Here is a 143,877-nt window from a genome sequence, read left to right as displayed (position 1 = left end):
TGGTCTCTTGGACACCGGTCAGCTTCTGGCCGGCCTGCTTTGGGCGGTTGTCACCTTCGGCATTTTCCTCGTCGTTCTTCGCTTCATCTTTCTCGGCCTCAACCTGCAACGCGCTGGAGACGTCGTTGGCATATGGCACTAGGTACGTCGGCAGGAAAACAGCTGGAGGAGAGGCAAACACGTCGATCCCAGATCCTTGGCCGAACTGTTCACAAGCAGCCTTCCAACCCGCCTGGAAGTATTTGTCTTGGGTGGCATGGACTTGCTTTGTGTAGCTCTCATCGGCCTCCTTGAAACTGGCGTTGTTGGCATCCTCCAGCTCTTCCTTCCTTGACTGCTTCAACGTTTCCGACTCGGTCTGGAGAGCGTCCATTTCTTGCTCGGCGACACCTGGTTGGCTGAGCAACCTTGAGGTGTCAGAATTTGCCATCTCGAGCGAAGTCTTTGATCACCCCAGATCGGCTTGAAGGCGTTCGACCTGGCTGGCAAAGTCGGTTGCCTTCTGCCGGAGTTGGTGAATGCGCTCCACGACCAAGTGTTGTTTCTGGATAGCCTGCAAGAAGAAGGTTTGATTAGAAAAAAATCGAGCAAACACCTGAAAATTTTTTTGGCAAAATGTGCAAAGTTCTTACCCTGGTCATAAACTTAACTAAGAATTTCACCAGCTGAGTGTCCGGCACATGGTCGTTGCCGACCATGTCGCTCGGTAGCAGTAAGGCTTTGGTGAGGTCAAAGGCGAGCAAATGCTCCTTGTCGCCTTTGACAGAAGCTATCGCTGAGATCTCTTTACCCCGGTGCTTAAGTTGGGGCCTCCATGGCAGAGTTGGGTCAGCTATCACGGTAGGTTGCTCAGTGTTGAGCTCCGCAACTAGCTCGGCGGAAGGGTCTGAACGTGGTTTTTTGCCAACCCGACGGTTGTCCTTACTGGCTTGCCCAACGGCGGGAGACGCCAGTGCAACCACGGTCCCGCTGGATTGCCCGGCGGCAGGCGAGCGGGTTGAGATGCTCGGTATCTCGGTGGAGGTGGCGGTGATGAGGTTCTTGATGCGGCTTCTTTTGGCCATCTCTTCTGCCTTGATCAATCGAATGAATGGCACGTCCGGTAATGTGGGATCGGGAGGTGGAGATGGAGCGCGAAGAAAGTCTGTGACTTTACTCCGACGTGGAGCTGAATATCTGTATGTCGGTTTGTAACCGAGGAGCTCGTGGCAATCCCGGTTGCGGTAGCGAAGCACGGTTCTGATGGCTGCTTCGTTGGGATAATGATAGTGGGCTTGCAGGGCTTCGATTGCTTCAAAGAAAAGTAGAAAAAATGTCTCAAGTACAGAATAGTGAAGAAAGATAATTGACCGAGCAGTTAGCACGGCTTACATGTCTCGCCGAAATTCTTGCTGATAAACTAGACCGGTACGTCGGCTGTTTCGTAGTTACCAGACACCTAGAAAAAGTCATCGTCATGCAAGTCCTTGTCTGGGGTGCCGGTCACTATCTTCTCCTTGCCCGGTCTAATTTTTAAATAGTAGGCAAGGCCATCGCCTGTATGTTCGAGGGTATACTGGCCCAGTATCTCGGCTAGTCCTAGGTTGGTTCCTAGCCGGTTGTTTAGCTCGTAGATCCCGTTGATTATTCTGTAAGTGTTGGTTGAGACCTGGGTTGGAGTTAGCCCGGTGCGCCGCAAGAATTCGCAGATCAGCGGGTTAACCAGGAAGCAGAGGCCCTCTTCTATAATGGATAGCATGGTGAAGGGACACTGGTCTAATCTGCCCCATGGGGTTGTGTCCTCAACGTCGAGCTCTAAATGAACGTCGTTCGGGATACCGTACTCTTCCCAGAACGCGGCCAAGGCAACCGGAGTGTTGACAAGGAAGCGGTAGCGCTCCATGTGTAGCCGGCCGGTTTAGCTCGGATGAGGTGGTTTGGCACAGACCGGTGTTTGATGGCTGGTCAGTCTTTGAGAGCCTCGGTATTGGTCAGTGCTCCCCTTGAACTTTGCAGGAAAAGGAGGGTAATTGTAAGTGGAAGCGCGATCGCACAAAATGAGCTTGATTTTAGCTCAGTCAGGAAGAGTACCAGACCACCTCGGTCGCGAAGGCAAACCAAGGAGCTCGATCACTCAAGCGGACCAGATGTCAGCCCGGTCGAGCGGCCAAGTCCTCTGCCTACCTTGGTTTCTACTAAGGTTTTGGCAAACTTGTAATTTGCTCGGTCTTAACGTTTTTTGGGATCAAAAGAAGACCTGGAGCCCGGTCCGCCCTAGATCTTCAGGTGTTCATCAATGAAACTGAAGAACAGCAAGGAGAACAAGGGGCAGGGGAGAGTTTTGGGGAGCTATACCCTAAAATCTATGGTTTTAGTGCCCTAAAACAAGAAATATCAAATTAAATAGCCACAAAAAGATTCGAAGAGCTTACCAGTAAAGGCGAATGCAGATCCTTCAGGCACGAACGCAGAAAGAGGGCAAGAGTGGGAGCTGCTAAGGGCACTGCAGCTCTGGATCGACAAGAATGAAGGAGAGTTAGTAAGAACGAAAAGTGAAGGGGAAGAGACATATAAATAGAAGTGAGAGACCGCCAAAAATTTTGAATGTGAAAGGACGTGATGGTTGGCTGCTCGAGGCCAACAAACGAGCGACGCGTGTCCCAATTAATGGCGGCATCAGAGTTGAAGAGACAAGAATGCGAGATGAGACGTTAGCCGAGCAAATCGAGGAACTGAGCACTGGAATTAGTGTGGTTGACGTCTTGCAAACAACAGACTGAGGAAGGGTCTACCCCGGTCGGATCATGTAATCCCGGTCACACTTTTGCGGACGGAATTAAGGGGAAATTAAGAGAGAGATTTTATGAGCTGGAAATGGGCCATGGTAACGGCCGGGCAAGTTGAAGGCCGAGCGCGTCTGGGCCAAGATAGCTTTGGGCTTGCATGGAGATGGGGTTGCTCAGCTAAAGCCTAAGACCGAGCTACTTGAATTTGCACAGGTGGGAACCGTGCTACTTGCGTTGCTCGGTAGGAAGGCTCGCGACTTTAGCTCAGCAAGAAGGCCTTTGTTTTACCCGAGTGACCTATTTCGAGCTCGGCTCTGCCAAATACAACTGAGCTCGGTCGGTATGGAGCTCAGCTAGTGAGTATTCGGGCATACGGCGCAGCACGGCCGTGTGAGGCCGAGGTGATTCCACCGGTCTGCCGGGCTCTACCAAGATATCCTGACAATTTGGTTAGGTGATGATTGATGGATTTGTGCTGACAGATAGGATAGCAGCATCACGTGTCGAGAGACTAATGAGAGTAGATTTGGGGCGCAGAAGGTATATATGCGTGCCTGCGCCCCCCATGCTGAGACAGATGATCATTTGGTACGATACACTTAGACATTTAACTCTCTCATCTCTCCTCTCTCTCTCTCTATTCCTGAGTGTGTGCTAACTTGACCGTCGGAGGGGTTTTCTGGCCACACACCGCCGGGTAGCACACCGCCGTTGTGTTCGCAGGTCAATCGGACAAGCAGGGAGCTTGGAAGAAAGGAGTACGGGCTCGCTGGAATATTTGCTCCCTGCACAACTTCCAAGAATCTTGCCCAAGTCGCAATTTCTTCTTTGGCCAGAGTGAGAAGCCACCATTCCTGTGCATTGTCTTTGAAAGTAAAAGTGGCGAAAGTTACCTTTTGTCTCTCGGTGCAGGGTAGGGTACGAAAAATCTTTTCCATGTCTTGAACCCAAGTGTCTGCTACCATTGAGTCTGGGCCGCCGGTAAATGTGGTGGGTTTCAGATCCTAGAACTGTTTTATGATAACCGACCCTTCTTGCCGTTCCGGCGTCCCATTATTGATATTAGTTTGCAAGGCTTGCAGAAAGCTAGTAATCGCTCTTTCCATTACTCTTTCCATTGATCCAATGCCACTAACAGATGACTCACTTCCATTACCATTATTAGCCATTCTATAAAGTAATAAACAAGGAATTATATTCTTAACGTAACATATATATATATATATATGTAACACAATCTATATTTATATGAAATTCCAACATTACACATTTTTTATTTTTTTACAATTCATATTACATTAGTCAGAATATGTTAGTGTCCCTTTCCTGCGGTAAACAAAAATAAAAGTCAACAAAAAGGAATCAGAACACATCAGGATTAGCATACAAAAGATTTCCTACTATCCAGATCTAGAGTGGTGGGTCAGATGGGCCGAAAAACCAGGGGAAATAGTGCTGCATAAAAAGCTCAAACTCCCACCCCAACTGGACTACACCAAAACACATCCATGCTACCTGAACCGTAAAAATGGGGATAGACCGTATATGACCCACAAATGCGCGGTCGACAATCCAGCCAGGTGTCTCTACATATGACATGTCATTATCAAAGTCAACATTTTGAATATTAATGATCTCTAGTGGGTTAGGGACTGTGGCGAAAATATAATCCTCGGGGTACACGTTCCCCCTCCTGGCTGCAAACTCTGGGGGTAGAGGGCCTATAATATAATGCGGGCGGTCGTGACCTGGGGCGACGCCAAGGACGCGAGATGGTCTGAGAAAACGTCTGCGTGTATGGACAAGGTTGTGCCTCCATAATAAGTGTGGGACGTCGGTAGGGTTAACCTGGATATAAATTGGTCGACCCATCAACCGGCCAAGGCCTGGGTGTAATCCCCTGACTATTTCCTCGGAATCTCCCCAACCCTCAGGTGAGGCGAGGGCGGGGGCAGGGTGTTCGGCTAAGATTTCATCTAAATTAATAGCCTGGAGGTCATTCTAAAAAGTATCATCAAGGTAAATCTCTGACATCCCTACAACACCAGAATAAACGTGAGATTTTACACAGGAAAACTAACGTCACAGGTAAATATTTATTATTATTATTTTATTTTTATTTTACTATATTTTTCTTAGCTATATGGTGTTATTTATAAATTTATTTATAACTTCTTTTTTTTTGAACTGTTGCTCTGATACCACCTTTGTCACGATCCAACCTCAGGGATTAGGGTTGGAATCGCAACTTACTAACTTATTCTTATTCGAAGCAAATTAGGCTGCCCAATTGAAGATAAAAATAATTAAACAGAAATTTTACTTCATGCTACTATTTAAGAAAGAGGAAATACATTTCTAGGGCTTTCATTATTTTATTATTCAGTGACCAGCCCCGAATAGAAACAAAAAGGAGCAAAAATATAAAAAAAAAAAAAAAGAAGATAAAATAGTGATTCAACATCAGTCTATGTGCAGGTTCCATTTTGTGGGGTTATGGTTTCCCTTACATCTCGTCACCTGAAAGGGTAACAGCTATAAGCACACAGCAGAGTGAAAAATATTATGCCAAGAGTTTAGGAAATACAAAATAACTATGGATAATTAGTTAGGCTCAAATATTTGCATAATTTAATTTAAAATGACAATTTATTTAAAGTGATAGAATACAGAAATCATATAAATAAATAATCATAACCACGGTATAAAACAGAACAGAGCGGAGGTCGCAGAAGTGACAATCAGAACAGAGGTCAATGGATCCATGACAAACAGATGACTACAAAGTGGTTAAACAGAGGCCAGTGATTATTTAAGTCCCCCAAGGCGTGGACTCCCGTGGTGGTACTTACAAAATATAATTATTTATAAGGTTATAGTCAAATATATACTAAAATTTAAACAAACATATCCATGGGTTTCCTTTTAATATTTATAAACATAACTTTTATTTATGTAACTTAATAAATATAACTTGTATAAAATAAGTTATGGTAACTCAAAACATTCATAAAACATATAATGGTGAATCAAGGTATAATATAACTCACCTTAATTATAACCCTTAGCCGTACTTTACTATCAGAACTTCCCTACTATAAATTCCTTACTCTCACTTACGTACCTCTCTCTCGGTTTCCACTCTTTCTTTTGTTCTTTCGTTTTTCCTCTCTTAGTTCATCACACATTTGCTCCTTTTATACTGTTAGCCAAGCCTTGATGGAATGCTATGTACCCCCCTCTCTCAGGAGGCCATAATGATGCTAGGAGGTGGAGCTTTTAATTGTAGATTCAAGATGAGATTTGAATCTTTGGAGATAAGTATAAATCTTCTTAACATACTTGGGCTTTCTTAACATACTTGGGCCCTTTTTTCTTTTTCTTTTTTTTTTTTGCTTAGGCCAAAATTGCTGGGCCAACTAGCTTATAAATTTTCTTTTTCTTTTCTTTTTATTCATTTATTTATTTGTTTTGGTGTTAAGCTTTTTCAATGTAAATTAAATTACATCTTATCATTTAGCATTGTAAAATTAATTATTTTATTTTACTTTACAAATTATTATTATTATTCTTGTTAGCAATATTATTATTTATTTATCATCTTTAGTTTGACCCAATTAATATCACAATTCCATAAATGTGTTAATTTGCTCCCAAATAATAATTCCCAATTAATTCTATATTTGATAACCCAATGTCAAATTAAATTTATATATATATTTATTTAATAGTCTATCATCACATGCCACCATAATTATATATAACTCTAAATATTTATGTGTATTTAATTAAACGTTCGGGGTGTCACATGTAGTACCGGCGAAAGTCCTTTTCTGGATAGGGGAGAGCTGCAAAAAAAGATCATAGAAACAAAGTGACAGAAAGATGATTAAAGAAAGTACGAGGGACTTTAGGGAGGGAAACTAAGTCCTTACCCCTGTCATCCCTAAAAACCTTGCGGCGTAATAGGAAGAGATGGAGTTCGGCGTCTGGCGCGAACTCCCAATTGCCCGAGACAATCAGGTAGTCATCAGTCGCGCCTTTATTTGAGTCTAGAATGTCAGCTATCAGCTTGTATTAGGTGGATCTCGGCTTGAGGTAGTATGTGTAGCCAGCTTTGGTTTTAAGGCCATATATCGTGTAACAGTATTGGATATCGGACAAGGAGATCCTAGCATTTTGCCACCGCTCCAACTCGGCGATTCCATTTATGATCCTAAAAGAGTTTACAGCTAATTGCATGGGGTTCAATTTATAATAGTGGAGGACCTCCTTAAAAGGGCGTTAAGAGGGAATCTGACTTCTCCTTCGATAATGGAGACTACGGGAAAGGGCATATAGTCCTTCCCGAGCATAATGAAGTCGTTCTCTCTAGCCAACCGGATTTGAACATCAATTGGGATAGAAAACTCCAGCCTAAAGTACTCTAGCCTAGAAGGGGTGTCGACCCTCCATCTGAACATACCTATTATGTCAACTAAAAAATGAAGGTGTAAGATTTCAGAAGGGAGTGGATGATGTGGTTTCGAAGGACCTCGGCAAAAACCCTAAACAGGAATGTTGGCAAGGGTTTTTCAAGATTTAGGAGGGTTCCAGTTCAGTTTTCCTAAAGCCACGGGTTCTAGAACAAGTCCCAAGCCTAAAAATCTATGCAGAAACAAGAATTGATAGCGAGAATCTGGCAACAGGAAAACAGGAAAAAAAACATGATTCAGACTCAAGAAAGCAACAAAAATTCAAGAACACAGAGTAAATGTGTGTAGACGTGCGAAAGCCAAGAACAGTGGCAAAATAACAAAGTGTATGAGCAGTATGTGTATTATAGCGATTTCGGGTTTTACCCCTTGTTGTACAGTGATTCGAACTTGGTTCCATGGATGTTAGCAGTTGTTTATATCTTGTTTACATCCTTTCGTACTTTGTATTTAAGTTATAGGATGTGTTGGGCGTGTTCTGAACTGGTAGGTTGAGTTTTGGTCTCAAGTGTAGTTGCCCAGGTTTTTGGTGTTACGCTCGAGCGGATCACTCTGCGCGGAGTTTGGTTTTTGGTTGTCCGCTCTAGCGGGCCTTCTTGCGCTCGAGCATGGTTTACACACTCCCAGTATCTCGTGTCCCTGCAAAACTTCTGCAGGTGTGTTTTCCTACGCTCGAGTGGGTATCTTGGTGCTCGAGCGGGTAGTGTTTTGTCTGTGAAAGTTCTGGAAGAGGGAAATCTACGCTCGAGCTGACTGGTTTTCCTGCTTGAGCGGATGTATTTCATTCTTGTGTCTTGGCGCTAGAGCAGGCCTTCTTGAGCTCGAGCGTGGCCAGATTTTTGTGCTTGACGCTTGAGCGTTCTATTCTCCGCTCGAGCGGGACATACGTATATGAGTCCTCCGCTGGGTAATTTTAAATCACTTTTTACATTTCCTTTCTCTCTCTTACTTTTCCAAAATTGTTTTTGAGAGCCTCTCTCTCTAGGATCTCCCTTCTCTCTAGGGTTTGATCTAGTTAGAGTGTCTCCCTATCCTTCGGCCTTTGTAAAAAGTGTGTTGATCGTTGAGAGCTACGTTTTGATCTGAGAATCTTGGTGTTTGGAGCATTTTTGTTTTCTTCATCTTCTCCGATTGAGCTCTAACTTCGAGGTAGGGATATCCTACTCCTCTTTATGAGCTTTGTCTTTAAATTTTAGCATTTTGATATGTTGGGGGTTGTTGGGTAATTTTGAGAAAGTTTGGGCCTTTATGTAATTTTACAAAAGAAGGGGTTTTACTTATATAAACCTATATGCATGTTTAGCATGGAGAATTGAGGTAAATGTTGGGTTATTGATAGAAATGGAACCTTAGGGCTGTTTTGTTAATTATGGGAAATGCCCTAATTACATTGATAAATTAATTTTGAGAAATTGAATTGAGAATGTTAAAATTGGGAATGCATGGGATTAAAGGGTGTAGTTGGATCATTTATCACTCACTTAGTTGAAATATCGATATTTTATCCATTTGGTGCATTTATTTTCTGTTTAGAAATAACTGTTTTGGGCTATCGGTGGAGGATAGTCGTGATTGTTGTAGACAATGCATGATGATTAGGCAAATTAAAACTAATCGATTGAGTATGCTATCAAATATAGCGGTTGGAATAATACATTAACTTTAGGTATTGATTGATTATGTATATGACCTACGTTTATATACATTGTGTGTGTGGGAGGAGATAGGGGATGTGCTCCACGGTTTAGGGGAAGATAGGGGATGGACCTCTAAACCGAATTTTGTTTGACATTGATACAGCACTACAATGTGTATCAAGTGTGGATTGTGGAAGTGTTTGAATTGATTTGATATAGCACTAAAATGTATATCGTTATCAATTGTGAAGTATAGAAGTATTTCTATGTTATATTGATATAGCATCAAAATGTGTATCCTTCATGAAGTATGGAAGTGGTTTATTTGTTATTGATACAGCACCAAAATGTGTATCTGAGAGGGGAGATTTGCACCGGTTAATACGGCCAAGCTACGGTAACACGGGTCGTGGCAAACCGTACGGCGCCGAGCTGTTTTCTCTCCTGATGCGGCCCTTCGGCCTGTTTTGCACGACCGAAGAGGTTGGCCGACCAGGCACGATCTAAGGTCTGACCGAGCTGTGACCAGACGTTTGACAGAGCACACGCTGACGTGTGTCAACCGATCTAAGTGTAGCCCGGGCTAGACTGATTACGGGGCGAGGACCAGCATGTTTCTAACCGGTTGGCCGAGGTGGACGAACTTCGTATAACCGAGAATAAAGGTAGGACGGGGGGAGGCCGGTACGTCTCACGGCCGATCAACCAGGATGGACCGACCAAGAGTAGCTCGGCCATGAGAATCAGACTTTCACTTCTTTCTCGAAGGATAGGTCAGCGAGATACAGCTCGATTGTGCTGCTTGTGTTGGCAACTCTCCACAAAGGCTAGGCCGGTCGTGGTACTCCGGTTAAGTGAGCCGCCTAGGCCAATGACGTGAGGGAAAGGACATCTGCTCCAAGCACGCGTCAATACCGTTGGGCAGTTCTACGTGTACTTGTTGGAGGACTAGGCCTTTACACACGTGAGGTGGTGAGAGGCAAGCATTGCCACCTGTCCAGGGAAGGACAACAGAGGTAGTGCGCGCACAATCTTGAGGCTGCATGGCCAGCCTAGAAATAGGGGAAGAAGATGAACGTTAGAGGTAAGCAACTTGCGCTATCTGAAACACCCTCTCTCTCTCGAATAGCCTGTTTCTTCCTCAAGTGATCTGACTTGATCGTCGGAGGGTCTATCCGGTACACCACCGCCGGGCAGCTCACCTTTCTCTGTGTTGCCAGGTTAGACGCCGTCACGTGAAGCTTGAAGTCCAAGGAGTACGAAAAGCAGAGGATATTTTGCCCCCGTACAGTATCCATCATGAATTTCAAAAGTGTTTTAAATATGAGTCATAATCTCATTAAGTTATTTGGCTAGGTTCTGAGCCTTGTTTTCAAACTCAAAGTTGAAAAGAAGTAGGAAATGAAATGTAACATGGACTTGAATGTCATGAAACTGTGATGTGTTATAAGTGGGAATATAAGTGTGGACCATCTATCGAATACTGTTATTTTAGTCATTGTTTATAGTTGGTTTAGTATATTTCTACTGAGTTGTGGCTCACCCTATATGGGACATCATTTTCAGGTACAGGTAGCATGCCACCTCCAAGGACATAGCTTGGGAGGCTAGAGGCAGTCAGACTTTTTGGTTGTTTTGCTTTCCTTTGATGTATTGCATGTAAATTCAAGCCAAAGGCTTAATATGTATATGAGTTAGTACTCATTTCTTGTAACCAAGTGTTGGCTTGGAAAGTTGTAAGCCCATAGGGCGTTTACTTTTGTTGTCAACATGTAATACTTTTGTAAGAACTACTCTGATAAATAGAAAGATGTTTATTTCTCTTATATTGTTGCATGTCAAGAATGATGGGTTTTATGTATTTTTTGAGGGCGTTACAACTTGGTATCAGAGCGTACCAGGTTCGAATACCTTGGGTACGTGGGAAGTGATTAGTATTACAATGGGTTTGTCTCGCTTGTTAGAGACTTATGTGTGCCATTATTGGTTTGTTTGATAACATGTTTATGTGACTACTTGGGTATGGGATTTAGTTTCTAGGATGTTGATTGGATCCTTGGGTTTCTGTGAGTCTTGTCGAAAAAGCACTTGATCAATGCTATTTCTAACCGGAACTCTAATAACACCTCGGGACTATCATTATCCGGAAATGAAATTCGTAAATGCTTATGTTTTTATGTGCTTACGTAGAGTGAATTACAATTGTCCATGTATTAGGACGCGAGTATTTAGTTTTGGCACACTTATGAATGTGCTAATGTTCTTCGTTACCTTTATTAGGATGTCAGGACGAGGAAGAGGTGGTAGACGTGGCAGATGTGGTAGGCAGGAGATGCCTTTACCGAATCATATTCCGGCACAGCAGGAGGGGATTGGCCAGGCCAATGTGGCCGAGCTAGCAGGTCAGGAGGCTATGGGCGCTTTAGCCCGAGGGATAGCCGATGCTTTAAGGGAGTCTATGGGTATTCTCAGAGCTGAGAATCCAGTTCAGGCTCCAGTGTAGGCCCAGGTTGTTGAGGCAGGGCCTTCCTTCTTGAAGAGGGAGTTCTTTCGGTCTAACCCAGACGAGTTTATTGGGGATCCAGAGCCACTTAAGGCTGATGAGTGGTTGGAACAGATGAGTAAGACGTTCGAGATGCTTGGCATCAAGGACGGGGCGTTGAAAGTGACCTTGGCATCCTTCCAGCTTAAAGGGGGTGCGGGTTAGTGGTGGAAATACATGAGGGGCCGTAATGCTGGCACGTGGGAGGCTTTTGTGAAGGCTTTTCAGGAGAAGTACTTATCTCCAGCAGTCAGGGAGAAGCTGAGAGACCAGTTCTGCCAACTTTTGCAGTTGAGTTCTTTAGTGGCCGAGTATGAGGCTGCTTTTACTAGCTTGTCCAGGTTCGCACCTGAACTTGTGACGTCCGAGGAACGCCGTTGTATCGAGTTTGAGAAGAGGTTGAGGCGCGGCCTTAAGATGAGAGTTGGGGGTTCTATGATCCGAAATTATCGGCGCTTGGTTGATGCTGCAGCCCATATGGAGATCATGATGCAGGAGGAGGAGGGATAGAGAGGCTCCAAGAGGAGCCAAGATGGTTAGGGTGATGGCAGGAGACAGATGGGTGATAACCCACAGCAGTCTCAGGGGGGTGTTGCTAGATCGACCTTTCTAGTGCCGAGTGCAGGCTCGGAGAGAGGCAATTAAGGAGATTTCACCTGTTACAAGTGTGGTCAGCTGGGCCATAAGGCTTCAGTTTGCCCACAGAGGGGAGGAGGTCAGAGAGCTGCTTCATCTTCAACTAGACCGCAGAGCCAGAGTTAGGGCAGGGGCCAACCCTTGTCTTGTTATCAGTGTGGTCAGCCTGGGCACCTGAAGAGGTTTTGCCCACAGTTGAGTGCCACTTTGGGCCCGTCTGGTTCTAGGCAGACGCAGGGTTTTCAACCAGCTCAGTCTGTGCAGGCCTCGAGAGCCAATCCGGGAGCTTCGTCGTCCCAGTCTGTGCAGCAGTCGTATGCTCCGAGGGGTGAGCAGGTGGATCAGGGGCCTACTGGGCGTGTGTACGTTGTTACCGCGCAGGATCTTGTACCTACTCTATCAGTTATGAGAGGTACCTTCTTGTTTTGCAACTCGGTTGCTAGTGTATTGATTGATACGGGTGCATCTCATTCTTTTGTATCTGCTGCATTTGCATCTGTTTTGGGATTGGAGTTGACACAGTTAGCATCTCCTATTTGTATAGTGTCACCTATTGGGGGTTAATTGATTTTGAAACAAGTATGTAGGGGCTGTGATATAGAGGTCGCCGATCGCCGGCTTCCGTTTCCTTTTGTAGTGATGCCCATGTCGGGATTTGATGTTATTTTGGGTATGGACTGGCTATCGTCATACCGGGCTGCTATTGATTGCTACTGCCAGAGGGTCACAGTTTGTACCTTGAGCGAAGAGTGTTTTAATTTCTTGGGGGATTGGGTTGGTAGTATATTGCCACCGGTGTATGATCCACGAGGGCAGAGTGAGCTTAATGGTCTACTTGCTAGCTTTTTGAGTAATGAGTGTGGTGAGACCCAGACTGTGTTGCCGAGAGTGGTTTGTGAGTACTCGGACGTCTTTCCCGAGGATCTCGTTAGTTTGCCACCTCATCGAGAGATCGAGTTCTCTGTTGATTTAGTGCCCGGCACGGCGCCGATTTCTATGGCACCTTATCATTTTGCCCCAGCCGAGTTGAGTGAGTTAAAGATTCAACTCCAGGAATTGCTAGATAAGGGCTTTATTCGCCCAAGTGTTTCGCCGTGGGGAGCACCGACCCTCTTTGTTAAAAAGAAAGTTGGTGCCTTGAGACTGTGTATCGACTATCGGAAGTTGAATCGGGCTACGGTCAAGAATAAGTACCCTATGCCCCGTATAGATGATCTGTTTAACCAGTTGAAGGGCTCCCGTTGTTTCTCTAAGATAAACTTGAGATCGGGTTACCACCAGTTGAGGGTCAGGGAGGAGGATATTCCGAAGACGGCATTCCGTACGCGGTATGGCTATTATAAGTTTCTGGTGATGTCATTTGGGCTCACCAATGCACCGGCAATCTTTATGGATTTGATGAACCGGATATTCCGGGAATTCTTAGATCGCTTTATGGTCGTTTTTGTGGACGACATTCTCATCTATTCATCTTCAGAGGAGGAGCATGAGGAACACTTGAGAGTGGTGCTCGAGTTACTTAGAACCCATAAGCTGTATGCCAAGTTTGGGAAGTGTGAGTTCTGGCTAGGAGAGGTCAAGTTCTTAGGCCATCTGGTTTCCGGAGAAGGGATGCCTATTGATACATCCAAGATTGAGGGAGTGCAAGATTGGGCACAGCCTAAGAGTGTGTTTGAGATTCACAGTTTTCTAGGATTAGTTGGGTAGTACCGCTAGTTTGTGAAGGATTTCTCCAGGTTAGCTTCACCATTGACTAGACTAACTCGGAAGGGAGTCAAATTTGTATGGAGTGAGACTTGTGAAAAGTCGTTCCAAGAGCTGAAAGTTAGATTGACCATTGCTCCGGTCTTGATTATCCCGGAGAGAGGGTTGGGTTACGCAGTCTATTGTGATGTCTCACGAGAGGATTTGGGTTGTGTGTTGATGCAAGAGGGGAAAGTGGTTGCCTATGGCTCACGCCAGTTGAAAATACACGAAAAGAATTACCCTACACATGACCTAGAGCTAGCAGCAGTGATCTTTGTCTTGAAAATCTGGAGGCACTACCTTTATGGTGAGAGATTCGAGGTGTTCTCGGATCATAAGAGTCTGAAATATCTGTTTACACAGAAAGACTTGAACTTGAGGCAGAGGAGGCGGATGGAGTTTATTGAGGATTACGACTTCGAGTTGCACTATCATCCGGGGAAGGCCAATGTTGTGGCCGATGCCCTTAGCAGGAAATCCATTAGAGATGTAGCTTGTATAGCCATCCGGGAGTGGGAGATGTTAGGTGCGCTTGGCGAGTTTGATTTGCTTCTGGGCGAATCCGTTGAGGCTGCGGCCTTGTTTTCTGTTGTTGCTCAGCCTACACTTGTGACTTGAGTGTTAGAGGCACAGAGAGGTGACTTGAGGTAGAATCCCTCTGAGAGAAGATTTCCAGTGGGAAGGTTGAGAAGGGTTTGACGGCGTATCCTGACCAGAGTGTGAGATACCGAGACCGTTTGTTTGTGCCGGAGTCTTGCCGAGAGGAGGTACTCTGAGAGTTTCATCATTCACGCCTTGCGGTGCATCCAGGAGGCACTAAGATGTATCGGGATTTGGGTCGCCAGTCTTGGTGGCAGGGTATGAAGAAGGATGTGGCGGCTTTCGTGTCTAAGTGCCTTACTTGTCAGCAAGTGAAGGCCGAACATCAGAGGCCAGCGGGCTTGTTACAACCCTTGCCTATTGCCGAGTGAAAGTGGGAGCATGCCACTATGGACTTCGTTGTAGGTCTTCCAAGGACTCAGCGGGGTAGTGATGCTATTTGGGTGGTTGTAGACCGGTTGACCGGAGAGACCGGTTCGAGTCTTGGATAGGCGAGATCAAGTCTTGCGAGGCAAGATCATCCCTTTGGTAAAAGTTTTGTGGAAACATCACGGGGTGGAAGAAGCCACTTGGGAACGTGAGTTGAAGGTCCGAGAGAAATATCCGGATCTATTTGTGGACGTTTGAGTATATGTTGTATATTTTGTTATATTGCTGAACCTTAAGAGTATTGAAAATATCTTAGGTTGTAAAACATTGTGTATGTTTTGGTTTAATAGAAGTATTTTGGAACTTGCCTTGAAATGGAAGTTTGATATAACATTGCATATGTTGAATGTGTTATAGAAATGGAAATTATATCATGAATATTGAATATGGTATGGAAATGGGAATCATGTACATTTTAAATTGTTGAAATGGCAAGGAAATGTATGTTGAAATGTATATGTTGTGAAATGCCTCTAGACAAGAGATGGAATGACCGAGAAGGGTCGAGTTATTGAATGTTGAATGTAACATTGTTTAAAATGGAGAAAAACTTGTTCTTTTGAAAACTTGAATTTAATTTCGGGGACAAAATTCTTTAAGGGGGGGAGGTTATAGCGATTTTGGGTTTTACCCCTTGTTGTACAGTGATCCGGACTTGGTTCCGTAGATGTTAGCAGTTGTTTATATCTTGTTTACATCCTTTCGTACTTTGTATTTGAGTTATAGGATGTGTTGGGCGTGTTCTGAACAGGTAGGTTGAGTTTTGGTCTCAAGTGTAGTTGCCCAGGTTTTTAGTGTTACGCTCGAGCGGATCATTCTGTGCTCGAGCAGAGTTTGGTTTTTGGTTGTCCACTCGAGCGGGCCTTCTTGCGCTCGAGCATGGTTTACACACTCCTAGTATCTCGTGTCCCTGCAAAACTTCTGCAGATGTGTTTTTCACGCTTGAGCGGGTTTCCTACGCTCGAGCGGGTCGCGTTCGAGCGGGTATCTTGGCGCTCGAACGGGTAGTGTTTTGTTTGTGAAAGTTCTGGGAGGGGGAAATCTACGCTCGAGGGGACTGGTTTTCGCGCTCGAGCGGATGTATTTCATTCTTGTGTCTTGGCGCTCGAGCGGGCCTTCTTGAGCTCGAACGTGGCCAGATTTTTGTACTTGACGCTCGAGCGTTCTATTCTCCGCTCAAGCGGGTCATACATATATGAGTCCTCTGCTGGGTAATTTTAAATCACTTTTTACATTTCTTTTCTCTCTCTTACTTTCCCAAAATCATTTTTGAGAGCCTCTCTCTCTAGGATCTCCCTTCTCTCTAGGGTTTGATCTAGTTAGAGTGTCTCCCTATCCTTCGGCCTTTGTAAAAAGTGTGTTGATCGTTGAGAGCTACGTTTTGATCTGAGAATCTTGGTGTTTGGAGCATTTTCGTTTTCTTCATCTTCTCCGATTGAGCTCTAACTTCGTGGTAGGGATATCCTACTCCTCTTTATGTGCTTTGTCTTTAAATTTTAGCATTTTGATATGTTGGGGGTTGTTGGGTAATTTTGAGAAAGTTTGGGCCTTTATGTAATTTTACAAAAGAAGGGGTTTTACTTATATAAACCTATATGCATGTTTAGCATGGAGAATTGAGGTAAATTTTGGGTTATTGATAGAAATGGAACCTTAGGGTTGTTTTGTTAATAATGGGAAATGCCCTAATTACATTGATAAATTAATTTTGAGAAATTGAATTGAGAATGTTGAAATTGGGAATGCATGGGATTAAAGGATGTAGTTGGATCATTTATCACTCACTTAGTTGAAATATCGATATTTTATCCATTTGGTGCATTTATTTTCTGTTTAGAAATAACTGTTTTGGGCTATCGGTGGAAGATAGTCGTGATTGTTGTAGACAATGCATGATGATTAGGCAAACTAAAACTAATCGATTGAGTATGTTATCAAATATAGCGGTTGGAATAATACATTAACTTTATGTATTGATTGATTATGTATATGACCTACGTTTATATACATTGTGTGTGTGGGAGGAGATAGGGGATGTGCTCCACGGTTTAGGGGAAGATAGGGGATGGACCTCTAAACCGGATTTTGTTTGACATTGATACAGCACTACAATGTGCATCAAGTGTGGATTGTGGAAGTGTTTGAATTGATTTGATATAGCACTAAAATGTATATCGTTATCAATTGTGAAGTATAGAAGTATTTCTATGTTATATTGATACAGCATCAAAATGTGTATCCTTCATGAAGTATGGAAGTGGTTTATGTGTTATTGATACAGCACCAAAATGTGTATCCATCATGAATTTCAAAAGTGTTTTAAAGATGAGTCATAATCTCATTAAGTTATTTGGTTAGGTTCTGAGCCTTGTTTTCAAACTCAAAGTTGAAAAGAAGTGGGAAATGAAATGTAACATGGACTTGAATGTCATGAAACTGTGATGTGTTATAAGTGGGAATATAAGTGTGGACCATCTATCGAATGCTGTTATTTTAGTCATTGTTTATAGTTGGTTTAGTATATTTCTACTGGGCTGTGGCTCACCCTATATGGGACATCATTTTCAGGTACAGGTAGCATGCCACCTCCAAGGACATAGCTTGGGAGGCTAGAGGCAGTCAGACTTTTTGGTTGTTTTGCTTTCCTTTGATGTATTGCATGTAAATTCAAGCCAAGGGCTTAATATGTATATGAGTTAGTACTCATTTCTTGTAACCAAGTGTTGGCTTGGAAAGTTGTAAGCCCATTGGGCGCTTACTTTTATTGTCAACATGCAATACTTTTGTAAGAACTACTCTGATAAATAGAAAGATGTTTATTTCTCTTATATTGTTGCATGTCAAGAATTATGGGTTTTATGTATTTTTTGAGGGCGTTACATGTATACATATACCCAGGAAAAGATTTGACAAAAGCAAAATTGCAAACAAACATGATGAAATTTAAAACATAGGCGAAGATTCAAGAACATGAATAAATTCACAATGGCAACATACAAGCGTAACAAAGTTTGAAGTAAATCAAAAACTGAAAAGAGGGAAGACAGTGACTTACCGAAGAGAATGACGCCGGTATGAGGTGCGCCGAAGTCAGACGATGATGGTGCGTAGAGCAGAACGGTGAATGCTTCGCCGGAGGGGAAGAACAGAAACAGTTGCAGAAAGCTTTGAGAAAACGATAATGGTGGTTTTTGGTTTAGAGAGAGAGAAAGCTTGAACTCAAAGGGAAAACGAGGAGGGCAAAAGTAAAGAGACAGAAAGAGAAAGTGTTTTTTTTAAAACACGAAAAGACGGCAAAATCACAATGCATGTGCCTTGGACAACGTGCCTGTCAAGTGGCTCGTGCAGAAGCAACGCGACGCGCCTTGATGGCGCGTGTCAGGTACGGATCAATGAGAAAAAGACGCGTGGCGAAAACGGTTGAGAAACGGTGCATGATAGCTCATGCGCAGATAGAACTCTTGGAGTTCTTAATTTAATGGAGTGAGAACCTCGGCTATGGGGACAATCTTGATTAAGGAACTTAAAGAACTCGCTTCTTAGTTTTTGGTCAAGTAGACTACAGAGTCTTGGTCATGTGAAACCGACGTGTGATGATCACGGTCATGAAATGATGGAGTAAGTTTTAGTCGACGTGCTATATGGACAAACGATGTAGGTTTCATCACCTTAGGATACCGAGGTAATAGAACCTAGGGGGCAGTTGTGGAGGCACATTTTTGTGAATGACAACACGTGGCCAAGGTGACACCGAAGTGCTAGTCGAGGTGCCACGTGTCTTGGTCATGGCGTCAAGGTGATCTCGACTAGGCCGAGGTTATCTGCGGAGATACCGGAATCCGAGATGAACGGATAAGAGACAAGAGTTCTAGAATGGGGGAGGACCTTAGTCTGAATAAGGATAAGGCTCTTGGGGAGTTTATCTCTATCTGGCTGGAAGTCTAGGATAAGCATTGAGCTAGAGTCCATTGAAACTAGGCTTCTATAGGGATCAGGTTAGTGCTAGTTATAAAAGTAAGGCACCTTCGTGGGTCTAAGGTATGCTTTTTGTATTCTGGCCTGTGAGTGAAGCACTGTTTACTATCTTTGAGAGATAACTGAGTACTGACTTGATCGTCGGAGTGTTCCTGGGTGGACGAACCACTGCCGGAGCCTTATCTTTCTGTGACAGGTTGTTCAGGCGAAATCTATTCTGCCGGTGCTCTCCAGCTGCGTACTTGTTTGGCAGTGTGGTCAGAAATCAGTACACACACCTTTACTTCTCCTAAAAAGTATCACTACTTTGATGAAATCCAATCTAACAATGTGGTCTTGCCTCATTGCAGGAATAATCAAGCTTAATACGAATGAGAGTCTCAAAGCGAAATCTGCCTATGGTGGCTTAGGAGGGTTGTTATGTGATGAAAAGGGAGCTTGGGTCAGTGGTTACTGTGGAAAATGGTCCCAATGAGAAATGCCCTTTCAAAGGACTGGTAGAAGATGCTCAAATCATTTTCAGGAGCTGCGAATGCAATCATTTCAAGGGATTTAAAGGACTTGCTCTCTCTTTTTTTCCTTTTTTTTTGGTTTCATTTGGTACTTTATGATGTAATTTAGTGTAATGGTTGTAGTGGTACATTTCATACTTGAGAATACAAATATAGATGGTTGCAATTGTGTTGGTATATGATTAATAATATATTTGGTACTGCCTAATAATACGTTTTGTTTTATTTGCTCTATGATATGTTTTGTTTCTATATATATATATATATATATATTTGTTTCATTTGCTCTATGATACGATTTGTTTAATAATAGCTACAACTTCCAAACCAACCAACAACACAACATAATTTTTTTTTGCAAACCCAATAGATAGCAACATGACAGCTCCATACCTACAGTTTTTAAAATAAAAAATTACAACATAGTGTTTGGTTCATTGAAAATAATTTTGGGGCCTTGAAGGTGTGTTGGGAGGGGAAGTATGAAAAATACAAGGAAGTTAAGAAGAGGAAGCAATGTAATGTGCAAAAACATACATCATCTCACTTTTTCTGGCATTGAGGACAAGATCTTAACGGTCTCAAAGTCCCAACCTCTTCAATTTTTTATTTATTTTTTGACAACCTGTAATACAATGGTAATTCATCCCACACAGAAAGTAGATTGAAGAAGTGAAGTATGCCAAGCAAATAAAGGACAATTTATCCAATTCAATACATGATCCTAGTTGCCATTGATAAGGGGAAAAAACAAGAGGTAGTAACAAACACAAAATTTGGTCACAACATAAATTTGATATTAATTGATTTTTTATTCCAATAACATTTCTAGAAAAAATCAGAAACAAGTGTCATTCTCTCCAAATAAACAAGAAGAAAAAAAATGAACAAAAAAAATTTTAATCCCCATGCACTATTATCTATTTTGCCATTTGTTAGCTCCCATTCTGAAGCTCACATCATCACCATTATCCACCCATATCATTGTTGCATTGCATCAACCAAACTGCAAGCAGATAAGAAATTAAAGAAGTCAATTTTAATTTGTATCAAACAACACCATTCAAGCCATAAATAGATATTCTAGCTAGAGATATAAATCATTGGTAAGTTAGAAACCCAACAAAATATCAACTAACTCATAATAATCACAAACCCAACAAACGTATAAGCAGAATCATCATCTCGTTTATCTGTGAGATGTAAATGATAAATCCCCATATACAAGTCCTCATTAGGTAGTATCGAGAAAGGAAAGAAACCAAGTGCTGTTTATTAATTTAAACAAACTAGCATAGGAATAACCTAGCTTAAGCAACAGTAGCTAAAAAGAAAGACATGGATGATATCTAATGGGAAGCATCTACCTGAAAATTATATGTATCTTTAACAAATAAAATTTACTAGTTGTGCTGTAATCAAACAATAATGTCATTTCTGTTAAAAAAAAAAACAAAAAATAATAATGTCATTTCTTTTAGAACTTTCAACAAACACCTACAAGGCGTGAATACAAAATTCACACAAATAAACCATAACTTACCAACAACCAAACAGAAAATAGCAGAGAAAAATATATGAAATCTGGATTGTATATAACAGCAATCATATAGATGTATATATGAAATATATATGAAATCTGAAATATATATACGTATATATGATATATATATAATTTGAAATATATATGATTTTTCATATATACCTATATACATAACAGCATGAAAAATCTGAAATGACCTCGTCATGGCCGCAATCTCGCCTTGCCGTCGAGTCGCGTCGTGTCCCTCCACCATCCTTTATCCTTCGCCGTCGCGTCCCTCCACCATCTCTCTCAGTTTGTGTTCTCTCCATCGTGTTGCTCCGTCGTCGTCCTTCCGTCTCTCTCTGTGTGTGTCTCTCTCTCGTATTTGTTATGTTAGGGCTAAACAGATAGATGAGATGATAGAGAAAGATGAAAGGAAAAAAAATGGGAAACTCAAAGATTGAAAAAAAAATTAAATTAAAAATGACGTCGTTTGGCGAGGGCCACAGGGACTACAGTAGGAAATGGCAATCGAGGATCCAGACTCGCAAAAAAAAAATGTATTTTTTTATTGTATGTCAAACACCTACTTAATTTATTTTAGATCATATCATATTTCACATAAAACAATAAAAAAAAGTTTAAAAATTCAAAAAACAAATTTTTAACTATTTTCTCAAAATACTTCATAATGTACAGATATGAGATAATATATTCATTATTATATATGTATGTTCACAATTAAAGATGTGAACAAATTTTGTATTGTTTGTTCCGTTATCTCTATACACATAACACGGTTGTGGAATTTGCATTCATAAATATACATGATAACAGAAAAAATGAGGTAAGAAATATGACAATATGTAGCATTTTTTATATGATTTGTTCTACAATTTTGACATAACCACATTGATCTCTTTGAGGTTAAACATGTAAATGAAAAAAATAATATTGTTATTTTTTTTATACTAAAACGTATAATTATTTTTATCTATTTCAATATCTATCCACTACATCAAGTTAGGTTATTGTAGCATTACTAAAAGAAAGATCAATATAATTATAATAAAAGTGTGAAACTAAGACATCGTTTGGCAACATCACTTTTTGCTTAAAAGTCAAAAAATTACTAAAAAAACTGAAAAGCCAACAACTTATACCAAAAATTCAAATATTTTATTTTCTCTCTACGTTTTGCATATTTTTTTTGTAAAAAATTAAAAAATCATTTCAAACATATTAATTTTTTTACATCATATTTTGCCCAAAAAATAAAAAAGTTACTAAAAAAAACTTGTTTCCAAACGAGGCATAACTATATTATCTTATATTTAACTTATTGCATTGACATTAAGGAGTGTACATCAACAATTTTGATTTCAGAAATGGTAAAAACACATTTTTAAATTTTAAGTTCATCGACAATAAGATGCAAGAGAACCGACGATTTTGATTTCAGAAATGGTAAAAATAAAATTTATCTACAATAGCATGTAAAAGAATTGAGCATTCACACATAACTTATTATGTTATTGTAAGTAAAATTAGAAAAATACTTTCAATCTTTTTTCTTTTAACTTCATATTAATATGATATAGGAGGATCATTCTACAATACACCTATATATAGTACATTTTTTAGTTGTTTTTTTTTTAATTTATTTAAAATTTTAATCAATAAGACAATATTTACTAATATCAAAATAATTAAATTAAATTAGTCAATCAACTAACATAAGAAAGTTCACCATGACACACCACAAGCTCAACACCAATAATTATTGCAAGAAAAAAAAATTATAATAGGGAAAGAAAAAAAATTCAAACAAAAACTCTATTAAAGAGTAAGTCATTAATATTTGCTTATGACAATAATTTAACACCTTGAGGGTGTTCAATAATCTAACTCAACACTTAAAACTGAATATATTAAGTGATAATAAATTAAGTCTATTTAATAATCATAATTGATATTACTTAAAAATTAAGTGTCTCTTAAAATATAGGTCAAAACTTAAAAAAATATTTAGTTATATAAAATTTATTTAATTCTGATTAAATTTATAAATACTAAACATAAATATCGATATATATTATTATAAACTCACTACTATTACCACTACCGTTACCATCATCACCACAATTATCACCATCACTATTGTTGCCGCTACCACCACCATCATCATGCCACCACTGCCACCACCACCACCACCACTATTACCAATACCTTCATTATTATTGACATTGTTGCCATAAATATCATTATTATTTTACTACTATTACTATTGCTACTACTATCACTCGTACTATTGCCACCGCCACCATCAACGCTACTGTGACCACCACCACCACCATCATACCATTACCGTCACCATCACAATATAAAAATTAAAATATACAATTTAAAAATAATAAATTTCAAACAAACAACTTATTTTTGGTTCAGTACTTAAATTTTTATTAAATAACTTTTTAACTTTAAAAAATCAGGATTAAGATTTTAATACTTAATTTTTTGTATTTAATGTTATCAAATACCACCCCAACAAATTGCCGCTCCAAAAAATCTTCAAAATTATATTATTACTCATCATTTTTATCAATGTTTCAATAATGTGTAAAAAACGGCCTTCCTATGTTTTTTTAAAATTATTTTATTAACCTCTATTTCAATTTTTTACAATATATAGGATGGTTCCTCCAATTTTTATTTTTATTTTTATTTCAATTACTCCTCTATTACAAAAATGGGCTTGTAATGCGTAGGGAATAGGGAATGATCCCTAATTATTTTACATATTAAGTAATATCATCAATTATGTTGATTTAATTTCAGGTATTAGAAATTAAAATCATAAAAATTATAGCATTTCTTTAAACGGGGAGAAAATTGTGTACATTTAATATTTCTTAAATTTCGTAACGAATTTTGTGCGTAAGAATTGTTTCATTGCATTTATTTTTGACCCTATATATAAATATCAACCACAGTACAGAGTTTCAAAAAATACAATATCTATAATTCTCATTCACCTGTGATTGGTCCATAAAGCAAAGAAAGAAAAAAATAAATAAATAAATAAACACAAAAATACATAATTGATCTATATCATTTTGCCTGTGTTTGGCAAGTGGGTTTGCAGGCTTTTTTGGCTATTTTAACCACAAAAAACAAAATAGGCTATTTTAACCATAACAAACAAAACATCACATCTAACCCATAATTATTACATTCTTCTCTCATAAAAAAACTCAAAAAAGTCAAAAAGTCAAAAAGTCATTCCCAAACCAAGCTTTTAAGCCCAGGCTAAAATAGCCAAAAAAATCAAAAAGTCAAAAAGCCAACCCACTTCCCAAACGGAAGCTTTGGGAATTACGCAGGTCTCCAACTTTGGAGATTCGAAATGTTTTTGATACAAATATATTTTCTGACTCTGTTACTAAAATTAATCCAATTAACTCAGTTTTGAGTTCAATCCCTCAAAATTAATTAGATTATGAGTTTGTCTCTAGCACCAACCAACCCGACCAATGAATGCATACGAGTGCAAGGTGGTGCCGAGCAATCCCACACGTGCAAAACGTGTAAGGAACAACGCAGAACTCGTGGAAAATCCCCCCACAGGTTACATGGTTGGTGGTCAGTCAAAGTCCATGTCGAAAGGTCAGTTTATTAAGGTTTATTTTGGAAGGAGGGTCAAAATTACTTCTCAGTTCTTAATCTATTTTCTTTTTTTACCCAAAAAAAAAAAAAGTTATTTTTTTTATAATTATTTTCTCAAAACACTCCCAAAACCTCAATGATTTATTTATACAATTTTTTTTTTTCTTTCTAACTTCTCAAATGAAATTTTTATCGGTAAGAGTTTCAAAGGAGTTTGGGAGAGAAAAATTTGTGTGATTTTATTAAAATTAAAATTGATATTTAAAAAAAATTAAAAATATTAATTTTTTTGAGTTATTTACATAGAAATTTTTTAAATTATAAAAACATATAAATAAATTCTCTAAACTATTAAGAAGTATCGCTTTTACAAATGGACTCTCTAAATTTTTAACATGTTTCACTTTGACCCTTTCTATTAGGGGTCCAATTGATACGTTTTTATAATTTAAGCAATTTATTGGTATATATTTTTTTTTAATTTGAGAGGTCAAAATGATACTTCTTAACAGTTTAGGAGTATTCATATAAATAATTCTTATTTTTATTTGTCAAATAATTAATTATTTTCAACTTATTTAAATTATTTATGGTTACAAGTAATAAGTAAAAATTATAGTAAATAATCTAATACAAACAAGAGTGATCAACGAGTCAAACCAACCAAACAATTAATTGTTCGAATTTAGTTTGAAAACATTAATGAATTTCAAAAGTTATTTAAGTTTGGTTAGTTAGTTTTTCAAGCCGATCTCAAATAAATTTTTATTGAGTCAAACTTGAGTGATTTAGCATTTTACATAGTTTTAGATTGATTAAACCGAATCAAACAACCAACTATCTGTTCAAGTTTAATTTAAAAACCTTAATAAATTGAACTCAAATGAACTTTTAACCAGCTCAAACATGAGTCACGTTCGAACTGTTTGACTTGCTTATCAACCTAAATACAACTCTCAAATTTAAAATAAAGGCTTTGTTTGTTTTGATGTAAAATATTTTTATCAAAAATATTTTATTCATTTTCCGTTGTTTGGTTGAACAAAAAGCAAGGAAAACATTTTTAAAAAAAATTATTTTTGCATCATTTTCCCAAACAATGACTTACTTTTAAAAATTTCGTAAGTCAATTTTTACAAAGTTGACTATTCAATACATTTTCAAATAAATATCTTCAACAATGATTCATACCACCAAAAAAAAGACCACTAAAGGTGTGTTTGATTGGACGAACAGGATAAGAGGATTAGAATCCATCGGATTTGAGTCCTGGGACTGTGAATCCTCCGGACTATTTGGTTGGATTGGATATGTATCACGTGCTTGTTTTTTCATGAGATTAAATATTTAGAAAGGACTATTTTTAGTGAATCCAACATTTGGTTTGATGGACTGGATAAGATAAATGACCAAAAGACTATTTTATCATTTTTTAATTGTTTATTAAATAATAGCAATATTAAACATATCTTTAATATTTTAATTATTTTTATCTAGATTAAATAAAAATTTATTTTATTTTATTTTTTACACAATTAAATAAATTTATTTTTTTTAAAAAATAAATAAAATAAATAAAATATCAATAAAAATATATGTTATTTTTTAATTAAAATTTTAAATAAATTTGTTTTTAAAAATAATAATAATTAAACCATGAAATTAAATAAAACATCTATTAAAATTTAAATAATGAAATTAAATAAAATATAAACAAAATTTTAAAATAAAACATCAACAAAATATCTATAATAAAATTATTTTATTTTTAAATTGAGACATTTAAATTTTATTGAATTTTACTAAATATAATACATAATTAAATAGTAGATGGTCAAAATGGTCATTTTATCACCTAATCTCAACAGTGGATTGTCCCTCCAAAATTGTCCCACAACCCCTCCCCAGGATACAATAGTCCCCCATATGGGAGATAAGGAGTCCGGCGGACTAAAAAACAAACAAACAACGGATTGGATACTTCCTCCGGATTACAATCCCCACAATAAATAGTCCCCCCCTTATCCCCCAATCAAACACACCCTCAGGGTGTGTTTGATTGGGGGATAAGGGGGGGACTATCCACTATTTGGACTCCATGTCCGGCCTCCCTCCTTATTTGTCGTTTGATTTTTTTTTAGTCCGCCGGATTCCATGTCCGGTCGGACTTCATGTCCCCCATATGGGGGACTATCCTGTCCTGGGGGAGGTGGGATTGTTTTGGGGGGACTAATCACTGTTTGAATTAGATGCGAAAATGACAATTTTGACCCTCTAGTATTTAATTATGTATTATATTTAATAAAATTTAAATGTCTCAATTTAAAAATAAAATAATTTTATTTAACTTTTTATTAATGTTTTATTTATTTAATTTTTTTAAATAATTTTTTATAGATATTTTATTGATGTTTTATTTTAAAATTTTGTTTATGTTTTATTTAAATTTAATAGATGTTTTATTTAAACAATTAAATGTTTAATTTCAACCATAAATAATTTCATTTATTTAAATTATGTTTTATTTAAACATTTAATAAACATGTTTATTAAATTATTTCAACATCTGTACATCAACATGTATATTTATTTAACATCTATTAAATTATGTTTTAATACATCAACATTTGATTACATCAACATTTGTTAATTGTTTAAACATAATCTGTACATCAACATTTATTTAACGACAATGCTACGTAGCTCAAATTTTGTGGCTCAAAAGTGGCTCAAATGGCCAAAACGACGTCGTTTTGAGTACAGAACAACATAAAAATGGCCAAAACGACGTCGTTTTGATCATTTGAGCCACTTTTGAGCCACAAAATTTGAGCTACGAGACATTTTCCTTTATCTAATTGTTAATTGTTAATTGTTTAAACATAATCTGTACATCAAAATAATTTCAATGTTAACTGTTTAAATAAAAATTTAAACATTTAACCATTAGTATGTTTAATGTTTACTAAAATTTTTTATTTGTTTAAATAAAAATAATCTGTACCAGTCAAATTTTTTTTATCAATATTAGTATGTTTAATGTTTACTAAAAATAATTAAAATATTAAAGATATGTTTAATATTGCTATTACTTAGTAAACAATTGAAAAATGGTAAAATAGTCTTTTGTTCATTTATCCTATCCAGTCCGTCCAACCAAACGTTGGATTCACTGAAAATAGTCCTATCCAGACATCTAATCCCATGAAAAAACAAACACAGGATAAATATCCAATCTGACCAAATAGTCCGGGAGATTCACAATCCCAGGACTTAAATCCGATGGATTCTAATCCCCATTTTCCAGTCCGTCCAATCAAACACACCATCGGATTGGATAGGATTAGAATCCATCGGACTTGAAAATGGGGATTAGAATCCATCGGACTTGAGTCTTGGGACTGTGAATCCCCCGGACTATTTGGTCGGATTGGATATGTATCCTGTGTTTGTTTTTTCATGGGATTAGATGTCTAGATAGGACTATTTTCAGTGAATCCAACGTTTGGTTGGACGGACTGGATAGGATAAATGAACAAAAGACTATTTTACCATTTTTCAATTGTTTACTAAGTAACAGCAATATTAAACATATCTTTAATATTTTAATTATTTTTAGTAAACATTAAACATACTAATGGTTAAATTTTGTTTAAAGATATTTAAACATACTAATATTGATAAATTTTTTTGACTGGTACAGATTATTTTTATTTAAACAAATAAAAATTTATTGTTGAAATTAAACATACTAATGGTTAAATGTTTAAATTTTTATTTAAACAATTAACATCGAAATTATTTTGATGTACAGATTATGTTTAAACAATTAACAATTAACAATTAAATAATGTTGATGTACAGATTATGTTTAAACAATTAACAAATGTTGATGTAATTAACAATTAACAAATGTAAATGTAATCAAATGTTGACGTATTAAAACATAATTTAATAGATGTTAAATAAATATACATGTTGATGTACAGATGTTGAAATAATTTAATAAACATGTTGATGTACAAATGTTTAAATGTTTAAATAAAACATAATTTAAATAAATGAAATTATTTATTGTTGAAATTAAACATTTAATTGTTTAAATAAAACATCTATTAAAACATCTATTAAATTTAAATAATGAAATTAAATAAAACATAAACAAAATTTTAAAATAAAACATCAATAAAATATCTATAAAAAATTATTTAAAAAAATTAAATAAATAAAACATTAATAAAAAGTTAAATAAAATTATTTTATTTTTAAATTGAGACATTTAAATTTTATTAAATATAATACATAATTAAATAGTAGAGGGTCAAAATTGTCATTTTCGCATCTAATCCAAACAGTGATTAGTCCCCCCAAAACAATCCCACCCCCCAAGACAGGATAGTCCCCCATATGGGGGACATGGAGTCCGGCCGGACATGGAGTCTGCCAGACTTAAAAAAAATCAAACGACGGATCAAACACGCCCTAATAGTATTAAAGCATTGGGAATGCCCCCAAAAAAAACAAGGCATAGGCAGTGGGGGGGCCACTACCACATCATTAATGGTGCTATTAGAGTATCATTTTTCGTGCTTTCAACCATTTTTTAAAGTAATTCACTAATAATTCATAAATGACACTTTATTAAATTAAAATTTTTTTTTAGATAATAAAATATTTTTATTTCAAGTGTTAACCAAACGCCGAAAAACAAACATAAAAACATTTTGAAAAATATTATAAACTTCAAATAATCTATTAAATTTTTTATCAAACATTTTATATGAGTTTGAAATGCACACAAACCCACGTAAGTTTCATATCAATATAAGGGGTTCGATAAAAAATTTATTAAATTATTTAGAATCCTAACATAATTCAAATATTTTTTCTATATAAAATTAATTTATTTTTTTATAAAAAATATTACGTGAAAACATACGGAGATTTAAATAAGCGCACTAATAATTCTCCGTATGTTTTGGGATGATTTAAATCACCTCCAAATCCCCAACACCACTATGGCTCCGTTTGAGAAGATGAATTGGGAGTTTCTTTTTTTTTTTTTTTTTTTTTTTTTTTTTTTTTTTTGACTATTTTAGTTACAAAAGGTAAAATAAATTATTTCAATCACAAAAAATAAAAATTACATATAATTCATAATCATTACATTATTTTTCCATAAAAAAAGTCAAAATGTCCTTCCCAAATCAAGCTTTTTAACCCAAGCTAAAATAGTCAAAAAAGTCAAAAATTCAAAAAGTCAATCCACTTCTATGGAGTGGTTTGGGATGATTTAAATAAGTGCACTTTTTGAATTTTTATGAAATATGAGTTGGGTATAGGTTAGGTTTGAAATGATGTGTTAGAGAGGTGATATGACTTAAATAAGATAGTGACTTTTTAACTTTTTGACTTTTTTAGATTATGCCAAACAAGACTATAAAATGGGATGATTTAAGAAATTTGCTAAAAGCTAATTTTTAGTTTTTGAATTTATTTTAAATTATATTATTTATTTATTTAGATAAAAAAATAAAAAAACGTCAGATTTTAACTAATTTCTTAAATCACCCCATATCTATATTATTATTAAATAAAAGTTTAAATTAATTTAATAAAAAATTTTCTACACATGTGATAGTTTTATATATATTAAAATAAAAAATTATCATACGCAATGTAACTAGATTTTAAATTTAAAACTTAGATCTCGTTTGGGAACAGGCTAATTTAGTAATTTTTTGGCTATTTAGCTAAAAAGGTAGGTAAAAAAAACTTGTATGTTTGGGATGACTTTTTGGCTAATTACGAAAAGATGTGCAAAAAATAGAGAGAAAAGATAATCTTTGACTTTTTGGTATGAGTTGTTGACTTTTTGACTAATTTAGTAACTTTTTCACTAATTGATTAAAATAATCTCTTGCCAAACGAAATTTCATTAAAAATATACCTATCACTCAAATCTTCTTTATTTGTTTTTATTACTATTAGGAATTGTTTAAAATGTTTTAAATAAATATATTTTTTAATTTTTTATAAAATACGAGTTAAATTTAAAATGATGTAATAAATGAGTGATGTGATTCACATATAAAAATATGATTTAAATGAAATAATACCTGTATGATTTTATTTTTGGAGATGCCAAATGCCAAACCTTGCCTAGGTAGGTTTCTAAATTGACGGTTTCACCGCTAGTATATATATATATGCAAAGTTTGAATGCCGCGTCGATCTCACCTTCCCCTCCAAATCAATCTCTCTTCTAATTCTCCAATCTTATATAGAGATCTCACCAGAGCAGGGTAGAGCAGAGAGTAGAGTATGGCATTTGATTTGGAATCGTTGTCAGAGGCAACTTCGGGAGCCATTGGAGCATTGGTCAGCACAACCGTGCTCTACCCTTTAGATACTTGCAAGAACAAGTACCAAGCTGAAGTTCCATCTCACAATCGCCAAAAGTACAGGTAATTTTATCATACATTTCTTTCTCTTCCCTTTCTTCCTCTTCGGTTCCTCCTATTTTTGGCATTGTTGATCTAATAGTGTTCGTTTGTGAGTTGGGTTGGCTTTTTAATTTTTAAAAAAAATTATTTTAACTTAGGATTAAAAAACTTGATTTGGAAGGACTTTTGATTTTTTTTAAGAGAAGAAGTATAATAATTATTGGTTAGATGATATTTTATGTTATTAAGTTAAAAAGCTTGTTTTGTTTTTTTTTTTGCTAAAATAGCCCCAAACCCACCCAAACCATCTTCCCACCAAACAGAGGCATATTCTCTTTATTGTTTGTTTTTTTTCCGTTTTGATGTGATTGTTGTGTTGTTTTGGATCTGGGTTTTTGGCGATTCTTCATCAAGTTGTGCTTTGTTCAATACTGTGTGCTATGCGTGATTTTACATATGTGATGGATTGTGATGGATATGGTGTTGTGTTGTTATGACCACATTACTTATGTTTTCTCAATTCAGGCCATTTTGGGAATGACCTTTTTAAGTGGCTTTTTGGGTTAAAATATGAAGCTAAAAAACTGTAGGGCTTGTTTGGTTTGAAATATAATTTTTGAGAAAAATAAAATTTTAAAATCACATTTTTTCTTTTACGCATCAATTAATCACTTTTTTTTCTTTATTCTCTTTTTTTCAATCACTTTTTCTCTCACACACATCTACTTAATTATAACAAAATATCAAATTATCTAAAACTTCCAAACTCCAAAACTATTTTCAAAACATACAACTAAATAAATCAAAAAAATTTCTAAACTCTCTTTCCAAATGTTATTTTGAAAATTTATCTCAAAACACAAATCAAACACACCCCAAATATTTTAGAATGTGTTTTTGACTTTTTACGTACAAACGTGCAAAAAAAAGTAGTGAGAATGAAAAAAAAAGAAAAAAAAACTAACTTTTTGTATTGGTTTTTTGATTTTTTTTTTTTTAAGTGATTTTTTGTCCAATTTAGCCACTTCCCAAACATAGCTTAAGGCACTATTTGTTTCCACAAAAACATTTTTCAGAAAATATTTTTAGTATAAAATAATTTTCTGTGTTTGGTTGCAATCTAGTGGTGGTGGGGTTGACAATGGTAAGAGTGTAGTTCGAAAACATGTCCATATTTCACGTTTTCACTTGACCATGAAATTTTTTCATTAAGACTCAAATTTCGGGTTGCTATATCCCTTTGTCACAACATTTACCTGACAAAGGAAAGATTATACGTTTCTTTTCAACCATGACCCATGTTCTAATATGATATCATATAGCTTAACTACGTATGGATTGTCATATAATTTATCAATTAGCTCAAAAAAATTAGGAATTCTTGTGAACTACGCATTATGAGACCAATGAACTTGTGCATTCAAATTTAAAACAAAATGCGACTTCTTGTAACTTGGTGCCTCGTCAAGCATCTTGACTCAACAAAAGTTGTTACAAACCAAAAATTTCAGTTTGTAGCTAGAAGCCCAGATTAGAGTTTCAATCTCAATCTCAGAAGAATTGAACTGGTTCTCATGTGGGCACTCCATGAGTTATGGATTGGGTTGGATCTGATCCAATTTCCAACTGCTTTGAGAAATGGTTAACTAATTCACCTGTTTTGCCAATTCAGGAACATTTCTGATGTGTATTGGGAAGCAATTTCTAACCATCAAGTACTCTCACTGTACCAGGGCCTTGGGACAAAGAATCTGCAGTCCTTCATTTTTCAGTTTATCTACTTCTATGGATACAGCTTTTTTAAGAAGCTATACTTGAAGAAAAGTGGATTTAAATCTATTGATACAAAAGCTAATTTGGTTCTTGCTGCTGCTGCAGGGGCTTGTACTGTCATTGTGACCCAGGTGAGCTTATATATTGGCTCGGTTTATTGCTAATCAGTAATACATTTTCTTTTTTTCTTGTTAATTACAACCAAACACCCTTCTTTGGTCATTCATATCACAGTGATTTTCGCTGAGCAATGAATTATTTGAAGTTCATGAGATCCTTGTTTGATTAAAGTACAATTTACCAATTCGCCTAGGTGAACATTGCATGGAAAAGAAAGCTTGATTTGTTTTTTGAAAACTTTTGGAATGTTGAAAAATAAGAAGGGAATCATAACAAAAGTAAGGATAATGAAACGTTGATTGGAATTATTTTGTGAGTTCTAATTATAACTTGATTTGTAATTTCAATGACGTAGTCTCAGCAAATGTCTTGAAGAATAAAGTAGTAACATTTCATATTTAATTTAAGACCTCTCTCTCTCTCTAGGTCATAGTATATGTATTTTATATATGGTAATTTATGATTTTGTTGTTCAGCCTTTGGATACAGCATCATCAAGGATGCAAACAAGTGAATTTGGGAAATCCAAAGGACTCTGGAAAACCCTTTCAGAGGGCACTTGGAGTGAGGCATTCGACGCTCTTGGCATATCTCTTCTTCTCACCACAAATCCATCTATCCAGGTACTTAGTTGTGTGCTTTCTAGTATGAAATCTCTAAGTTGTGATTGGCTTAGATGGACCTAAGAAATTTAAATAATATATCACACGATAATGACTATTTTTCGTTTGTTGTTGTATTATATAAATGGAGGTGATTGCCTTAATCCTAGCCATATTCTAGATGGAAATGATAGTCACCAGTACAATTTCTAGCTACGGATTTATGCTTTACGTTTCGGGTAAACACCAAGACGAGGAGTTGTAATTGCAAAATATGATAAATATTGTGCAGTACACTGTATTTGATCAGTTGAAACAGAGACTTCAAAGGAGGCAGCTAAGCAAGAAGCTAGGTACAGAATCATCCTCGGAGTCACTTTCTGCTGTATCTGCATTCGTGTTGGGTGCAGTCTCCAAGTGTATTGCCACCTGCTTAACATATCCAGCTATCAGGTAGATTATCTATTCTGTTACTTTCCATCAACTCAATATGAAGAGGATGTTAGATGCCTCACAAGTTCATTTCATGGACTCTGAATTTTTATGAAAAATAGGCATATGCATTTTGAATGAAAATACGAAGCATGAGTATTCCAAAAAGATTGTCATAAAAGTATTGGGTATGCATTGCAGGTAGCATCCGGTGCTTTTTCTTGTCTTCTGTTTTTAAATGTTGGGTATGGGAGGAGTACATTTCGCATACTTTTTTGGATACGTTGGGACATAAATATATATATTTTAAAAATATAGAGATATTAGAACAATTATTTTGTGGCTATTTTTAAAAACTTAAAAAATATGGAATATTTTTACAATTATCAAAAACATAAAATATTACTTAAGATTTTTTGGGTCGTTATAGAGATCTGCATCTCGCTCTGTCTCACGATCACAAAGCTTCTTCATTCTCTGTCTGCAAAGATCAACCAATTAGGATTGACGATCATCGACGCTCAGACAATGCCTCAACTCAACATTAATTACGTTTCCATTTGATTTTCTAATTGTTATATATCATGCACCACAGTAAATTGTAAGAAAAATGTATTTTTTGGATATATCTGACCGTATCCATATCCTTTTTTTCACGTATCAGTATGCCCATACCCACAATTGTGCTACCCACCCTTTTCTTTGTGTTTTTTGTCAGAAAAATTGATAAAATTGTCTGTGGACAGGTGTAAGGTGATGATTCAGGCTGCCAAATCAGAAGAAGACAGGAAGAAGGAAGCTCGACTGAGATCCCGAAAAACAGTATCAGGTGCACTCCAAATGATTTGGAGAAGGGAAGGGCTACTTGGTTTCTTCAAAGGATTAGATGCTCAGATTTTGAAGACTGTGTTAAGCTCAGCATTGCTTTTGATGGTGAAGGAGAAGATCACAAAAACCACTTGGGTTCTGTTGCTTGCACTCCAAAGCTATCTGTTCATAGCCAAGACCAGATTAAAGAGTGCTTAAATGGGGAGTTCTATCCAAAGGATCATTTACAAATAAAGAGACTCCATTCAAAGTTCCACCCCCTTGTAAACTGATTTTCTAAATCAGTTCCTTTAGGAACACAGAAAATTGACCATAAAATTGGACACAACCCTCACAACCCTCTCATAAGACTCTGGAGAAAACAAAAAGGTGAGATAGACTTTATGGGAGAGAGAGTTGTGTCCTATTGGTTTCAGTATTCTAGACTTTTTATTTCTAAAATTGATTATTTTTTCTTATTAGGGAACTTGTTCTTAAATTATTTATTTCTTTTCATTATAAGTTTTTTTTTTTTGATTGTGGTGGATTAAAAAAATGAATAAATAGATCTGCAATTTTAGAGTGTAAATCTGAACTTTTTAGGTATGAAATAGGAGTTTGAGAGTTTTTTCCTCCGTTTTCAACATAAAATTTTGGATTTTCTATCCCCATAAAGATTCTCTCCTCTCTGAAGTCTTCTCCTATACCATTGTAGGTGTACCTTCTTACCAACTCTAGCTTTTGGCTGTGTCCGAAATACTGCAGCGACGGAGTTCGGTAGCAGGTTTACAAGCAGATCTTGTTTGGTTTGATGTTGAGATTGGTAGTTTTTCTTGGATCATAGCTAGTTTTTTTGGCAGTTTGTTCCTTTTGTTGTATGGTTTGTATGGCCTTTTAGGATTTTATTCCGTATGTTGTTATTTTTACTATTTGTTTTCTATGTTCTCAAGAAAAAAAGAAAAAAAACTCAGTTAATCACTCTTTATCTAGAAGTTTAGTGAATCAATCTTTGTTAAATGTAAAATTTGATTATTTCTGTCTAATTATTGAGTTGTGTCTAGTATTTATTTCTTCTCATTATGAGAAATTTTTAATGGTGATTATTTGGCTTCTATTTATGCGTTATCAAACAAAATTTGTCTAATATTATGCTATTTTTTTATTTTTTAATTAATCTTTTACCGATTGATTTTTTTTTTTTTTTTTTAAAAAAAAAAATTGTCATGGCCCTGTTTAGGAAGAGGGTTGGAAACTAAAATAGTTAATAAAGACAAAATAAATTAAAATAACAAATAAGGTAAAATATCATATTCAAATGATAAGTATTTTACTTTTTATTTACAACCACTCAACTTAAAAAAAAGAAAAAAGAAAAAGGTCAACAATCTTTTAGAAGTACCAACTGAAAATACCATATAAATGAAAAATGGGAAAGGCAATTGCAAAATTAGTGAACTGCAAGTGAGTTAATGCTAAAAGGTTATGCTCTATGCCCTAACTTGCTATCCAATAAGATGATGAAAATGGAAACTAGATGTTGATGTAGGTGTCCTCATTCTCACACCTCCAGAATCCATAATTCTCATCCCAAGGTGTCCTAATAAATGATAACAGAAAACTCTTCCCAAAATAGAAAAATCCGAGAAATATAAGTAGATCCTAAAGAATCATACTCCTAGATATTTCATATTTTGTCTAGTTCCTCATATGACTTACATGGTCTCTATTTCTTGGGAATGGAACTGTCAGGTTCAATGGGGTTCACTCACAACATATTGAGATGATCAGAATTGTTTATTATTTTGTAAGATTTATTGAGTAGATTATTCATATAATAAATCAAATTAATTGGACGTTAATAGCCACATATCTAATCACATTTTCAAAAATTAAAAGGTTTATTCACAAAATCACATTTATTGTTTACTTTTTTTTAAAGATGTTTTTATCACGTGGCATTCGATATTCAATCAATCTATTTTTTCTACATGAATAATTTGTTCGACATGTATTACATTTTGAACAGTTCAGATCATCTTAATGGGTCCATTCAGACCCAAACAAAGTTCACAATAGAGGGCACAATATGCATTCATTGCTTGTTTCTCAATAATAGATAATGAATAATGATATACAAATAAAATATTTATACAAAATTTTGATAAAGCATGATGAGGTTGTTTCTAAGCGTTCCATTTCAAACCAAAACCCTACCATTATGACTCGTAATTTCTCAAATGTCACTGTCACATCATTCTAGATGAGTGTTTTGTACAAAATTTTGTTTGTAAATCATTTTTCATAGATAGCATAATAGATCCTGAAACTACAGCATATTGGTAATCACAAACTCAGTCTGAGGGCTTTCTTATAAATGCACCTATTGTCTGTTTTTTTTTTTTTTTTTTTGAAAGGGTCACATGAAAACAAAAACAATTAGTGGATTCAATTGAATTCGGATAACTCGGCTCAATCCTCCAATACCATGCATGCTATGTAAGCAACTCTAGCTCTCAACCTCTCCTTTTCAGCTGCTTTGCTTCTATACATAGTTCCATTTAAATTTTTACAAAGCAAGCATTTTTATACACTTTAATTTCCAATTTTAACCTTGGGTTTTGGAGAAAATGGCGTTATCAGCCGATGGCCGGATTACCTTGTCAGCTGCCGGCCAATTGAGTGGCGCCACGGCATCATTGGCAGGGAAGAGGCTAGTGAAGTTCTGCAATGGAGAGTTGATGGGAAAGAAGCTGAAGCTGAAGATGATACATCTTCAAAAGGGTGTCTAGGGCAATGTTAGACCACATGTGTGCATGACTCTCACTACTAATGTTGCTGGTGAGGCTAAGGTGAGTTCTCTCTCTCCCCGTGGCTGATGCAAGGACGGAGTAGGATTTTAACTCAAGGGTAGTGAATGATAATAAGGAGATGGATTTTACCTTATTAAGGAGATGATAATAAGGGGACAAATATTAATTTTTTTTTTTTTAAATCTTAGGGGGTGAATATCTATAATTTGATAATATTAATAACTATACCATAATAAAAAATAATTTATAATTTTTTTTTAAAATCTTGTGGGGGGAGAGGACAGACGCAAGATTTTGACTTTAGGAGGGCACTTAATGATAATCGGAGGACGGATATTATATTTCTTAAAAAATCTTAAGGGACAAACCTATATAATATAATTTGATAATATTAATGACAAACACTACTATATCTATAATAAGGTTTTTGGTTTTTCAAACTTGAGGGTGGGGGGAGGTTTGATGCATGGACACAAGATTTTAACTTTAGGGGCAGCAAATGATAATAAGGGGACGCGTATTAAATTTCTCAAAAAATCTTAGAGACAAGACAAGCCTACATAATTTGATTAATATTAATGATGCACACTACTATAATAAAGTTACTTATTTATCAAGGCAAAGACTAAATGCAATAGCAAGCCTAGTGTTTTAAGGAGTTACTATGGGCTGCTCATTGAAAAGCTTGAGCTTGATCTATTTTTTGCAGTTGTAGGAGGGGTCCTAATTACATAATTGTCATAACAAAATGTGTTTTTTGTGCAGTTGAGAGACCTAGAGATGGAGAAAAGGGACCCAAGAACAGTCGCGGCGATTATACTGGGAGGTGGAGCCGGTATTCGTCTTTTCCCTCTCACTAAAAGCAGTGCCAAGCCTGCTGTAGGTCTTCTTTTTCAATCTCCCAACAACCTTTCCCCCCACTAACCCCAACTGCATTCACAAAAGGTCATTGTGCTTCATCTATATTTGTGCTTATTGCCTACTCATTATCTCTCCTATTCTCTACTTCTAGGTCCCTATCGGAGGATCATACCGTTTGATTGATGTGCCAATGAGTAATTCCATCAATAGTGGAATCAACAGAGTCTACATTCTCACTCAGTTCAACTCCGCATTGCTCAATAGGCATTTGACACGCGCCTACAACCTTGGAGCTGGTGTCACCTTTGGAGATGGCTATGTCAAGTTATGTTATTTCTAGTCAACGTCACAATTTTATATAGAACGTGTTGTATGATGATCTTTTGTAAGTTGATATGTGATTGATTGGTTAAATTGAAAATTGTTCTGTTCTGTGACATGCTCTGGCAGCGACTCAGACTCCGGGTAAGGAGGGTAAAAGGTGGTTCCAAGGTACAGCTAACACAGTGAGGCAGTTTCATTGGCTTTTTGAGGTACTGGCTAAGTGTTTCTATTCCAGTTTCAATTGGAATATGATTTCCATCATGTAGGATGAAAGAAGCAAAGACGTTGAAGATGTGGTCATTTTATCTGGAGATCACTTGTATAGAATGGACTATATGGACTTTGTTCAAGTAAGCCACTGAATTTTATTTTTCCTATACCAAGCTTTGTGATTTGACATTGTTCGTGCATTCAAACACTTATTTCTGACACGAAGACTTGATTCTTCATTTCAGAATCATCGTCAAAGCGGTGCTGATATCACTCTTTCTTGTCTGCCTATGGATTACAGCTTGGTTATTGTTTTCTCACAACTTGGCTTCCCAAGTGGTTTCAACTCTATAATTATATATTGACTCAATAAGCATGATCCTGAGGCCTTTGAGGTTCAAAATGTTCCCCTTGGTTTTCATTTTAGCCGTGCTTCAGATTTTGGTTTGATGAAGATAGACGGCAAAGGAAGGGTCATGTCATTCAGCGAAAAGCCCAAAGGAGATGATTTGAAGGCAATGGTAATACTTGAATTTATGATAACTTCACAATATCAAATGATAATTCAAAGTTTTGTAGTATACACCGACTCAGCCTAAGGTTTTTGTTTGCTTTAGGCAGTAGATACAACAGTTTTGGGACTCGAGAGAGAAGAGGCTGAAAAGAAACCATACATTGCTTCCATGGGAGTGTATGTCTTCAAGAAGGAGATGCTTCTAAACCTTTTAAGGAACCAAAAAATTGAAGTTATCTCATGACACTACACTATTATGTCGCTACTATAAGATCTGAAAGGGTCAGATATATGCAAAACAATTTTAAAATATAAAAATAGAATGAAGAGAAAATAAAATTATACCAGCTTGGTTATGCTATCAATGAAATTAAAGCAAGCAATGTCAAAATTGAGGAAGCACTAAGAATTATGCATTCTTGTTGAGTCAGGTGGCGATTCCCGACTGCAAATGACTTCGGGCCAGAGATAATCCCTGCCTCAGCCAAAGAGTTCCTCATAAAGGTCAGCATCAAATCTTTTCTAACCGTTCTCTTTATGTAGACATTTTACATAGAAATTTTTTTTGTTTCCCCTGAAAATAATTAATCATTCTCTACAATTATGACATATAGTTTTTTATTTCTCGTGTATATGCATATTGGGCAATGAGCTAAACCATGTCTGGCATAATGTTGCAGGCATATTTATTTAACGACTACTGGGAAGACATTGGCACAATTAGATCCTTTTTTGAAGCAAACCTTGCTCTTACTGCACATGTAAGTATCAGAAAACCCATATTTTACTTCGCATTGTTTGGTAGAAGGGAAAGAAAGTCCATGGAATGTAGTCTGTTTGATAAGTTCATTCAAAAGGCTAGTCTCTCTAGTATTTGTTTAATGACAGTTAATACTGACATTCTATCAGTAAACAAAAATGCTTTCCAAAAACAAAAAAAAAAGTTTTAACATTTCCTTCTGCCTTTTCAGCCCCCGAGATTTGGTTTCTATGAAGCCAATGTATACATCAAGAAGAAATTTACCACCAACAACGATTGACAATATCAAGGTTGGTAAATCTCAATGTTTTCAGGTTTAATTCCAGTATGCTCCCAGAACTTCAATTCTCATGGCAAGAGTTAAAATAGATCATATCTTTGTGCATAACAATAATGTTGGTTACATTCTGTTTGTCATTTGAGCAACCTGTTGGCATTAGATTTTCTTTCAGGTCATCAAATCCCCTTAGTTCTCTCTCTTGCTGTTAATTTTTGCAGGCTGCTTATGGATTTGAAATGAAAGGATTGGACACTAATCGTTAAAAAAGCTAGCTCACATTTAGATTTGATAATTTAGATATATGATTCAAATTTGATTTTAAGCACTTTATCCTGATGAATTTGAAATAACAATGTAAAAGTAGTTATTTCAAATTCTTCATTCAAACGTCTCTGGGACAAACCATAAACTCAGACGTTTTGGGCAATATTTCTTGGTGATGCACCTAGACTCACCTGAAACACGTGGTTGGGAGGTGATTAAGTGTATCTAGAGTTTACTCTATAGGGATGAATTCGTTAGCAATAAAATAAAAATATTTCAAATACTTCATACTAAGGATTCTAATTGTACAAAAATCCTAAGAAGTTACTATTTTTTAACTCTAGTTTTCTCTTTAGTTTCTCAAGCTAGCCATAATAGCCGACTCTCCTATACTTTTATAAAATTTAACCTCAAATCCCTTCTTTTGAAATCCATGTATACAAAACGGAGCCTTAATTACAATTAAAATAGAGTATGGCTTCATAAATTTAAGAACAATATATGAGCACTATTCAACAGATTCCATTGGAGTTCTCACCTCCAAAATATGAAATATGATGCAAATTGAACTTTATCTAGCTCAATAACATTTTGTGCATTTGATCTTAAGATCTCTTTGGCTTGCGGATTCTTTCTCTTTTTGATTTTGATTCTTTAACTCTTTTTTTTTTTTTCTATTCGATGGTATAACCCCTTTTTGCTCTCTATTATTTTTTTTTTATATTTTCACTAACATTTCGTTTAAATTAAAAAATTTAAGAAGTAAATTGCTTGGTATAAACCATGATTTACTTTTATATGCATTATAAAGTAGCACAAATTCTCAGAAGAACCAAAGTTTTAGATTCAATATACGACGAATGAGTATTTCTTCATTCATTTCCATCCAATCAAAAAAGATTTTTTTGACTTGGAATTTAGTGTATCTCAATTTTGTTTGCCTGTTTTGCTTGTTTTTTTTTTTTCTTTTTAATTAAATTGTCAGTGTTCATTATCCTCGGCATAGGGATAGCTACATTCTGTAATCTTCCTTGCACTTTTAAGTTTCCTTGGACTTGTGAAGGGATATCTCAAGTATATAGTGTCTTGCTTTTAGATATGCCACCATTTTTTTCATGAAAACTAAATATTTTTTTCTTCCAATATTTTGTTGTAGATTGTTGATACAGGCCTCGTTTAGGAACATGCTATTTTAGTAATTTTTTGACTAAAATAGGAGGTAAAAAAAACTAGTATGTTTGGGGTGACCTTTTGATTTTTTACGAAAAAATGTGCAAAAAGTAGAGAGAAAAGGGAATCTTTGACTTTTTAGTATAGATTATAGGCTTTTTGGTTTTTTTAGTAACTTTTTGACTTTTTGACTAAAATGTTAACTTGCCAAACGAGGCCTCAATCCTATCTCGTGGCAGTTTCTCAACTAATTTTGCTTTATAGAGCACGTGTTGTTGGGGTCCGTTCCCGGATAAACTCCAATGTGCACTTAAAGGTCTGTTCATAATTCATAGATAACTATATTCTTGACCTCATAATTGCAGAATTACATAACAATTTACACTAGCAGATTTTATGTAGAATATAGAAACTTCCTCATTTTATCTTATGAAATGGATTTAATTTCTTTATTTCAGTGCAAATATCATTTCGTCGTTTAAATATGGTTATTATCTTCTCCGTTGCACGATCATATTTCATTATGTTCTCTAAAATGAGTTGGAACATGATGATGATGCAGGACACGGTGATGCTTGGTGCAGACGACTACGAACCCAATGCTGAAATTGTAGCAATGTTAGCTGAGGGAAGAGTTCCGATTGGAATAGGAGAAAATACAAGAATCAAGTACACACTAACTCAGACTTTTCCACTTCCATTATTTTCCTAGAAAATCGTTCTCTGCAACTTTTCCGGTCTCTGATGGCCATTTTTATGATTTTATGCAGAGACTGCATCATTGACAAGAATGCTAGAATCGGGAAGAATTTTGTTATTGCAAACTCAGAGGAATGTTTCTTCAAATAATTTGTTGTGGAAAATATAGGAAAGACTAATGATTTCAAGATAAAAATGGTGGTCCAGGCCTTCGAAACTCTTCCTTTGGTTGTCAAGAAAATGAAGAAGAAGAAAAGAAAATTTCAAGATTCCACAACTAATTTTGTGTTTTTGTTTTGTTTTTATATGAATTTGCAGGGCATACAAGAGGCTGATAGATCCTCGGAAGGGTTTTATATCCGTTCAGGTATTAGCATCATATTGAAAAACTCAACAATCAAAGATGGAGTTGTGATATGATGAGCATCATCATCATTTTCTCTTTGTTTGTAATTTTTTTCTTTTGCTCAATTTAGAGTGGGAAATGAGGTTTAGTGAGATGCGTGCATTGTGTCTGACAATGGCACCAAAGTTGTAAAGAACTTGAAATACTATCAACTACACTAATATGCATATATCCCTTCTTGTTTTGTATTAATGCAAATTGTCATTTTATACCCACATGACAAATGTGATTCTATTTCTTGAAATCTTAGGATTTCATGAACTGACATCCTTTAAAAATAGTGTTGTTTGGGAAAATTTAAGATACACTTTTTGAAGAATAATTTTCATAATGCCAAACGCATCTTTAGCACCATTTTTCGTTTTCTCCTTGCTTCAATTATAATGACAATTAAATTAAATTTTCAAAAAATCAAACTCAATATATTTCTTCTTGCCAAATGGTAGAGAAGGAATTGAGATAAGCGCAAATTACACTAATAGTCCTTATAGTTTGGGACTTGTATGACTTTGGTCTCTGATTTTTCAATTGTGACACATTTAATCCTAAATTTTGAATCTTGTTCCAAATAAGGACAATTAAAGATATTATTGCTTAATTTCAAGGGCAAAATCGTCAATTTGATAAAACATAAACTAATTTGATAAAAATAAATGTCAAAAAAATATTTTTGAATTTTTAAAATTATTTCTACCTACTAAAGATAAAATTTTGTAAAATTAATACATCTTTTAGATATTATTTATTTACTTTTTTTACCAAATTAATTTTTATTATGTGTTTGGATGATAATCATGTAATAGGTGATTATTTTTATTTTCATTAAATTAGTTTCTATTTTTTTAAAAGTCAAATATGCCGACAACTTTGATATCATTATTAAACCAATCCATTAAATTAAAAAATCCAAAACTAAAAACATTTTATATATTAAATATATCGATTACAAATTAAAATTTTAACAACCACCAATTATATAATCATAATCCAAATACATAATAAAAATTAATTTGGTAAAAATAAATAAATAAATAAATGTCGAAAAAAAAATTATCAATTTTATATAATTTTATTTTTGGTGTGTAGAAATAATTTTTTAAAATTTAAAAATATTTTTTTGACATTTATTTTTATCAAATTAGTGTATATTTTATCAAATGGATAATTTTGTCCTTGAAATTAAGCGATAGTATCTTCAATTGTCCTTATTTGGAACAAGATTCAAAATACAAGGTCAAATGTGTCATAATTGAAAAATCAGGTGCCAAAGTGACACAAACCCCAAACTATAGGGACCGTTAATGTAATTTGCCTTTGAGATAACTAGAACCAAAGGGAGCAAAAAGAAGAAAGAAAGAAAGATGGAGCTGAAGAAGAGGAGAGAAGCATGCTTGTTAGACTCTTACGATTCACGATCTGATTTGTATGATTCGATACGGGTTTTAACCAAAACAATTCAATTTGTGCTGTTAAATCTCAAATTGAGCGTATCATACAATTCAATTGTTACACTACGATTTCAATTATATTTACATAATACATGAAATGACATAATTTTCGTAAAATAGAAAAAGAGATCAATTAAAAATACTGATGTCATTGTTTTATATGTATATACACAATTTAGTTATGATATTTATTTCATTGTAAACAATATGTGTGTATTTTTATGTGTATATATATATATTCATATATTATGCTAAATAAAGTGAAACTTACTATTCATGATTTGATATGATTACTATATATTATGTTAAACAAAGTGAAACATACGATTCATGATTTCATACGGTTCACAATTCTTGGTTTTGGCAAAATGATTCATGATTCGATCGACGATTTAAAAAGGATGGAGAGAAGAACGAGAGGGATGAAGCTAATATTGAATGAAACTGAAACTAAAATTGAGTTTATAGAAACACCTCAGTACATTGAAACATGAGTTCATTTTCAAATCTCTGTAACACAAACCGTTCTTCTGATGTTATAATGCTAGTAACAAAACATTTATTGTCTGATAATGGTTTCCTACCTGTCCTCCCGGCTCGATGAAGATAATCCACTGCAGTTTTTGGCAGATCAAAGTTATATATATGGGTTATCTCTGGAAGATCAACTCCTCTGGCTGCTATATCTGTTGCCACAAGAAGATAGCTTCTTCCTTGTCTCATTTCCTGTATTCAAGAAGCGAGTAACAGACATTTAGGCTGTGTTTGGATCATAGATATGTGTAGGAATTTGTGGAGGGAAAAGAAAAGGGAAGGATAAGAGCCATTTTCAATAGAACAAACAAAGCAGCCACCACCAAGTTTTCCGAAACCAAACTGAAAGGAATTGTCACCTAAATGTCCATTTTACCACAGAGCATAAGATATAAGAAATTGTCTTGTACATTTTTAGTACCCAATAAATAAATAAATAAATAAGAAAGAAAGAAAAGAAAAAAAGAAGAAGAAGAAGAAAATAGCAAAATATGTCATTCCTCCCAAGTTATATTTCATTCAAGGGTTTAGATTAGTGCAAACCAATTCCCAAAGCGTTTAGTCTTACATGTGACTTGCTAGTTGTATGCCACAGGCAATCTAGGAGATGTGGGTTGGGATTTTTTTTTTTCATAGAACAGTTCCATCATTTAATTAATAAGAACAAGTTTCATTTTGCCATGTTTACTTTGCATGCTATTATTCACACGATAAGTCCATATAGGGCTGGCCTTGGGGTAGGTTAAAAAATGAGGGCCTAATCCAACTTGTTCAAGTCTACAATCTTTTCTTCGACCAATCATGTTACAAGAAAGATTGAATGGATTACATATGTTGGCCCCGTTTGAACTGAATCTTCTAATGTGATATGGAAACATCAAATACTACAATATACAGAGATGACCTTATCTAATCCAATTTTCAACCCATTTTTTTTCCTATGGATGCAATAAAGAGTTACAGATACAACTAGCATCCATGAGCTGAACAGTACTTACAGATAACGAAGCTGCTCGTAAATTGAAATTCATGTCTTCCTCCAGCATAAGAATATCAAAACACCCTGGAAGAGAAGTCTTCAACAAATCAATTAGAAGAGTTGTTGGTGGAGCATGGCCAGCCTTCTTTGACTTCTCGGACTGCAATATAAATTGGAAAATAATATTAACCTACTAACTGGAGTCACCAATGTTTAGTTTGCAACAAACTACGAACATTATGAACAAGAAGTCGGATATAATATCGATGTAAAAATAACACATTATTCAAGTGATCAACCGTGAGTTAGATATCACATTTGTCAAATTTAATTATTTGGGTCAAGCCAGTCCTATATCAAATATATATTTTAAATTAATTGAGAATCATGGCAGAATTAACCTGTACGCTGACAAAAATTATAGCAGAATGAGGTGCATCGCCCCGTAACAAGGATAGCAAGGTTTGATGTCTTTCATTTTTACCACACATCTGATAAGCATGCCATCAAAAAAATAGTTTCTGTTTAGATCAGGATCTTATATATACAAATAAACTGAATATGAAATACAGCAACACCAAAACTGAACAAGTTTCATGGTTCCAAATTCTTTTACCACAAATCTGTGATGCAGGCGTGATGGCATTGGCTCAACTGGGTTTACATGGACATGAACAACATCATCCTGTTGGAAATACGATTTAGTATGCAAGTAATACAATGACCGGCAGATTGAGCTAAAGCCCAATAACGAATACATGTAAACAAAGGTTCCATCAGCAAACCTTGGTCCATTTTTGCTGAATGCAGTCAGATAAGAATCGTTTGTGCTGGGGAATTGATGCACTGGCAAAAATAGTCTGACGATTATTTCTTAGTGAGTATGATATTAGAAGCTTTCGAAGTGAACTGACTTGCTTAGAAGAATTGAACATGAAATCAACCTAGAAGGCACAAAATATATCATGTCAATTCCTGTGATGAACTTTTGTATTAAATACTCTAAAATTTATGAGCCTCTGTACAATAAGAGAAGCCAAATATGCCCCATATTGGATCCTTTTAGTAAAAAATGTCCACTCATCTACCTTAATATACCTTATCATTCAAACAAAGAGGCAGCCACTTACCTTGCCCAAAAGCCCGCGCCCCCCCCCCCCCCAAAAAAAAAAAAAAAAAAATTATAAAACTTCAAAGAAGTTCTTCTGATCATTCAAAAGAATTAAAAGCTCTCAAGCAGATGTCGCCGCTAGCAAATGCTGAATATATGTATTCTATATATCAACATACATGCACATTAACAATATAAGCAAAACCCAATCGCCCATTTTTAATGGGGTCTTGCCTGCCATATGGAAGCTAAACTTTAAAATCTTTGGCCGAAAAGACGGCAATCCCAAGAATAAAAGCCAAGTAAGAAACAAATAGAGTAAATTATATTTCACTTATTACCTCGTCAATTACCAACACCTGCATTGAATCTAGCTTAAGAATTTTCTTATCAATCATTTGACACAAACTCCCCAAAGTTGCAACCACTATTGTAGGGGGCTCCACCTGACAATAAGAGCAAGTTATAAATAAATTTTCTTATCAAAATTCTAATGCGGGAAACGTACAACCAAAAAAAAAAAAAGCATTCGTAAGATCATACAAATCAACATGATACCTTCAACCAACTTTTATGTCTTCTCAGCATTCCACCATCTAGAAGAGCCATAACACAGCATGCCTCCTCTCCAAGTTCAGCAGGTTTTGCAGCCAGCATACGAGCAACTTTTGTAATCTTGTTTATCAAAACATTACAATATCAGAATAACACATATCATAGCCCTGGTAAGATTCAAGTCATATATAAATTTTTTAACTTGAGAAAAAGAAAAAAAAAATTTGTAGAAGTGATCATCAATATTCATACTTGCATGCCAAGTTCCCTAGTGGGCACCACAATAAGTGCTTGCACTGATGATCTTTGAGTGTTTACAACTGCAAAAATTGATAGCAGGTATGCCAGGGTCTTCCCAGAACCTGTCTACAGGGCCAAATCAGAAAAAAAAAAAAAACAAAAACAAACAAAAAAAAACTACATTAGCCTGTCACTGCTACAGAGTCAGAAAGAGCAACAACTTTATTTTTTCATTTAAGAACATACATATGAAAACCATAACCAATATATAACCAATCCATCAGATTGCAATCAATCATGTACGTCAAATCTTATTGAATTCATTAACCATGTGTGTCATTATATTCCTTTCAGCAAAAGATTACTGACGGAAGACAAGTTTGAAGAGTAACTAACTATGGTATATTTTTTATATGTGATCCAGTGCATCCAAAAAATGGGATTTACAATATTAGGCCAAGCATGAGTCTGTCTGTAAGATGGTAAGCTAATTTGACAGATAGAAAGTTTGTGAATGTAACTTGAAGCACAAATTAACCTGAGCGTGAAGTATGCAATCACGCCCAGAAAGCATAATCGGCAAAGCTTTCCGCTGCACATCTGTAGGCACAACAAATCCAACCTCTTCCACCCTGCATCAAGTTAAACCAATTCTGATCAGTATCTTTCATATGATCCATTTTCAGCACATTTCAAAAAGACTTGTATTGTACATTTCTGCAGTCCTAGTGTGTCAATCATCACACACAAAACAAAGAAAATAAAAGCAATCCAGAAAACCATAAAGCCAAAACTTGTTTTTAAACCAATCATTGGTCTATATTCATCATTCTACTTCAATACTAATCAGTTAAATGAGAAAAGAAAAAGAAAAATACTTGATTACACTAAGTTTGGTTATTGAGTAAGTAAGAGAACTAGTAGAAAAGGAACATCGTTACACTCAGATCTCATAGTTTCAATTGTTTTGATTAGCAAATATAGAGCAAACCTTAATTAGCTGTTGAAAATCAGAGGAGGTATGATTGCTTTACCTTTTCTTTTCATCTGTTTTCTCAGGAGCCAAACATACCCCCCCCCCCTCTCTCTCTCTCTCTCTCTCTCTGAAAAGGAAAAGAAAAAGAAAATATCTTTTTCTCATATGAATTTGATTAAGATACAAATTTTATAAGAAAATAGGAATTCTAATTATAAGTAACTGCTTCTATAACAAATTTAATTTTTTTTTTTATATTTTCCTGTATTTTTTTTCCAAGAAACTGAAAGCTTACCATGCTATTATGCTGAATTGTACAAGAAAATTAATTTCCTTATAATTTCTACCACTTTCATCCTAAACAAACTTATGCTAACCAAACTTAGAAAAAAAAAAAATCATTTCTTTCACTTTCTACCATTTTCATCCTAACCAAACTGAGCCTTGTGTTTCAACTGTTTAGATTAGCAAATCAAGAACGAAACTTGATTAGTAATTAAAAAATAGAAGAAAGAGCTCATATTGCTTTCCCTTTTCCTTTCCCCTATTTTCTCTGGAACCAAACAGACCCATTAAATTCCCAGAAAAAAAGGAAAATGAAAGAAAACTCGCCTGCGCAATATATGATCTGGAATGTGATCTTCACAGAGTTCTCGGATAGTCGAAGCCCTCTCTGAGATATCAGCTTCGATTCCAACACACGTAGAATCAAGAGAAGCTCGTGAAGGCCGGCGATTGGAATTGGATAGAGGGCTGAGAGTCCGATTTCTACGGTTAACGAACCATGAGCGAGTGCAGTTGGGGTTTTGTGGTCTAGGTTTAACAGAGAACCTCCATGAAAGAGAGTAGAGCTGATTTGCAGAGAAACAGGCCATGGACGCTCGCGCACAGAGAGAGAGAGATAGAGAGAGAGAGATGGACAAGATCTGCTGTGGATGAGAGCATTGGGACCTAGTTAGAGATTTGTTTTGATCAGATGAAAATCTACGGTTGAGGAGTTTTGAGAAAGTTGAGGGGTAGAATGGTCCATTCATTAAAATGAAGCGTACGAAGTATGGGTGGGCGCGGGTCGGTTGTGGCCACGAAACCTCCAACCCGCCATCCGTCCGCCAGATTGGCAGATTAGAGAAAATCAATCCGCATCCGTCCGCCAATTCGGCGGATGTGGATTAAGCGGATTGGCGGATGGATGCGAATCGGTTTGGCGGTTTAAAATTTTATAAATTTTCAACGTAATTCAACTTGTGCACAAAAAAAAAAAAGAAAAGAGAAAGTATTACAGTCAATAACTTAAAAAAGTATTACAATTAATGCATACTTCATCCAAAGAAAGAAAGTTTGAAATTTTAGAATATCACAATCACTACATGTCTCATCTACATATTACAATCATAGCATGCTTTATCCACATAGAGTATTACAATATATGGATCTTAAAATATAAAAATAATTCAAACCACAAAAACCATGAACAAAGCAGTAGTAGAGATTGTATGTCTCTGTATTGTTACATTTATATATGTTTTTTAAAATAAAAACCAACCAGCATATATCATATTTTCTATTTATTACTTTTAGAGTTAGATTTAAAAACCAAAAAATATAAATAAATAATACGTTTATTTTTTTCAATTCAAAAAATATATTCCAGTTGAAAACTTTTTTTCAACAGAATATTTAAACTCTTTTTCAATTGAAAATACAAACAAAATATTTAAACAAATTGAAAATATAAAATTTTATAAATTATTAAGGGTGCTCGCGGTTTGGCGGTTTGGTTGCGCTCAAAGGAATCTCAAATCCGCCATCTGTCTGCCAAATTGGCGGATTGGAGAAAATCAATCCGCAACTGTCCGCTCGTCATCACGCATCCGTCCAAAATGCGGCGGATCGGTTCGGTTCGGTCGGTTTTGGCGGATTGATATATCCGCTGCTTACCTCTAGTACGAAGTCGTTTTGATTGAACTTTGCTGGTCATAACACGTTAAAAGTTGTTGATTTTGTGGAACCACTCGTGACAACGCTTTAAAAGGCATTATGTTTGATTGAGAGATTTGGAAGAGTAGATTAAATTATCAATTTGTAGGATTATTAAATTTTTGTTTGGATGTAACAAAATATTATAGGTTTAGTAGTGAAATTAGTTTAGGTGAATTTTAGGTAGAATTAAAAAAATAGTGAGGGGATTGAATATATTTTATATAAAAAATTCATTTTTTTTATTTTATTTTTTTTACCAAGTTCACCTATTTATTTTAATATTTATTTTAGTTTTTTAATATAGAAATAATTTATTTATTTATTTTATATAAAAATAAGTGCGAATCATATTAACGGTCCCTATAGTTTGGACCTTATATCACTTTGATTTATGACTTTTTAATTGTGACATATTTGACCTTGAATTTTGAATTTTATTTCAAATAAGGACAATTGAAGATATCATTCCTCAATTTCAAGAGTAAAATCGTCCATTTGATAAAATATAAATTAATTTGATTAAAAGATTTTTGAATTTTTAAAAATTATTTCAATCTACTGAAGATAAAATTATGTAAAATTGATAAATATTTGATAAATATTTTATTTATTTATTTATTTATTTTACCAAATTAATTTTGATTATGTGTTTGAATGATGGTCATGTAATAGGTATTTTTTTGTTTTCATTGAATTAGTTTTTATTTTTTCAAAAGTCAAAGATGGCTTTGATATAATTATTAAATCAATCCATTAAATCAAAAAATTCAAAACTAAAAACATTTCATATATTAAATATATCGATTACACATTAAAAGTTTAATAACTACCTATTACATGATTATCATCCAAACACATAATAAAAAATAATTTAGTAAAAATAATAATAAATGTCTAAAATATTTATCAATTTTACATAATTTTATCTTTGGTGGGTAGAAATTATTTTTAAAAAATTCAAAAACATTTTTTTGGCATTTATTTTTATCAGATTAGTTTATATTTTGTTAAATTGACTACTTTGCCCTTGAAATTGAGCAATGATATTTTCAATTGTTCTTATTTGGAATAATATTCAAAATTCAAGGTCAAATGTGTCACAATTGAAAAGTCATGGACTAAAGTGACATAAATCCCAAACTACAGGAATTGTTAGTGCAATTCGTCCTAAAAATAATTTAACAATTCCATCACTAATCATCTCTCACACTATCATCAAAACAAACACACTTTTATTTAATCCCTCATCAACAATCCACATATTAACAATCTGTTTATTAACAATCATCTCACTAATAATCTCATCCAACTTAATCCGCCAAACAAATGTGGCCTTAGACTTGCTTTGGGATACACCATATAAGTATATTTTTTATCTTTTTATTTTTTAAAATTTTATTATTTTTTATTTTTTTATATCTTTTCGTAAAAAGTTAAAAAATATATTTATTTACATTATTCCAAACATTTTCTACTAAATAAATAATTAAATATCTATGAAATTTAAGACGTATAGTATTTTTCTTTTAAAAATAAGTGGAACTATATCAAGCTAGAAGAAAGAAAAAAAATTATCAATACATGAAGGCATAAGTATATTTGTGGTGGAATGTAAATGAAAGATTGTGCAGATACAAGTGTCACTTGTACTCCCTTATGCGTTGATAATTATCTTTTCCTTTTCTTACATGCATGTAATTCTCCCTAAAAATAATAAGAAACTAAATGGAGATGGAAGAACGGAAAAAAAAAATTACGAACATAGGGGGTGCAACTATGTTTGTAGTGGGGTGCAAATGAAAGACTGTAAGGGTGCAAGTGTCACTTACATCCCTCATATGTTGGTAATTTTTTTCCCTTCTCCCATTTGCATATAGTTCCCCAAAAAATAAATTTTAAAAAAAAATTTCTTCATACATTATTTTGGCTTTAAAAAAAGAAAAAAGAAAAATTACATGTCAATGGTAATTTAAGAAAATTATTACATATGAACGGAAATGTTATAATTTTAATTATTAATATTGATAAAGTTTATCATTAATTTGTAATTAATTTTTAAATTCTACACTGATATGAAATTTTCGCTTAAAAAAAGAGTTAAATTCATTTTACCTTCTCGTGATTTGGGACTGGAACACTTTATCCCTAGTTCAAATATAGTCAGAAAGTTTTCATGTGATTTTGGATTAAACTATCACTGTTAATTTTTTCATCCAAATTAATAGAAGTTATATCACACACATTATTTTTTAAAAATAAATTTGATTTCTTGAAAAAATAAAGTGAAATTGATATAACAAACGACAATGTTATCTCGTTTTCTCTAATCTTAAAATTAGATTAATATATTAATTACAATATAATTAAGAAATGATTTAAAATATAAAATAAATAATAACTAAGAATTGATATAAAAATATAATTAAATTAAAATGATAGGAATTATAACAAATAATTAAGAATTTATAATTAATTATCATCTAAAATATAATTAAAAGTTAAGAATTATAATTATAATTAATTGTGATTTAATTGAATAAATATTAGCCATTATAAATTATGTGCATGAGACATAAGAAAGATTTTTTTTTTAAAAAAAAAAGGTTTGTGATCATTTACATTTATAGTTAACGGTTACACTTTAATCCAAAACCACATAAAAACTTTATGGCTATAATTGAATCATAAGAGGTAAAGTGTTTTGATCTCAAATCACAAAGGTAAAATGAATTTTGCCTTAAAAAATTGAGATAAATAAGTAGTGAAATTTTAAAATTTATTTTTGTTTTTAAGTTAAGAAAAAGGGAAAAACTGAATAGATGCAAATTCATTTTTATAACAAATTCAAGATCCAAATATATTATTTTATTTTCTTATTATTGATGAACTATCTTTTCTCTAACTCGTCTCTTTAATAAAAAAAAATTGGAACTAATAAATTTATTATATTTTTAACTTAATAAAAGAGAAAAAAAAATGAAGGAATATATACAAATTCATTTTATTAACCATACTTACATATGCCATTTTTTATTTTCTTTGACAAATTAAAGATCCAAACATGTTATTAACTTCTATTTCTCTTTTATTTTTCTTTTCTTTTTTTTCTTTTTTTTTTTTTTAACTATCTTTTCTCCAACTCCAACATATCTCTAAATTAGCTCCACTAATATTTTCATTATAAATCTTTATAGTTGCACCTAATTATTTAATCTTGTTCTTTGTGTCATCATTTCAAAGCAAATCAACTATGATAATTATACTTTGTTAGAACTTCACTCTATCCGATTGAGACCGTGTTTTATAATATTTTGCAAAAGGGAAAAAAATATATTTATACAATTAAGTTTTATAAGCTCAAATTTCAAGAGAAATGTAAATGTCAATTATAATTTTTGATCAATTAAAATTTTTGATAATATAATTGCACATGAAGCTGCAAATAAACCAATTAAACTAAATAATAGATTTTCTTGGAATTGATTTAAGTTTTCAGGATCTATTTCTTAAATTTTTTCAAAAGCTAGTTTGGCCCAAAAAAAATAAAATAAAATAACTCATTATTTCCATTTTTTTCCCCTCTTTTTTTTAGGTAGGCGGAAATAATTTTAGAAAATTCACAAATAATTTTTATGGTGTTTGCTTTTTGAAAAAAAAAAAAAATCTCAAAAATATTTTGAAAACTGACCAACCATATTAATGTTTTCAAAGTATATAAGCATGATTCATTTATCTCCCATGAAAAAATAAAAATAAAAAACTTGGTCAATTATTTCTTGAGATAATTTCAAGTCAATATGATTGGTCACTAAACAAAGTCGCTAATCAAATCAAATCCAAGTTATGTTCAATGAAGTATAGAGAAACAAGTTATGGTCAACATAAGTTTCTTTATTTTAAAAATATCTAAAAAAAAATTAATTTAATCAATGAAAGTTATGTTAAAATAACTTAAATTTTTAAGTGGATATTCACTTTTGTTTAATCAACCTCTTTTTCACATTGGTCCATCCCACCATATGATTTTTCACATAAAAAAAATGAATAGCTATGTCTTGTAAAAGCTTACACCTAAATTAGTACATTTCAAACTAAAAATCACATTTCCCCCCAAAAAAACTAAAGTCACAACTTTTTTTACACCTTTTTCTTTTAATTTTTTAATATTGCTTGTCTGCTACTTTTTGTAAACCCATATGCTTGGATTTGTGTTGGTTGGTTCATACTTTCACCTTCACACCTCATAATTGACGCCAACCTCATCGACTAGAAATTTACAAAATAGAATGGTCTAGGATCATTTTTTACATTTTTATTTTATTTAATTTTTCTTCTTAAGGCATTAAAAATTAAAGAGGAATAAAACCTTAAAATGCGACTCCTATAAATAATAATAATAATAAGACCCTATTTTGATGACAATTCTCCCTAGTTGTTTGCAATGTGCTATATAAATACACTTTTTGATTTTTTTTGATTAAAAAAGTAAAGAAAAAAAGATGTATGTTTGTGATAATTTTTTTATTTTTTACAAAAAGATATATGATAAAATATTGCAATAAAATCAAAATGACCATTCTACCCTTTTGACTTTTTGACTTTTGGGTTGTTGAATTCAAAGGGCAAAATAATAATTTTGCCCTTTAGGCTTTCCCCACAAGCTACTCTTGAATAGTATGGACTTTTTGACTTTTTCAGTAGTTGTTTGGGATGTGCTATATAAGTGTACTTTTTGACTAAAAAAGTAGATAAAAAAATATGTATGTTTGGAATAATTTTTCGAGTTTTTATAAAAAAATTGTGTAATAAAATATTATAAATGCACAGTACACTGACCAAATTGTTGACTTTTGAGGTGTGCATGAATTTTTTTTTTTAAATAGGAATTCGTGGCTTGGGATGTGCCATATCTTCTCACTTTGCTAAATGTATGTACAAAGTACACTGACTGAACCTGTTGGATATATATAAAAAAAAAATAGCTTCCCCCACACGCTTATAGTATGGGATTTTTGACTTTTTTAGTAACTTTTTGACTTTGTAATTTTTGTAGTAAATGCCAAACAAACACTTAGCCTCCGTTTGGGAAGTGGGTTGGCTTTTTGACTTTTTGTCTATTTTAGCTTTGTTTGGGAAGGGTTTTTTGACTTTTTTGACTTTTTTTGTGAGAGAGGATTGTAATGATTATGTGTTGAATTTGATATTTTATTTTTTGTGGCTAAAATAGCTTATTTTGTTTTTTGTGGCTATTTTAGCCCCTAACTCACCCAAACCTTCTTGCCAAACACCAATTTAGTAACTTTTGGACTTTTTAACTTTTGTAGGTTATCCCAAACAATATATAATTTTGTGTGACTTTTCAATTATAGAGGGACATGCAATTATTTTATTTTATATTAAACGAAATAATGGATTAATTACATTAAGGGATTGTTTAAGATGTTCTAAGTAAATATACTTTTTGACTTTTTATGAAATATGGGTTGGATTTGAAGTGATGTGATAGAAAGGTAATGTGGCTTAAACAAGATGATGCGACTTAAATAGGATAGTGACTTTTTGACTTTTTAACTTTTTTAGAACATGCCAAATCAAGCCTAAGACTATTTCATTTATTTATTTGTGAATGTCAACTTACCTCTCATTTATGAATCAATAAATTTTGACCACTTTAACTAAAAAATATTATTACTTTCATTCTTTTAGACCAATTTCACAAGAGTTGTATTTATATAATTTTTATAATTAAAGTGATCAATTTAAACAGATTTATCAATAAAGAGAATAGAGTGTTACAAATAGTTAGGTAAGTCTTGATAGAATTAATCCCAAAAAAATCATGTGTCTCACGTGGGATCAATTACATAATTTATTTTTAGTAGTATTGGATTTTTTTCAATATTACCCACCACCACTACCACCACCCGCCATCACCCACCACCACCCGCCATCCCACCCACCTGCCACCACCACCCACCACTATTACCACCCACTACCAGCCACCATCACCCACCTATCCACCCGCCATCACCACCCGCCACCACCCACCACCACTTGTTGTCCGTCACCCACCTGCCACCACCACCCACCACCCACCTGCCACTACCACCCACTCGCTATCACCCACCACCGTCACCCACCCACCCACCCACCACCACCATCCGCCACCACCACCCTCCCGCCACCACCCGCCACTGCCACCGTCACCCACCCACCCACCACCACCACCCATCTGCCTGCCACCACCTACCACCACTCGCTACCCATCACTCACCGTCACCACTTTCTACCACCGTCTTCCATAGCCACTTGCCACCACTTGCTATTTTTCACTTTTTTTTTGTATTTTTTAATTTTTTAAAATATTTTATTAATTACCAAATACGTTTATAATTTATATTTTTTTAAAAATAAATAAAAATCAAATTATAAAATTTTTGTGAATATAAACCGAAAATATAAACTTCACGAGGCAGACCCTTTGGGTTTGATTGATTACTTCTACCAACCGTCTGAATCGCGGAAGTTTCCTGCGTTTTCTGCCCCTTTCTCTTCTTCGTCTTCATTCCTCTCTCTCTCTCTCTCTCTCTCATTTTTCTAGGGTTCCTTACTTCACCTTATAATCTCCGTCTTCTCTACCCAAACATTTCTCTCTCTCTCTCTCTCTCTCTCTGGAGTCTTGATCACTGTAAAAATGGCGGATTTGGTATCCTCAATCGACAATCCTCTGATGATTTCGAAGACGCATGTAGTATCTGTCTCGAGCCTTTCAACTCCCAAGATCCTCCCACTGTATGTGTTTAGTAGAGTCGAAGAATGTTAAATTTGTGATTTTAGGTTGAATTGAATTGAGATTTGAAGCTTCGAACTTGAACAACTCGAGACATGGTCTTTGAACTAGTTGGAATGAGTTTATTTGTGAAATAAAATAGCTGCTTAATTTTTGCTCTCACTTCGAAATCTTGTCACGGATTATCATCGTTTGGTTTGTATATGTTTCATGGAGTTTCAAGTTTGTAATTAGGTTAGTTGGTTTCATCGAATTTTGTGATTCTATGATCTCAGATTGTCAATTTGTGCCTTTTTCTACATCATTGATATATTGTGCTGGATCAGTAGTGGCAATAAACCCGGTTTTCCTGTTTAATTTTAGAGTTCATTGATTGATTTGGCTGGAATTCTGCCATCTTCATCGGATATATTTGGGGGTCAATTATGTTATTCTTTTGAATTTCTATTTTTGCAACTCTTTTTCTCTTCATGATTGGGTTTGTGTCACAAAATTTTGAATTTTAAGGTCGTGACAGCGAATTTGGCAAATGATTGCTAGTAATTTATGATAAATACACTTGTCCTGATATATTGGTTGTTCTTGCTCATTTTATAGATAATTACATGTAGGTTCAGGCAAGTATTAATCTTTGAGGTTTTGTTTCTTTTCACAGGTCACCAACTGTAGACATGAGTATCATCTCCAGTGTATTCTTGAATGGTAGATGCACTTACTTTTTTTATTTAGTTTAAACTTGAACTGTCTGGAACTTTAGAACCAATATTTCAGTGATGGCACTTCATACCCATGTGTTCACATGCATGTTTTTTACTTGTACATTGTGTTCGTTTGTTCGTATGGTAACTTGTTTCTCTTCAGGTCACAAAGAAGCAAAGAGTGCCCTATATGTTGGCAGCTTCTTGTCTTGAAGGACCCTTCCAGGTAGATGATTTTTGTGTGGAAAGAATCACATTGGCACACAAAAAATTTGTTATTGTTAACTCATGAATTTCTTAGTGTCGGTGTCTCAATGATGAATTCAATCTCATGAAGTTATTATTTATTGTCAAGTTTCTTTCTTCTACCTTTAGTCAAGAGCTTTTAGCTGCAGTGGAGAATGAAAGGAATTTGAGGTCAAGGCGCAATGCTCGCCATATCCATGAGGACTATGAAATGAATATTGTGAGTTTTATGGTTTAACTTGAATCTACTTATCCTTCAAATTGGTTATGTTAAATAGCTTGCTAATAATGAAATTCGTCTCTCAGGCTAATTCTTATGGAGATGATTCAGATTTCAATGAGCGTATTATGAGGCATTTTGCTGCTGCAGCACGCAGAGCTCGTTATGTTGAGAGAAGGGAAAGGCCGAGATCTTCTGGTATTGGTCCTCCGCTGGTTCTGCTCTCTGTTCCTACTGGAGATCTACCTCTACCTGATGTGCAGCATTTGCGCACAACATCACCAGAAGAACGCCAAACTTCCAGTTATGAGTTTTCGGAGGGTGATTCACCAACATTTAGCACTCTAAGGTCTGTGGTTCCAGAGGTTGTGAATGTGGAACCCAACTCTGTTGGCAACAGAGACCGTTGCAATAAACCCAGGTACCTGCCAGAACTTTTGATCCTTGTATTTTGGTATATATATATTCATGAATTAATTTCAATAAACCAACACACTCTTAACTCATTCCTTATAATCGATGAATAGTTTTTGAATGTTACAAGTGAATGAAGGAGTTTGATAATGTAGAAGTTTGTTGCAACCTAATATCCCTTGTGTCTGTTTCTTCGGACTGTTCTTACACATACATGATTCTATGACTTTCTACATGCTTGGTAATTAGTCAGAGTCCTTTGCAGCTCCGAAAGTCCACAAAGACCAAGCTCATCTGAATTTCTTGCTTTCTTGGAGTCTGTTAAATTGAAATTTTCTGCAGCTTCTGCCAGGTACTTTTTTTTGATAGTTTGGTTTCTTTAGGAGCTGATGCTTGCTTGTTTCATTTCTTTGATTCTTGGATGTATGGTTCTTGTGCAACAGATATAAGGAATCAATCTCAAAAAGTACCCGAGGATTTAAAGAGAAGCTACTTGCGCACAATATCTCAGTCAGAGAATTGGGAAGAGGAGTTCAACGTGAGATGAATGCAGGTATTGCTGGTGTTGCACAAATGATTGAGCGCCTTGATCTTCCCTCAAAACGGACCGGAATTTCTGTTCCTTTATCCAGTTGCTCAACCTCAAACTTCTCGTATAAAGGAAAAGACACTCAAGAGAGTGTAATTACTCAGTCTCCCAATGAAAATGCTGGGGAAAGTGTGCATGATATGAGTTCACCTGAATCCCCTCGTGGTCACAGTACCTTCCCAAGTGAATTGGATATTTCTCTCGTTCAGGTTTGTTAAGTTTACTCTTTAAATCATCTTCTCAATAAACCATTTTACTCAAGTTTTGTTAACAAGCCATTGTCTTAGTTGGGAGCTGATTCCTTCATTCCTTTCCTAATTTTCTTTTTGCCATTTTGGTCCATCAATTTGTTTGTGTAGAACTAGTATGAAATGCTCCATGTTATAGAAATGACGGCTGCATAAGATTTGAAAGCTCACCATAAGCATAGCTTATTTTCTTGCTATTTCCTCATGTCATTGGGATGAGCTATATATGTCAGAAATGGAATTTCATGTGTGGCATAAGTTTGGCTGGTTATATATTATGTCATTCAATGGTATTAGTTGAATTTCATATGAGAACTTTGAGGTGCCAAATTTTGGGTGCATTGGCTGGCTGGGTTATATAATTATGGGTAAGCTAATAGACATCCCAACGTTTTTGGTCTGCTAGATTGTCGGTAGGGTTTGTTGAGTTTGAGTTGGTGTAATGTAATAACTAAAACAATCTGATGCGAGAGACAGTACAGCTGAGAAACAGCCAGTAAAGCTTTGAGATGCTTCCAGCCCAGATATTTTTGTCTTATAACCAAATCCTCGAGTCCAACATATTGGCATATAGATAGATTGGAGGCTCATTGTTTATCTAAATACACCTAGTTTGAAGAATCAATTGATCTATCTCGGATAATGCCCAAAACCCACTGATGTAACTCCGTTGGAGCTCAAAGCTTAAACTTCAATGGTGATCAAAGAGAGAGAAGACGAAGAGAGAAAGGAAAATGATAGAAATAAGAGATGTGGTCTAGGGATGACAATTTGAACCCGACCCGACGGGGATCCGACCCCTCGACCCCGATTAGAATGGTTTTTCCCCGAAAGATACCTCCGCGGGATGGGGATGGTATTCGAAATTGAATCCCCAACTAGTTTCGGGCCAGGGACGGGGATAGCTTTCACAGCCTCGTCCCTGTCCCCGTTTCTCTCCTGAAGTGAAATTACTATCATACTCCTCTATATATATATATAAACCAAACCCTAAAAACAGACATAGACTACAGTTCACTCACACACATGGCCTCTCATCTCTCTCTCTCTCTCTCTAAAAGCCTCCTTCCGTCGCCGTCATCATCTCCCTCACCGCCGATCTCCCTCTCTACGCTATCCTCCTCTCCTTCCTTCCATCACCGTCATTGAACTCAGATTTGCAAACTCAGATCTCGACTGTCAACGCCATACTCGGCGAGGCCTCTAAGTCTTCGATCTGCCTCATGGGGCCTCCAAGTCTCCTCTCTCTCTCTCTCTAACAGTGGAAGTGATGATGATTTGTCTTTGGCGATTTTAAGATAGAAATTTGGATAAGAAGAGAGGATACAAAGCCAACAGTTGTAGCAATGTTTGTGCTGTCTTTTGCTATAATAATGATGGAAGTAATCTGTTACAAAGTTGCCAAAAGGAGTAAATGGGTGGCATTTTGGGAATTGGAAAAACTGTAGAAAAATGCATAATGTGCCAATCTCATACACTTTTGCATATTAGCTAGTGGTGAAAAAAGTTATGGTTTTGTTTGCATGGATTATCCTAATTAATCTATTGCATTTTTTTCTATTTGGCGTGGGAACAACCTGTTATTGAAGCAAATATTATCCATCCTTTATTTCTCTATCTACTCAGATCTCTCTCTCTTTGTGATGTTGATGATGTTGTTGTTGATGATATTGTTGAATAGTTGTTGTTGCTAACTTGCTGTTGTTGCTTGGATTTTATTTTATTTTTTTTAATTTTTTTTTTTGTCCGGGAAATTTTTCGAGGTCAGGGAAACCTGATCCCTATTAGGGGACGGGGACGGGGACTGTGATAGGTTCCCCAACGGGGATCGGGGACGGAAAAATTATTACCATCGAAGATCGGGGACGGGGAGTGTGATCCCCGGTCTCGCCCCGACCTGTTGCCATTCCTAATGTGGTCTCTCTGCCGAAGACAAGAGAAGTGAAAGCATAGGGCCTCCTCCACAAAACGAAATTCAATTGAAAGCGTCCTTATCTGATTATCTAAATTTTACCTTAAAATATTATTAAAAAATTTATTCCCTATTTTAAGAATCACTTTTTCATCTACTTTTCTCAATAGACTCTCTATTCTTTTCCTATTCTATTAACAAACTTCCTATTTTTTCTCTATTTTATTAAAATATAATTTTTAATTATAAATTTAAAAAAATAAAAATCATAAATGTGTATTGCAGTCCCTAAACAAAGTAAAGTACAAATATATATATATATATATATTAGGGAGTTATCGTGACTCCCTACAAATAAGGAGCCACTGTAGCAAAAGTTAATTTAGGAAATTATTTAGGGGAGCTGATAAAGGTGTATAAAAGGGATTTTAACCCTTTAAAATAGGTAAGGAATGGGTTTAGGGGGAGAGATGGGGATGCTCTTCGCCCTCGTTTGGTTTTCATTAGGGATGCAACTTGGGCGGGCTCAACCCGAGCCCAGCCCGAGTTTTTTTAGGGCTTGGACAAAATATTTTCAAATTCAGTGCGGGCTTGGGCAAAAATTCAGAAGCCCGAATTAAATTTGGACAGGCTTGGGCAAAGACGTCAAACAACCCGAGCAACCCGAAGCCCGAATTATACATATATAGATATATAAAAATATTAAATATACATATAAATTAGTCATTACATGATATTAAAGTAATTTAATTATTAAATCATATTGAATATATATTATATATACAAATAACATAAAATCTTACTTTTTTTTTTCTTTCTGTTTTCACTCATAAGTTGTAAAGACTACTATAGTAGTATATCTCTTACATTATATAAATTATTTATTTTGATGGTATTAATGATTTTCTATAAAAAAAATAAAATGTAAATAGAGTCAAAATTTAATAATTTAATAATGTAGCTGTAAAAAAAAAAAGAAAGGAAAAAAAAGAAAAACTAAAATTCATTTACAATTCGGGCAAATCGAGTAATTCGGATTTAACTCGGGTCGGGCTTGGGCAGATATCCTCGGATTACAATTCGAACTTGGGTGGGCTTGGGCTGGGCTTGGACAACTTCTCAACCCGACCAAACTCGCCCGAATTGCACCCCTAGTTTTCATGTTGGGCTAAAAAAGCACAAAAGTTCAAAATATATTACATAAGTAAATAAGATAAAATGTCACATCTAAACCACAATTATTACACTTTTTCTTTTACAAAAGTCAAAAAAGGCAAAAAAAATCCAAACCATCCAGGCTAAAAAAGTCAAATTAAAAAAGTTCCAACACAAAAAATTAACTATATTAGTCAATGCCAAACGAAACGTCAAACACTTTGAAGCAAATGAGGTTGAAAGCCCAATTGAAGGGCAAAATAATAATTTCACCAGGGACCAAGGATTTATGCTTTATGTGAGTGTTTAGAAAGTTGCTATTTTAATAGGTTATTTTAATTTTTAGTTATTTTAGGAGGTTAAAATTTTTATATTTAGAAAGATAAGTATTTTTTTTTTATAGTTTGATATAATATTTGTGAGAGAAAAAATGAAATGATTATAAATTTAATGTAACATTTTATCTTATTAATTATTTTTATACATTTTACCTTTTAATATTATTTTAATCCAAAAAAAATTAAAAAAACTTCTAACCAAAACCCCCTGATATATCAGTAGAGATGGATATGACCCCCTTATATATCCGTAGAGATGGGTTATGAGAACTACTTTCCCTGACTGACGAGGCGGCAGAATTTCTGTCAGTTATGATGTTAGAATCACGCCCACTGCTGTAGAACCGTAAAAACACAAAGAAAAATGCTTGGGAGGACTAATTAGTGCTCTCACTAATTAGGTGACAGTGGATCCCGCTATTAATGATGTGATGTTTTGGTCTTGGAGTTGTATTTTTTTTTTTTTTTTACTTTTTTAATGCATTAGTGCTATTAGTGGTGATGTTTTTAGTGGGATGAATCATTGTTGAAACACAAAATAAGAAAAAAACACATCAGATCCGTCACTTCATTTGTGAGTTTTTATTTTTAATTTTAATTATTATTATTATTATTATTATTATTATTATTATTATTTTTGCAATTCAAGGTAATAACGCTTGGATCGACAGATTCGGATTGTTCTTAAACAGATCTGTTGGGTTTTATTAACAATTTTTGCCACAGAATTTCAAGGACAACAACCATGAAAACACAAAAGAAGAAAAAACACATCAGATCCGTCACTTCATCTCTGAGTTTTTAATTTTAATTATTATTATTATTTTTTTTGCAATTCAAGATTAAAACACTTGGATCGACAGATTCGGATCGTATTTAAACAGATCTGTTGGGTTTTATTGAAATTTTTTTCCACAGAATTTCCAGAACAACAACCATGAACCATGGTGACGTAAACGTAGATCTACGGATGTGGATATCACAAGTGATGGTAATGGTACGTGTTTTGTTGGTAATATTATTTATTTTTGTGGTAATATTATATATTTTATATTTAGATATTTTCTAGCCAAAAAATGCATAACATTATCACAAAAATACTCATTTACAATTGTCGTAACTATATCAAAAAAAAAAAAAAATATATATATATATATATATATCATACAAATACATAACATATATCACAAAAATGTGTAATATGGATGCATACACTTTTTGTGATTTTGTGTACCATAACATTCCCCTTAATACTACTATATATCACAAAATGTATATTGTATGCACCGGATTATATATTTTTGTGGTAAATATTACATATTTTTTTGATAAGATTTATGACAATTTGCGTTTGAGAAATAAAGTTACACATTATTATGATATCGTTACACAATTTGTGATTAAAAAATGTTTGAATAAAAAATTACATGACATTATCATTAAATACGTAACACTATCACAAAATGTACAACTTCATTTCTCAACCATTAAGGCATTTGATGAACAATTTTATACTTATAAATATTTTTTTGAACATTTAACAACTTGGTAACGTGAATATTCACATTAAATAAATTTGACGATGTGAATATTCACGTTGATAGGTCGAATGTTCACATTGATAGGTTGAATATTCACATTGACAATGTGTATATTCGCATCATGGAACATTCTGAGTGTCAATGTGAATATTAATGTGGGGTTCATCCTATTATTATTAGGGGTATTTTGGTAATTATATTATTCATAGGATTTGTTGGAATATAAAAAAACAATTTAGACTACGTGGAGTATAAGTGAGTGAAAAATGATTTATGAATAAACACCACCTTGTTTGGTTTCAATTTGCTGAATTCAGTTTTCAAAAAATTGAATTTTTTTTTTTTTGTGTTTTTTTATTTTCACTAATTTTTTTTAATATTTTAAGTAAGTTTTTAATTTTTAGATACATTTACCATATAAATACATTTAAAAGGTATAATATTTGTGATTTTTTTTTTTTTAAAAAAAATCACTAAATACCAATAATACAAAAGAAATGAAAATTCAGTGTATTTTTATATTATTGTGCATTATTGATTTTGTAAAATATTTTTTTTTATAAATATTTTATTTTTTAGATATATCTATGTAAGGTACATCTAAAAATATAAAAAATATATTAAAAATTTTAAAAATATTTATTAAAAATATGAAAAATAAAAAAGCTCAATTTTTTTAAAAATTAATTAAAAAAATTTAAGCTAAACTAATTGATTATTTAGATGTCGTTTGATAACACTTGCGTTTTCAGTTTTCAGTTTATATTTACAAAAATTTTAAAAACTCAAATAAAAACTTGTTTGGTAAATTTTTGATTTATAAATCAATGATCTTAGTTTATAAATTTGGCCAAAAAATGTAAACTCAAAAAATGAGTTTACGTTTTGAGTTTTGAGTTTTTTTTTTTTTACCACTCAACACTAGCCACCACCCGCCATCATTTTCCACCACTGTCTTCCGCTACCACCACCTACCCCCCACTACCACCTGTCACCAACACTCACCACCTACGACCCGCCACCACCAGCCACTTGCCACCCACCAGCCACCTGTCACCCACTCGTCACCACTACCCACCCATCGCCGTTGCCGCCGCCGCCGCCGCCACCACCACCACCCACCCACCCGCCTGCCACTACCATCCACTGCCCGCCGCCACCACTTACCACCCACCTGCCACCATCTGCTACCCATCCGCCACTACCACCCACCACCACCACCACAACCCACTGGTTACCACCCACCACCATCACCCACCTACTACCACTTACCTGCCACCACCACCCACTCGCCACCACCCGCTATCCGCCATCCACCTGCCACTACCAACCCCCGCTGCCGCCGCCGCTACCACCACCACCACCCATTTGCTACCACCCACCACCTGTCACCATCACCCACCCACTAACTACCACCACCACCCACCCGTCACTACCCCCCACCACCCACTTGCCACTACCACCCGCCACCCACTTGCCACCACCACCCGCCACCGCCGCCACCACCACCCACTCGCTACCACATTCCACCCGCCACCACCCACCTGCCACCACCATCCACCCACCCGTCACCACTTTCTACCATCGTCTTCCGCCACCACTAGCCACCCACCCGCCACCGCCACCACCACCACCACCACCACCACCACCACCTGCCATCCACCTGCCACCACCATCACCCACCCGCCACCCACCTACCACCACCACCACCACCACCACCACCACCACTACCACTCACTTGCTACCACCCACCACCATTACCCACCCACCACCTACCTGCCACCGCCACCGCCACCACCACCATCGCCACCCACTTGCTATCACCCGCCACCATCACCCACCCACTCATCACCCACCCACTCATCACCTAAGAAGCACGGACACGGACACGGCAGGGGACACGACAAATTTTTTAATTTTTTTATAAATATTTTTATTTTAATACACATTAATTATTTTACTTATTTATTATATTTTTTAAATAACGTGTTATTGTTAATTTATTATTTTTATTTTTAAATGATATATAATATATATTATATATAAATAAAAATATATAACAAATAAAGAATAATAAAATATGTTAAAATAAATAAAAAGAAAAATTAGATATTTTATTTTATATATATTTTTTATTATATATGATTTAATTAGATTTCTTTTAAATAATTGGATGATTTATTTTATTTATTATATGTTAAAAAGTTAAGAAATAATAATTTACAAAAATTATTATTATATATGGTATTTTAAGAAATAACAATTAAATATTTTAATTTATAAGATAAAAATTATAATTTATAAATTTTATTATATATATTATATATGATAAATTATCTTATATAAAGTTAATTATATGCAAAAACAGAGAGAAAGAGGGAGGGGGAGAACATAGATGATCGAAGACAGAGAGAGAGAGGACAGAGACGATCGAAGAGAAAGAAAGAGCGAGAGCGAGAGAGAGAGAGAGAGAGAGAGAGAGCTTACCTTCGAAGTCGTCTGGATGGAAGACGACTGATGGACTGATGGAGATCGACTGATCAACTGAGAGAGAGGGGCTTACCTTCGATCAACTTAATGGGGGTCGACGGTCTTCAATCGACTGGATGGAGGTGGTGGATCAATTGGTTTAAATCGACTGATGGAGGTAGGTCTTCAATTGGATAAGCCTGAACCGACTGTCTCTTGACCTTACTCTGGTACAACAATGGTACTATAATGCCTTGGTATTGTCTCTTGACCTTAATCTTCCCCTTCTCTTTTGTTCTTTGTGTCTAGATTTGGACATGCGTGTCCAAATTTGGTGGACACGCGTGTCCCTGCCGTGTCGCCGCCGTGTCCCCTGTAAAAAAATAATTAAATTAAATGGACACGCCACCCGGCGTGTCCCCGTGTCCCCGGCGTGTCTCTGTGTCAGACACCTCCACGGCATGAAATCTAGCGTGTCCATGCTTCATAGCTCACCACCACCACCACCTACCTGCCACTACCACCCACCCGTCACCACCCGCCATCCGCCACCCACCTACTACCGCCACCCACCACCCGCCACCACCACCACCACCACCACCACCACCAGCCACTTGCTACCACCTACCACCCGCCACCGTCACCCATCCACCCGCCCCCACCCACCTACCACCACCATCCACAAACCCGTCACCACTTTTCACCATCGTCTTCTGCCACCATCACCCACCACCTGTCACCATTTTCCACCACCGTCTTTCGCCACTACCACCCGCCATCATTTTCCATCACCATCTTCCGCCTCCACCACTCGTCTCCATCTACCACCCGCTACCACTTGTCATTTCTCACTATTTTTTATATTTTAAATTTTTTTTAAACATTTTGTCTAAACTAAACGCGTTTGTAGTTTATGTTTTTCTAAAAATAAACAGAAACTAGTTTATAAAATTTTTGTAAATATAAAACTGAAAACGTAAACGTTACCAAACAGGCCAACATATTGAGAATCATGGTTTGTTAGGACTGGTTTGACATGTTTGAAAAAAATCAAAAGTCAAAAAGTTACTATCCTATTTAGCCTTTGTTTGGGAAGTGGGTTGGCTTTTTGGCTATTTTAGCCTGGGCTAAAAAACTTAGTTTGGGAAGGACTTTTTAGCTTTTTTGGCTTTTTTACTTTTTTTGTGAGAGAAGAGTGTAATGATTATGGGTTGGATGTGATGCTTTGTTTGTTGTGGCTAAAATAGCCTATTTTGTCTTTTGTGGCTAAAATAGCCAAAAAAGCTCATAAACTCTTCATTTGGCAATGACTTTTTTAGTTGGGTTTTTGATTTTTTTGACTTTTTTAGCTTGTGACTTTTTTGTTCGTTTGGTATTCTTGATTGATTTTTTTTAGCTTTTTAGCTTTGGAATAGTGGATTTTTTTTTTTTTTTTTGGTTTTTTTGTGATTTTTTGACTTTTTTTGTTATTTTGTGATTATTTAGCCAAAAATGAAAACCAAACACCACCTAGTATGTTATTTAAGTCCCATTATTTCTCTAATATATCATTTTAAACCCAACCCATATTTCATAAAAAGTTAAAAAGTACACTTATTTAGATCATTCCAAACAACCCTTTAAGAGTTTTGGAAACGTGATTTCACACCTTTAGTTAGAATTTTCAAAAATTGATTCCACACCTACTTTTGAAAACACGTCTACTTGGTCATCCTTCCACACGTTCGGCTGGTTGACCAGAACAGTGTTTGTTTGTTTTTTTTGAGCAATTGGTACCTGTTATTTTTTATATTTTAAGTACAAAATATTTTTAAATATTTTTATAAGATTTTAATAAAATTTTGAATTGTGTGTTTAATTATGAGGTATAAATTTTTAAATCAATCAACTTTTTAAATTTTAAAAATTTAATTTTTTTTTCAAAACTCATGATTAAATAAATTTTTTATTTTCAAATCATAATTCAAAATTTTGCAAATTCAAAACAGCCCAGGGCGTACTTTTATTCGCGTATATACTGTTAGATGTGAGGTTAGGCGAAACCCTAAATATTCAGCCGCCTCCCTCTCCAGTCATGGCCAACTTCTTCAGAATCTCAGCAGCTCGCAGAGCTCTCTCTGAGCAGCTCTCTCACTCGGCTATGGCGTTCTTCGGAAGAGGTAAGATTCATCATAAATGTAAATCTCGTAAATACTTTGAAGCATAAATTACGTCATAGTTTTATTGTAGAGATTTTTACCCGACTGAGTATCCTTTCCAATGGCGTTGAGTCATAGAAGGACATTGGTGCTCGGAAAAGAGATGTCATTAGCTTGGAAAAAATAGATTTTGATGTACTAAGACCCAAAGCAACTACTAGATAAGATCTAAGGAGCAAGAATATTGACGCACCATGACATCTTTGGAATGTGGTAAAGTGAAAATATTGACAAAGACATAGAGATGATTAACAAGGAGGTCAATTTAGAATGCAGACGCATTCACCTTGTTTGGCTTTACCCATTTTTCAGAAAATTGAAATTTTTGTTTTAAGTGTTTTTTTTTTTTACTAGTTTTTTTTTTTTTTTTAAATATTTGCGAGCAGGTAAAAATTAAGGAAAACCAATACTCAAATTGTGTTCCAGGTTGACCCTATACTCAAATTGAAGTTGAAAGCCAATTCAAGGTCCACAACACTCAGATCAGAAGATACCTATACAAATAAGGCATAAATGTAAATCTCGTAAATACTTTGAAGCATAATTTACGTCATAGTTTTATTGTAGAGATTTTTACCCGACTGAGTATCCTTCCTGATGGCGTTGAGTCATAGAAGGACATTGGTGCTCGGAAAAGAGATGTCATTAGCTTGGAAAAAATAGATTTTGATGTACTAAGACCCAAAGCAACTACTAGATAAGATCTAAGGAGCAAGAATATTGACGCACCACACCCAATCAACGAATATACTAAGATTAGTTTCAATCTGCTTATGCTAGAGTCCTGTACATCAACAGCTAACCACAGGCTCTGTAAAAACTGCCCAATGGTGAAGATAATATGAAGGATAACCACCAGGGATAGGTACAAGAAGCCCGTGCTCTGATTCAAATATTGTATGTAAGGTTTGAGACCTGTATCTCCTATTTCTCTTTCTTCTTTCGTAATCAACTGGTCTCCTAATGGTTCTCTGAGCTGTTCTTCTGTATTAATACCTTCCTGGATCTCTTCTGTAAGGGCTTTAGATTTTGGGGAACCATACTTGATGTGCTTCTCGGAACCAACTGTGTCTTTGTGAGCATTGACAAGGTTTTGAAATTGCTGGCTACAAGCTAGCAATTGATTGTAGGTAGCTGCTTCCACAATCTTCCCTTCAAACATTAACTACCAACGAAAAAATGAGCAGAACATGTCAATCTTAAAGAAAGGTAATGGAGAAATTGACAATTGTTGAGTGTCTAACCAAGATAGAATCAAAAGTTGGAAGGAAGTCAACTTGGTGAGTCACGAGTAAGACCGTTTTCCCTGCCAGAGCTCCCATGACATATTCCTGGCCAAAACTTATATTAGCTTTTTACTTGGGAAAAAAAGTTTCAATAGTAGGAAAAAAAAATAGTTAAACAATAATTGTATTCACATTAAACAAACTGGTTGCAGTATGTGCATCAACAGCGCTGAACGGATCATCTAAGAGATACACATCTGCATCTTGATATAGTGCACGTACAAGTTGAACTCGTTGCTTCTGGCCACCACTGAGATTAACACCTCGTTCTCCAATTATAGTGCAATCACCAAATGGAAGCAACTCGAGATCTTTTATTAGGGAACACTTTTCAAGTACTTCGTGGTATCTATGTTTATCCATGTTGGACCCAAAGAGAATATTTTCTTGTATTGTCCCTGTTTGGATCCATGCTGTTTGAGAAACATAGGCAACCTTTCCATGTACTTGAACCTAGAAAATTAAGCAACATGAATACCAGTATATAAGCCATTTAGGCTTGAACAAATTATTTCTAAATTGGAAATCTTTTTAGGTTTAGTTTCAAGCTTCTTATACTTTTAAATATTTAGAGAACTATGGATCAGAGGACAAGACAGTGTATGTTCTTGTGTTGCCAATATGTTACTTCTCACTTCTAGACACTACCAAAGTTGGAAAAAGAAAATTCTTGGCTTGAAAAATAAAATTAAGTGAAACGAAGACTTACTATGTTATTGATGTTTGGAACCTCCCCAAGAATTGTGGCTATAAGGGTCGATTTACCTGAGCCAACCTCTCCACATACAGCTATCTTCTCACCAAATTGAACCACCAAGTTTATGTCAGCTAGAGTGGGCTTTAAAGAACTAGCATCCCATGAAATTCGAGTAGAATTGATCAATATAGACTGCTCGAGTTCTTCTTTCATATCACACTTTCGCTTGATATGTCTATTTTGCAACTCGGGTCCCTCGAGAAACTTCACTATTCGCAGGTATTTTCAATGGATTAGATCAAAGGATTGATTGGCAAAATGGGTTGGGCTATATCCCAAACAATGGAATTGAACTTCAAACGCAGATTTGATCATTGGAAGTAAGTGGCCCATTTCAAGCTATTATTCGAATGAACCAAGAAAGGAAAGACTTGCAACAAAAGAAAGAGATTTACGGGAACCATGAAGAGATAAGCAATGAGAACAGCAAGACACGGATGAGAATATAGGCAAAGTTGAGAAGGAGTTCTGGACAAACCACAGCTTGGCCAAGAAATGGTTTCAAAAGGGGCAATTTTCAGGGCGGTTGTAGCTGCAATTTCATTTTCTGTATCGCAGCATAGCTCCTCTAGTAGAAGAAGACATCTAATGAATCAAAGCTCAAGCTATGATTCAAATCGGCAAAGCTTTGGGAGTGGATTTTGAAGGTAAGGAAACGGAAGTAGCTGAAAGAATTATGGAAATGGAACAAAATGACCTAGAGTAGCTAGCTCAAAGGAATGAGGAAATGGGTGCTTAAATGAGTAGCCTAGGAGGTAAAAGGGAAAATTTTGTTCTAATGAAGATTATGTCTTGATTGGGTAGGTTTGAAAAACGAAGGAGAGTGAAAGATTTTCTCAAACTTATAAAGGTGGATAGGGTACTTTTTCAAGAAACAAAAAGATGAAACATCTTAGAACAATTTGTTAGATCTCTTTGGCCTGGTGATTTGGTGGAATTTATGGTAGTGGATGCTATAGGCAATATGAGAGGGCTATTGTGTGTATAAAAGATTGATGTGTTTGACCTAGTGGACTGCTGCAGTAATAGGAATGTCATCGTTCTTTCAGGAATGATAGATTATCAACTTGATTGTGTTATAGCTAATGTATATGCACATAATGATAGTGTGAGAAGAAGGAATTTGTGGGAAGTCATAACCAACCTCAAAACCTTTTTTCTTAAACCTTGGTGCATTAGGGGGGATTTCAATGAGGTTAGAGCTATTGATGAAAGGAAAAGGTGTATAAGGAGAGATAGAGAAATGAATGAGTTTAATGATTTTATCGATGACCTTGAAATGGTGGATACCCCAATGTTTGGAAGAAAATATACCTGGTGCAACTCACAGGAATGTGATAGATGGAGTAGATCAGATAGATTCTTATCAAGTCCAATGTGGTTAGAATGGTTCAAATTTAAACTCTGGGGGCTATCAAGGTTGCTATCTAATCATTGCCAATTCTTTTGATGGAAGATGATATGGATTGGGGACTCAAACCCTTTAGATTTATTAATGCCTGGGTTTTGCACCCGTCTTTCTTGAAGGTGAGAAAGGTTTGGAAAACACATAAGTGGTAGGCTAGGTATGCTATAGAATAAAGACAAGATTGCAAGCAGTTAAAGAGGCCTTAAGGAAATGTAATTATTATGTCTCTGGGAATGTAAACGGTAAGAGGAACTGAATTACTTGGATTTGATTGCTGAATTGAGATCCTTACAAGATGTTGAAGTAAGGAGAAGAAAGGAAATCAAAGGGAACGTATGGAAGTCAAGAAAAATGGAAGAATGGATTTGGTTACAGAAGTCTAGAGTGAACTGCGCTCTAAAAGGTGAAAGAAATACCAGGTATTTCCACATCATGGCTACCAAAAGGCATAATAGGCATCTAATGGATTCAATCACTGTAAATGGAATTAGCTATAATAATCCCATGGAGAAGAAGTAGGTGGTGTCTAACTACTTGAAGAGTGCCTTCCCTGAATATTGAGAGGACAGACCAAAATTCTCTTGTGATTTCAAGACAATTGAGCCAAGCCATCATCTAAAATACTTGAGAAGACTTCTTTGAAGCAGAAATTTGGACTATCATCAAGGAATGTGATGGTGACAAAGCTCATGGGCCTGATGAATTTAATTCAACATGCTTCCTAAAAGGGTGGAGATTTATGAATTTATGTACATTACTACATAGCTTTTAGGTTGTGTTTGGATCTTGGATTTATATTTTAGGATTTGTGGAGAAAAAGTGGGGAAAATAATTTCAAGGTCTCATTATTGTCAAGTAATATTGATAAATGGAGTAGCATTGTTGTTGGCCTAAAATGTTGGCATTTTCTTGTTGGTCTTTCAGCCAACTTACTGCTACTTAGACCAATTATAGTTGAAGAGTCTTATTAGTTTTTGGATTGTATTTTATTTATTTATTTATATTTATATTTTTGTTTTTGGAACTTGTAGTTTTTGGCTTGAAATGGTTAATTTCCTGCTAGCTGTGAGTGACCAATAGCTGTAATTAATCTTCTGACCTTTAGGATTTAATAACTTTTCTTTATAAGCAAATTTTTAAGGCTTTTTTTTTCCTCCTTTAGATTATTTTATTCCCTATTATCTCTTTCTCGTAAAACAATTAATGGTTTTTTTCTGAGTTAAACTCAACTGGAGAATGGGTCTGAGTAAAATAATTTCTGACTTAAACTCAATAGTTTTTGCATTTAATTTTAATTGGCAAATCGTAGTGATTTCTTTTTTTTACTTTTTTCTTTTTTTTCAGGGACACTATTGTCGAAGAAGTCCGTGAGGGTGGAGAAAAAATGGGGCCACCCAATATACATCATTGGCCATGACAAGACTACTGGTTCTAGCCATGCTGATAGGCTCAATTATATTGCCTCCCTAGCATCGATTGCTTCATTTGGAACATACTTAGGTTACTATCTGGCAGAAAAGCCTCCTCTGTTGGACTTGGAGGGTGTGAAAGCGGTGGTGGCTTTGGGAACTGCTATCCAAGCTCAGGGCGAAAGTTTGCAAGAAGAGATGACAACCATAGGGAGCAACATCGAGACGATTAAGAAAGACATCCAGGAGCTGAAGCAGAAGAAATCCGACTTCAGGTTTTGGTGAGATGGAGATTATTCTTGAAGGGTTTTTACGTTTTTTAATTAACAGAATGCCTATATCTATGCCTATATCTATTGTTTCTTGGATAAAAAAATGTCTATAGTTGACACGTAACCTTCGAGGAAAAATATCCTACTCATATGCCATGAAAGAAACTGTGATGAACAAATTATGTTTTTTTAATTAGAATTTTTGCTTTCTCTATTGCATGATAAGTATTGACTTTTTGTTGGTATCGATGAGATGTAATTCATAAAGTAAGATCTTTCTGATTTTAGTGTTTAGTTTTTTGATTTTTCGTGTTTTTTTATTTTTAGTGAATATTTTTAAAATTTTAAATATATTTTTTTACGTTTTTAGATGCACCTCACTTAGATGTATCTAAAAAATAAAAAAATTGTGAAAAAATATTTTAAAAAATTAATAAATACATAACAATAAAAAAATGTACTAAATACTTGTATTTTTTTTTTATATTTTTGGTATTTAGTGAATTTTAAAAGATTTTTTTCGCGAATTTTTTACTTTTTAGGTATATTTATGTTAGATATGTTTAAAAACTAAAAAAATTATTTAAAATATTAAAAAATATTCACTAAAAATAAAAAAACACGAAAAACCAAAAAACTAAACACTAAAATCAGAAAGATCTTACTTTATGAATTACATCTCATCGATACCAACAAAAAGTCAATACTTATCATGCAATAGAGAAAGCAAAAATTCTAATTAAAAAAACATAATTTGTTCATCACAGTTTCTTTCATGGCATATGAGTAGGATATTTTTCCTCGAAGGTTACGTGTCAACTATAGACATTTTTTTATCCAAGAAACAATAGATATAGGCATAGATATAGGCATTCTGTTAATTAAAAAACGTAAAAACCCTTCAAGAATAATCTCCATCTCACCAAAACCTGAAGTCGGATTTCTTCTGCTTCAGCTCCTGGATGTCTTTCTTAATCGTCTCGATGTTGCTCCCTATGGTTGTCATCTCTTCTTGCAAACTTTCGCCCTGAGCTTGGATAGCAGTTCCCAAAGCCACCACCGCTTTCACACCCTCCAAGTCCAACAGAGGAGGCTTTTCTGCCAGATAGTAACCTAAGTATGTTCCAAATGAAGCAATCGATGCTAGGGAGGCAATATAATTGAGCCTATCAGCATGGCTAGAACCAGTAGTCTTGTCATGGCCAATGATGTATATTGGGTGGCCCCATTTTTTCTCCACCCTCACGGACTTCTTCGACAATAGTGTCCCTGAAAAAAAAGAAAAAAGTAAAAAAAAGAAATCACTACGATTTGCCAATTAAAATTAAATGCAAAAACTATTGAGTTTAAGTCAGAAATTATTTTACTCAGACCCATTCTCCAGTTGAGTTTAACTCAGAAAAAAACCATTAATTGTTTTACGAGAAAGAGATAATAGGGAATAAAATAATCTAAAGGAGGAAAAAAAAAGCCTTAAAAATTTGCTTATAAAGAAAAGTTATTAAATCCTAAAGGTCAGAAGATTAATTACAGCTATTGGTCACTCACAGCTAGCAGGAAATTAACCATTTCAAGCCAAAAACTACAAGTTCCAAAAACAAAAATATAAATATAAATAAATAAATAAAATACAATCCAAAAACTAATAAGACTCTTCAACTATAATTGGTCTAAGTAGCAGTAAGTTGGCTGAAAGACCAACAAGAAAATGCCAACATTTTAGGCCAACAACAATGCTACTCCATTTATCAATATTACTTGACAATAATGAGACCTTGAAATTATTTTCCCCACTTTTTCTCCACAAATCCTAAAATATAAATCCAAGATCCAAACACAACCTAAAAGCTATGTAGTAATGTACATAAATTCATAAATCTCCACCCTTTTAGGAAGCATGTTGAATTAAATTCATCAGGCCCATGAGCTTTGTCACCATCACATTCCTTGATGATAGTCCAAATTTCTGCTTCAAAGAAGTCTTCTCAAGTATTTTAGATGATGGCTTGGCTCAATTGTCTTGAAATCACAAGAGAATTTTGGTCTGTCCTCTCAATATTCAGGGAAGGCACTCTTCAAGTAGTTAGACACCACCTACTTCTTCTCCATGGGATTATTATAGCTAATTCCATTTACAGTGATTGAATCCATTAGATGCCTATTATGCCTTTTGGTAGCCATGATGTGGAAATACCTGGTATTTCTTTCACCTTTTAGAGCGCAGTTCACTCTAGACTTCTGTAACCAAATCCATTCTTCCATTTTTCTTGACTTCCATACGTTCCCTTTGATTTCCTTTCTTCTCCTTACTTCAACATCTTGTAAGGATCTCAATTCAGCAATCAAATCCAAGTAATTCAGTTCCTCTTACCGTTTACATTCCCAGAGACATAATAATTACATTTCCTTAAGGCCTCTTTAACTGCTTGCAATCTTGTCTTTATTCTATAGCATACCTAGCCTACCACTTATGTGTTTTCCAAACCTTTCTCACCTTCAAGAAAGACGGGTGCAAAACCCAGGCATTAATAAATCTAAAGGGTTTGAGTCCCCAATCCATATCATCTTCCATCAAAAGAATTGGCAATGATTAGATAGCAACCTTGATAGCCCCCAGAGTTTAAATTTGAACCATTCTAACCACATTGGACTTGATAAGAATCTATCTGATCTACTCCATCTATCACATTCCTGTGAGTTGCACCAGGTATATTTTCTTCCAAACATTGGGGTATCCACCATTTCAAGGTCATCGATAAAATCATTAAACTCATTCATTTCTCTATCTCTCCTTATACACCTTTTCCTTTCATCAATAGCTCTAACCTCATTGAAATCCCCCCTAATGCACCAAGGTTTAAGAAAAAAGGTTTTGAGGTTGGTTATGACTTCCCACAAATTCCTTCTTCTCACACTATCATTATGTGCATATACATTAGCTATAACACAATCAAGTTGATAATCTATCATTCCTGAAAGAACGATGACATTCCTATTACTGCAGCAGTCCACTAGGTCAAACACATCAATCTTTTATACACACAATAGCCCTCTCATATTGCCTATAGCATCCACTACCATAAATTCCACCAAATCACCAGGCCAAAGAGATCTAACAAATTGTTCTAAGATGTTTCATCTTTTTGTTTCTTGAAAAAGTACCCTATCCACCTTTATAAGTTTGAGAAAATCTTTCACTCTCCTTCGTTTTTCAAACCTACCCAATCAAGACATAATCTTCATTAGAACAAAATTTTCCCTTTTACCTCCTAGGCTACTCATTTAAGCACCCATTTCCTCATTCCTTTGAGCTAGCTACTCTAGGTCATTTTGTTCCATTTCCATAATTCTTTCAGCTACTTCCGTTTCCTTACCTTCAAAATCCACTCCCAAAGCTTTGCCGATTTGAATCATAGCTTGAGCTTTGATTCATTAGATGTCTTCTTCTACTAGAGGAGCTATGCTGCGATACAGAAAATGAAATTGCAGCTACAACCGCCCTGAAAATTGCCCCTTTTGAAACCATTTCTTGGCCAAGCTGTGGTTTGTCCAGAACTCCTTCTCAACTTTGCCTATATTCTCATCCGTGTCTTGCTGTTCTCATTGCTTATCTCTTCATGGTTCCCGTAAATCTCTTTCTTTTGTTGCAAGTCTTTCCTTTCTTGGTTCATTCGAATAATAGCTTGAAATGGGCCACTTACTTCCAATGATCAAATCTGCGTTTGAAGTTCAATTCCATTGTTTGGGATATAGCCCAACCCATTTTGCCAATCAATCCTTTGATCTAATCCATTGAAAATACCTGCGAATAGTGAAGTTTCTCGAGGGACCCGAGTTGCAAAATAGACATATCAAGCGAAAGTGTGATATGAAAGAAGAACTCGAGCAGTCTATATTGATCAATTCTACTCGAATTTCATGGGATGCTAGTTCTTTAAAGCCCACTCTAGCTGACATAAACTTGGTGGTTCAATTTGGTGAGAAGATAGCTGTATGTGGAGAGGTTGGCTCAGGTAAATCGACCCTTATAGCCACAATTCTTGGGGAGGTTCCAAACATCAATAACATAGTAAGTCTTCGTTTCACTTAATTTTATTTTTCAAGCCAAGAATTTTCTTTTTCCAACTTTGGTAGTGTCTAGAAGTGAGAAGTAACATATTGGCAACACAAGAACATACACTGTCTTGTCCTCTGATCCATAGTTCTCTAAATATTTAAAAGTATAAGAAGCTTGAAACTAAACCTAAAAAGATTTCCAATTTAGAAATAATTTGTTCAAGCCTAAATGGCTTATATACTGGTATTCATGTTGCTTAATTTTCTAGGTTCAAGTACATGGAAAGGTTGCCTATGTTTCTCAAACAGCATGGATCCAAACAGGGACAATACAAGAAAATATTCTCTTTGGGTCCAACATGGATAAACATAGATACCACGAAGTACTTGAAAAGTGTTCCCTAATAAAAGATCTCGAGTTGCTTCCATTTGGTGATTGCACTATAATTGGAGAACGAGGTGTTAATCTCAGTGGTGGCCAGAAGCAACGAGTTCAACTTGTACGTGCACTATATCAAGATGCAGATGTGTATCTCTTAGATGATCCGTTCAGCGCTGTTGATGCACATACTGCAACCAGTTTGTTTAATGTGAATACAATTATTGTTTAACTATTTTTTTTTCCTACTATTGAAACTTTTTTTCCCAAGTAAAAAGCTAATATAAGTTTTGGCCAGGAATATGTCATGGGAGCTCTGGCAGGGAAAACGGTCTTACTCGTGACTCACCAAGTTGACTTCCTTCCAACTTTTGATTCTATCTTGGTTAGACACTCAACAATTGTCAATTTCTCCATTACCTTTCTTTAAGATTGACATGTTCTGCTCATTTTTTCGTTGGTAGTTAATGTTTGAAGGGAAGATTGTGGAAGCAGCTACCTACAATCAATTGCTAGCTTGTAGCCAGCAATTTCAAAACCTTGTCAATGCTCACAAAGACACAGTTGGTTCCGAGAAGCACATCAAGTATGGTTCCCCAAAATCTAAAGCCCTTACAGAAGAGATCCAGGAAGGTATTAATACAGAAGAACAGCTCAGAGAACCATTAGGAGACCAGTTGATTACGAAAGAAGAAAGAGAAATAGGAGATACAGGTCTCAAACCTTACATACAATATTTGAATCAGAGCACGGGCTTCTTGTACCTATCCCTGGTGGTTATCCTTCATATTATCTTCACCATTGGGCAGTTTTTACAGAGCCTGTGGTTAGCTGTTGATGTACAGGACTCTAGCATAAGCAGATTGAAACTAATCTTAGTATATTCGTTGATTGGGTGTGGTGCGTCAATATTCTTGCTCCTTAGATCTTATCTAGTAGTTGCTTTGGGTCTTAGTACATCAAAATCTATTTTTTCCAAGCTAATGACATCTCTTTTCCGAGCACCAATGTCCTTCTATGACTCAACGCCATCAGGAAGGATACTCAGTCGGGTAAAAATCTCTACAATAAAACTATGACGTAAATTATGCTTCAAAGTATTTACGAGATTTACATTTATGCCTTATTTGTATAGGTATCTTCTGATCTGAGTGTTGTGGACCTTGAATTGGCTTTCAACTTCAATTTGAGTATAGGGTCAACCTGGAACACAATTTGAGTATTGGTTTTCCTTAATTTTTACCTGCTCGCAAATATTTAAAAAAAAATAAAATAAAAACTAGTAAAAAAAAAAAAACACTTAAAATAAAAATTTCAATTTTCTGAAAAATGGGTAAAGCCAAACAAGGTGAATGTGCCTGCATTCTAAATTGACCTCCTTGTTAATCATCTCTATGTCTTTGTCAATATTTTCACTTTACCACATTCCAAAGATGTCATGGTGCGTCAATATTCTTGCTCCTTAGATCTTATCTAGTAGTTGTTTTGGGTCTTAGTACATCAAAATCTATTTTTTCCAAGCTAATGACATCTCTTTTCCGAGCACCAATGTCCTTCTATGACTCAACACCATTGGAAAGGATACTCAGTCGGGTAAAAATCTCTACAATAAAACTATGACGTAATTTATGCTTCAAAGTATTTACGAGATTTACATTTATGATGAATCTTACCTCTTCCGAAGAACGCCATAGCCGAGTGAGAGAGTTGCTCAGAGAGAGCTCTGCGAGCTGCTGAGATTCTGAAGAAGTTGGCCATGACTGGAGAGGGAGGCGGCTGAATATTTAGGGTTTCGCCTAACCTCACATCTAACGGTATATACGCGAATAAAAGTACGCCTTGGGCTGTTTTGAATTTGTAAAATTTTGAATTATGATTTGAAAATAAAAAATTTATTTAATCATGAGTTTTGAAAAAAAAATTAAAATTTAAAAATTTAAAAAGTTGATTGATTTAAAAATTTATACCTCATAATTAAACACACAATTCAAAATTTTATTAAAATCTTATAAAAAATTTTAAAAATATTTTGTACTTAAAATATAAAAAATAACAGGTACCAATTGCTCAAAAAAAAACAAACAAACACTGTTCTGGTCAACCAGCCGAACGTGTGGAAGGATGACCAAGTAGACGTGTTTTCAAAAGTAGGTGTGGAATCAATTTTTGAAAATTCTAACTAAAGGTGTGAAATCACGTTTCCAAAACTCTTAAAGGGTTGTTTGGAATGATCTAAATAAGTGTACTTTTTAACTTTTTATGAAATATGGGTTGGGTTTGAAATGATATATTAGAGAAATAATGGGACTTAAATAACATACTAGGTGGTGTTTGGTGTTCATTTTTGGCTAAATAATCACAAAATAACAAAAAAAGTCAAAAAATCACAAAAAACCAAAAAAAAAAAAAAAAACCACTATTCCAAAGCTAAAAAGCTAAAAAAATCAATCAAGAATACCAAACGAACAAAAAAGTCACAGGCTAAAAAAGTCAAAAAAATCAAAAAGCCAACTAAAAAAGTCATTGCCAAATGAAGGGAAGTGAGTTTATGAGCTTTTTTGGCTATTGTAGCCGCAAAAGACAAAATAGGCTATTTCAGCCACAACAAACAAAGCATCACATTCAACCCATAATCATTACACTATTCTCTCACAAAAAAAGTAAAAAAGCCAAAAAAGTTAAAAAGTCCTTCCCAAACTAAGTTTTTTAGCCCAGGCTAAAATAGCCAAAAAGCCAACCCACTTCCCAAACAGAGGCTAAATAGGATAGTAACTTTTTGACTTTTGATTTTTTTCAAACATGTCAAACCAGTCCTAAGAAACCATGATTCTCAATATGTTGGCCTGTTTGGTAACGTTTACGTTTTCAGTTTTATATTTACAAAAATTTTATAAACTAGTTTCTGTTTATTTTTAGAAAAACATAAACTACAAACGCGTTTAGTTTAGACAAAATGTTTAAAAAAAATTTAAAATATAAAAAATAGTGAGAAATGACAAGTGGTAGCGGGTGGTAGATGGAGACGAGTGGTGGAGGGGGAAGATGGTGGTGGAAAATGATGGCGGGTGGTAGTGGCGAAAGACGGTGGTGGAAAATGGTGACAGGTGGTGGGTGATGGTGGCAGAAGACGGTGGTGAAAAGTGGTGACGGGTTGGTGGATGGTAGTGGTATGTGGGTGGTGGCAGGTGGGTAGTGGTGGTGGGTAGGTGGCGGGTGGTGGTGGGGGGTGGATAGGTGACGGTGGCGGGTGGTAGGTGGTAGCAAGTGGGTGGTGGTGGTGGTGGCGGCGGCGGCGGGTGGTGGGTGGCGGTAGTAGGTGGGTGGCGGATGGCTGGTGGTGACGGGTGGGTGGTGGTGGCGGCGGTGGCGGCGGGTGGTGGGTGGCGGATGGCTGGTGGTGACGGGTGGGTGGTGGTGGCAGGTAGGTGGTGGTGGTGAGCTATGAAGCATGGACACGCTAGATTTCATGCCGTGGGGGTGCCTGACACGGAGACACGCCGGGGACACGGCGCCACGCGGGTGGCGTGTCCATTTAATTTAATTATTTTTTTACAAGGGACACGGCGGCGACACGGCAGGGACACGCGTGTCCACCAAATTTGGATACGCATGTCCAAATCTAGACACAAAGAACAAAAGAGAAGGGGAAGATTAAGGTCAAGAGACAATACCAAGGCATTATAGTACCATTGTTGTACCAGAGTAAGGTTAAGAGACAGTCGGTTCAGGCTTATCCAGTTGAAGACCTACCTCCATCAGTCGATTTAAACCAATTGATCCACCACCTCCATCCAGTCGATTGAAGGCCGTCGACTCCCATTAAGTCGATCGAAGGTAAGCCCCTCTCTCTCAGTCGATCAGTTGATCTCCATCAGTCCATCAGTCGTCTTCCATCCAGACGACTTCGAAGGTAAGCTCTCTCTCTCTCTCTCTCTCTCTCTCTCTCGATCTTTCTTTCTCTTTGATCGTCTCTGTCCTCTCTCTCTCTGTCTTCGATCATCTATGTTCTCCCTCTTTCTCTCTGTTTGCATATAATTAACTTTATATAAGATAATTTATCATATATAATATATATAATAAAATTTATAAATTATAATTTTTATCTTGTAAATTAAAATATTTAATTGTTATTTCTTAAAATACCATATATAATAATAATTTTTGTAAATTATTATTTCTTAACTTTTTAACATATAATAAATAAAATAAATCATCCAATTATTTAAAAGAAATCTAATTAAATCATATATAATAAAAAAAAATATAAAATAAAATATCTAATTTTTCTTTTTATTTATTTTAACATATTTTATTATTCTTTATTTGTTATATATTTTTATTTATATATAATATATATTATATATCATTTAAAAATAAAAATAATAAATTAACAATAACACGTTATTTAAAAAATATAATAAATAAGTAAAATAATTAATGTGTATTAAAATAAAAATATTTATCAAAAAATTAAAAAATTTGCCGTGTCCCCTGCCGTGTCCGTGTCCGTGCTTCATAGGTGGTGAGTGGGTGGGTGATGGTGGCGGGTGATAGCAAGTGGGTGGCGATGGTGGTTGTGGCGGTGGTGGGTGGTGGCGGCAGGTAGGTGGTGGGTGGTAGCAAGTGAGTGGTAGTGGTGGTGGTGGTGGTGGTAGGTGGGTGGCGGGTGGATGGCAGGTGGTGGTGGTGGTGGTGGTGGTGGCGGTTGGGTGGCAAGTGGTGGCGGAAGACGATGGTAGAAAGTGGTGACGGGTGGGTGGATGGTGGTGACGGGTGGGTGGTGGCGGGTGGAATGTGATAGCGAGTGGGTGGTGGTGGTGGCGGGTGGTGGTGGCAAGTGGGTGGCGGCTGGTGGGTGGTGGTGGGTAGTGACGGGTGGGTGGTGGTGGTAGTTAGTGGGTGGGTGATGGTGGCAGGTGGTGGGTGGTAGCAAATGGGTGGTGGTGGTAGCGGCGGCGGCGGCGGGGGTTGGTAGTGGCAGGTGGATGGCGGATAGCGGGTGGTGGCGAGTGGGTGGTGGTGGCAGGTAAGTGGTAGTGGGTGGGTGATGGTGGTGGGTGGTAACCAGTGGGTTGTGGTGGTGGGTGGTGGATAGTGGTGGAGGGTGGGTGGCAGATGGTGGCAGGTGGGTGGTGAGTGGTGGCAGCGGGCAGTGGATGGTAGTGGCGGGTGGGTGGGTGGTGGTGGTGGCGGCGGCAGCGGCGATGGGTGGGTCTTGGTGACGAGTGGGTGACAGGTGGCTGGTGGGTGGTAAGTGGCTGGTGGTGGCGGGTCGTAGGTGGTGAGTGGTGGTGACAGGTGGTAGTGGGGGGTAGGTGGTGGTAGCGGAAGACAGTGGTGGAAAATGATGACTGGTGGTGGCTAGTGTTGGGTGGTCAAAAAAAAAAACTGAAAACTCAAAACGTAAACTCATTTTTTGAGTTTACATTTTTTGGCCAAATTTATAAACGAAGATCATTGATTTATAAATCAAAAATTTACCAAACAAGTTTTTATTTAAGTTTTTAAAATTTTTGTAAATATAAATTGAAAATTGAAAACGTAAGTGTTATCAAACGACATCTAAATAATCACTTAGTTTAGCTTAAATTTTTTTAATTAATTTTTAAAAAAATTGAGCTTTTTTATTTTTCATATTTTTAATAAATATTTTTTAAATTTTAAATATATTTTTTATATTTTTAGATGTACCTTACATAGATATATCTAAAAAATAAAATATTTATAAAAAAAATATTTTACAAAATCAATAATGCACAATAATATCAAAATACACTGAATTTTCATTTCTTTTGTATTATTGGTATTTAGTGATTTTTTTTTTAAAAAAAAAATCACAAATATTATACCTTTTAAATGTATTTATATGGTAAATGTATCTAAAAATTAAAAACTTACTTAAAATATTAAAAAAAATTAGTGAAAATGAATAACATAATTACCAAAATACCCCTAATAATAATAGGATGAACCACACATTAATATTCACATTGACACTCTGAATGTTCCATGATGCGAATATACACATTGTCAATGTGAACATTCAACCTATCAATGTGAACATTAGACCTATCAACGTGAATATGCACATCGTCAAATTTATTTAATGTGAATATTCACGTTACCAAGTTGTTAAATGTTCAAAAAAATATTTATAAGTATAAAATTGTTCATCAAATGCCTTAATGGTTGAGAAATGAAGTTGTACATTTTGTGATAGTGTTACGTATTTAATGATAATGTCATGTAATTTTTTATTCAAACATTTTTTAATCACAAATTGTGTAACAATATCATAATAATGTGTAACTTTATTTCTCAAACGCAAATTGTCATAAATCTTATCCAAAAAATATGTAATATTTATCACAAAAATATATAATCCGGTGCATGCAATATACATTTTGTGGTATATAGTAGTATTAAGGGGAATGTTATGGTACACAAAATCTCAAAAAGTGTATGCATCCATATTACACATTTTTGTGATATATGTTATGTATTTTTATGATATATATATATATATATATATATTTTTTTTTGGATATAGTTACGACAATTGTAAATGAGTATTTTTGTGGTAATGTTATGCATTTTTTGGCTAGAAAATATCTAAATATAAAATATATAATATTACCACAAAAATAAATAATATTACCAACAAAACACGTACCATTACCATCACTTTTGATATCCACATCCGTAGATCTACGTTTACGTCACCATGGTTCATGGTTGTTGTTCTGGAAATTCTGTGGAAAAAAATTTCAATAAAACCCAACAGATCTGTTTAAATACGATCCGAATCTGTCGATCCAAGTGTTTTAATCTTGAATTGCAAAAAAAATAATAATAATAATTAAAATTAAAAACTCAGAGATGAAGTGACGGATCTGATGTGTTTTTTCTTCTTTTGTGTTTTCATGGTTGTTGTCCTTGAAATTCTGTGGCAAAAATTGTCAATAAAACCCAACAGATCTGTTTAAGAACGATCCGAATCTGTCGATCCAAGCGTTATTACCTTGAATTGCAAAAAAAAATAAAAAATAAAATAAAATAATAATAATTAAAATTAAAAATAAAAACTCACAGATGAAGTGACGGATCTGATGTGTTTTTTTCTTCTTTTGTGTTTTCACGGTTCTCCAGCAGTGGGCGTGATTCTAACATAATAACTGACAGAAATTGTGCCGCCTCGTCAGTCAGGGAAAGTAGTTCTCATAACCCCATCTCTACGGATATATAAGGGGGGTCATATCTATCTCTACTGATATATCAGGGGGTTTTGGTTAGAAGTTTTTTTAATTTTTTTTGGATTAAAATAATATTAAAAGGTAAAATGTATAAAAATAATTAATAAGATAAAATGTTACATTAAATTTATAATCATTTTATTTTTTGTCTCATAAATATTATATCAAACTATAAAAAAAAATTACTTATCTTTCTAAATATAAAAATTTTAGCCTCCTAAAATAACTAAAAATTAAAATAACCTATTAAAATAGCAACTTTCTAAACACTCACATAAAGCACGAATATAAATCCTTGGTCCCTGGTGAAATTATTATTTTGCCCTTCAATTGGGCTTTCAACCTCATTTGCTTCAAAGTGTTTGACGTTTCGTTTGGCATGGACTAATATAGTTAATTTTTTGTGTTGGAACTTTTTTAATTTGACTTTTTTAGCCTGGATGGTTTGGATTTTTTTTGCCTTTTTTGACTTTTGTAAGAGAAAAAGTGTAATAATTGTGGTTTAGATGTGACATTTTATCTTATTTTCTTATGTAATATATTTTGAACTTTTGTGCTTTTTTAGCCCAACATGAAAACTAGGGGTGCAATTCGGGCGAGTTTGGTCGGGTTGAGAGGTTGTCCAAGCCCAGCCCAAGCCCATCCAAGTTCGAATTGTAATCCGAGGATATCTGCCCAAGCCCGACCCGAGTTAAATCTGAATTACTCGATTTGCCCGAATTGTAAATGAATTTTAGTTTTTTTTTTTCCTTTCTTTTTTTTTTACAGCTACATTATTAAATTATTAAATTTTGACTCTATTTACATTTTATTTTTTTTTTATAGAAAATCATTAATACCATCAAAATAAATAATTTATATAATGTAAGAGATATTTTTCCTTACAACTTATGAGTGAAAACAAAAAGAAAAAAAAGTAAGATTTTATGTTATTTGTATATATAATATATATTCAATATGATTTAATAATTAAATTACTTTAATATCATGTAATGACTAATTTATATGTATATTTAATATTTTTATATATCTATATATGTATAATTCGGGCTTCGGGTTGCTCGGGTTGTTTGACGTCTTTACCCAAGCCTGTCCAAATTTAATTCGGGCTTCTGAATTTTTGCCCAAGCCCGCACTGAATTTGAAAATATTTTGTCCAAGTCCTAAAAAAACTCGGGCTGGGCTCGGGTTGAGCCCGCCCAAGTTGCATCCCTAATGAAAACCAAACGAGGGCGAAGAACATCCCCATCTCTCTCCCTAAACCCATTCCTTACCTATTTTAAAGGGTTAAAATCCCTTTTATACACCTTTATCAGCTCCCCTAAATAATTTCCTAAATTAACTTTTGCTACAGTGGCTCCTTATTTGTAGGGAGTCACTATAACTCCCTAATATATATATATATATATATATTTGTACTTTACTTTGTTTAGGGACTGCAATACACATTTATGATTTTTATTTTTTTAAATTTATAATTAAAAATTATATTTTAATAAAATAGAGAAAAAATAGGAAGTTTGTTAATAGAATAGGAAAAGAATAGAGAGTCTATTGAGAAAAGTAGATGAAAAAGTGATTCTTAAAATAGGGAATAAATTTTTTAATAATATTTTAAGGTAAAATTTAGATAATCAGATAAGGACGCTCTCAATTGAATTTCGTTTTGTGGAGGAGGCCCTATGCTTTCACTTCTCTTGTCTTCGGCAGAGAGACCACATTAGGAATGGCAACAGGTCGGGGCGAGACCGGGGATCACACTCCCCGTCCCCGATCTTCGATGGTAATAATTTTTCCGTCCCCGATCCCCGTTGGGGAACCTATCACAGTCCCCGTCCCCGTCCCCTAATAGGGATCAGGTTTCCCTGACCTCGAAAAATTTCCCGAACAAAAAAAAAATTAAAAAAATAAAATAAAATCCAAGCAACAACAGCAAGTTAGCAACAACAACTATTCAACAATGTCATCAACATCATCAAACAACATCATCAACATCACAAAGAGAGAGAGATTTGAGTAGAGAGAGAAATAAAGGATGGATAATATTTACTTCAATAACAGGTTGTTCCCACGCCAAATAGAAAAAAATGCAATAGATTAATTAGGATAATCCATGCAAACAAAACCATAACTTTTTTCACCACTAGCTAATATGCAAAAGTGTATGAGATTGGCACATTATGCATTTTTCTACAGTTTTTCCAATTCCCAAAATGCCACCCATTTACTCCTTTTGGCAACTTTGTAACAGATTACTTCCATCATTATTATAGCAAAAGACAGCACAAACATTGCTACAACTGTTGGCTTTGTATCCTCTCTTCTTATCCAAATTTCTATCTTAAAATCGCCAAAGACAAATCATCATCATTTCCACTGTTAGAGAGAGAGAGAGAGAGGAGACTTGGAGGCCCCATGAGACAGATCGAAGACTTAGAGGCCTCGCCGAGTTTGGCGTTGACAGTCGAGATCTGAGTTTGCAAATCTGAGTTCAACGACGGTGATGGAAGGAGGGAGAGGAGGATAGCGTAGAGAGGGAGATCGGCGGTGAGGGAGATGATGACGGTGACGGAAGGAGGCTTTTAGAGAGAGAGAGAGAGAGAGAGAGAGAGAGAGAGAGAGAGATGAGAGGCCATGTGTGTGAGTGAACTGTAGTCTATGTCTGTTTTTATGGTTTGGTTTATATATATATATAGAGGAGTATGATAGTAATTTCACTTCAGGAGAGAAACGGGGACAGGGACGGGGCTGTGAAAGCTATCCCCGTCCCTAGCCTGAAACTAGTTGGGGATTCAATTTCGAATACCATCCCCATCCCGCGGAGGTATCTTTCGGGGAAAAACCATTCTAATCGGGGTCGAGGGGTCGGATCCCCGTCGGGTCGGGTTCAAATTGTCATCCCTAGACCACATCTCTTATTTCTATCATTTTCCTTTCTCTCTTCGTCTTCTCTCTCTTTGATCACCATTGAAGTTTAAGCTTTGAGCTCCAACGGAGTTACATCAGTGGGTTTTGGGCATTATCCGAGATAGATCAATTGATTCTTCAAACTAGGTGTATTTATATAAACCTGTGAATCAGTTAAATCGAAAATGATTTAGCCTAATCGACTAAGTCAAAAGACCAACTAATTTACAATAAAATTAATTAATTAAAAATTAAAAATTTTATTTTTAAATTTAAACCATCTTGAACTAAAACATGAAAAATACTATAATATTAAATGAGAATATAAGATTCACTTTATATAAGTGAAATAACTCATTTTTTCTTTCTTTTATCGATGTGGGATTGTAATTATTTTAAAGTTAAATATTATAAGAGTTTTAAAATCTTATACAAAATTATTCTTAAAATCAAAATGTCTATGTGGAATTGTAAAATAAAAGTTAAATGAAAGTTAACCAATGGAGATTTTCTTAATTATTTAAAATTAAGAAAAAAAATTGGTATTGATTATAGGGATTCTCACAAAAAGTGCACTTATTTAGGACACCCCAAACAACCCCTTATGGAAACTAACCAATGGAGATTTCTTAATTGTTTAAAATTAAGAAATTTCAATAATTTATATAAATCGGAGCATAAGATTCAATTTATATAAATGAAATAATTCAGTTTTTCTTTTGTTTTTCCAATTTGGGATTGTAAAATAAAATGTAAATGGAAACTAACCAATGAAAATTTTCTTAATTGTTTAAAATTAAGAAAATCCAATAATTTTAGAATGAGGGTTTGGAGTTTTTAGAATACTTATCCCTTAAAACTCCATTTATAAAATTCATTTTATATAACTGAAACAACTCACTTTTTCTTTCTTTTTTTGATGTGGGATTTCAATAATTTATATAATTTAGAGCATATGATTCACTTTATGTAAACGAAACAATTCACTTTTTCCTTTTTTTTTTTTTTTTCTTTGTTTCAATTTGGGATTGTAAAATAAAAGGAAAATGAAAGTTAGCCAATGGGAGTTTAAAATTAAAAAAAAATCAATAATTTTAAAATGAGGGTTTGAAGTTTTTAGAATACTTCTCCCTTGAAACTCCTTTTATAAGATTCATTTTAGATAAGTGAAACAACTCACTTTTCTTTTTACTCCTGATGTGAGATTGTAATACTTTATATAAGTGAAACAATTCACTTTTTCTTTCTTTTCTCGATATGAGATTATAATTATTTAAAAATTAAATATTATGAGAGTTTCAAAATCTCATACAAAATTATTTTTAAGATCAAAACCATATGAGATTGTAAAATAAAAGTTAAATGGAAGCTAGCCAATGAGGATTTTCTCAATTGTTTAAAATTCAGAAAATCAAAAAAATTAATATGAGATATTGATCATAGGGATTCTCATTAAAAATCTCCTTTTGCTTATATAAATGAGAGAATAAGATTCACTTTATGTAAGTAAAACAATTCATTTTTCTTTTCTTTTTTCGATGTGGGATTGTAAAATAAAAGTAAATGAAAGCTAACCAAAGAGAATTTTCTTAATTATTTAAAATTAAGAAAATTCAATAATTTTAGAATAAGAGTTTTGAACTCCTAGAAGGCTTCTCCCTAAAAATATCATTTTTCTTATATAATATATAGATAGATAGTGAAACAAACTTTGCTTTTTCTTCTTCTCTTGATGTAAGATTATAAAATAAAATCATAAACTAATTAGAGTTTAATTTTTATATGGTTAAATGGAAGTTAGTCAATGGAAATTTTTTTAATTGTTTAAAATTAATAAAATCAATATGAGAAATTGTGATTAAACCGGCGAATCGGTCAAACCCAAAATGGTTCAGCCTAATCGGTTAGGTCAAATGACCAACCAATTTATACAAAAATTAATTAATTAAAACTTTTAAATGTTATTTTAATTTTAAAATTTAATCTGTCTTAAATTGAAGTATACACAATACTACACTATTAAGATTCACCTTATATAAGTGAAACAACTCACTTTTTTTTTTCTTTTTCTGATGTGGGATTATAAAATAAAAGTTAATATAAGTAATTTTTTTTCTTTATTTTTAATCAAGCAATCGTAGTTTTTCAATATTTAATCAGATCAATTTTTAGTTTATTTCAAATCAAATAAATCTAATCAATATATTTTGATAAAACCACTAAAATCGCGGTAAAACTAACAAATTAATCAAATAAAAAACGATTTAGCCTAATTGGCTAGGTAATAATTAATTAATTAAAACTTTTAAAATTTAAACTATATTGAATTGAAACATGCACAACACTACAATATTAAATGGGATGTGAATATAAAATTCACTTTATATGAGTAAAATAACTCTTTTTTTTTCTTTTTTTTTTTCTTCTCAATGTAAGATTATAAAATAAAAGCTAGCTGATGGAGAATTTCTTAATTGTTTAACATTAAGAAAATTAAGAAAATCAAGAAAATTAGTATAAGATATTGAAACTCTCACAAGGCTCCTCACTAAATGGGATGAGAGTATAAGATTATCTTTATATGAGTAAAGCAACTCAATTGTTTCTGTCTTTTTTCGATGTGAGATTATCAAATAAAAACTAGTTAATGGAGATTTTCTTAATTATTTAAAATTAAGAAAATTAGTATGGGATATTGAAACTATTACAAGGCCTCTCACTAAAAAACCCTTTTCCTTATATAGATAGATAGATAGATTTAATAAGAATTTATATTTGTTTTAGATTTTTTTTAATATATAATTTTTTTTATAGATTTTGAATAAAAATAAATTAACAATCCCATCATTAACCCAGTGGTGCTAGGGACCCCCAGCACCCCCAGTTGGCCAAAAACAATTTTTTTTTCCTTTCCTTCCAATCACGCGGTGCCATGTGGCACTGGGGGTCATTGGGGGTCACTGGGGGTGGGGGTCTCAAGCTTTATTCATCATTAACCATAGTATATGGAAGAAGTTGAAAAATGTGTGGCAGTAGGTATGAAAAAAGTCAAAAAGGCTTGTGGGTTGGGAGAAGTCAATAAATGTTGAGGTTTGTATTTATAATTAGTTGTATATATATTCTGATAATAATGAGAGAATTTTGACGAAATCTCTCAAAAGACATGTGGATTGAAAAAAGTTAATAAATACTGATAAGGAGATTTTGACCAAATCTCTCAAAAGGCATGTGGATTGGAAAAAGTTAATAAATGTTAAGGGTTTTTTTTTTTAAATCAAAAATTTTAAAAATTAAGATTGTGATATTGGAGCCCCCACAAAACTTGTGAGTTAAAAACTCCTTTTTCTTTATATAATACTAGCATACCACCCGTACTATGCACGGATTGTGTTTACAATTATCTATATATATGAATTGTAATTTTTAAATGTCTTCTTTTTTTCCTTTTTTATATTATATTAAAGTTTAATATTTTGATAATAATCATATGTGTTGAACTTTTTAAAGAATTAAATGTCTTTTTTTATTATTATATCATATTAAAGGTTAATGTTTTTATAATAATCATATTTGTTGGACTTTTCAAGAAATTTTTTTTTATGCTTGTTCTTAATGCATTAAAGTATTATTATGAGGGATAATAATCATATGTGTTGGGACTTTTCAAGAAATTCATATGTGTTGGATTTCAAAGAATTTTTTTATGCTTGTTCTTAATGCATTAAAGTATTATTATGAGGGTAAGATTTGAGAGTTGGAAGAAGTTAATAAATGCTAAGATTTTTTTTTAATCAAAAAATCAAGAAATTTAGATTGGGAGATTGGAGCTCCCACAAAGCTTGGGGTTAAAAACCCATTTTTACTTAATATATATAGTATAGATATAGATATAGATATAGATAGATAGATAGATAGATAGATAGATAGATATATAGATTTTGGAACTACATTGATTAACATTTATTTATATTTTTAATTTAATTGTAGAGTAGAAATTGTGATAGAACATCACTCTTCTAGATTCAAGAAGACTGAGAAAAAAAAGAATAAAAAAAAAGAACAAACGACAGAGACGGAAAAAACACTTATCCCGGAAATTCACTTAAGAAGGGTACAAGATAACTACAACCTAACAAGGTTGCATCAATATTGACTAACATAGACTTACCCGACATTTTGTAAATATATTCCTTGCCAATCAAAAATTTGTAAATGCGTTAATATAATTGAATTCTATGTGATTAGCATGTTTTGACTTCTATTATCTGAAATTCGCTGTTTTTTTTTTTAAACTTTTTTTTTCCCGACAGTTGTGGATTAATTTGTGTTACTAAAGTTGCAAAGGATGCTTTGGAAAAAGCATTGGCTGAAAACGAAGATATAGATGGCATTGTAGCCTCACCAGAGCAACCCATTGTGGCTGATCCAATAGTAGATCTTCACCAGCCACTTATGATCACGATAGATCACGAAGATCATGAAAATTAAAATTTATGTTATTTTGTAAATTCTTCACATTCTTAGGAATTTACACTTTCTTTATAGCGATTTCGGGTTTTGACCCGGCTTTTGTTGTATTCCGGACTCGAATCTCGTGGTTTAATATTGTTATTTATGTTTTTTTCTCCCTTTCACTCTTTGAGTTTGAGTTTTGGAATATGTTGGGCATGTTTGGAACAGATGGGTTGTTAGTCGGCCTAGAATGAAGTTGCCCAGATTTTGGCTTCTTCGCTCGAGTAAAGCTTTACTCGCTAGAGCGAGCTTGGTGATCTCCCAATATTTCTTTCAGTCCTACAGAGTTCTGGGAGGGTATCGTTCTTTGCTCAAGGGAGAACTCTTGCGCTCGAGCGACGGTCTTTTGTCGGCAAAACTTCTGGGGATTTGTATTCTACGATCGAGCGACGCTTCTTACGCTTGAGCTAGGACACTTATTGTGTTTGGTCACTCGAGCGACAAATTTTTCGTTCGAGTGAGCCTCGCGTATATTAGTTCGGAGCAGCTCATTTTTATATCACTTTTTGTTATCGTTTCACTCTAAAACCCTAAAACGGCTCCCTTTCTCTCTAAAATCCTCTCTTTCTCTACATTTTGACCAAGATCCTTTGATTTCTTCACCCAAGAGTCTTTGGAAAAAAAGGTAGAGCATTTTGAGAGCTCCGTTTTTATCCGATTCGAAGTTGGTTTTGTCACTTTTGAAGTTCCTCCGCTTCTCCTTTGGGCTTCTATACTTGAGGTAGGGATATTCTACACCTTAATATGGGTTTTAACCTAGTTATTTGTTGTTATGTATAAATGGTGAGATTTGGGGGTGTTTTGAGAAAGCCTAGGGTTTGTATTCAAATTAAGAAGGGGGTTTCTATGTTGTGGTATATAAATGAGTATGAGGCTTTGGATATGAGGTTGTCTTGTGTTTGAATAGTAGATTTTAAACTTTGGGTTGATATTTGGAAAAATGGAGAAATTTGCCCTAATATATGTTAAATAATTATTTTGTATAAATAATGGAATTGGTATGAGAAACGTGAAATTGGAAGGATGTATGAATGAATGTAGTTAGATTTATTAAATCACTCACCTACAGAAATTTGATAAATTATCTATTATAACGATTGTGTATCTGTTTAGAAATATATGTATTGGGCTATCGGTGGAGGATAGCATGATTGTTATAGAATTTGCATGAGGATTAGATGAATTGAAACCAATCAGTTAAACTGCGTCATTGAATATGACGGTGTGTTAAGACATTGAATATGTATAATTGATAGTTATTGAATATGACGACACGTTTAAATACATTGTATATGTATAATGTTTTGGGAGGAGAAATGAGATGTACTTTATATTTTAGGAGGAGAAAGGGAATGGACTCTATTGAAACTATGTTAGCCGGAGTGTCCAGGGTGAAAGTCCCGAAATCATATGTATACATGGGTACCGATCTCGCAGACGAAATATTCGTAAAATGGAAAGAATGAAGTGCTTGTATGATAATTGTGTTGATTGAGAACCACTGAGTTGTAGCCTCAGTTGGGTTATTCAGAGAATTATAAACTTGGCCTATGATATTAAATGGAATGAATTAACTTGAACTAAATAACTGGGAATGGATTGAGACGTGGATATTGGTACCATGTATCATGTGAAGAATGTTTGTTAATCATGAACATTGAACATATCTCTGACACTTATAACTTAGTTATATCTCATATATTGTGTTAGATTGTTTCTACTAGGCTTTGGCTTACCCTACTTGGGAAACCATTTTCAGGTACCGGCAACATGTCTCCTCCAAGGACGTACCTTGGAAGGACTTAGGAGTTGGGGGCTCTTTTTTTGTGTTGTGTTTAAATGTCTATTCAAGCCAAGGGCTTATTATATGTACAGAGCTTATGACTCTCTTTTATTGTAACCAAGCAATATCTTGGAAAGATGTAAGTCGTAGGGTATTTATTTTGTTATTATTAACTGGTATTACATGCTGCAGATTCAAGATGAACATTTATGAATGTATAACACATGTAATATCTTTGTAATTCGAACTCTAATGAATAAAAGTATATCGATGCCATTATGTTCACTTCTCGTATCAGTTGAATTATTTGTATTATTTTGGGGGCGTTACAACTTGGTATCAGAGCGTACCAGGTTTGAATACTTTGGATACGTGGGAAGTGGTTATTACCACAATGAGTTTGTCGTGCTTAGTTGAGACGTTAGTAGGTATAGTATGCTTATGTGATAACATGTTTATGTGATTTTATGGGTATGAGATTTAATTTCTAGGATGTTGATCTAGTCCACGAGTTTTTGGGAGTCCTGTTAGAAAGGCACTTGATCACTGCCGTTTCTAATTGGAACTCTAGCAATGCCGCGGGACGGTCATTATCCGGAAATGAAATTCATATGTGTTTACGTGACTACATGCTTATATGGAGTGAATCACTGTTGTCCAATGTATTAGGACGTGAGTGAGTTAGCTTCGGCACATTTGTGAATGTACTAATTTCTTTTGTCACCTTTATTAGGATGTCAGGACGTGAACGTGGTGGTGGTAGGCGTGGTAGGCCTATGCAACAGGAGATGCCGATACCGGAAGATATTCTGGCATAGGAGGAAGGAGTCGGTCAGGCCAATGTGGTCGAACCGGTTGGTCAGCAGGCCATAAACGCCTTAGCCCTCGAAATGGCCGGAGCATTGAGGGAATCTATGGACATTATTAGGGCTAAGGATTAAGTCCAGGGCTAAGGATCAAGTCCAGGCCAAGTAGCCAAAGTAGGGTCGTCTTTTCTGAAGAGGGAGTTCTTCTGGTCGAATCTGGACGAGTTTTTGGGTGATCCCAAGGAACCGTTGAAGGCTGATGAGTGGTTAAACCAGATGATGAAGACGTTTGAGATGCTCGGCATGGAAGACGGGGTTTGAGAGTGACCTTGGCATCCTTCCAGTTGAAGGGAGATGCGAGTTAGTGGTGGAAGTATGCGCGAAGGTGCATTGGAGGGACTTGAGAGGCTTTTGTTGACGCCTTCCACGACAAGTACTTACCTGCTACAGTAAGGGAGAAGTCAAGGGATCAATTCTCCAAGTTGGTACAACTGAACACACCGGTGGCTGAGTTGGAGGCCACATTTAGTAGTTTGTCGAGGTTTGCACCGGAGTTAGTGCCGACCGAAGAGCGCCGTTGTCTGGAGTTTGAGAAGCGGTTAAGGATCGGACTTATGTTTAGGGTGGCCAGATCTATGGTTAGGGATTATAGACGCCATGTGGTGGCTGTCGCTCATCTTGAAACTATCATGCATACAAAAAAGGAGAGGATAAGGGGCTCTCGGAGGAGTCAGGATAATCAGGGGGATAGTAAGAGAAAGAGGGGTTCTAACCTTCAGTCGTCCCAAAGAGCTTAGTTGAGGTCCACTTTTCCAGTATCGAATTCATGTTCTGGGAGGGGTGGTCAGGGTGACGTAACTTGTTTCAAATGTGGTCAGTTGGGCCACAAGTCACCGGCTTGCTCGCAGAGAGGAAGAGGGCAGCGAGTAGCTTCGTCTTCAGCTCGTTTTTAGGGCCAAGGCCAAGGAAAAGGCCAGTCACTTACTTGTTATCAGTGTGGGCAGGCGGGACACTTGAAGAGGTTTTGCCCACAGTTGGGTGGCACATCTAGTGCATCTGGTTCGAGGCAGACATAGAGTCACCAGGCAGCATAGTCAGCACAAGCCTCGAGGGCCACTCAGGGAGCCTTTTTGGCTCAGTCAGTGTATCCGACTTATGCTCCGAGGGGTGAGCAGGTTGAGCAGAGACCTATGGGGCGTGTGTATGTTGTTACAGCGCCAGATCTTGTACCTGCTCCTTCAGTAGTGAGAGGTACCTTCTTATTTTACAATTTTGTTGCTAATGTGTTAATTGATATGGGTGCATCCCATTCTTTTATCTCGTCTGCATTTGTATTGGTTTTAGGGTTGGAGTTGGCACAGTTAACATATCCTATTTGTGTGGAGTCACCTAACTTGGTCGAAAATTTGGTGCATTAGGTTCTTTATTACTGTAAGTGGTCATTATATACCATATTTGGTACGTTAAGTTCTTTAATAATCACATGGTCACTATGGTGAGAGGCCCTGAGTTATTAAAAAAAATAATGTACAAATCTAATTTTAAATACTTAGACCATCTCCAACGGTGAACCAAACCCAGCATCAGATTTAAATTTTGATGAAAAACCCACTTTTTCACGCTCCAACGGTTGCACCAAAGTCATACCAAAATGAGAATTCAGCAAAGAAGACATCAAACTGAGATCAAGACACAGATTTTACCAAATCACTGTTACTGACCGTTGAAAATGGTACACCGGTCGACCAACCGGTTGCCCGGCCGGTTGACCAACCGGTCAACCAGTAAAAGATTCAAACAGTTCAGGAAAAAAAGTTTAAACCGTTATAAAAAAAAAAAAAAAAATTTTTTTTTGCCTAACCGGTCAACCGGCCGGTCGACCACCCCGGTTGTCCCGAAAAAAGTTCAGAAAGTTCAAAAAAAGTTCAGACAATTCGCAAAAAAAAAAAAAAAAAAAAATTTTTTTGGCCTAACCGGTCAACCGGCCGGTCGACCACCCGGTTGTCCCGGGATAGATTTGGTGAAGGTGAACCGTTGGAGCCTGAAGTATCAAATTCAGAAAATGGCCATTTTTTTACTCAGATTTGGTGAAATTTTTGATTCACCGTTGGAGATGCTCTTAATAAGTGGTTTGTCTTTAGTAAACTTTTTTTTTTGTTAAATTTTTTTTTTTATTGTTTTAGCTGCATCTAATCTAGATGCATCTATAATTAATAATGTTTATGAATAAATTTGAAAAAAAAAAAGTTCACTAACGACTAAAAAAAAAATTCCAATTTTTTTGTTTTCTATTTTTTATTTTTTGCATCTTTAATAAATTTTTTGCATCACACATGGAGCTAATGTGTTAGTGATAAGACAGATTTTGTTAGTTTTTTGGATGGAAGTTAGTCTAGGAATAAAGTAGGAAGAATTGCAAATATGAGGGGCCAAAGTAGGATGGATTACAAACATGAAGGGCCAAAGTGGAAAAAATTAAACTTAAGGGCCAAAGTAGAAGAATTGCAAACATGAAGGTCCAAAGTGAGCAAAATTAAACTTAAAGGGCCAAAGTAAGAAATGGGTGAAACTTTAGGGAGACAAAGTGTAATTGAGCCTTTCTATTTTAGCTAATTATTTTTCCAAATACATTCTCCAAGAAACTCTATATTTTTTATTCTATTTTATTTTTTTTCAATTCCAAATTTAATATTTAAGAGAGAATTAAAATAATAAATGGTCACATTTGTTTAGGATAATGATATATAAATAAAATATTGCATAAATTACATTCATATCTATTAAAATTTGAAGAAAATACAAAAAAAAATCACAAGTTTTCCTGATTATATTGGGCTCCTGTAAAGTTTTAATTTGCATAACACTTAATCCATTTTTCCCATAATTTGATAGTTTTATGGATAAAAAAAAATGATGTTATCATATTTTTTACATTAAAATATATATTTTATTTTATTTATCATTAAGTCTTTTTTTTTTTTTTGATTAGCAAAAAAGGATTTTTATTGATGAATAAGAAATTACACCATACATCAATAAAAAAGGATGGATGCACAAATATCATAGCAAAGAAATATGATCTCAACTAAGTTGACACCATAGAACAAGCCCAATCAACAGTAGCATCGCATCAAGTTGGTAAGCAACTAACCAAAAATAGAACAATATCAAAAGTAAGAACACCAATACTCCCCAGCCATCAACAACAACATTATCCATACTCAAATAAGCCAAATACTTATAGCAGCATCACAAACAACAATAACCAGTAACAGCAGCCATCCAAATCCAAATCCATCAGCAACCAAGCAAGCCAAACCCAACCCAGCCACTAAGATGAAACATAATAGGAGAACTTCAACCTCCTCCAATGCAAACTCTGCTCTCATAGTAAAAACAAAACTTAAACCAGCAAATACTTGCAGACTCCCTCGCCAACCTGCAATCAACACAACAATATCCTACAACACACCCTACTTATATGCACAACAGGCCTCATCTCCTAAATCAAGATCAACTCAACCTCCACCAATGCATACTCTAATCTGATTTAGATTGAACATAAAGTCAGTCACAAAATATTGAAGATCTCTGTAAGAGGCTTTGAACCATAATGCAACTCTAATTTTTATAAGCTCACACAATTCCAAAATTACAAGTTTGGCATCCCTAAATACAGAATATGGACCACATGGTAGCAAGGGGAATAATTCTCCAAATCTTCTTCTCTAGTTTCTTTAGAATCTGACCCTCCCACCTGAGCAATACTCCTTCAACACAACCTAGGATAGTCCACTCAACACCCCACCATCTTAATAAGGCTAACTACACTTCTCAAACAAAAGTGCAATGCAATAACACATTAATAATATTCCTCAACATTCTTACAAAAACTACAAGCTATGGAGGACGTGCCATTAAGAACACCAATTCTTTGTAAAAATGCAGATGTCTTCACCTTGTGTTTCCAGGCAAGCCAGCCAAAGAAATTCACTTTAGGAAGCAAAACTAAATTCTACACCAATTTACACAACCTAGGATAAGTGGTGCAACAACCCGAAAATTTAAGTTGTCCCTTAAATTTAATTTTAGTATTATTGAATTATAAATGAGAAAAACTCTAAATGTTTAATTAAATATTCCGTAAGAGTAAAATAAAATATTAAATGTTATGGGAGTATGAGATAAAGTGTAATTAAATTAGCGATTATTTATTATTGAAAAAAAAGGGTATATAATTATTTTAAGAATTAGGCCAAAGTTGAAAAATCTAGAAATTCCCTAGATGTTGATTTGTGATTATGTATCAATTTTAAGCAGAATATAACAATCCCAATCAAACAATCAAGACAAAAAGAAACACAACGATTTAACGTGGAAAAAACCACAATTGGACACCTCCAACTGTGATAAAAAAACCACGGGCAACAGCCACAAGAACAATCCACTAAGAAGATTTAAAGGAATTACACAGGTATACTCTCAATTACCTAGCGAATTCACAACGCCTAATTGAACCAACCTCTATGTGCCTCTTCCAACCCCATCTTCACCACGGAATTGTCTTTCTGATGAGCCACTCTGGATTTCACCAAAGCTTTAGGCTCGAATTCTTCAGAATCCACAACTGAAGAATAACTCTCTCTTTTGTGTATAACAAACAAACCTTTGATGTACTCTCTTTAAATCATGAGTTGAAGACTCAATAAAAACATCAAAGAAAACAAACAAAATATCCCCAGATATAAACCTTAAGAATCAAAAAGAAGATCTGGAGGACTCCAATAAAATCACTTAGTTTTGGGAGAAAACCAAGTATTTATAGAAACCAAAGGTAATCCTAGATTGAGATGAAAACAAACTCCTTGAGAAATCCGGATTCTGAGGCTCGCTCGAGCGAAGCTTTGCTGGCTCGAGCGAGGAGTGTATTTTTCATGATTTCTACTAGTGCCTTGGCTCGAGCGACGGATCCTTGGCTCGAGCGAGGAATACACTCTTTCAGGTTTTTGTATGGACGCAATCCTTGGCTCGAGCGCGCATTCCTTGGCTCGATCGAGCAAGCCCTAGCTCGAGCGAGAATTCCTTGGCTCGAGCGAACATGGGCGGACATGCAATTTTGAAGGCAATTTTGCAATTTGCTTCGGCCGCGAGCTGACCCCCATAATAATCAGCGAAGTGGCAATCTTGAAAGCATTAACATCACAAACTTCTCTGAACGGCACAATTCGGGTTGGATTCGCATCTAATAAACTCATAGCCTCACTGAAATAAAAAAGAGCGAATAAAATTACAACTCAAAGGAGTTTTGTCAAACGGGATTGCCAAGAAATAAAACCTAACAAAAGTAAAATGACATCACAAGTTAAATAAATAAATAAATAATCATAAGAAATAAATAATACTGAGAATAAAATAAATAAAACAAATCTTATAATAAATCTGATAATAACAAATCCAATAGTAATAATAACAAATCTAACGTGTGTGTGCTGGACTAATAAAATCACAGCCATCTGGGTTATGTAGGTTTAGGGTGGGTGATTTAGCAATTTGGGCCATTAATGCAAAACCCCCCTAGGTTGTGTATATAAAAGGATGAGTGGGCTGTAAGTGAATAGAACGAAAGAAATAGAAGGGAAAAAGGAGAGCAAAGGAACAGCCGTGAGAGGGTAGCAAAAATAAAAACAAAATAGTAAGGGTTAATATTAAGGTGAGTTATATTATACCTTGAGTCATCATAATATATTTTATGTGTGTTTTGACTTACCATAATTTATTTTATACAAGTTATGTTTTATAAATTATATTAATATTTTAATTACGTGGGTTATTTTCTAAACTCTATTTATTTAAAATGAAACCCATGGATATATTTGTTTAAATTTTATAAAGTATTTGACAATGACCTTATAAACATTTATTTTCTGTCAGTACCACCACGGGAGTCCCATGCCTTGGGAGACTTAAATAACTATTGGCCTTTGTTTGGTCACTCTGTGGCCTTCTATTGTCATGGATCCATTAACCTCTGTTCCGTGCGGAGATAAGTGCTACACTATTGTGAGAGGTAGCTCTATAATCTGTACGAGCCAAGAAACTCAACATCATAGATAGAAGGATTATAATCAGCGAGAGTGACAATATCAGACCATACCCTTGCGTATCTATAACTTACCTCCCTTGATGGCAACCAATTATTGGCGTCAAGATCATATTTGCTGCAAAACACTACATACGTTCGTTATGATCCCTTTAAGCTTACTAATGAAGAGATTGATTTAATTATCTCAAAACTTTATATCTAAACATCAGGGAAGTCAATGTAATTTATCCTACAAACAATTATATTGAATTTACATATAAAATGATGTGACATTTTATGCTCTGTTCATCTCAATTTAAAATATTTGTTATTCTAACTTATATTTTAAAAAATAGCACAATTATATCATTCTAATTGAGGTTTTTTTTTTTTTTATTTTATACAAATTTTGTTTATAAATAATTTTTCTTAATTTATCAAATTGATTTTTTATATCATGTATTATAATTGTATTAGTTTAATGATTTCACCACTCAGGTTTATTGTTAATATACTAATAATGGATTAAATGATAAATAAATATAATATATTAATATTTTATTACCTAAAATAATTTTCCAAGTTCTCTTTCTCTAGTTATATGTACTAGTGGTTTGATATTCAACTAAAGTAGCTAACTAAAAATTAAGTTTGATGAAGTTTGTTTCTATGATTTTGTATTATAAAATAGTCAGGAAAAGACTCTAATAAGCTTGATAATGTTACTCTTATAACCCAAGTACACATAATTCTATTGTTAATATGTATAGCTTAATTATATATAATAGACGAGAAATATTATCAATTATTGATTATTTTTATCTCACAGTTTGAATTAAATTATATTATAATGTAATATATTGTACTACTTGATACACCTAACTCAAATTAATTTTCCTATTATATTTCATGTTTGTATTTTATATTTTTATTTTTATTTTAATTTTCAAAACGTACAACACATTAGTATAGGATAATTTCTTTCTTCTTTCTTCTTCTTCTTCTTTTTTTTATTTTATTTTTTTATTTGAATTCGGACAAGTGGAGTCTAGCCATAATCTTTTCATTTAAACTCAAGCTCAAACTTGAACAAGTGTTTGGGTTTAGTCAAGGATGTCTTTATACCCTTCAAAAGAAGGACAGTGACAACCTTAGGATTTGGATTTGTGAGGTTTGATTGCCCTGTAGCAGCAGACATTGCCATCCAAAAAGCGAATGGTCTGTTGGTAGATGCAAGGGTGCTAGAAGTTAAAAAAGCTACCAATGACAGGAGCAACAGAGATGAACAGAGCAGGAGAAAACCCCATACCATCAGAAGACCTCTTGAAACTAACAAAAACAAGGGTGAAGTTCCATATACAGGCCTAAGATTGTTCGCTGATGTATTAAAAGGGGTCACACCCACTGTGGCTGGGAAAACAAGTTTAACCATAAAAGCCAATGAAAATGGTCATGGATGGCTCTATAATAGTGCAATAGTCAGGCTTAATACTGAATATTCTACTATTAACATTAAAAATGTCTTGAAGGAGAAATGGTTGGATCAGGTAATGGTCAGAAAAGGGGAAGGACAAGATATAGTATTAAACTTCAAATCTCAATAGAAACTGAAATCAAATATTTGCAATATCAAAGAATGGTTTAAGGAATGGAGTCAGTTTGTGGTGGAATGGAAACCAAGATTTTATCTCGAACAAGAGAGATATGTGTGGTTGAGGTGTTATGGCATACCTTTAAATCTCTAGAATAGGGGCACTTTCAACAACATTAGAAACTTTTGGGGTACTGTTCTTAGCTTGGATAGTAAATACTTTTTCAGGAAGAAATCTAGTTCTGCTTCGGTATTGCTCTTGTATTGTTTTTTCTTTTTACGGTTTTTCATGTTTGATTCTGAATAATCTTCTTCAATATCTTTTTGTTCGGTTGAGAAATGGGAGCCGCCAATATCGCATGAGGGCAGGCCCATTTCCACTTCTGATTCGGTTGTTGTTTCACAAGATTTTGCTTTTAATTTGACCAAGTTTTTGTTGATGCTGGTTGATATGGCCAACCATAATGGGCCCCGTGATATTCCAATCTTGAAGGGGCACCTTCAAATGATAACTGCTGTAAGTGTTCTCTTTACTTTACTCAACTTCGTTGTTGCGCCGTTGTCTTCCTTTTTTCTAAGTTCTCGTCGTCCTTTGTAGTGTATCCAGAGAATGCACCTGTCCATTACCCGTGCTGAAGAGCTGGGAAAGGCCGTGCTGGAGGCTGTAATGAATGTAGAGAGATTGACGGTGAACCTGGAGTCAGATAAGGAAGGACGCCGAACTGCTGAGAGGGAGGCCTTTCGTTTGAACAAGATTGTCGCTTCTGCTGAACAATCGAAGGAAGCTGCCATCGGGACACAGGCTCAACTCGAGGGGAAGGTGGCCGAACTGGAGGCCGTTATTGCTGTGATGGCTGCCGAGCGTACTGCGCTGGAGGCTAAGCACTGGCAACAAGGCTGGGATGAAGCTGGGGTGGCGTACAAGGAGGAGGTTCTAGTGCTGCGAGATAAGCTCTTTATAAAAGGCTGGACGAGTGTCTTAGCCGCTGCGATGGTTCCTGAAGGCTCTTCCCTGTATCATGATGTCCCTGTTCCTTCGAGATCTCTGAGTTTGAAGATTGTTTCTACTCCTGCTGTTCTGCCAGACGAGGTTTCCCCAGAAGATGATTCTGCAAGCAAGACCCAGAGCATGAATGTTGCCACTGAAACGGTGGACGTTGAAGGGGTTGAGACCCTAGAGACCGAAGCCACGAGAGATGTGGTTAAGGTGGCTCCTACTTCTCAGGAAGTTGGAGCTTCCTCTACTTTTCCTCCCGCAGATGGCCTGGACCAAATTGCTGATGTTGCTCCTGAGTTGCCCACTGTTGATGAAGATTGATGTTGAAAGAATTTGAACCCTTTGTTTTTCTGTTTTGGTGAAGACAAATTATTATTATTATTATTATTATTTATTTTTATTTTTTTTTCTTTTCTTTTTTTTTGCTGCTGGTTGTGGGGCCTTCTGTGCCCTTTGCTTGGATGATGTGATTTTCTCTTTGAACTTTGCAATTTGATGTTGTTTAGCTTCTATGTTTGAACATTTCCTGTACTGCTTGCCCCCGACCGAGCATTGTTGGGACCTCAGGGCCGAATAGATGCTTGGTCTGGTTCTATATTGTTTTTAAATAGATACTCTGTCTGATTTCGATACTGCATGCCCCCGACCGATCACTATTGGGGCCTCGGGGCAGAACTGATGCTTGGTGTGGCACTGCGCTATTTGCCCCCGGACGAGCACTGTTGGGACCTCGGGGCCGAACTAGTGATTGGCGCGGCTCTCGGGTATGTGGTATGGCTGTGCTTTGAGTTCGTTAGCGGGTCTTACTTAGGTCTAGGTTGGTTTCGAAAGAAAATGATTGTTTGCCCCCACCTGGAGCTAAGTAAGATTAATACTGAAGAGTTGTCCCTTGTCTGGAACTGCTTGAGTCTGTTTCAACTTTGATAGCATAGGTACATTCGAATGAGAGGAATGCAAAGAGAGAGATGTCTTACTCAGGTCCAGGTAGTCTTGAAAAAACAATTGTTTGCCCCCACCTGGAGCTGAGTAAGGCCAATGCTAGAAGTTTGCTCTTGCCGTAGCCCAGTTGAGTTTGTTCCAACTCTGCCTGTTTGAATCAATACTGAAGTGTTGATGTGTTGATACTTAAGAAGTTCTGTAGATGCAAAGGTGTTTGCTTAAGATACATTAGTGCGATTTCCACCAAGCAATTCCACTTGGCTAAATAGAGATGTTTACTTAAGATACATTAGTGCGGTTTCCACCAAGCAATGCCACATGGCTAAATTCCAATTCAGTTGCCAAACATTTTCCACCAAGCTATACCACTTAGCATGTTTGAGTGCTAACCAAATTTAAATTCCGTTCAGTCGTTCTGAAACAGAGCCATTTGGGTTAAAACCAAAGTTAATTCCGTTTGATAAACATCAAAGCTAATTCCGTTTGGTAAAGACCAAAGCTAATTCCGTTTGGTAAAGACCAAAGCTAATTCCGTTTGGTAAGAACCAAAGCTAATTCCGTTTGGGAAAGACCAAAGCTAATTCCGTTTGGTAAGCACCAAAGCTAATTATGTTTGATAAACATCAAAACTAATTACAAGAATTGGATAAATCTGAGAGGAGTGGGAAAACATTTGTATTGGTCAACAAATAAGTGCCTTTACATCCTGATAGAGAAGTTAGGGGATGATTCTATTGATAGTACTTCTTGAGGTTTGCTACGTTCCAAGGCCGAGGTATTACTTTGCCATTCAAATCCTCTAGGTAGTAAGCTCCATTTCCAACAACGGCTGTGATTTTATAGGGACCTTCCCAGTTCGGCCCAAGTTTGCCCTCACCAGGCACCCGTTTGTGATCCATAACTTTCCTCAAAACCAATTCTCCTAGTATAAATTGCCTTGGGAAAACTTTTTGGTTGAAACTTCTGATGAGCTGCTGCTGATAGGCTTCAAGTCTGATCAGCGCTGCCTCTCTTCGGCCCTCTGCCAAATCCAGTGCTTGCGCGATAGCTTCCTCATTACTGGAGTTCTCAAATAATTCAGACCGAAGGGTTAGGAGACCTACTTCGAGTGGGATGATGGCCTCCATTCCATAGGTTAGAGAGTAAGGTGTTTCTCCTGTAGGGCGTCATGCTGTGGTTCGGTAGGCCCATAATACATGAGGTAGCTCCTCAACCCATTTGCCCTTGGCATGTTCAAGCCGCTTTTTCACTCCGTTGATGATGGTTTTGTTTGACGCTTCCGCCTGACCATTGCTCTGTGGGTACCCTGGAGAAGAGTTCCTATACTCAATTCGGAGGTCGGCACAAAATTTTCTGAAGATCTTTCCATCGAACTGTGTTCCGTTGTTCGCGATCAGTATCCGCGGAATGTCGAAACGCATTTCTCAAAACAAACCGCTTTGTGTCTGCCTCTTTGATGCTTGCCAGTGCCTCGACTTCAACCCACTTAGTGAAATAGTCGGTTGCAGCAATAAAGAATCGCCTGTTCCCAGTGCCTTGCGCCAATGGTCCAACAATATCCAGGCCCCATTGCGCAAAGGGCCATGGGCTGGTGAGTGGAGTAAGGGTTTTGGCTGGCTGATAAATGAGTGGAGCAAACCTCTGACATTTGTCGCACCTCTGTACGTACTGCTGTGCGTTTTGCTGCATTCGTGGCCACCAGTACCCGTGAGTTAGGGCTTTGTGCGCTAGTGACCTCTCGCCAACGTGGCATCCACAAATCCCATCGTGAATTTCGTAGAGAACATTCTCGACGAGATTTGGATACACACATAGAAGGTAGGGGCCAAGGTAGGAACGTCTGTAAAGCTTCCTAGATGGTGAGATCCAGAATCGAGCTGATTTATGCCTGATCTTGTTGGCTTCCTTTCTGTCTTCGGGGAGTTTACCAGATTTCAAAAAGACCAATATTGGATCCATCCAGCTCGGCTCTAAGTTGTTACAGAGGACCGGAGATGCAATACTTGGTTCTGGTATGAACTCAACCCAAACTCTTCTGGCATCCTTTGTGTCCACTGATGAGCCTAGGCATGCCAGAGCATCCGCGTGGCTATTTTTGTCCCGACTGATTCGTTCCACTCGTATAGATTGAAATTTTCTGAGTAGGTCTCTGGCCTTGCCTGCGTACATAGCCATTCTTTCATCTCGAGTTTCATAGACCCCGGAAAGCTGGTTTACCACTAGTTGTGAGTCGCTGAAAACAAGAAGCTGTTCTACACTGAAGTGTTCGGTGCTCCGTAAGCCGGCCAATAACGCTTCGTACTCGGCCTCGTTGTTTGAAGCTTTCCAGCCTAGCCTGAGAGCCTGTTCCCAAATAAATCTTTCTAGAGAAATAAGAACTACTCCTGCCCCCGAGCCTCGGTTATTGGACGAACCATTGACGTAGAGTTGCCAGATGTTTCCAATAAAGAGTTTCCATGCTTCCGAAGCGCTGGGTTTTTCTTGTTCGGCGGCGCATGGCACCTGTGCCGAACTCAGATTCCCCGGTTCGGTACTCTGGGTGGGAGTGAATTCAGTGACAAAATCCGCCAAGACCTGGGCCTTAATTGCTGTCCTGGGTTGATACCGAATGTCAAACTCACTAAGCTCTACTGCCCACTTTGCTGTTCGGCCAGAAAAATCAGCTCGGCTGAATACAGATCTGAGGGGGAATTCAATGAGGACATTAATGGTATGCCCCTGGAAGTAATGTTGCAACTTTCTTGAGGCGATAAGCAGCGCGTAAGCTAACTTTTCCAGTGGTAGATACCGTGTCTCGGCATCTAGTAAAGTCTTGCTAACATAATACACTGGTCTCTGTTCCTTGTCAACTTCTCGAATTAATACTGCGCTCACGGTGTGATCTGAGACTGCTAGATAGAGGTATAGCTCCTCTCCCTGTTCTGGAGTGGATAGTAGAGGAGGTGTACTGAGGTATCTTTTGAGGTTCTGCAGTGCTTCGGTGCATTCGCTACTCCATTCAAATGCTGCCTTTTTCTTCAATAGTTGGAAGAAGGGCTTCATCCGATCTGAGGATTTGCTGATAAACCGATTCAGTGTGGCTGCCATTCCGGCTAGTTTCTGCAGTTCCTTAGACTTTGTTGGCACTTCGAGGTCCTGTATCGCCCTGATTTGATCCGGATTCGCTTCAATTCCTCTATGAGTGACCATGTATCCCAAGAACTTCCCTGTTCCTACCCCGAAGGCGCATTTCGAGGCATTGAGGCGAAGCTGGTGGTTTTTTAGGATGCTAAAAACTTCTCTCAAGTCTTTGAGGTGGTTTGTAGCGAACTTGCTTTTTACTACCATATCGTCTATATAGGCTTCCATGGTTTTCCCCAGTTGGTCTTTGAACATCCAAGTGATCATTCGCTGATAGGTCGCTCCGGCGTTCTTGAGGCCGAACGGCATTACTCTGTAGCAGTAAGTCCCTCTTGGAGTGATGAACGCTGTCTTTTCTTGATCCGGACCGAACAATGGTATTTGATGATAACCGCTATAGGCGTCCAGAAAACTCATGCGCTCATGCCCTGCTGTTGAGTCTACTAGTTGATCAATGCGAGGCAGTGGAAAACTATCTTTAGGGCAGGCTTTGTTCAAGCAAGTGAAATCGACACAAACTCTCCATTTTTCGTTCTTCTTCTTGACTACAACTGTATTGGATAGCCATTGCGGGTACTGTACTTCTCTGATTGCTCCCGAGGCTAGGAGTTTTTCGACTTCGGCAATCACTGTTTTGGTGTGCTCAACTGAGGATCGCCGACTTTTTTGTACGATGGGCCGAGCTGAAGGATTGATGTTGAGCTTGTGGCAAGCAAATTCTGGGTCTAACCCTGGAGTATCATATGCTGACCATGCGAATACCTCCATATTTTCCCTCAGGAGTTCCAGCAGCTGAAGTTTCTCATCAGCGCCTAGCGAGGTACCGATAAGGAAGTACTTTTCCGGGTCGTCTTCTTTTATCAAGACTTTTTCCAAATCCTCCACCATCTTTTCCTCCGGAGTTCCTCCCACATCTTCCAAGACTGGCTGTCCGGCCACTTCTACTGTCTATACCCGGTTGCAAAGTTGCTTTGCCTTTAATGCTGCCATGAAGCAATGTTTGGACGTAACTTGGTCCCCCGAAATCTGCTCTACTCCATGTTCCGTTGGGAAACGAATGAGCTGGTGATAGGTTGAAGGGACTGCTTCCATTCGATGAATCCACAAGCGGCCAAGTATGGCGTTATAAGGGGATGATGTATTAATAACCAAGAACTTTATCTGGAGGGTTTTTGTCCCTGCTACGACTGGCAATACTATTCGGCCGAGCGGCCATTCTGGCTGTGAATTGAAACCGACCAACGGGGCTGCCGCTGGGGTGAGCTGCTGCTCGGAGAGGCCGAGCTTTTTGAACAAATCATAGTACAGTATGTCTGCTGCACTGCCTTGATCTACTAGGACTCGTTTCACATCAAATCGTTTCCCAATCCCAACAGTTATGATCAATGCATCAGTATGTGGGTGCTGTATGCCTTCTAAATCTTTGCTAGTAAATGAAACAATGCACAGGGGGGATTTTGGTACGGTACGTACCTTTTTCGATGCCAGCTCCACTGACATGATTCGCTGAATTTGGGCAGCCTTAGCGATCTCTTCCTTCAGTGCCTCCTCAGATTCCTGAGCTGCTGTCCATGGATCACATTTATTATCAGCCGGGGCAGATGCTCATTGTTTGCTTCTGGAAGTGGGTTCCCCAGCTCGGCCACCTCCTTACCCTGATCAATATATTCCCTTAGGTGCCCAGCAGCCACCAGGTCCTCCAAATGTTGCTTTAGTGCCCTGCAATTCTGAGTCATGTGTCCCCTGTCTTGGTGGTAGGTGCACTTGAGCTTCTGATTGCGCCGAGCTGGATCTCCTAACATTTTCGACGGCCAAACAAAGAAGGGTTCTCTCTTGATCTTCTCCAGGATTCGATAGATTGGCTCCTTGAACACGGTCACAACGGCTTCATGGGATTTGGACTTATCCACCTCATTCACTGCAATCCCTCGGTGTTCTCCTCGATCCGTTTTCTTCTTCTGTCGGGCTACTTGTTCTGCTGATACTACCTCAATGGGGATCTGATCGTCCTCGAGACGAGCATACTGCTCGATCCTGGCGCGCAAGTCTTTCAAAGCTGTGGCCGGGCGCTTGGTAAGTGATTGTCTTAACTTACTTTCCGGACGCAGACCATGCTTGAAGGATATGACAGCCATCTGCTCGCTGCACACATTTTCTTCCAGATCGTTATACTCTTCCCAGTATCTCCTAGCATAACTGCGCAGCGTTTCCTCTTGCTCCTTCCTGAGGCCAAACAGTGTATCTGGTTCTTTCGGGATCTTAGTATTGGAGATGAACCTGGCCAGGAACTCTTCGGAGAGCTGCTTCCAGCCATGAATTGATCCAGCAGGGAGTAGATCGAACCATCGGAGTCCGGTTTCTCCCAGGCTGGATGGAAGACTTTGCACATCAGTGCCTTATCTCGGCTCCAGAGGGACATCATCTGTCTGAAATGGCTGATATGCGTCAGAGGGTCCGATTTCCCATCGTAGGAAGTGAACTTTGGTGGAGTAAACTTCTTTGGAGGTCTCATGGTTTCAATCTCCGGAGAGAATGGCGAAGAGACGAGTCTGTCCAGCGCTCGATGTTCTCTCTGGTGAATAGTACGGTCCAGATGATCTCGATGTTGCTCGTTCTGCCTATTGCCAATCAGCCAAGTGCAAAGGTCCTGAGGAGGGTATTCAGTTTGTTGACTACCCGTCTTCTGCCTCTTGGCCCTCCTCCGGCATGACCCACGGGTGTGGCTACTCGCTGCTTCGCTCTGTGTTGGGATTGGTTGGCTTCGTTGCCCGGAGTCATTCCTGGGGAATTTCTTCACTGGTAATTCTCTAGATGAGCTCCTTCGTTGCAAACGAGAGGGCTCTACTTCCGTCATCTTTTCCGTCGGATCACCCAACACCTTCTTAAGTTGAGCTTTCAATTCCTGTATCTCCATTCCCATGGAATCTATAATTCGATCTCTATAATCCTTTTCCAAAAGGAAATGATGAGAAGAACCTCCGGCGAAGGGCAGTCGATGCTCGACGAATTTGAGGGTTCGATTATTGTTTCCAGTTTGCTCCTCCAGAACTGTCGGGAGTGCCAAACCTTTGTCCTTCGTCTTCTCCGTCTGGGGAGTGTGTGCTGAAGGCGAAATGTCCTCAATCCCCATTGCCGGAACTGAATGCAGAGCTCAGAGGTGAAAATGATCCACGTTCACCGCACCAATTGTGCGTACCGGATTCCACACTAGATGAAAGAGGATCGGGGCTCCGCACTCTGCTGGACTATCCAGGGACTGGGACTCCTGCCACAGGATGCACCGTTAGAGCTGCCCGGCCAGGGTTGGCCGGATAACCTCTCCGGCGTGGGAATTAGCGATCGGTGAAGGGGTGTAGAGTTAAATTTGTATGTAAGTGTCGTTTAGATTGGAATCGTCCTCCTCCATGTGAAATTCATGTTATATATATATAGTGTTCCCTTACTTGCTTCTCAAGATGAGTTCATGGTGTATAGGTGCTGTCAGGTGTCCTTTCAGCATTGCTCCAGCTGGGGGACCACTTGATAGTTGCCATTGATTGTATATTCCATTGTAAGCATGCTGATAACAAACCACATTCCTTTGCCTCAACAACTTCCATGATTTTAGGTGTGGGGGACCAGCTGAGGTGGCAACCTGCACATGTTTGCACTCACAGATCCCACGTTTCCTTGCGAGGTTTCTCCAGCTCGGTACTGGTGTGCCTCGGCTCGGCCTTTTCCAGGCTCATTTACGGAGATGGGCTGGGCCATTATCTGTTCGGCCCACAAATTCCGTCCCGCAGCTCGGCCCAAACCAGCACTACGGCTGGGCTGGCCTTTCCGCTATGGGTTGGGCCTAAGTGCTGGAGGACTTGGGCGGGCTGTTGATCATGAAATTGGGCTCAACTGATCTGTCCATATACTCATCTGACCCACTTGGATTTGGGCTTTGTCGGATTGGGCCGGCCCAAGGCTTGGACCTGACCCGTTTCACATCTAGCCCCTTTATATATATATATATATATTTTGATCAATCAAAAAGAGACCTTTATTCATAAATAGAAAACAATACAACATTTGAGAAACATTACATCAATAGGAGGGGAGAAAAAGTCATCATATCTTAAAATCCAAATCACAACTAAGTTGGTATCCGGAAACAAGAACAATCATATAACAGTACTCAACCTCAAGTTTACATAGACCTCATATATGTGTGTAAAAATATTATGTAAAAAATTGGTACACCTAACATTATTGAATCCAATGTGGCATTGTGTGCTTAAAGACTTGACAAAAACACAAAACTACAAGAGTCTAGTTTCTTTCCCCGTCCACACTTGTTCAAACCAATGGGCCCTCAATTTTTAGATTCTTAGGTGTAGATAATATATATAGAAAGTCAAATTGATTCAATAATCATACCAGTATACTTTTATCATATTTATTTCCAAAAGAAATGACAATAAATATGATTTTAAAAATAAATTATTTATTTTTTTTGAATATTAAGATAATAAAATTAGGTAGTTAGGTTATCGGATCAATGATTTTTTAGCGGAGCAAAATAGTTTTAAAAACAGATTATAAATTTCAAACCGTGGATCAAACTAACCTGCAGTTATCAAGCAGATCAATACGGATTGAATGGTGCGGATTAGGTCATATTTTCCATAGCCCTAGGTGTGATATATCCACAATTGATTCTTAGTATTCTTTTTTATTCTATTTTCTTTTTTATTTTTATTTTTTTGTTGAGTTTTTTTCTCTTCACAAATCCCCTCAAATCCTTGATTTAATACAACTTTAATTTCAAAATATATTATATCATCATGCATGTTAATCATATCAACATGAAAATTGCCAACTAACTTATTGTGTGGTGAAAAAATAATTTTGAAACACACATAAAAATAAATCAAAGCAAAGTGAATAAATTTTTGCTATCGCTTACTTTTTATTTTTTCATTTTATTAATCCCTCTTTAAATTCTTAATCTAAACACAATCAAAATAAATTTGAAAAGAAAAATGAGAGAATTCATCAACCATGTGAAAAACATGCATGGAGGCTTTATAACAATGATTTTAAGTATATATGTACTGATAATTCAAGTAATTTAAGGCTGGGAAAAAGGATGAGAGAGGGTAGGAGCCATGGTGGAAGGTGGCAGCCGGTGTTCTATAGGAGAAGGCTCAGGGTCAAAATTGCAGGGCTTTTGTTAGTAACCTCATTACAATCTTTGTGAATAACTTGCCCAATGAGATGGATCCGAAAAAGTTATTCAGGATGTATTCAAAGTTCGGAGTTGTTCGCCATGTGTTCATATCCTACAAGAATAGCAAAATGGGGACAGAGTTTGGTTTTGTTAGGTATGATTGTGAAGTTGCAACGAGGATAGCAATCCAGAAGACAAACAGGGTGTGGTGCGATAACAAAGAATTGAAGGTCAAGTTTGCAGACTATGATAAAAGCAATGGTCGGAGAGCTGTTTTCACCAGTAATGCAGTGTCATTGGTTGGCCACATTAAGACCCCAGAGGTTAATAGCAAGATCACTACCTTTAGGGGAGACAAATCCTTTGCAGATGTTATGAGACAAGGAGGTGGTGAAGCCATTAGTTGCTTGAAGGTTTTGGCTTCAAATGAAGGTTATGAATGGTTAGATAGTACTATAATTGTCCATTTGAAGTCTTTGACTTTGGTGGGTAGTTTAGAAGCATTGGTGAAAAATTATAATCATAATATCTTTGTTCGTTTTGGAGGTGGTAACATTGTGCTACTCTCATTTGGGTCCAAGGTTGAACTTGATAAAGAATTCAGTTCGGTTGCTATGATTATCCAAGAATTGTACGAGGAGATTAGATTTTGGGGGGAGGACTTTGTATTAGAACCCTCTCATCTCATTTGGTTGCACTATTTTGGTATTTCGTTTCATGTGTAGAATCCTAGCACTTTTCAAAGGATTGGCAATTTGTGGGGAGATATCATCAGATATGATTCCTTGGATTCAAAATCACTGGTTTGTGGGAGAATACTAGTGCATACCAGAGTTATGGAGACTATTAACTCTATGGTGTCTGTGGAATGTAATAACAGGCAGTTTGTTGTTTCGGTGAAAGAGGGGCTGACAAGTCTGGATTTCATGGAGGAAATAGGACAGAAGTGGGGTCTCAGTTCGCTTGTCGGTCATCCGTCGGAATCTTTAGTTGCTGGCGGCAGGAGTAGGAAAGAGAAGAGTCATGAAGAGATAGTAGGTAATGATGAGGTGGTGTAGATTTATTCCTCCCAGAAGGTAGTTACAGCTGATGTATCTGGCATGCATGGGCATTGGGATTCGGTGTCGACTGTGAATGAAACAAGCTTAGAGCATGCTTTTCAACAGTAGGCTTGTGAATGTGAGGGGCGAAGGATTTTGAATACTGTTAGGCCTGCTAATGATTTGGGTTTTGTTAGGTCTCAGGTGGGCTTCATAAGGAGTATTAGTAGATCACTTAGGCCTCAACCTGGGTTGAATTTAGAAGTTATGCTGTGTGAACCCTCTTTTGTTGGGCCTCATCTTGGTAAAAGGTGCATTATTATTGATATAGAGGAGGTGGGCCAGAATATGGGGTTAAGCCTTCTAATATTGGGGAGAATTTAGAGGTAGGGGTCATAGAGGGTGCTCCAGCTGAGTCGGTGGATGAGGGCATCTCTGGAAGCATCGTTGGTGTTGAGAACAAGGCTAATCCGTAGACCAAATTAAAGCTCAAGGATGTCAAGAAGGGCTGTAAGAATCCGATTCCACTGAAAGTGATTAAAGGCGTCTTGAGACCTCCTGGGCAAAGGATGTAACGCCTCCAAAATAATACAATAAATACAATCCAAACATAAATTAAAAACAGCATGAATCAGAGTAAATAGTCTTTTCATTACGTGAAATTAATAATACAAAAGAGTTTAACATAATTAAAGGCCCTATTGGCTTACATCTTTCCAAGCCTTGACTTGGTCACACAAAAGAAGACTAGCTCATACACATTTAGCCCTAGGCTTTACAAAAATATACAATACAAATTAAAGAAGCTCTTGCCCTCAAAATATCCCTCTAAGCTATTTCCTTGGTGGAGGTAAGTCACCAACACCTGAAAATGTTATTCCCAAATAAGGTGAGCCACAACCCGGTAGAAATCATCTAGCACAATATATGAAACTTAGCAAAAGTATAAGTATACTATGCATACATAACGTCAGTGATAGAGACATTCACAGTTTATATAATTATAAGGTACCAATTTCCATTCATTTCGTTACATGAACCAGTTTCATTATCTCTTTAACAATCCAAATGAGACTTCAACTCATTAGTTCTACCATCACATCAATAATGCATGAACACTTCAAACTTTTCTTTCACAGAAATTTCGTCTGCGGGCTGCCGTCAAATGGGACCCATGTACAGGTAGGCTATACAAGCACTACAATTGCCATTTTACAGATATTTTGTCTGCGGGCTAGGCACCCATGTATAATTTCTGGACTTTCACCCAGGACACTTCGGCCAACTTAATTATAATGGAGTCCAACCTTTTTCTCCTCCCAAACAATTATTCATACATATGCAATGTATTTAAACACAACATCAAACAATGAAGCACATCTCCTTTCCACTCCCACATAATCATACATGTACAATGTATATAAGCATAGTCATATCCAATGTCAAACAACAAGAGATTAGTTTCAATTCACCTAATCCTCATGCAATTTCTACAACAATCATAGTTATCCTCCACCGATAGCCTAATACAGTTATTTCTAAATAGATGTTCAATCTCATGACAGATAATTTATTCAAATTTCCAAAGAATGAGTTAATACATGACTTATCCCACCATTCATATCAATACTCTCTCAATTTCACATTTTCAATGGTAATTTCAATTGTCTCTATAAAATAATCATGAGTCATTTTAGGGAAAAACTTCTCATTTTCTAATTATCAACCCAAATATCATTTCCAACCATTATGACCCAATATCATTTCATTTTCACAACCCACATTCATGTATTTCATGTTTAACAACAATCCCTCTTTCCTTATATACCCAAACCCTAGGTTTGCTTACAACATCCTCAACTCACATTGTTATCACACAAGATACAAATAACTAAGCTAAATAACATATGAAGGTGTAGAAAAGATCCCTACCTCAAAGGAAGAAGATGAGTCAAACAAGAGAGAAATTCCCAGAACGCTGAAACTCACTTCTATTCGGATCAAAAAGTAGATCTTGACGAGCGCTATCTTTTTCTCAAAGTCACTAGGGTGAAAAGATCAATGGATCTAGATGAAATCTAAGAGAGAAGGTTAATTCTAAAGAGAGAGGCTCAACAATAAGCTTTTTGGAAATTTTTACAGATAGAGAGATGTGAAAAGGTGACTCAAAATATTATCTTCTCGGACTGTTATATGCGCAGTTCGCTCGAGCGTGGAAAGCCCCGCTTGAGCATTAGACACAAAGTTCCGCTCAAGCGTGAAAGTTGGCGCTCGAGCATAAAATACACATTTCCAAAAGTTTTGCAGACGAAGGTCCCCGCTCGAGCGTGGAACTGGACGCTCGAGCATCCAAAGCACTTTTCCAGTACTTCAGAATTACAAAAGAGTTGTTGAGAATTGACAAATCCCACTCGAGCGCAAGAATGCCCGCTCCAGCGAAAGAGCCAAAATCTGAGCAATAGAAGTTTGGAAAAACAAGCAACCAACCTGTCCCAAACACACAACTACAACCCAATAACCAAAACAAAGGGGAAGACAAAGGAAAGAGATATGAATAACTATTCAAAACCATACCAACCCGAGTCCGGAATACAATAAGTGACGGGTTAAAATCGAAATTGCTATAAAGGAGCCGTAATCAGCTAACCACTACTAAGAAAGGGGCCTCTCTTAAAGCTGCGATTGCAACGTTTTCGTTGGCCTCATCTTCAAAGTTGGGGTCTAGCAGTGGAAGAATTATTCTTAATGAAGCTTAAGCAATTGTGCAGTTGGGTAAAGCTTTGGGTATTGATTTTGATGATCATGAGGATGTTGTGCTTAGTAGAAATTGCTGATTTGGAAAGGCAAGATATGGAAAGAATTGAGCAGAGGAGGAACCAGCAAGTCAGGTAAGTTTTTGCATGTTTTGGGAGTGTTGGAGTTTTTATTATTGTATTATGCATCTTCTGTCCTGGAATATTCGAGGTTTGGGGAGGGAGGTTTAAATGAGGAAAATTAGGAAGGTACTTAAAGATGAAATGTGGATATGGTGTTTTTTCAAGAAACTAAGAGAGTAGTTATTAGTTCTGATATGGTGAGATCCATTTAGCCTTTTGATAGATTTGAATTTTTGGAAGTTGGTGCGAATGGCTCCGCTGGTGGTCTTTTGTGTGCTTGGAATCCTGAAGTCTTCATGCTTCAGGATAGTTGTTGTATCAAGAACTTTATTGTGTTAGCTGGCAAGATTAAATCTGAGTTTGAAGGTGTGTTAGTTAATCTCTATGCTCCTAATGATGTTGTCAAGAGAAAGGATTTATGGGATTTGTTTGTCAGGATCAAACCATTGTTTCCTAATCCCTGGTGTATTAGGGGCGATATTAATGAGATTAGGTGTATGAGTGAAAGGATTGGTTGCGCCAGGAGAAGTGTGGGTATGCAGGATTTTAATGAGTTCGTTGATAAATTTGAAGGGGTGGAGCTGCCTATGTCAGGGAGAAAGTTCGCTTAGAGTAATTCCAGTGAAAATAGTAAATGGAGTCGCATTGATAGGATTGTTCTAGACTCTGATTGGCTCCCTGTTTTCAATTTTAAATGTTGGGAGCTGCCTAGGTCTGTGTCTGATCATTGTCCTATTATTCTGAAGGAAGATAGTAACGACTAGGGTCCTAAACCTTTTAGGTTCTTGAACTATTGGGTTCTCCATTCTGGTTTTTTGCCTATGGATGAAAAGGTAAGGTTTGGCTTGCCACAGGTTTTGATGGGTGGGTTGGTTATAGATTGTCCAAAAAGTTGGGTTTTTTAAATAAGCATCTTAAGGAGTGGAATGTATCTGTATGTGGTAACCTTACATCCCAATTGAAACTTACTGAGGAGGAGTTCCATCAGTTGGACTTGCTAGCTGAGTCTAGAGAGTTGTTGGCAGTTGAGAAATCCAGAAAAACAGAGTTGAGGGAGTCAATTTGGAAGTTAAGTAAGAGGGTAGGGTGGTTTTGGCTCCAGAAATCCTGACGAGACTAGACTCTTAGAGGTGATAAAAATACAAGGTATTTCCACTTGATGGTTAAATGTAGGTAGAACATTAACCTCATTAACTCAGTGGTAGCAAATGGAGTGGTGGTTAATGATCCAACAACAGAAAAAAAAAGAGGTCTGGAATCATTTCAAGAGTGCTTTTTTGGAACCATGGAAGGCAAGGCCCAAAATGGGAGGTGTATTCCAGACCTTAGTTGGTTCCCAAGCTTTTGATCTTAAAAAGGAGTTCACAGAGTCTGAGGTATGGAGTGCTCTACAGGTCTGTGATGGGAATAAGGCCTCTAGGCCAAATGGCTTTAATCTTTTGGCTATTAGGAAGTGTTGGAAATTTCTGAAAGGGGATATCATGCTATTCTTCAAAGAGTTTTTTGCTAATGGAAAGCTGGCCTCTGGTCTTATTTCTTCATTTATTGCTCTTATCTTCAAGAATAATAATCCCAGTAGCCTCAATGACTACAAACCAATTAGTCTTATTGGTTCCATGTACAAGATTCTTGCCAAAGTGCTATCTAGCAGGTTGAAGTTAATTATTCCATCCATTATTAGCCCTTCCCAGTCAGTTTTTTTTTGGGAGGGGGAGAGATTTATTCTTGATGGGGTGCTTGTAGCAAATGAGGTGTTGGACTGGTGGAGGAGTAAAAAAAAGAAATGGGTGATTATTAAAATCGATTTTTAGAAAGCGTATGACTGTGTAAATTGGAATTTCTTATTTAATTTGATGGAAAGTTTTGAATTCGGTCTCAAATGGAGGAATTGGATTAAAAGTTATGTTACTAATGCTAGAATCTCTGCTTTAGTTCATGGTAGCCCTATAGATAAGTTTATCGCTAAAAGGGGTTTAAGGCAAGGGGATCCTCTCTCTTCCTTTTTTTTTTTTTTTTTAATTTGGTTGTGGAAGGTCTTAATATCTTGATTTTGAGGGCTAGAGAGTTGGGTTTTTTCAAGGGGGTTGTTATTGGGAATGATTTGGTAAATGTATCACACCTTCAATTTGCAGATGATACTATCTTGTTCTGTGAGGCCAATCAGGAGGAAATTCTTTGTATCAAGAGGCTGCTTCGATGCTTTGAAGTTGTTTCTAGACTTAAGATTAATTACAACAAAAGTTTGGTTATTAGAGTTGGTGTGGAAAAGGACATTCTAGATCAGTATGTTGATATACTCAATTATTCCAAAGGTGTGCTTCCAATTTCTTTTTTGGGCTCACCTCTTGGTGCTAGTCCTAGACTTAAATCATCATGGCCCCCTGTTGTTAGGAAGTTTAAAGTTAAGCTTGCCAGTTAGAAGAGAAGGCATTTATCTTTTGGTGGCAGATTATCTTTAATTAAATATGTTTTGAGCAACGTTCCTGTTTATTATTTATCTTTGTTTAAGATTCCTGGATGAGTTACTAAAGAACTTGATCGAATTCAAGCTTCCTTTTTATAGGAGGGATCTGACCTTAAGAAAAATGTGCATCTGGTTAAGTGGTCTGAAGTTACTAAAGATTTGAGAGTTTGTGGTCTTGTATTAGAAGGATTAGAGATGTGAATCTGTGTTTTCTGGCTAAGTGGTGGTGGAGGTGATTTGGGTGTGTGGAGAATGTTCTTTGGAAAGACATTATTTGCATTAAATATAAGTAGGCTCCAAAGTCTTGGTTGCCTCCAACTGATCTTCAAATTAGTGGCTCTAGAGTTTGGACTGACATACTGTCAGTAGTTGTCTTGAGGCCTACTTTCTTTGATTTCCTGCATGTAGCAACCCTCACCTTACTCTTGTCATACTTGCATACATTCATGCATGATCTTGTCTTGTTATGTTGATTTCAAGTTTTGCCTTGCCTTGTTTTGTTCAAGTATTGCTTGCATGATTTTGTTCTTTGCTTGGCGTGTAGCCGAGGTCATCTTGATCATAGTTCACCTCTGAACCTTTGTACCTAGAACAGTTTTGGAACCTTGGTCGACACCCATCTTCACCTCGGGCTTGTTGCCGAGATGTTTCGTACTTAGTGATCTTTGTCCTTGGACAGGTATGGCCTAGACCGAGGTGTGGCACAGCTTAGTCAAGTGTCATCCTTCCTAGCCGATGTCTTTGTTATCCTGTTGCCGAAGCTTTAACTTCAGCCGATGTCATTACTTGCCGATGTGTCTTACCCCAGCTTGCTGCGTACGCTTTGTCATAGACTTGTCTTATCAATCAATCACCTTTTGAGTTGAGCCAACCCGATAGCGCCATGTGTCCGAGCTGATTATTAAGACAGCCGGCAGACCTAGAAACAAATCATTTTTGTCTCAAATCTTCACCTTTAGAGAGAGAAGCTCTAGAGAGAAGGAGGAGAAGTTCTTGAGTGAGAGTAGATCTTCCAAACTTGATCTTCGAGGTTTGAACCGTTGGATTGGAGCTTTGAGGTTAGAATCTTGATCTACTTTGGTTGTTGTTGTTGATCATCTAACTGCATTGCATGATCGGTATTGTTTTGCATGTCATGCATCGATTTGAAGTTGGTTTTGAAAAGAGAAAATGGTTTTCTTGTGTTCTTGAAGGAAGTCTCGTTTTGATCCGAAAGTTTGGCACAAGAACCATGTTTTTGTGTTTGTTCTTGCATGACCTTCTTGTATGGGTACCCAGGTCCATGCTTTGAACTCTTGACTTGAAATCTCAGATTTTTGTAACAAGTTATGACCTTGCATTCGTTTTTCCTCATGATCATGTTCTTCATATTCTTCAAAGGGAAACTCAGGTTTTCCCGACTTTGTTTGTTGAGGCCCTCGGGACCACACCTCGGCAAGGTGGTGTGGGACCTCGGCAAAGACCTAGTTGGTACCCAGTGTGTTTTCATGAGACGGGAGCAGTGTCCAAACTCCCAGCATGTTTTGCCTTGTTATTGACTTGGATTTGGTGAAAATGCCGAGATCATTCGCATGTATATATTAAGCTTGTTTTGAGAATGTGATTGCCATGTGATTGTAGGACCTTGATCTTTGCTTTGAGCCTACACCTGAAGAACTAGGTGAGTGGTGCTTTTAATAAAGCTATGTTATACTGTTTTTGATAAGTCTTGCTTTGCTTTGTTTTGACGAAAGTATTTGTTAAGCATGAATGAATAGCCCTGTTTTGATATACCAAGTATAAGCTTTGTTTTGATGTCATCCTTGAAAAGTCCCTTGTGCTGGAGGACTATAAACTTTCGCAGCACTAAGTATAAAAGGATATGGTCCTTTCTTGGAAAGACTATGATGTTAAATCGGGCTACGGGCCTAAGTAACACAAGTTTTATGATGTTAAATCGGGCTACGGGCCTAAGTAACACAAGTTCCATAATGTTAAATCGGGCTACGGGCCTAAGTAACACCAGATCATCGTGTTAAAAGGAGCTACGGGCTTAAGTAACACAAGTCCCTTGTGCTGGAGGACTATAAACTTTCGCAGTACCTTTGACTAATCGATTACGGATCGTACAGTCCTTGTTTTGCCACTGACGGTTTACCGCGTGGACTTACTTGTTTTGATAAGCTTGATGTGTTTTTGCCGATGTCAGTAGGCATCCCTTGAGACTTGTTGATAGATGAATACGGTTCATCCCTTGGTTGATAAAGATTTGATGTGTTTTGTTCTGTAAGTATCTCGGCTAATATTCGTACGGTTTTTGACATGTTTCGTTTTGAAAGACTTCGGCTATGTTCATGCAAAACCTTTATTTCTAGTACCATTCACTGAGTATTCAAGCTCACCCTCTCTCTATATATGTAGGTGATGAGCAGGACGTCGGCGACGCCTAGAATGTGTTTTGAAAGCTTGTTTTGGATCCATGATTATGTCGGCTTTATTTTGTATTCACGTCGGCAATGTCATTTTTTTTTATGTCGGCAATTCTTGAAAATTATGCTTCTTGGCTTGTATTCACCGTATTCATTTTTTTGTATATGTCGGCTCGAGAAGCCTTTTGATCAAGATGTAATACGTATTTTGCTTTGTGGCATTCAAGTTTGTAAAGTTGTAAAGATGTATGCCATTACATTGGATCTATGCACTACTCTTATGGACCACTTGTATGTTGATTTATTTCTTCCGCATTTGAGAGCCTCGTTTATTATACTCTGATTGTGTTAAACTTTGAAAGTTGGCCTTCGGTAATTACGGATTACTGGCCATCACGGCACCAAACTACTAGGGGCGGTTTGGGGTCGTGACATTGCATTCCTATATTAGTATTGCTTTTAGAGATGGCTATAGGTGCTCTTTTTGGAATGATTCATAGATTGATGCAGCTATTTGAAGTTAGCTTTCCCTAGACTGTTTATGCTTTCTCAGGATAAAGAAGCCTCTATTTTTGATATTTTTAGTAGAAGGTCTTCATCTTCTAGGTGGGTGTTAAACTTTAGAAGAAACTTCTATTCTTGGGAATCTATAGATTTATTTGCTCTTGTTCATGTGCTTAATTTTGTCCCAGAGTTAAGAACTAGTGTGGAGGATAAATTGGTATGGACTTCTGGTACCTCAACGGTCTATTCAGTGAAATCAGCTTATGAGTGGCTTTCCTCCAATGACAGCTCAGGATTAGTAGTGCCTAGGTTGCTATGGAAGGGTATCTTTCTTCCAAAAAAGCAGTTCACATGTTGGTTGGCTGGAGAGGTAGACTTAAAACGTCTGTGTTTCTGTAGAGTATTGGTGTTCTGGACCCCAGTGGTTCCTCTCTGTGCTACTTTTGTCATTCCTTTGCTGAAGATGTAAGTCATGTCCTTCTTCATTATCAGTTTTCTTGGTGTATATGGTCTGAAGTGGTAAAGTATTGGAGTTTGGTATGGGTTGTGCCTAAGAATATAACTCAACTTCTGGATTGGTGGAGTGGTTTTAAGTTTAAGAAAATGCTTAAGTGTATGTGGGATGCATTACCATTTGTGGTCGTGTGGTATGTGTGGAAGGCTAGGAATGAAATCAAATTTGCTGGTTCAGTGGTTAACTAGTGTGGTGTCTGTGAGTCCATTAAGTTGCACATTGCTTGTCACACCCCAAACTCGAGTACGACCGGCCGTGGCTCACAGGGCCTTAGCCCAAGGCACACATAAGCTTAAACACGAGTCCATAATCACATTGAACAACTAAACAATAGTCCAATAATAAATAACCAAAACTCAATCCAGTGACATGCCACAATTATAAACGGCAAAATCAACCGTAATCAAAACCATCCAAACTTATACAATATAAACAGCCCATATATCAAAATAATCCTAAATGAATCCCAATAAAAATAAAAAATAATAAATATGCACAAACTTGACATAACACTCTAAAATAAATGAATGTCCTAGAAGTCCTTGCAATCGATTCCTCGTTATGCCATAAGTCCACTCTAAGACCTTTTAACACCTGGAAGTGATAGACAACTAAGTCAGCTGATAGCTCAGTGAGTAGCAACATGGATAGTATATACAGTTTTGAAAACAGGGATCAATTCCAAAATAAGATATATCACAGAAACTAGATTGACATACAATTTGGTAAAGACAACCTGTTTCAAAAAGAAGGTTCCACAGTTCAACAGTTAAAATACTCATGTCTCTCAAGAACATGATAAATGATATTTTTCACTTAAAGCAGATTACAACATGAACACCAATAATTTTCTGGGTACCAAGAAAATAATAAGTAATATGCCACACAGTTCTCAAGGCCATAAACCCCGTTGGATCCAATATCGAACTAAGAGTCATCCTTAGGGTGGCAACTTGGGCCTTTTCTCAAAGACGATCCGATTGAAGCTCACCTAGCTTAACCTAGGTCTTTTCCTTACAATCGTTGAGCACTAGAGTCATCACGGCCCAACCCGGATATGTTTCCTAGTGGCCAGAGTCACCACATACAGTGGAATAATTTCCCTGGACTAAATACACATATGGTCCTAATAATCAATACGCATCAGTTTCGAAAAACATGGTAGTTCATCATTATAAACATGAGACCAAAACAAATAGTTTACAGTATGCCAAGTTCACACATGTTTCAGAAATAATTTGATTACATTGATAATATAATAATTTATCAAAATAGTTTAGTCATGAAACAAGAATTTAATTTTCCAACAGTTCAGGGTAGGGAAACATTTATAAAAATATGTAGCATGAAACTACTCACCTGAAAACGAAATAATATAATCCTCGAATTAAGTATAAAAGTCCAACTAGTGCCCTGAACCAAGTATGAAAACTACACGTCACTACTACTTTAAAAATACTAAAGAATAAGAACTAAGTAACCCCAAACTAAAGCGCACTAACACGGCTCATCCCAACTCACCGTTACTCTTAAATATTACCTAAGTTCATGTTCTTCAAGGTCTAAAATCACCCAAGACATGGGTTCAAATCGAAACTTAATTAAAAGTAACTTTAAGATAAAACAAAATTTTAAACTAGTTTTCTCAATCTATTCACTAACTTTGAAAATTAAAAACCCATTCCACGTTGTTCGGAAAAATTCTAAAACCCTTAAGATATCAACTAATATATCCTAAGTTTCAAACCCAAACCGTTTCACTTGATTTGCTTATCGAAATAATTATCTACAATTAATTATATCTGAATAGGTTGTTTTCTGCAGTACTTTAAAGAAATTAATGGTTCTCTTAGTATACATGAGCAATCAACGCAAGGCCAAAAACGTACGAAACTAGACTCGTAACCAGTTCTAATGACGCTGATTTGATAATTTTCAGATTTATACCAAAAAAAACAACACTCCCAAACTTACTGTTTAAAACCAGTTTTCTAGACAGATTTAAATGCATCAGTTTATATGGATTTTGACTCCGCAAAATTATGAAAAAGTTTAGATATGCAATACAATATGTAATTAATCTACTGTAAAAATTTCAGTTCAAAATTCATTCGTTTGATATGGTTTCTTGATTTCTAAAGTTTGTTGGCAAATTAATATTCTTAGGAGTAACATTATGAATTCAATTAAAATTTTTAGAATACTATCCCAATCAGCTAATCCATTCCTTTTTCTTCCACCAACTCATAACACCCACAAGCACCATAACTATGCAAACAACATATTATAATAGAACAAGAATAGATTGATTAATACCTTAGAGAGTTGTTGAGACACAAGGGTGCTTTCTCTCCCTCTCTCTTTTCTATCTCTTGCTCTCTCTTCCTCTCTCACGTTTCTATTGCTGCTGTTGCTATAGTGTTGATTAGGAACCCTAGGTTTGTTATATATATATATATGTATAAAAACAAAACTCTAAATAATTATCCTTTGTTTTATATTATTTTTTTCCCTCTCACCATTAATTTAAATAAAATATAACTATTATTAAAACAAAATATACTTACTAACTTGCCCTCTATTTTTTTAAAATAATAAATCTTACCTCTAAATTAAATACTTTCACCATAAATTTATTTTAAGTTTAAAATTAATTAAAAGACCTTCCAATAATATTTAATTCACACTTAAAGATTCACAATAAAATATTTGAGATTTGTAAAACTATTATCTAATTATTTATTTTATTTGCATATTTGGATTCTCACATTACTTTTCTGGTAAAGTTCCATGCTAAGGGGGTGGTTTTTTCATCAATGATTTGCTTTATAACTTGAAATCTATCAAGGGGCTTTAAGTTGTGGTTGATGCTGTCTATCTCTTTGTTTTAGGTAATAGTGGTTGTTGTTGTCTATCACTTTGTTTTGTTGTGGTTGCTGCTGTGTTGCCCTGTGTTGTTGTTGGTTGGTTTCTCATTAACTAGCTTTTGATTTGTACTAGTACATGATTGGATGATTTTCTTGTGCCAATCTCGATGGGATGAGTAAAGTTCACTATAATGCTATTAACATTATTTTTATTTATCTTTATTGATGTAAGATATAAGGATTTTTTCCTTAGTTCTCATTCAATAAAGTTTTATTTTTGCAAGTAAAAAAAAATATATATATGTACTGGACCAAACTCCTCTTCAGTTGAGTTTTCAATTTGAGGGTGTTGTTGGGTTTCTGTGTACCCACCATGGAGCTTGTATCGATAATTTGAACCATTCAGTATGTAGGACTTATTGAATACTTCATCCCTGTAAAAAATCACGTTAATTAAATTTCGATAAAGGTTTGATTGGATCACATATTATTGTATGAAATCCATTACATATATAGCGGTTTTTCATTATTGTTTAATACTAGTTTGTGCAACACTGACATGTGAAATAAATAGGGAAATTAATTATATGTTAATTTAATCCAAATAGGCATTCAAATAACATATGGGTCCTTACTTGAGACCATAAACAATTATTTATTCCATTAGTTTGATTTATTACAAAAACTTTCCAGCCAATGATGATCAGACATCCACATTAATTCAAAACATTTGGGATATAATCCATTTTAATAATAAAACCATATCATGATCATATATTTCTTCTATCAGAAGCGTTAAAAAATGATATATAATTTCATTTTTTAAATTCACATTTTAGATTGAGGGGTTATTTGGAATGTCCTAAATAAGTATACTTTTTTGACTTTTTGAACTAAAAAGTTGAGGAAAAAATATAGTTATTTGGGTTAACTTTTTGACTTTTTATGAAAAAATGTATATTAAAAAATTGTATAAATTAGTGTGTAGAGAAAAATTAGAATTAAGAGTTGCGTAGCCGTATTTTTTGACTTTTGATGAATAGTGATAATTTTTTGACTTTTTTTCAACTTGCCAAACTTGACCTTAATGATGTATAAATAATAATTAATTATTAATAAGAAAATATATATGACAGAGAGAGCAATAAGGCATGAAAGTGATTAGTTGATTGATCATTAAACTTGAAAAATAAATTTAATAATAATAATAATAATAATTATTATTATAATAATAATAATAATAATAATAATTATTATTATTATTATTATTATTTTGGATTTTCAATTTTTTTAACAACAATGCTAGAGGGCCACAATTTTTGTGGCTACAATAGCTCAAAACTGTCAAAACGACGTCGTTTTGGCATGTTTTGCACTCAAAACGACGTCGTTTTGACAGTTTTGAGCCATTGTGGCCACAAAAATTATGGCCCTCAAACATTTTCCTTTTTTTAAACTCTTAAATTTTGATGGTTGGTGAGATAATCTGTCACATTCACGCTCTCTCTCTCTCTCTCTGTCTCTCTCACGCACGCACGCACACACGCACTTACCTGGACATGAGAATACTGATGCGTTGTGACCACTCATGGAGTTGACACCAAGGTTATTTTGATGATTTAAATTATTTACATTGTAAAATTTATTGAGTTAAGTATTTGATAAAAATTAAGTTAATTCCACATTCATAACTACACGATTAGGGTCTAAAAATAAATAGTCTATTATCAAAATCATGTTTGCTGTTTATTTTTTAAAAAAGAAATGTTATATTTTTTTATGGTTACAAATGTCTGATTGATTTAATTTTTTTTAATAAATGATCTACTTAACGAACTTTATAATATAAATAGTTCAAATCATTAAAATAGACTCGGTATTGACCCCATGAGGATCACAGCAACCTATTTTAGGCACAACAATAATATCCCCAAATCTTATTATCTTCATCACTGAAAAAATTTATCTGATCTTTTAGCTTGAACTTCCGTTAGTGTGGAGTAAATATATTTTAGGTGTGACCGGCATTACCTTAAATTTAAATATATATTAAGGTCTCGTTTGGGAATAGATTTTTTTAGTAATTTTTTAATTTTTTGACTAAAATATGATATAAAAAAAATTAGTATGTTTGAAATATTTTTTGATTTTTTACGAAATGATGTGCAAAAGTAAAAAAAAAAAAGAATCTTTGATTTTTTGGTATAAGTTATTAATTTTTTTAATAAATTTTTAACTTTTAAGGTAAAAAGGACCATTGCTAAACAAGATGTAAGTATTTAAATATTTTTTTTCTCACTTTTCAAAATATTCTTATTCGCTGAACAAATAACAATATTAAATTAAATTTGAAACCCATTAGGACATTGAGTATACACCCAAGTGATGAAATCTATTACAATAATATTATATTGACAAAAAATTAATAAACATATATAATTATTTTTAATATAATAAGGGTAGCATTATATTTTTAATATAAAAAAAATGTGTAAATTATTTTCTATCATATTAATAACTAGAAACTAGTAATAACAAGTAAGAAAAGGACAAAAGCAAGAAAAATGTTTTACATCCTAAATTTTCTACTAAATAAATAATTAAATGATGAAGGTAAGGTTTACAAAATTATAAATCTCACACCCATATAAAATATTTGACCATTTATTTAATAAAAAATTTGATATTCCTTAACATTACCCAAAAACAATTCAGCAAAGTCAAAGTAAAAGTAAAAAATTTTCACCCAGCAAACATCTATATAAGGGTCATGACCTTGCACTAGTTCTCATCAACACACCCAACTTTCTCCATTCCCCAACAAACACCACTTCTCATTTCTCATGGCTTCCTCATTCTATTCCACTTTCCTCTTCTCTCTTCTGTTCATCTCCTCGGCGTTAGCTAAGACCTCTTTCCGTCACGAAGCGCTAATTCTTCGAGTGCAAAAAGACCCCTCTACCCTCCAATATGTCACCCATCTCAACAAGAGGACTCCTTTAGTCCCTGTGAGCTTAATACTAAACCTTGGTGGTCAATTCTTATGGGTAGACTGTGACCAAAGTTATTCCTCCTCCTCCTACTACCCCGCTCGATGTCGTTCTGCCCAATGCTCACTTTCTGGCTCTACTGCATGCACCACAGAGTGCTACTCATCCCCTAAACCAGGATGCTACAACAACACATGCAGTCTCTTACCCGATAACACCGCCACCCGCACATCCTCAGGCGGTGAGCTTGGCTCTGATATCGTCACCGTTGAATCTACTGACGGGAACAACCCCGGGAAGGTTGTCTCTGTGCCTCACTTTCTTTTTGTTTGTGGGTCCACATTTCTCTTGGAAGGCCTTGCTATTGGTGTTAAGGGCATGGCTGGCCTTGGAAGGACTAAAATTTCACTCCCTTCTCAATTCTCTGCTGCCTTCAGCTTCCACAAAAAGTTCGCTATTTGTTTGAGCTCTTCAATAATGGTGAAAAATCTAGAAATCCCCTAGATGTTGATTTGTGATTATGTATCAATTTTAAGCAGAATATAACAATCCCAATCAAACAATCAAGACAAAGAGACACAACGATTTTACGTGGAAAAAACCACAATTGGACACCTCCAACTGTGATAAAAAAACCACGGGCAACAGCCACAAAACAATCCACTAAGAAGATTTAAAGGAATTACACAGGTATACTCTCAATTACCTAGCGAATCCACGCCTAATTGAACCAACCTCTATGTGTCTCTTCCAACCTGTCTTCACCTCGGAATTGTCTTTACGATGAGCCACCCCGGAATCCACCAAAGCTTCAGGCTCGAATTCTTCAGAATCCACCGAAGAACAACTCTCTCTTTTGTAGAACAAAACACAACCTTTGATGTACTCTTTTTAAACCATGAGTTGAATACTCAATAAAAACATCAAAGAAACTAGCAAAATATCTCCAGATATAAACCTTAAGATCCAAAAAGAAGATCTGGAGAAGTTGTGGAGTCGTATAGTTTTTGGGGGAAAACCAACTACTTATAGAACACCAAAAAGTAATCCTAGATTTGGAAGAAAACCCAATCTTTATTGAAATTCGGAAAACTGTGTTCGCGCGGTCCGCTCGAGCGTGGGACTTCCCGCTCGAGCGGAGACTTCATATTTCGTGATTTCATATAGGCTCCACGCTCGAGCGTCGGTTTTGAAGCTCGAGCGTCGAATCACACCATCCAGTACTTTTTCAGGCATAACAGAGATACTGTGAGCTCGCAAACCCCGCTCGAGCGTCACTTTCCCCGCTCGAGCGGGAAGGCCAAAACTGGAAAAACTGGAAAAGTATAACATGATCGGACAGACAACTTTGAATGCATTTTTGCATTTTGCTTCAGGCCGCGAGCTGACCGGGCAGCTCGACCCTCGTAATAATCAGCGAAATGGCAATCTTGAAAATATTTGCATCACAAATTTCTCTGAAAGGCTCAATTCGGGTTGGATTCGCATCTAAACACTCGTAACCTCACTGAAATAAAAATGCGAATAAAATTACAACTCAAAGGAGTTTTGTCAAACGGGATTGCCAAAAATAAAACCTAACAATCTCCCCCTTTGGCAATGCCGTGACAAAACACACCTAACAAATAAAATCCTAAACACCCCAACCCATTACAGCCAACAAAAGCCAACTTCTTTCTCAAGGTCATGATCTGCAAAACAGTTATTAGTGCCACAATCTCCAAAACAACTATTAGTCCCACAAGAGTATAAAAAAAAATAGACATATGACACGATTTTCTTGAAACATGAGATGGAAAACATGAATAGATGAAAAACTAAGACTCATGAAAAACAACTCTCAAACACTGAAAACAGTGAACAAGAAGAAAACGATAAAAATAATATGGTGGAGCAAGCAAGGAATTTCAGATTTGTACCTTAAAACACACAAGATTATCCAAGAAGCACAATTACTAGTAAACACAATGTGTACAGTCTGTCGAAGATTCCTCATGAAAGAAAGTGATGCATTATGTGAAAAGCATAGATCCCATGATAAAAAGTGTGTGTGTGACTCTTGGAGTTCGACAAACACTAGATTCAATCCTAGTAGTGATATGAAAGCTGGACATCTGACAAGAGAATCTTAAGCATGACAAAGGAAAGTCAAACCACTAGGAATCAAGGGGTATTTGGTGAGTAAAGGCGGAGGCTCCCCCTCAATCAATGAATCTTTTTTTTTCTTTCTTTTGCACATTTTTTATTACTTTTGCATATTTTGTCTTCTTCTCTTTTTTTTTTTTTTTCCTTTTTTTTTCTTTTTCTTTTGCACAATCATTGGTGGCTGACACGCTCAAGAGTATGGAAACCGAACCAGAGAAGCATGGATATAATAAGGATGGCCTGGTTGGTGACTCTGAGGTAGCCTTTTCCTCATGGCTAGACTGCAAAGAATTAAGGGGAAAGCCATGGAGATGCAAAAGGATGGTAGGTGGTTAAGAGACTCAACATCACCCAAGATATGCTAGTATAGGTCAATTCCTCTAGAAACGCAAAAGATCAATGACAGAAGTCCATAAAAAAAATAATCACTAAGGCGGAAGACTCCAAAATTTGCTAATCCAAGAGTGTGTACAGAATGAGACATACTAATAAAAAAACACACACTCCAAAATGAGTAATGACCACAGAAAGCACACATATATTAACATGTAATGGATATTCTCATCAAATCCAATATGCACCAAGGACCACTCAAAAATTTCAAGCTTGCAAAAGCATACTAAGAAAATCTTTTTGGGATTTTTTTTCTTTTTTTTTTTCAAAAATAAAGCAAGACAAAAAAAAAAATGAACAAGCACACATTTTTTTTTTTTTATTAAAAACAACACACAAAAACCCAAAAGCTAAAACAAATAAACAAATTAACACAAGTCAAGTTTTCTCACCCAAACTGCTTTAGTACGAACAAAGTTGTGAGAATTGCAGTTCTTGGGTGGTGTCTTGACGTTGTGGTTCCTTTCCCCTGCAATAGGAACCCGTCTCGACATGGTTTCCAACTTCCTATTCCTAGGTCTAGGCAAATACACTCTCCCATGCAACTTATAACAATAAGGGCAAATATGACCATGCACACCACAATGATGACAAATAAAAACAGGGTGTACCTTCTTTTCTTTTACCTTACCAACTCTAGGAAGTTTGAGAAGTCTATCCTTTTGTTGAATTTTTTGTTCTCCCTTTCCTTGAGTTCTTGTATCATGAGATGTTGAAGCACTCTGTTTTTGCTCTTTCTTACCACCAAAGCCAATGCCACTCTTGTCACAACTCATTTGTTGAGACCCAATGATATCCTCCTAAGTCTTTGATCCTTTGTTCCAAAGACCAATGGTAGCCATAGCACACTTGAGCTCTTCCTCTTTCTTGATCATTAGTTCTTCCAAAGCAACTTGTGACATCTCGAGAGATTCAATCTTTTCTTCATACATGGCATGGGTTTGCAGCAGCTCATTCCTCTCTGTCTCACAAGTTAGCAGTTTTGCACAAAGAACTTGTCGATCATCAGCTACCTTGATGGCATTAATCCTGGCCTCGGAAATCTCCTCCTTAAGTTTGACATTCTCACTTTCACATGCTTTGAGTTTCTTTGTGAGTTTGTCATTCAATTTGAATAAGTTAAGAGATTCCTTATACAACTTTTCATAAGCTTGCTCAAGCTCTTCATGATCACTCTCCGAGGATTCATCATCAGTGATATTCTCAACTGACATCTTCGGAGAATCTGTATGTCCTTCAGCTTCGGAAGCCGCCATGAAAGCAAGAAATTGTTTATGTCCCTTTTCACCTTGATCTTCATTGTTACTTTCATCTTTATCAGATTCTGATTCATCATCCCAAGTGATAGCGAGGGCTTTCTTCTTCCTCAATCGAGTGGGGCATTCTTGAGCAAAGTGGCCAAATCCTTGGCATTCATGGCATTGGAGTCTTTCAGAGTTTCCTTGTATCTTTCCTTTCTCCTTCTTGGCTATAGAATTAATTTTGAGTTTATCTTTGCCTTTAGATTTATGAGAATGAGTAGATTCCAAAAGATTAGGATTCTTTTTCAAAATTTTTTTTTAAATTGTTTAACAAAAGCAGCCGTAATCTTGGAATCTATATCTATAGCGACCCCGGTCTTTTCCCATTTGACTATTGTGTCCGGACATAGGTTCCGTAGATTCTGTTATTGTATGATGGTTGTGGTTGTCCCTTATTTTCTCATTTGGAATTATAAGATGTGTTGGGCAGGTTTGTTTCAGGTTGGTTGGGTTTAGGAATCAAGTGTTGCTGTCCAGAATTTTAGATCTTCGCTCGAGCGAGGAGTTTGTCGCTCGAGCGAGCTGTTGTTTTTGGTTCTTCGCCCGAGCCAGGGTTTGGTAGCTCGAGCGAGAGTTTGCGTCTGGTTTGGACCTGTAGCTTTGCATTCTTGGCTCGAGCGAGATTTTTCTTCGCTCGAGCGAGTTAGTTAGTTCTTTGCTCGAGCAATAGTTCCTTTGCTCGAGCGTGTGTCTTGTTGCAGACCTGAGGGTTTGAGTTCTTCGCTTGATCGAGCTTTCTTTCGCTCGAGCGAGCTTTTGAGTTGTTGGCTCGAGCAAGGCCTCCTTGGCTCGAGCGTTGTTTCTCTGTGTCTGGTAGCTCGAGCGACCAAGTCTTCGCTCGAGCGAGCCTGTCCAGTATATATTCGCAGCAGCGGGATTTGATCAGTCTTTTTCTTATTCTTTTTGGTTCTAAACCCTAGGTTCGACTTCTCTCTCTCCCTATTCACCTTCTCTCTTAGATTTGATCCACTTAGGGTGTGTTTCTACCCTAGATCCTTCATTAAAAAGATAGAGTGGGTCGAGGGCTTCCATTTAATCTGAATTGTTGGTAGTTTGGAGCACTTTGGAGTTTGGGCATTCATCTCCATCTTCTCTTTTGGGGTTATTTCTTCGAGGTAGGGATTTCCTACTCCATTTTATAGGTTTTGTCCTAAGTTTTGGTATTTTGATATGTTGGGATACTTTGGTAAATTTTTGGGAAAAACCCTAGTTGTACTATTAAATTAATTTGTATAATTAATTCATGGAATCGGGAAAAGATGGTTAAATTCATGGAATTGGGGAATTCATTGATTAAATGGCGTAGTTGGATAATTTGAATCATTTGTTTATTGAATTGTTGACATAGTTATTTTCAGTTTAGGAATAACTATTTTGGGCTATCGGTGGAGGATAGTCGTGATTGTTGTAGACATTGCATGTGGATTAGGAATAACTGAAACTAATCACATTGATTAAGTCATTAATTTTGACAATTGCATTGATACAGAAAATACGTGTATTGATTGAGCATTGCATTTGCATACATTGTTTTGTGTGGGAGGAGATAGGGGATGTACTCCACGGTTTAGGGGAAGATAGGGGATGGACCTCTAAACCGGATTTTGTTTGGGAGGAGATAGGGGATGGACTCCATTAGCATCACTTTTATGTGTGCTTATTTATATAGAAGTGTTTTATTGATACAGCACTAAAATGTGTATCAATCTGGAAGTATGAAGTGTTTTGATTTGAGCTTGAGTCTCATTTGTTTATTGATATTGGAAGGATGTGAATATGATATATGTAATTCACTGTTGTAAGTTTGGCCAGGTTCTGAGCCATGTTGATAAAATTGGAAAGTAAAACGTATTTTAGACCATAGTGTCAGGAGACTGTAAAATGAAGTAATTGATTATCTTGGTTAACCATCTGTTGAATGCTATTGCTTTATTCATTGCTTATATGTGGTTTAGTATATTTCTACTGGGCTGTGGCTCACCCTTTATGGGAATATCATTTTCAGGTTCAGGTGATAAGCTACCTCCAAGGACTTAGCTTGGGAGGGTTTGGCTTCTGGATTTTGAAGAAGACTATCTTTTGTTAATTGTCTTTATTTATTAATACATGTAAACATTCAAGCTTAGGGCTTTTCTTGTATTGAGTTAGAACTCATATTTTGTATCCAAGTGTTGGCTTGGAAAGATGTAAGCCTGTAGGGCATTTTATTCGATGTTACATGTGATGCTTTTATTTAATAATACTTTGATGAACAATTTAATAAAATGTCTTCATTAAATAATGTATGTCAATGATATATATATAATGGGTTTATTTTGAGGGCGTTACAACTTGGTATCAGAGCGTACCGGGTTTGAATACTTTGGGTACGTGGGAAGTGATTAGTATCACATTGGGTTCGTCTCGTTTGATAGAGACTTAGTGTAAAGTTATATGTTTATGTGATAACATGTTTATGTGATTATATGGGTATGGAATGTAGTTTCTAGGATGTTGATTGGACCCTTGAGTTTCTAGTAGTCTTGTTGGAAAGGCACTTGATCACTGCTGCTTCCAACCGGAACTATAGTAACGCATTGGGACTATCATTATCCGGGAATGAAATTCGTAGGTGCTTATGTGATTATGTGCTTACGTGGAATGAATTATTGTTGTCCATTGCATTAGGACGCGAGTGTTTAGCTTCGGCACATTTATTAATGTGCTAATGTCTTTGTTTCCTTTGTTAGGATGTCAGGACGAGGACGAGGACGCGGTAGGCGTGGTAGGCCGGGTAGGCAGGAGGTGCCTGTGCCGGAGGAGATTCCGGTAGTCCATGAGGGAGTTGGCCAGGCCGACGTGGCCGAGCCAGCAGGCCAGCAGGCTATGGGCGCTCTAGCCCGAGAGATAGCAGGGGCATTCAGGGAGTTAGTAGGCATTCTCAGAGCTGAGAATCAAGCTTGGGAGGTTGCTACAGATGCAGGACCTTCCTTTCTGAAGAGGGAGTTCTTCCGGTCTAATCCGGATGAATTTGTGGGTGATCCTAAAGAGCTGCTTAAGGCAGATGAATGGCTCGAACAGACAACGAAGACGTTTGAGATGCTTGTCAATGATACTCTGATGAACAATTTAATAAAATGTCTTCATTAAATAATGTATGTCAATGATATATATATAATGGGTTTATTTTGAGGGCGTTACAATATCACAATCCTCATCAGAATCCTCTCTAACTTTATGAGCACTACTAAAAGCAATATCTTTTTGTTTCGTTTTGAAATTCTTGTGTGCCTCATAAGTTTGGAGATTTCCAACCAATTGATCCAATTTGAGGTTGTCAACATCTTGAGCCTCCTCAATAGCCGTAACTTTTGGTTGGAACCGATCGGGCAAGGATCTCAAAATTTTTCCCACAACTTTGGATTCTGGAATTTTTTCACCTAAATTGAAGCTGGAATTTACAATGTCACTCAACTTCGCATAAAATTCATCAAAGGTCTCACTATCTTTCATTGAAAGGTTTTCGAAACTAGATGTGAGCCTTTGAAGTTTTGAGCGTTTAACAGAAGGAGTGCCCTCATGAATAGTTTGTAAGATATCCCAAGCCTCTTTTGCGACTTCACAATTGCAAATACGACTAAATTCTTCAGGTGTGACAGCGCAAAAGAGAGAATTGATAGCTTTACTATTCCGACTACTATTTTGGTAATCAGTTGTGTCCCACTTATCAATTGGTTTGGGGATTGTAACTCCATCAACGGTAATTGTTGGTTCAGTCCACCCATTCATGACGGATTGCCAAACTTTTTCATCAATAGATTTTAAAAAAGATCTCATCTGAGCTTTCCAAAAAGAATAATTGGATCCGTCAAGTAGGGGTGGTCGAACCATAGAATTTCCCTCATGAATTGAATCCATTATCACAAATCAAACAAGATTTCGTTCTAAAAGATATAAGTTTTAAAAAAAATAGAACGACCCGCTCTGATACCAATTGAAAAATCTAGAAATCCCCTAGATGTTGATTTGTGATTATGTATCAATTTTAAGCAGAATATAACAATCCCAATCAAACAATCAAGACAAAGAGACACAACGATTTTACGTGGAAAAAACCACAATTGGACACCTCCAACTGTGATAAAAAAACTACGGGCAACAGCCACAAAACAATCCACTAAGAAGATTTAAAGGAATTACACAGGTATACTCTCAATTACCTAGCGAATCCACGCCTAATTGAACCAACCTCTATGGGTCTCTTCCAACCCGTCTTCACCTCGGAATTGTCTTTACGATGAGCCACCCCGGAATCCACCAAAGCTTCAGGCTCGAATTCTTCAGAATCCACCGAAGAACAACTCTCTCTTTTGTAGAACAAAACACAACCTTTGATGTACTCTCTTTAAACCATGAGTTGAATACTTAATAAAAACATCAAAGAAACTAGCAAAATATCTCCAGATATAAACCTTAAGATCCAAAAAGAAGATCTGGAGAAGTTGTGGAGTCGTATAGTTTTTGGGGGAAAACCAACTACTTATAGAACACCAAAAAGTAATCCTAGATTTGGAAGAAAACCCAATCTTTATTGAAATTCGGAAAACTGTGTTCGTGTGGTCCGCTCGAGCGTGGGACTTCCCGCTCGAGCGGAGACTTCATATTTCGTGATTTCATATAGGCTCCACGCTCGAGCGCCGGTTTTGACACTTGAGCGTCGAATCACACCATCCAGTACTTTTTCAGGCATAACAGAGATACTGTGAGCTCGCAAACCCCGCTCGAGCATCACTTTCCCCGCTCGAGCGGGAAGGCCAAAACTGGAAAAACTGGAAAAGTATAACATGATCGGACAGGCAACTTTGAATGCTTTTTTGCATTTTGCTTCGGGCCGCGAGCTGACCGGGCAGCTCGACCCCCGTAATAATCAGCGAAGTGGCAATCTTGAAAATATTTGCATCACAAATTTTTCTGAAAGGCTCAATTCGGGTTGGATTCGCATCTAAACACTCATAGCCTCACTGAAATAAAAATGCGAATAAAATTACAACTCAAAGGAGTTTTGTCAAACGGGATTGCCAAAAATAAAACCTAACAAATGGTGTCACGATCTTCAGTGATGGACCGTATGTGTTCCTTCCTGGTATTGATGCCTCAGACTCTCTCAGTTATACCCCTCTCATCCTCAACCCTGTGAGCACTGCCTCAGCTTATTCTGTTGGTGATGCTTCTTCGGATTACTTCATCGGAGTACAATCCATCAAGATAAACGAAAAAACAGTACCCATAAACACAAGTTTACTAACCATAGATAGTGAAGGCAATGGTGGAACCAAGATCAGCACTGTCAATGCCTACACAATCTTGGAGACTTCAATCTACAAAGCTGTCACTAAGTTCTTCATCAAAGAGCTCTCTGGTGTTTCAAGAGTGGCATCGGTGGCACCTTTCAAGACGTGTTTCAACTCCAACAATATCTCAAGCACATGGGTTGGGCCGGCCGTGCCTTCCATTGATCTTTTGTTGCAGAGTGAGAGTGTTTTCTGGAGGATCTTTGGTACAAACTCAATGGTGCAGGTGAGTGATGATGTTTTGTGTCTAGGGTTTGTGGATGGTGGTGCAAAACCTAGGACTTCTATTGTGATTGGAGGGTACCAAGTTGAAGACAACCTTCTGCAGTTTGATCTTGCAGCATCAAAGCTAGGGTTCAGCTCATCACTGTTGTTTAGGCAAACAAATTGTGCCAACTTCAACTTCACATCCAATGCTTAGAGAGACAGAGAGTGCGTGTGTGTGAGTTTGAATTTCAATAATGTTAGCATGCAATATCACATTTTTAAAATGTCAAAGCATATAGAATTAGAACACGAAAATAACATAAAAGATATATTTTGTAGTTGAAATTTATTTTAAGTGTTGTCTACATCACACTAAAGATGAATTTCAGTCACATAATATATTTTCTATATATTTCGTGTTTTAATTTTATTTTTGAATATTGTTGCTTTTTAAATAAATGGCCATGTGATTGCTTGTTGTGGCCTCACATATGTATTCGTTTTTTAATGCAACTTTTGTCATAAAATTTGCTGCATTTTAGTGTTTTTTATCGATATAATAAACACATGTATGGCTTTTGTGATGAATTTTCTTTTGTTTCAGTAATAATCAAAAGCAAAACTATGTACTGCATTGATGCTTCTTGTCCCTATCTTTAGAATAATATGAGGATATATTAATCTAATCTAAAATGATTTCTCTAATTTATATTCCATATGGGTCTAATTTTTGTACTTGAGCAACACTACTCTCAATATAAAGTAAGGAAAAGGCTTAGAGCCTAATTCCCTCCAAAGTCTCAAATTCAGAATCTCCTAGTCCCAAATAATTTCTTAGGACCAATTCATACAAGGCATTGCCTTGATTTTTATTGGGCATCCACTAGTGGATGGATGGTGGGATTGATCTCTAGATTAGTCGGTCCAATAGGTTGAAAACCTAATTATCTTTAAAAATATATATATATATATATATATATATATATTTGTAAATATATAGTTTTTGTAAAACTCTTTTCTTTTTTTTTTCTTTTTTTTTTTGTAGTTTATTTTTTTGAGTTGAAAAAATAAATAAGCTGAAAACTAAATAAATCTGACCAATTAGCATATGCCAAACTGCAACAGCTCACAATATTTTCAAAACTTAATCTAAAAGAATTGCGAAAAAAAGTTTTTTTTTCCAAACGGGGCCAAATAAATCAAGAGCTAGTGACTTTGTTGGAATGGGAATTGTTTTCCTATTAATCATTAATGGGGCACTTACCAGTAAGTCTCATACACAAAATTCAAAATCCATCTAATCCAAAACAAAACATTTGCACCAATTAGTCCTATATATTTTTAATTGTTACCAAAACATCTCTTTTTTTATATATATAAATTTAAAAACGCTGTTACATCCCATCACCGCTGGACTTTCTGTCAGACGGTCACTAGATACTCGATTTAACATTAATTGTCACATTATCAGAATATTTTTATCTATATGTCTTAAGAATAAACTGTTTATTTATTTTATATAATTACTTATGTCTAATAAAACTAACTTTTTACATAATATTTTTTTTAACCTGTCATATAAGATAAACTATTCAAATTATTGAAATGAGGATCCTCCAATGCACCAATTCCACTAATGAAATTGAGATGTTCAACTACAGCAAATCCCAACTCTCAGAATGTTCAACACCACCGGGAAGTTCGTCAGGAGTATTGCCAGGAGTTCACCGGAATATCGCTGAAGTGTTCTGAATATCAATGGAAGTCGCCAAAATGTCCAGAATATTCGCTAGACGTCAAGAAAACCTTCAGATATTTACTGGAATGTCCAAAATATTACCCTGAAAAAAAGAGAAAAGAAGAAGAAGAAGAAGAAGAAGAAGAAGAAGAAGAAGAAATAGAGAAATTGTGTGAAAGAATATAACAAAATATGCTAAATATTGATAACTTGAAAGGAAAAAAAAAAAAATAACAACAACAATGGGAATAGTATATAATATTTTTTAATTTGTGTAGGGTTTAAGTAAATAATCTCCAATATTGATCAAATTAAAAAGCAAGTTTTGAAACTGTAAAATATTACAATTTCAAAGTATGATTCTATTAAGCATTTATCCTTATTAATCAAACTGAAAAAATGCTATGAAACTGTAAAATTTTAAAGTTTTAAAGAATGGCATGAATCTTTAAAATTTTGCAGTTTTAAAGCATGATTCATTTTAGTACCAAAAAAACTGAAACTGTAAAATTTTACAGTTTTCACCGCTTGTAACTAAAACTCGAAAACAATTTGTTCAGAATTTGAAAATTTTCTCCATTAAAACAGGAAAATAGAAGTGTGTAGCAAAAAAAATGTAGAAAAATTTAGAGATCGAAAGAAAGAAACAGATATATAGAGAATATTATATTCCGGTAATTATTTTTGGTTTAGATCTAAGTAGATCTACATAAAATTTGAGTAGATCTACTCATCTTCTTCACCGAAAACTTGTCTCATTCGCCGTCGATAAGGGTGAAGTAAGGAATCGGTGGTCGGTGGTTGCCGATGAACTCTAATCAATGGTGATCGTTGGTCGCTGGTGACTATATGTTAGAAAGAGAAAGAGAAGAAGTAAGGCGTGATTGCCAATTGCCGAAAAGAAAGAGAAAGAGACAGAAGAATGAATACACAAAGAAGAATAAAGAAGAAAAATGTGCAGTGGACTTTTGAGAGTAATCAAAAAATTATGAAATTAAATAGAGTTCTCCTCTTTTAAATAGGACTTTCAGATAATTTTTCCATCATTTAATCAATATGTATATTAAAGCCCAAGCCCAAACGGTGAGTCTAACAAGACTAGCAATTTATCGGGCCTCAGACATAGCCCACTTACAGATGCTGCTAAACGAAAGCCTAGGACGGAGCGAAGGATACAAAGTTGGGCCGGGCCAGGTTTGAAAAAATTGCACTACAATTTTCACAAGAGACATAACATTAGTATACACTATGTTACTTCCTATTACCGCTTTGAAAATAGACTCTCCTAGATGCAATGTTGAAAGTTATAAACGACCTAAGTGAAATTCTCTTTAAAATCAATAGGTTTTTTTGTGAGGTTGTAGAATTTGATTCGATAAGTGATATATTGGCTCTTCGGTGCCAACTTAGTTGGAATCGAGTTTGTTTGGTTATGATACTTTTTGTATCTTCTTCCTTTATTGATGATTGTAATTGTATTGTTGTCTGATTATTATCAATAAAGTGGTTCTTTTGTTGTTTCAACCAAAAAATAAAAAAAATGGTTATCAATTCGAGTCATAGAAGGATTCTTGTGAATGAGGAATTGTTGATGATTCTAAAGGCATATTGTGATTGTCATAAAAGACATAAGTGAAATGGAGCAAATTTTATCCAGTCCACACAAAAAGTGGACTGAATTGTGTAGTTTGGATCCATAGGGCCAACCACGGATTCTAAATTAATTATCTGAATCGTTTATTTTTTAAACTATAATATGTAGATCATTTGCATAAAAAAATTAAGTCAATTCAATACTCATGTTATTTTATCACAAAAATGGATGGTTTAGTTTTCCAATAATATTTGTTGTTAATTTTTTTTTTTTTTTTTTGCAATGAATGACATAAACTAACACGGTTAACGTTATCAAATTGATATAATTTTTGTCATAGATAATTTAAACACTGTAACTTAAAAAATAAGCAATTCGGATCATCAAAGTCAGACCCTTGGTGGGTCTCACAAGTTTGAATAGTACCATCCAATTCACAATGGACCAGAGAGAACTTCATCCCTAAAACTGTGTTTGGTTGGAGGATTTAATAAAAGAAATAACAAGAGAAAAGAAAACACAATCCCAATTTTTGTTTGGTTATAACAGAAAACACAGGGAAAAAGAAAGTGAGAGGAAAATACAATCTCACTTTTTGTCTTTTGGTCCACTTAGGCTTTTTTCTTTTTCTATGTCCTAACTCAACCAAACATAACTTGGAATTCAAATCCTATCAGTTCTTTCTCATTTTTTTTTTTTCCATTTCCCGAATCAAATCTTCTAATCAAACCCTCTAATACGGACATATAATACCAAGTACAAAAACAAAAAAACTGTTAGTAGAAAATGGTTAACCTCTTATATGGAACACTGAAGAAGCATGAATGAGTAAACTCCTGTTTTTTAAAAACTTTGTTAAAGCAAACACAAGATTTGTGTTGAAGCAACACTTCACCTTAATTACTCACTCACATTTCCATCCTTCATTGAGGAGCCAAAACAGTGTGACTACATAACTAACAAATCACCAACCCATAACCTCCACTCTTTCCTCTATATACTATACACACATATATGTATATGAACAATGTTATAAATTCAAGAAAATTAACATGTGATTCAGATTTAATTTGAGTGTAAGACCCACTACAAACAATTAAATCTGAACCACACATTATCGTTCAT

At 35.8% G+C, this 143,877-nt stretch overlaps 12 protein-coding genes and 1 long non-coding RNA gene across 20 annotated transcripts; 8 read left to right on the top strand and 5 right to left on the bottom strand.

Moving 5' to 3' along the window:
• Positions 1 to 20,092: 20,092 nt before the first annotated feature.
• On the bottom strand, positions 20,093 to 21,575 carry LOC114316875 (uncharacterized). Of its 2 annotated transcripts, none has more exons than XR_014335014.1 (2): positions 21,058 to 21,575; positions 20,093 to 20,323 (listed from the first exon to the last, which is right to left on the bottom strand). It is a non-coding gene; the product is annotated as an uncharacterized LOC114316875 (long non-coding RNA). The 2 variants fall into 2 exon arrangements; XR_014335013.1 differs by having other exon boundaries at positions 21,023 to 21,337.
• Positions 21,576 to 30,673: 9,098 nt separating this feature from the next.
• On the top strand, positions 30,674 to 35,712 carry LOC114316883 (peroxisomal adenine nucleotide carrier 1-like). 2 transcript variants are annotated; one of them, XR_014335011.1, is made up of 6 exons: positions 30,674 to 30,975; positions 32,627 to 32,858; positions 33,324 to 33,470; positions 33,742 to 33,902; positions 34,628 to 35,078; positions 35,404 to 35,712. XR_014335011.1 is itself a non-coding variant. In XM_082877514.1 (5 exons), exons 1-5 carry the CDS (start codon positions 30,833 to 30,835, stop codon positions 34,905 to 34,907), a joined length of 963 nt encoding a protein of 320 aa, XP_082733640.1. In that variant the 5' UTR covers positions 30,674 to 30,832; the 3' UTR covers positions 34,908 to 35,277. The 2 variants fall into 2 exon arrangements, 1 of the variants encoding a protein (XP_082733640.1); XM_082877514.1 differs by lacking the exon at positions 35,404 to 35,712 and having other exon boundaries at positions 34,628 to 35,277.
• A 1,327-nt stretch (positions 35,713 to 37,039) lies between these two features.
• On the top strand, positions 37,040 to 43,201 carry LOC114316884 (glucose-1-phosphate adenylyltransferase large subunit 1, chloroplastic). Its single transcript, XM_082877515.1, is given in 10 exon segments — positions 37,040 to 37,537; positions 38,264 to 38,377; positions 38,511 to 38,683; positions 38,810 to 39,033; positions 39,139 to 39,414; positions 39,839 to 39,911; positions 40,088 to 40,168; positions 40,379 to 40,457; positions 42,444 to 42,550; positions 42,652 to 43,201. Coding segments are annotated over 4 exon segments (528 nt in total). The 5' UTR covers positions 37,040 to 37,315; the 3' UTR covers positions 38,829 to 39,033; positions 39,139 to 39,414; positions 39,839 to 39,911; positions 40,088 to 40,168; positions 40,379 to 40,457; positions 42,444 to 42,550; positions 42,652 to 43,201.
• Positions 38,951 to 42,915, top strand: LOC145788858 (glucose-1-phosphate adenylyltransferase large subunit 1, chloroplastic-like). Its single transcript, XM_082880462.1, has 9 exons — positions 38,951 to 39,033; positions 39,139 to 39,198; positions 39,321 to 39,414; positions 39,511 to 39,584; positions 39,839 to 39,911; positions 40,088 to 40,168; positions 42,444 to 42,550; positions 42,652 to 42,716; positions 42,899 to 42,915. The coding sequence occupies exons 1-9, from the start codon at positions 38,951 to 38,953 to the stop codon at positions 42,913 to 42,915; spliced, it is 654 nt and encodes a 217-aa protein (XP_082736588.1).
• Positions 43,202 to 44,868: 1,667 nt separating the features above from the next.
• LOC114316882 (DEAD-box ATP-dependent RNA helicase 58, chloroplastic) lies at positions 44,869 to 49,798 on the bottom strand. 5 transcript variants are annotated; one of them, XM_082877509.1, is made up of 10 exons: positions 49,442 to 49,798; positions 48,392 to 48,485; positions 47,866 to 47,979; positions 47,617 to 47,733; positions 47,400 to 47,504; positions 46,733 to 46,891; positions 46,564 to 46,632; positions 46,349 to 46,438; positions 45,967 to 46,107; positions 44,869 to 45,160 (listed from the first exon to the last, which is right to left on the bottom strand). In XM_082877509.1, exons 1-10 carry the CDS (start codon positions 49,702 to 49,704, stop codon positions 44,897 to 44,899), a joined length of 1,416 nt encoding a protein of 471 aa, XP_082733635.1. In that variant the 5' UTR covers positions 49,705 to 49,798; the 3' UTR covers positions 44,869 to 44,896. The 5 variants fall into 5 exon arrangements, with proteins under 5 accessions (XP_082733635.1, XP_082733638.1, XP_082733639.1 ...); XM_082877512.1 differs by having other exon boundaries at positions 44,869 to 45,327; positions 49,442 to 49,794; XM_082877513.1 differs by having other exon boundaries at positions 47,866 to 47,975; positions 48,375 to 48,485; positions 49,442 to 49,782.
• Positions 49,799 to 57,325: 7,527 nt separating this feature from the next.
• Positions 57,326 to 80,316, top strand: LOC114316881 (uncharacterized; the record flags this gene model as incomplete). The annotated part of the gene is made up of 9 exons (XM_082877503.1): positions 57,326 to 57,601; positions 58,255 to 58,301; positions 58,461 to 58,523; positions 58,673 to 58,763; positions 58,850 to 59,184; positions 59,431 to 59,529; positions 59,621 to 59,975; positions 79,493 to 79,579; positions 79,659 to 80,316. Coding segments are annotated over 9 exons (1,968 nt in total), but the record flags the coding sequence as incomplete, so codon positions are not given.
• Positions 64,371 to 74,984, top strand: LOC114298969 (uncharacterized). The gene is made up of 3 exons (XM_082877507.1): positions 64,371 to 64,416; positions 69,502 to 69,588; positions 74,423 to 74,984. The coding sequence occupies exons 2-3, from the start codon at positions 69,504 to 69,506 to the stop codon at positions 74,770 to 74,772; spliced, it is 435 nt and encodes a 144-aa protein (XP_082733633.1). The 5' UTR covers positions 64,371 to 64,416; positions 69,502 to 69,503; the 3' UTR covers positions 74,773 to 74,984.
• LOC145794977 (ABC transporter C family member 10-like) lies at positions 70,047 to 73,574 on the bottom strand. Of its 2 annotated transcripts, none has more exons than XM_082877504.1 (4): positions 71,623 to 73,574; positions 71,046 to 71,366; positions 70,872 to 70,958; positions 70,047 to 70,792 (listed from the first exon to the last, which is right to left on the bottom strand). In XM_082877504.1, the coding sequence occupies exons 1-4, from the start codon at positions 71,821 to 71,823 to the stop codon at positions 70,178 to 70,180; spliced, it is 1,224 nt and encodes a 407-aa protein (XP_082733630.1). In that variant the 5' UTR covers positions 71,824 to 73,574; the 3' UTR covers positions 70,047 to 70,177. The 2 variants fall into 2 exon arrangements, with proteins under 2 accessions (XP_082733630.1, XP_082733631.1); XM_082877505.1 differs by having other exon boundaries at positions 71,136 to 71,366; positions 71,623 to 71,965.
• On the top strand, positions 78,483 to 79,468 carry LOC145794978 (ABC transporter C family member 10-like). The gene is made up of 2 exons (XM_082877506.1): positions 78,483 to 78,828; positions 79,085 to 79,468. The coding sequence occupies exons 1-2, from the start codon at positions 78,628 to 78,630 to the stop codon at positions 79,424 to 79,426; spliced, it is 543 nt and encodes a 180-aa protein (XP_082733632.1). The 5' UTR covers positions 78,483 to 78,627; the 3' UTR covers positions 79,427 to 79,468.
• Positions 80,317 to 106,795: 26,479 nt separating the features above from the next.
• On the bottom strand, positions 106,796 to 107,191 carry LOC145795623 (uncharacterized). Its single transcript, XM_082880461.1, has one exon. The coding sequence runs from the start codon at positions 107,189 to 107,191 to the stop codon at positions 106,796 to 106,798; it is 396 nt and encodes a 131-aa protein (XP_082736587.1).
• Positions 107,192 to 107,390: 199 nt separating this feature from the next.
• Positions 107,391 to 110,072, bottom strand: LOC114291637 (uncharacterized). Its single transcript, XM_082880460.1, has one exon. The coding sequence runs from the start codon at positions 110,070 to 110,072 to the stop codon at positions 107,391 to 107,393; it is 2,682 nt and encodes an 893-aa protein (XP_082736586.1).
• A 9,529-nt stretch (positions 110,073 to 119,601) lies between these two features.
• LOC145795622 (uncharacterized) lies at positions 119,602 to 120,716 on the top strand. Its single transcript, XM_082880459.1, has 2 exons — positions 119,602 to 120,067; positions 120,331 to 120,716. Exons 1-2 carry the CDS (start codon positions 119,602 to 119,604, stop codon positions 120,714 to 120,716), a joined length of 852 nt encoding a protein of 283 aa, XP_082736585.1.
• A 9,181-nt stretch (positions 120,717 to 129,897) lies between these two features.
• On the top strand, positions 129,898 to 139,966 carry LOC114292400 (putative aspartic proteinase GIP2). The gene is made up of 2 exons (XM_082877502.1): positions 129,898 to 130,516; positions 138,958 to 139,966. Exons 1-2 carry the CDS (start codon positions 129,898 to 129,900, stop codon positions 139,632 to 139,634), a joined length of 1,296 nt encoding a protein of 431 aa, XP_082733628.1. The 3' UTR covers positions 139,635 to 139,966.
• The last annotated feature ends 3,911 nt before the right edge of the window (positions 139,967 to 143,877 follow it).

Source organism: Camellia sinensis, chromosome 7, assembly GCF_055761805.1.
Source record: "Camellia sinensis isolate YWXY chromosome 7, ASM5576180v1, whole genome shotgun sequence".
Lineage (NCBI taxonomy): Eukaryota > Viridiplantae > Streptophyta > Magnoliopsida > Ericales > Theaceae > Camellia > Camellia sinensis.
Note: the sequence above shows the minus strand (reverse complement) of the source record. Positions and strands in the feature narration are given on the sequence as shown.

Coding starts and splice junctions, on each gene's coding strand:
- LOC114316883 (XM_082877514.1), top strand. CDS start 30,833: ATGGCATTTGATTTGGAATCGTTGTCAGAGGCAACTTCGGGAGCCATT. Junction 30,976..32,626: donor CACAATCGCCAAAAGTACAG/GTAATTTTATCA, acceptor TTGCCAATTCAG/GAACATTTCTGATGTGTATT. Junction 33,471..33,741: donor CCACAAATCCATCTATCCAG/GTACTTAGTTGT, acceptor AATATTGTGCAG/TACACTGTATTTGATCAGTT.
- LOC145788858 (XM_082880462.1), top strand. CDS start 38,951: ATGAAAGAAGCAAAGACGTTGAAGATGTGGTCATTTTATCTGGAGATC. Junction 39,199..39,320: donor TGCCTATGGATTACAGCTTG/GTTATTGTTTTC, acceptor TTTTCATTTTAG/CCGTGCTTCAGATTTTGGTT. Junction 39,912..40,087: donor CCAAAGAGTTCCTCATAAAG/GTCAGCATCAAA, acceptor ATAATGTTGCAG/GCATATTTATTTAACGACTA.
- LOC114316882 (XM_082877509.1), bottom strand. CDS start 49,704: ATGGCCTGTTTCTCTGCAAATCAGCTCTACTCTCTTTCATGGAGGTTC. Junction 48,486..49,441: donor CCAGATCATATATTGCGCAG/GCGAGTTTTCTT, acceptor AACTTGATGCAG/GGTGGAAGAGGTTGGATTTG. Junction 47,980..48,391: donor ATTGCATACTTCACGCTCAG/GTTAATTTGTGC, acceptor TTGGCCCTGTAG/ACAGGTTCTGGGAAGACCCT.
- LOC114298969 (XM_082877507.1), top strand. CDS start 69,504: ATGGCCAACTTCTTCAGAATCTCAGCAGCTCGCAGAGCTCTCTCTGAG. Junction 69,589..74,422: donor TATGGCGTTCTTCGGAAGAG/GTAAGATTCATC, acceptor CTTTTTTTTCAG/GGACACTATTGTCGAAGAAG.
- LOC145794977 (XM_082877504.1), bottom strand. CDS start 71,823: ATGAAAGAAGAACTCGAGCAGTCTATATTGATCAATTCTACTCGAATT. Junction 70,959..71,045: donor CTGCAACCAGTTTGTTTAAT/GTGAATACAATT, acceptor AGTTTTGGCCAG/GAATATGTCATGGGAGCTCT. Junction 70,793..70,871: donor CAACTTTTGATTCTATCTTG/GTTAGACACTCA, acceptor TTTCGTTGGTAG/TTAATGTTTGAAGGGAAGAT.
- LOC145794978 (XM_082877506.1), top strand. CDS start 78,628: ATGAAAGAAGAACTCGAGCAGTCTATATTGATCAATTCTACTCGAATT. Junction 78,829..79,084: donor TTCCAAACATCAATAACATA/GTAAGTCTTCGT, acceptor TTAATTTTCTAG/GTTCAAGTACATGGAAAGGT.
- LOC145795623 (XM_082880461.1), bottom strand. CDS start 107,191: ATGGAGGCCATCATCCCACTCGAAGTAGGTCTCCTAACCCTTCGGTCT.
- LOC114291637 (XM_082880460.1), bottom strand. CDS start 110,072: ATGGTGGAGGATTTGGAAAAAGTCTTGATAAAAGAAGACGACCCGGAA.
- LOC145795622 (XM_082880459.1), top strand. CDS start 119,602: ATGGGAGGTGTATTCCAGACCTTAGTTGGTTCCCAAGCTTTTGATCTT. Junction 120,068..120,330: donor GGTGTTGGACTGGTGGAGGA/GTAAAAAAAAGA, acceptor TGGTTGTGGAAG/GTCTTAATATCTTGATTTTG.
- LOC114292400 (XM_082877502.1), top strand. CDS start 129,898: ATGGCTTCCTCATTCTATTCCACTTTCCTCTTCTCTCTTCTGTTCATC. Junction 130,517..138,957: donor CGCTATTTGTTTGAGCTCTT/CAATAATGGTGA, acceptor AATAAAACCTAA/CAAATGGTGTCACGATCTTC.